This window comes from Mixophyes fleayi, chromosome 4 (genome assembly GCF_038048845.1).
Source record: "Mixophyes fleayi isolate aMixFle1 chromosome 4, aMixFle1.hap1, whole genome shotgun sequence".
Classification (NCBI taxonomy): Eukaryota; Metazoa; Chordata; class Amphibia; order Anura; family Limnodynastidae; genus Mixophyes; species Mixophyes fleayi.
Window position 1 is genome coordinate 11870584 of NC_134405.1, and position 144179 is coordinate 12014762.

The 144179-nt window shown below is 40.9% G+C and overlaps 2 protein-coding genes and 1 pseudogene across 2 annotated transcripts; 2 read left to right on the plus strand and 1 right to left on the minus strand.

The window, feature by feature from the left end:
- The first annotated feature begins 34995 nt into the window (after positions 1–34995).
- LOC142150402 (alpha-2,8-sialyltransferase 8E-like) lies at positions 34996–105593 on the plus strand. The gene is made up of 6 exons (XM_075205598.1): positions 34996–35107; positions 75264–75438; positions 89429–89570; positions 96402–96511; positions 99004–99090; positions 105134–105593. The coding sequence occupies exons 1-6, from the start codon at positions 34996–34998 to the stop codon at positions 105591–105593; spliced, it is 1086 nt and encodes a 361-aa protein (XP_075061699.1).
- Positions 44258–44357, plus strand: LOC142156236 (U6 spliceosomal RNA; annotated as a pseudogene).
- Positions 105594–125901: 20308 nt separating the features above from the next.
- On the minus strand, positions 125902–137008 carry LOC142150403 (alpha-2,8-sialyltransferase 8E-like). The gene is made up of 5 exons (XM_075205600.1): positions 136964–137008; positions 135677–135757; positions 129016–129128; positions 126553–126636; positions 125902–126361 (listed from the first exon to the last, which is right to left on the minus strand). Exons 1-5 carry the CDS (start codon positions 137006–137008, stop codon positions 125902–125904), a joined length of 783 nt encoding a protein of 260 aa, XP_075061701.1.
- Positions 137009–144179: the final 7171 nt, after the last annotated feature.

A 144179-nucleotide genomic window follows, 5' to 3' on the forward strand; every position in this document is an offset into this window, starting at 1 on the left:
GCCTTGAGGATTTGTGATAATTTCTCTTTAGAAGGCAGAGTTGTTTGCTGTTTTGTTGCTGACAGCATAACTCTCTTCAATTTTTTGGAGGGGGGGGGAGGAGGAGGAGGGATAAGATCCGTGGGTGAAGCTGAACCACTAGTCATGAACACGGGCCAGGGCCTAAGCCGTTCCTTGCCACTCCGTGTCGTAAATGGCATATTGGCAACTTTACGTTTCTCCTCAGATGATTTTAAGTTTCTCATTTTGCTACTTTTTCTTAACTTGGGCTTTTTGGATTTTACATGCCCGGTACTACGAGATTGGGCATCGGGCTTGGAAGACGACGTTGATGGCATTTCATCGTCTATGTCATGACTAGTGGCAGCAGCTTCAGCATTAGGAGGAAGTGGGTCTTGATCTTTCCCTACTTTATCCTCCAAATTTTTGGTCTCCATTATATGTAGCACAAGATACTGCAGAATGTGTGAACTTGGTAATATTGCAGTACCAATGGACTTATACTGCTGGATTGGTTTTGCAAATTTGGTTATAATTATATATTTTTTTTTTAATTTTTAATTTTTAATTTTTTTTTACTTTTTTTTTATTTTTTAAAAACTTGGGAATAATGGGGAAATAACTATGCCCTTAGAAGCACAGAGCACAGGACACAGCACCACTGGACTGAACAGAACACGGCACAGGACCCAGCAGCACTACGGAACTCAGCAGGACAGAGCACTGGACACAGCACCACTGGACTGATACTGCAGAATGTGTGAACTTTGTAATATTGCAGTACCAATGGACTTATACTGCTGGATTGGTTTTGCAAATTTGGTTATAATTATATATTTTTTTTTAAATTTTAAATTTTTTATTTTTTTTTACTTTTTTTTTATTTTTTAAAAACTTGGGAATAATGGGGAAATAACTATGCCCTTAGAAGCACAGAGCACAGGACACAGCACCACTGGACTGAACAGGACACGGCACAGGACCCAGCAGCACTACGGAACTCAGCAGGACAGAGCACAGGACACAGCACCACTGGACTGATACTGCAGAATGTGTGAACTTTGTAATATTGCAGTACCAATGGACTTATACTGCTGGATTGGTTTTGCAAATTTGGTTATAATTATATATTTTTTTTTAAATTTTAAATTTTTTATTTTTTTTAACTTTTTTTTTATTTTTTAAAAACTTGGGAATAATGGGGAAATAACTATGCCCTTAGAAGCACAGAGCACAGGACACAGCACCACTGGACTGAACAGGACACGGCACAGGACCCAGCAGCACTACGGAACTCAGCAGGACAGAGCACAGGACACAGCACCACTGGACTGATACTGCAGAATGTGTGAACTATGTAATATTGCAGTACCACTGGACTTTTACTGCTGAATGTGTGAACTTGGTAATATTGCAGTACCAATGGGCTTATACTGCAGGATTGGTTGTGCAAATTTTGTGGTAATTAAAAAAAATTAAATTAGTTTTTGGTATTTTTTTAAATAACTTTTTTTTATTTTTTTAAACACAGGGGAATATTGGGGAAATAACTATGCCCTTAGAAGCACAGAGCACAGGACACAGCACCACTGGACTGAACAGGACACAGCACAGGACCCAGCAGCACCACTGACCTCAGAAGGACAGAGCACAGCACACAGCACCACTGGACTGATGCTGCAGAACACAGCACAGCACAGAACTAAACAGCACAGCACAGAACTAAACAGCACAGCACGAGATCTACCAGGACAGAGGACCACCTAACACACCCTCCCTCTACCCTGATCAATGCCCGAGTGAAGATGGCGGCGACTAGCGGGGAATTTAAAGGATCCGAGTATCGCGAGATCCGACAACGGGATTATGAGTCAGAGCCTCAGTTTCAGATTTGAATTTGGCGCCAATACCCGGATCTGTCTCGGATCCGACTCGGATCGGCAACGTTCGGGGGGTCCCGGATTTCAGAAATCCGAGTGCGCTCATCTCTATCTGTAACAACTAATATTTTGGGGGAGAATTATAGCCAACTCTAGAGTACAGGTCAGACCTGCAATCCTACAACTAGGCAAGGTAAAGGTTAAAACTGTGGTGAGTATTAATGCGCAAAGTGTAGAAAGAAACTGAATTTTAAAAAAAGGTAATCTTTATTGATTTTGTTTGTTTGTTTTATTGTTTTATGTTGTCAAATGCTTGTTTTCCTAATCCCTGTCCGATGGTAAAGAATGGAAACGTTTGTTTTGTTTGCTGTTTTAAGATAACTATCTTGTTTTTCTTCTCACAGATAAAGGGGACACAAAAGGAGTATAGACTTAGTGATCAGAGGGGTGGGATAGAGAAATAGAAAAAAATCACTCTTGAAAGACAAATTAACAATAGACAATTGGAACACTCTTTTATTTTAGGCTGCAGTGACTCGTGATAATTTGTTTGGCTGAGAATCATTATCCAAAAATGAAGTATGTACACACTTTGCTCCAAAATATCGTTTTATGTATTTCAGAGAAAATATGAGTCACTAAGAGTAAATTTTTCATTTCTCTATAATAAGTTAGGAAAAGTCCGTTGAAAAGATATGTAGTTGATGTTATACCGAGTTCTTAATGAACAAATGACGGACGACACTGGATTGCACTGTTAAGAGCCCCTAGTCAAGTATGGAGAGGGGTCATAGTTAGCAAATAGCTAAGGGGAGCAGTGGAATGAATACAGCCATTTCCCCATAGAGTCAGAGTCCAATCCAGCTGTCATTTTGTTGTAAAAATCTCCCTTTCTACATGTATGTTTGTATTCAAATCTTTGTATTCCCATCATTCCTTGCTTTCTTATTTCTCATTCTTTACACAAACGCTAGTATCTCTCTCTCTCTCTCTCTCTCTCTCTCTCTCTCTGCTCTGCTCTGGTAGAGATAAAATCAGACACAGTCTCAACAATGGGGCTAAGACATATTTTTATTTTTTTACATAAGACAAATTCAGAGATACACACACTAGATTGACATGAGTTACAGAAACAGTCAGGGGTTTTGTTTTCATGTGTATAGAAACTGCTGATTTTTAAGCAGAAAGGTTCTGTTGTGGAAATACGATTCATGTTTTATAGATTGCGTATCTGGTTTTTTTGTTTTATGATTCGTGCCTCCTGAACAAAAATGTACCTTTATATGGAGGCACAACGGGTGGATAGGAGATTGCTGGAGGTTAGGCATACAGATATGCATCTCTGTATAGAACATTGGAGTAGGATTTTTACCACAAGATACGACATAATGTGAAACCCTAGAAAATGTAGAATTTTCATATTTTATATTTTTTTCACTGTTAGACAGGCATGTACTGGTTACTGTTATATTTGAAGAAAGTGTTATAGAAATAGACCCCTTTGCCTTTCCCACTTAGTCAAGTAGCTGAATGTGAGGTACTGAGAATGACATGTGCGTTGGCAGAGGGAAAATCGATTGATATACATTGGTCTTCAGCATTTTTCTAGTCTAGGGGGCGATGTTGAGGTGACTGAGAAATCGTTTTATAGCAATACCAGCACATGATTAGGACACTACATAGAGGACTTTATACAGTGACACAGTTACCAACTGAAGTAGCTGCTAGTAAAGTACACACTTACACACATGACTATACATGGCTGTCACACCAGGGCGAACATAGCTGTTAAATAGACAGCAGGGTTTTATGTGACAGCTAACAAATCTAGGTTTTGTTTTGTTTTTCGTTGTATTGTTTTAGTTTTAAAATGTGAACACACACACACACAAACATGCACACATACACATATTGGTTAATATATAAAGATTTGTGTCACCTGAGGGATAAACTGTCTGGAAGGTGAAGAGATGTGGTGAGGAGTCTGGTGGACTCTGGAGAGATGGACAAGGTAGACCAATAGAGCCATCCCATATCCCTCCTGCTGATGGGTTTTCCTCCAGGTAAAACAAATACACGTCATCCAATTACCACCATGCAAGATCCTCAAGTATACACTGGTGTACCAATGAAATATGTCTGGGTAGAGGTGTATTGAAATGTGTCTAATGTATTACTGTGTCATACTCAAAACTTTTGTTATTTAATGTGATAGTCCTAGAGTTATAATAGATGATAGGGGTATTCATGTTATTGATAATAGATGTATAATGTATGAGTAGTGGTAACAAATCACATACTTTCAATTAGCCATAAACCAGTGTGAACATAAAGTAGTGTTACTCGGTAGAACGAATTGAATAGAATAAGAGTTGGAACTTGATTGAAGTGACTGATAGCTTCGGCCACTAGTCCTTTCCCGCTACCAAAAGATCACTCCTGGGCAGACTCCTAACCTGTCAGTTTTTGAAATGTTCTTGACCCCTCGTGAGATGAGATTGTAACTGGGAGGCTAGGTTAGACCTTGAAAGAAGGTAAATAGTGAGACAGCAACCGAGAACGTCCAAAACACTGTTTCCTGAAAAGTCACACTAACTGTCAGGATGTTGGATCAGGAGAGTAAGTTGTGGAGCAGTAATTTCTTAGGCTCAGGTTATTTGACAGACAGGTACCAGGTGTAGGCTACCAGCATCACGGCTTCAAGGGTAGCAGAGACACACTGGTGCCCATTCCACCTACTGCAGAGGGGCCAACACTCAGAGAAGGGTCCAAGGGCACTCATGAGTCTGTTCTGGAAGGCCTCGAATGCAGTTAGTAGCACCTGAGCCAAAGGCTAAGACTGTTGTCCAGCATGAAGTTGTAGTTTTTCCTGTTTTGTGTTCTCTCATTTCATTATCTTCTCAGGACGGTCAATTCTTTTGATTATTAGCAGGTGACAGAGACTGGTTCAGGTAATGATAATGAGGTATTGGGGATGAAGGAGAAGTTAGTAGCATAATCGGTCCAGCCAATTACTCTATTCAATTCAGGGGTAAAGGAAAATTCGGAAACCTTGGAGCTTGGAGAAAGTGCGAGGGGCTATTGTCTGAGTAGCATTACGTCCGTAAGTACGGCGACCCCATGGTTAGAAAAGAGATACACCCAGCGATGCCAGTCCAGTAATATTCGGACTTGAGCAGGCATCCTTGAGAATGATTATCATTCTTGGGAGGGTAAGGTTTTAGACCAAACAAAGTGCTGGGCGTGCTCACATGTGCCTCAGTGATTCTATCAAGTAGGATTAGTTCTCTTTCCACTAAATATTCTTGAGGTACCCGAACTATAGGTGGGAGGTCACTAGGGGAAAGAGTAGGACACCTAGGTCCCTTAGTCTGAAGTCTCCCAATGCTTTGCAAACCGATCAATCTGAGTAGTGGGAGACTGGGAAGAACGAACAGACAAAAGCCCGCCCACAAGTGTTGACGAAAAGAACTGATGACATTATTAAGAGTGTGTATAATAACGCTAACTGAAGGAGATTGTATATGACATTATTGATAGACTTAGGATGATGCTATTGATGAACATGAAGTGTTTAAATGTATTCTGAGCTTAAAGACATGCATTGGACAGAAGAACTTGTTAAACTTGAAGAACTGTAGTAGAGTATTCTGTATAACTGATACATGTTCTGTTCTACTCTGTACCTTTCCAAATAATGTATTACGTGTTTTATCGCACCCTTGAAGGGCATACAAAAGATTATCTCCAAGCTCCAGAAATGTACGGTCTATAGTAAAAGAAGAAATCGTTTAGAGGATTAAGACTCTCTCTTATGATAACTTGTTTAAATCTACAAACAGCGTGGTCATACACCAAGGGGGATTTGTATTACATAACAATGAAACGTGGTACTGAGATCCTGCATATAACATCTTTAAGGTGATAGTGTCACTCACCGGACTGTGAGTGCTTCTTCCCGGACATTTAGGAACCGTGGCCGTCCTCCATCCTGAGGGACTGCGCATGCGCAGCCCTTTCTAAACCTTCAGTGTATGTTCCTTTAACTTAATTGGCAGATCAGGCAACCTCCCTATATTAAGCACCTGTGGTCAACACCACGTGGCCTGATCTTGGAGTCTCATTCCCCATGAGTCTCTGAAGGTGTTCCTGTGTTTCCTCGTTTATTCAGCCCAGCTGATTCCTGTGGTTTCCAAACCACTTCTACCTCTGTGGTTTCCAAACCACTTCTACTACTGTGGTTCCCATACCACTTCTACCATCTACTGTATCATCGTGACTGTGAGCTGATTCCTATCCGCTGCCTCCGTGCACTACAGTCTTCTAACCACTTCAACTCTACCATGTATCATTGGGACTGTTAGCTGATGCCTATCCGCTGCCTCCGTGCACTACAGTCTTTCATTCACATCCACTCACCTGTTCATGATTGTGACTGCCAGCTGATTCCTATCCGCTGCCTCCGTGCACTACAGGCTTCAACCTGCAACTCGTCTGTGTTTCATCATCGTGACTGTTTGGCTGATTCCTATCCGCTGCCTCCGTGCACTACAGTCTTCAACCTGCAACTCGTCTGTGTTTCATCATCGTGACTGCTAGCTGATTCCTATCCGCTGCCTCCGTGCACTACAGTCTTCAACCTGCAACCCGTCTGTGTTTCATCGTGACTGTTTAGCTGATTCCTATCCGCTGCCTCTGTGCGCTTCAGTCTTCAGTCCTTGTCAACTCTCCCGTGTTTCCTTGAGTCAGCTGCCACTATTGCTACCCGCTACTCTCCGTGATCAACTGTTCCAGTTCTACTCTGCTCCGGTGTCCCATCGTCACTGCACCTGCTGGTTGCTATTGGCTACCTCCGTGTTCCCGCAGAGACCCGCTGCTGTTACTTCTCAGCGCTGCTCATCCATCTACTGCTGATCCGCTCTCCACGCCTTCCTGTGTTCCCTGCTGGTCTACCTACCTGTGCGCTGCACCTGCTAGACCACCGCTTCACCCATCCAGGGACTTTGCATCCTGCCGGCCTCCTGCCGTTCAGGTATCTCTGCACTCCTGTCTGACTGCCTTCTCCTGAACCACGGTATGCATACTTCCCATTGACTGTGCTGTGTATTGCATACCTTGCTGGACTGTGTTGGTTCTCCTCTGGAGTGTACTATCCTCTGAGTCTATTGCCATCATTGACTGTGTTATCTCGTGCTGGATTACTTCAAGAGACTTTCTATATTGGCAGTGTTGTTCAGTCATTTATACATTTATATTGTGCATATTACTGTGGATCAAAGTCAAGGTGCCCGTGTATATATTGTGTTGCAGTCTCTCCCCGTGCACCTCCTCACATATATATTCAGTGGTACAACTTGCTAGTGGCAGACCACTGACCCCTGTTTACAGTTTCACCTGTTCCTGTATCCTCTCACATAGCAGTGGTACAACTTGCTAACGCAGACCACTGACTCCCCGGATACCTCCACTTGGATTCCATTCCTTCACTCAGACAGCGGTACAACTTGCTATCCGCAGACCGCTGACTCTCATCACCTCCTCGTTTCTGTTGGACATTCCTCCTCACTATAGCAGTGGTACAACTTGCTTCCGCAGACCACTGACTACCTTCACGTGTCCTTTGTCCATACAGTTCCTCGTGTATTACTACCTCCATATTGCCAGTACTGCTAGTCATAGACTTTCCTGAGCATCTCATCATCTGCTATTTCCTGTTCCGTGATCACCCTGCTACCAGAGTACCATATTACCACCTATACTGCTCTGGTAAGCCTATCACCTGGTGATCCCTGGGTAAAGACTCCTAGTGCCCGTGACAGTAAGATCAGGCCATGACAGACCCAGATACGGAACCTACCGCTAAAGAGATGCTGCAGCATCTGGTCAGCCGTGTGGAGCAACAGGATGCTCGCCAACAGCTGTTACTTCAATGTTACCAATCGTTAACCTCCCAAGGAACATCTGGACAGACTGTTACAGCTAATATTGAAGCTCCTGTGCTTTCCTCCGTTTCCCCAGTGCCATCCCAGGTGTCTACAGCTCCTACGCTTCACCTGCCTACTCCGTCAAAATATGACGGGGACCCCAAAACTTGTAGAGGTTTCCTTAACCAATGTTCAGTCTATTTTGAACTCCAACCTCAAAATTTTTCTACCCATCGTTCCAGAGTGGCCTATCTTATCTCATTGTTTTCTGGACAAGCCCTGGCTTGGGCCTCCCCTCTGTGGGAAAGAAACGATCCAATTCTACAAGATAGTGCCAAATTCATTTCCACGTTCCGAAGTGTGTTCGATGAACCAGGTCGTGTGACCTCCGCTGCTTCCAGCATTCTTCGTTTGCGACAAGGCTCCCATACAGTAGGACAGTATGTCATTCAATTTAGGATCTTAGCCTCTGAACTTCAGTGGAACACTGAAGCATTAGTTGCCGCCTTCTGGCAGGGGCTCTCCGATAAAATTAAAGATGCACTGACTACCCAAGAGCTTCCTTCGTCACTAGAAGATTTGATCTCTCTTTGCCATCGTGTAGATATGAGATTTCGTGAAAGAGAGTCTGAGAAAACAACGGCTGCCAAAGCACCTCTTCGTTCAAACCCTCAATTTCGTCCAGCTCCATCCTCTGTGATTCCCATGGAGATAGGACGTTCCAAATTATCTTCAGAGGAGAGGAAACGAAGAGTAAAGAATAGACTCTGTATCTATTGTGCTGATTCCACGCATATGCTCAGCTCTTGCCCTAAGAGATCGGGAAATGCCAGGCCCTAACTAGTTCTGGAGAGGTGAAGTTAGGGTCCCTGGAGTCCTCTCCATTGTCTATGAAATCTAAAGTCTGCGCTTTTGATGTTACGATCTCCTTTGCTACCAAATCCTTTGAGTCACAGGCATTGATTGATTCCGGAGCAGCAGGAAATTTCATTTCCAAATCACTAGTGAATCAATGGTCCCTACCAGTGATCACTTTAAAAACACCCATTACTGTGACGGCTATAGATGGATCACGTCTCATCAATGGTCTCATCACCCAGAGTACGTCTCCAGTAAACCTTCAGATTGGTGTACTACACCATGAAGAAATTTCGTTTTTAATTCTTCCAGTTACGACAAGTCCGATTGTCTTAGGCCTTCCATGGCTTCAGTGTCACTCTCCCCAGATTGACTGGCGCACCCCTCAAGTTACGTCTTGGGGGTCTGAATGTCACCATCGTTGTCTCTCTCAAGTTATTCCTCTTAAAGTACAGCAATCTTCCATCTCATCTTCCTCCCCGGGACTCCCTCCTCAGTATGCTTCATTTGCCGATGTGTTTGATAAAGCTCAGTCTGAACGTCTTCCTCCTCATCGTTCTTGGGATTGTCCGATCGACCTTCTACCTGGCAAGACTCCTCCCAGGGGTCGGGTCTATCCTCTCTCGTTACCTGAAACTCAAGCCACATCTGAGTACATACAGGAGAATCTCCAGCGTGGGTTCATTCGACCTTCCACCTCTCCCGCTGGAGCTGGGTTCTTCTTCGTCAAAAAGAAGGATGGATCATTACGCCCTTGTATAGATTTTCGTGGACTCAACGCCATTACCATCAAGAATCGGTATCCCATTCCGCTGATCACTGAGCTATTTGATCGCATCAAGGGAGCTCGGATATTTACTAAGTTGGATCTTCGTGGTGCCTACAATTTAATTAGAATCCGTTCCGGTGACGAATGGAAGACCGCGTTTAACACCAGAGATGGGCATTACGAATATTTAGTAATGCCCTTCGGGCTGTGTAATGCCCCCGCTGTTTTCCAGGGTTTCATCAATGAGATCTTTCGGGACTTATTATATGTATGTGTCGTTGTCTACCTGGACGACATATTGATCTTCTCACAGGACCTGCCTTCTCATCACCAACATGTGGCAGAGGTCCTCTCCAGACTACGGAAAAACTCGTTGTTCTGTAAATTGGAAAAATGTTCATTCGAGTTACCCCAGATTCCATTCTTGGGGTATATAGTTTCCGGAGTTGGCCTGAAGATGGATCCAGACAAAGTAAATGCTGTACTACATTGGCCTCAGCCAACTACTCTTCGTGCCATCCAGCGTTTTTTAGGTTTTGCCAATTACTATAGACGCTTCATTCAAGACTTTTCATCCATTGCATCTCCCATTGTGGCCCTAACTCGGAAAGGGGCTAATACTAAGCAATGGTCATCTGAGGCTCTCCAAGCCTTTCAAATCCTCAAAGAGTCCTTCTCGTCTGCTCCCATTCTGCGACAGCCTGATGTGACACTCCCCTTCTTCCTAGAAGTAGATGCCTCTAATGTGGGCTTAGGAGCTATTCTCTCCCAACGCTCGGAGCAACAAAAATTACATCCTTGTGCCTTCTACTCTCGGGGTCTTCTGCCCGCAGAGAAAAATTATACTATCGGGGACAAGGAGTTGCTGGCCATCAAAGCTGCATTAGAGGAATGGAGATACTTGTTGGAAGGAGCTCGCCATCCGGTGACGATCTTCACGGATCATAAGAACTTGTCATATTTGCAATCTGCTCAATGCTTGAACCCTCGTCAAGCAAGATGGTCTCTTTTCTTTTCCCGTTTTGAATTAATTATAACCTTCAAACCAGCCGCTAAGAACAAGAAAGCTGACGCTCTATCTCGAGCTTTTGTGACGTCCTCTGATGTAGAAGAGGTTCCCAACCATGCTATTCTAGACCCCAAATGTATTTCTCTGGCTGCTTCATCCACCAAAATGCTACCATTTGGGAAGACCCTTGTGCCTCCTACTCTGAGGAGGAAAATCCTTTCGTGGTTCCATGCCTCTCGTTTTTCTGGACACGCCGGTGAACACAAGACCTTTGAGATTCTCTCTCGTAGTTACTGGTGGCCTTCAATGAGGAGAGACGTCAAAGAGTTTATTGCTTCCTGTGATTTATGTTCTCAGTTTAAATCCTCCCGCAGAACTCCAGCAGGGTTGCTGCGACCACTACCCATTCCGTCCAAGCCTTGGACCCATATTAGTATGGATTTCGTTACTGATTTGCCACCAAGTAAGAATCACAATACTATTTGGGTAGTGGTAGACAGATTTTCGAAGATGGCCCATTTCGTCCCTCTGTCCGGTTTACCTTCCTCGTCTACTCTGGCTGAACATTTCATTAAAGAAATCTTCCGCATCCATGGATGTCCGTCTGAGATTGTGTCGGATAGAGGAGTACAATTCGTTTCCAGATTCTGGCGGGCCCTTTGTAAAACCTTGGGCATACGATTAGCACTCTCATCGTCTTACCATCCGCAATCTAACGGACAAACGGAACGAGTCAATCAAGATCTTGAGACTTTTATTAGGATGTTCTCTTCAGCCAACCAAGACAACTGGGTAGAATTGCTCCCTTGGGCTGAATTCGCCCATAACAACATGTACCATGAGTCATCATCCAAAACTCCATTCTTTGTGGTCTACGGTCACCATCCGTCTTTTCCGGAATTTCCTGCCCTCCCGCCCACCCAAGTTCCTGCTGTGGAGACTGCTTGTCAGACCTTCAAAAATATCTGGTCTCAGGTCAAAACCTGTTTAAAGAAGACATCTAACAAATATAAGTCTTTCGCAGATAAGAAGAGGCGGGCTATTCCACCACTAAAAATTGGAGATCGTGTCTGGTTATCTACCAAAAATATTCGTTTGAAGGTTCCATCTATGAAATTCGCCCCTCGTTTTATTGGTCCATATAGGATCATTCAAGTTATCAATCCAGTATGTGTTAAACTTCTTCTTCCTAAGAATCTTCGGATTTCCAATGCCTTCCATGTGTCCTTGCTCAAACCTCTCATCATCAACCGTTTCTCGACTCCTCCCTCAGCACCGCAGCCAGTTCAAGTTCATCAGGAGGAGGATTTCGAGATTACTGAGGTATTGGATGCAAAAATTTCGCGAGGAGTCCTCCGTTTCCTCGTTCATTGGAAGGGCTTTGGTCCTGAAGAGCGTTCATGGATCAAAGCTGAAGATCTTAATGCTCCTGCCCTTCTGAAGAAGTTTTATTCCAAAAATCCGGACAAGCCCGGTTCCAGGCGTTCTGTGCCCACCTTTAAAAGGGGGGGTACTGTCACTCACCGGACTGTGAGTGCTTCTTCCCGGACATTTAGGAACCGTGGCCGTCCTCCATCCTGAGGGACTGCGCATGCGCAGCCCTTTCTAAACCTTCAGTGTATGTTCCTTTAACTTAATTGGCAGATCAGGCAACCTCCCTATATTAAGCACCTGTGGTCAACACCACGTGGCCTGATCTTGGAGTCTCATTCCCCATGAGTCTCTGAAGGTGTTCCTGTGTTTCCTCGTTTATTCAGCCCAGCTGATTCCTGTGGTTTCCAAACCACTTCTACCTCTGTGGTTTCCAAACCACTTCTACTACTGTGGTTCCCATACCACTTCTACCATCTACTGTATCATCGTGACTGTGAGCTGATTCCTATCCGCTGCCTCCGTGCACTACAGTCTTCTAACCACTTCAACTCTACCATGTATCATTGGGACTGTTAGCTGATGCCTATCCGCTGCCTCCGTGCACTACAGTCTTTCATTCACATCCACTCACCTGTTCATGATTGTGACTGCCAGCTGATTCCTATCCGCTGCCTCCGTGCACTACAGGCTTCAACCTGCAACTCGTCTGTGTTTCATCATCGTGACTGTTTGGCTGATTCCTATCCGCTGCCTCCGTGCACTACAGTCTTCAACCTGCAACTCGTCTGTGTTTCATCATCGTGACTGCTAGCTGATTCCTATCCGCTGCCTCCGTGCACTACAGTCTTCAACCTGCAACCCGTCTGTGTTTCATCGTGACTGTTTAGCTGATTCCTATCCGCTGCCTCTGTGCGCTTCAGTCTTCAGTCCTTGTCAACTCTCCCGTGTTTCCTTGAGTCAGCTGCCACTATTGCTACCCGCTACTCTCCGTGATCAACTGTTCCAGTTCTACTCTGCTCCGGTGTCCCATCGTCACTGCACCTGCTGGTTGCTATTGGCTACCTCCGTGTTCCCGCAGAGACCCGCTGCTGTTACTTCTCAGCGCTGCTCATCCATCTACTGCTGATCCGCTCTCCACGCCTTCCTGTGTTCCCTGCTGGTCTACCTACCTGTGCGCTGCACCTGCTAGACCACCGCTTCACCCATCCAGGGACTTTGCATCCTGCCGGCCTCCTGCCGTTCAGGTATCTCTGCACTCCTGTCTGACTGCCTTCTCCTGAACCACGGTATGCATACTTCCCATTGACTGTGCTGTGTATTGCATACCTTGCTGGACTGTGTTGGTTCTCCTCTGGAGTGTACTATCCTCTGAGTCTATTGCCATCATTGACTGTGTTATCTCGTGCTGGATTACTTCAAGAGACTTTCTATATTGGCAGTGTTGTTCAGTCATTTATACATTTATATTGTGCATATTACTGTGGATCAAAGTCAAGGTGCCCGTGTATATATTGTGTTGCAGTCTCTCCCCGTGCACCTCCTCACATATATATTCAGTGGTACAACTTGCTAGTGGCAGACCACTGACCCCTGTTTACAGTTTCACCTGTTCCTGTATCCTCTCACATAGCAGTGGTACAACTTGCTAACGCAGACCACTGACTCCCCGGATACCTCCACTTGGATTCCATTCCTTCACTCAGACAGCGGTACAACTTGCTATCCGCAGACCGCTGACTCTCATCACCTCCTCGTTTCTGTTGGACATTCCTCCTCACTATAGCAGTGGTACAACTTGCTTCCGCAGACCACTGACTACCTTCACGTGTCCTTTGTCCATACAGTTCCTCGTGTATTACTACCTCCATATTGCCAGTACTGCTAGTCATAGACTTTCCTGAGCATCTCATCATCTGCTATTTCCTGTTCCGTGATCACCCTGCTACCAGAGTACCATATTACCACCTATACTGCTCTGGTAAGCCTATCACCTGGTGATCCCTGGGTAAAGACTCCTAGTGCCCGTGACAGATAGTTTATTATACTATCAAAGGGTGGATTGTTGAAGTCGTATAATTGGACGAACGAAAGTATATTGGTTTCATATTGTTTAGCCATGCGAATGCGATCCGTTCGCATGGTAAAATACGCATGCACACACTCGCATTACAACATTTAGTTATTTATACAATTCATATTCATATTGGTTCCGTTACACTGTAATTTATGAGCAGATAGCATTTGATTTATTATTAGTTTATATATACATATATATATATATATATATATATATATATAGACATTGATTATATGTACACTTCAGTGTTATTAAAGGTTTAGGTTATAGGAAAGGTGTCATGCCTGATATCATATTGAAGCCCTATTCATCAGTAGCTGTCCGATGCAGTCGGCGAAGTGATCGCACATTGCATACTTTAGTTATTGATATTAGGGAATAAACCTTTCGTATGATGCTGGCCATGAAAGGAGCAGACCCCCTGGAGAGACGACCCCCTCCTCTGGATTCCTTAGATTGAATCAGCCTATGAACTGTTTACCCTGAAGCCACCCTGTGTCTGGACCTATAGAAGCAAGCTACGTCATCTCTATTGTTCACAATGAAACACTGACTGTATATATATTCATAGCTGTGCATCCAGACCTCAGTCAACTCTGACACAGTATTCTAACAGATATACTGTCCACCGGGTCCCGTGGGTGCGCAGCGAGCGCATGCGATTGCATTGGTATGTATTTATCTTTTGGTATTGGCTGTACTATACTGTACTGTATCATAATATAATAATGTATTGAATTGTTAACTGTTTACATCTGCTAAAAATAAACCACCATGTGCTTTGGAAACACATACAATTGATTGGGCAATGCTTATTTGAAAACGATAAAATTACTTTAATACCATTTATTTATATAGCGCCACTAATTCTGCAGCGCTGTACAGAGAACTCACTCACTTCAGTCCCTGCCTCATTGGAGCTTACAGTCTAAATTCCCTAACACACACACAGACAGAGACAGACAGACAGACAGACTAGGGTCAATTTGTTAGCAGCCAATTAACCTACCAGTATGTTTTTGGAGTGTGGGAGGAAACCGGAGCACCTGGTGGAAACCCATGCAAGCACGGGGAGAACATACAATCTCCTCACAGATAAGGCCATGGTCGGGAATTGAACTCATGGCCCCAGTGCTGTGAGGCAGAAGTGCTAACCACTACACCACCGTGCTGCCTCAAATGAAAATAATCACTTCTGTCATTTATACTAATTCACTCCCTGATCCCTGACTTGTATATTCGTAGGATTTTAACTTCTTAAACTTTTGGATTCTACAGAAATTACTGAAGTGAAGTGAAACTGTCCTACTAGGCACATGTCCTCAGCAGTACAGGTGATATTACAGGTAGCATCTGATAAAACAGTTTGTATACAGTATGTCACATAAAGAGAAAGAGGAAACAAAAAGTGGTTGCTAATATATGGTGCACTGCACAATACCTGAGCTTTATAAAATAAACTGTTTTCACATACCATTGTTACTCTTCTTTAATAACAAAGGAAAGAAAACCATTATATCAGTTTTCTTTTTGTACACAGATTTTCTTGACAATTTTAATTTTTAATTTGTTTGTAAATATGTCGCCTTAAATAAGATTTTCTCTTTTTATTGTATTATAATAAAGATTGTGATTTTAAATAAGATATCTAGCATCCACGGTGTACACCGAATAAATGGGAAGAATCTACTCTCCCTTCATTTTCCAAGTCAGCAGAGAAGCATATGGTAAGTCACATTTCAGAACAAAAGAATAAAAAACAATGACAAATTTGGAACAGTTTAAAGTAAAAATTATTTCCGCTTTCTCCACTTCAAGTTTTGCAAAATAACTGAGTTTTTATTAATTTGTGGGAAAGCATAAATCAGTGTACTGAGCGCTTTAAGAGTAGCTATTTATTACTTCACTTTTCCCTAATGTGTCCTGTGTTTTAACCTCCCTCTCATATATCCTGTGTTATTAAACATTTCTCTAATGTCTCAGATGGTTTAACCTCCCTCTCATATATCCTGTGTTAATAAAGATTTCTCTAAAATCGCCTGTGTTGCTTACCCTTTCTCATCTCTCCTGTGTTTTTTTTAACTTTGCTTAATGTCTTCTTTGTTCCTACCTCTCTGTCACGCTTCGGTCCCGCATATGGGCACCTGTGTCGTTACCTTCCTCTCACAGATGACGATACCAGCATAAGCTGGCATCAGGCTCCCACCATATGCCATTCTGAAGTTAGATATGGGGCAGAGTCTGTCCTCCTTTGAGACCTCCTCTCTTCCCTCATTGACTATGGGACAATGGAGCACTATTTAAACCTCCTTTGTTCAACTGTCTGATGCCTGTTCTTCAAGTTCACTTCCTGCAGCTGTGGTGCTAGTTCCTGTCTTCCTTGTGGTTTTCAATTGGGCGTCTCAATCTGCTTTCAGTTCCGTGGCCATTATTGAACTGTTCCAAGTATCTCTATTACCATCTCTTGAGTTACTACATCGTGTCACCTTTGGTTCTCTGTCCGCTACCTCCCAGAGCTACTACTGTTCCTGTGACTCTTCAGCTGTTGCCCTGAGTTACCTCCGCTACATCAGCTTGCACTCATCTTCGTGGCCGGCATTAAACCACCACTGTTCCAGTGTCTCTACAACTTATCTTGTGACGCCAGTGTCCTAGCATCTCCTGGCTCCCCCACATCACTCTGCTGTCTACTCTCTCGCGGGACCGCGTCCTGCGGGATAAGTGTCGCTAAGACCGTACTCCCTTGCGGGGGTACCTGATAAAACCACCTACCTGTTAGACTCCACGCCCATGAGTGAGCCCTACTGTGTCCAGTAGAGTCTGGGGATCCATAGTGCAGCCGTAACAACCGTGACAACCGTGACACTCTCTCATGTATCATGTGTTACTTCACATATCCCATAATATGTCCTTTGTTCCTACCTGTTTCTCCTGTCTCCTGTGCTACTTCACATTCCCCTAATGTCCCCCATATTCTTACCTCTCTCTCATGTCTCCTGTGTTACTTCACATTCCCCTAATGTCCCCCATGTTCTTACCTCTCTCTTATGTCTCCTGTGTTACTTCACATTCCCCTAATGTCCCCCATGTTCTTACCTCTCTCTCATGTCTCCTGTGTTACTTCACATTCCCCTAATGTCCCCCATGTTCCTACCTCTCTCTCATGTCTCATGTGTTACTTCACATTCCCCTAATGTCTTCCATGTTCTTACCTCACTCTCATGTCTCATGTGTTACTTCACATTTCCCTAATGTCCCCCATGTTCTTACCTCTCTCCCATGTCTCTTGTGTTACTTTTCATTCCCCCCATATATCTCACATGTTCCCACCTCTCTCTCATGTCTCCTGTGTTACTTCACATTCCCCTAATGTCCCCCATGTTCCTACCTCTCTCTCATGTCTCCTGTGTTACTTCACATTCCCCTAATGTCCCCCATGTTCCTACCTCTCTCTCATGTCTCATGAGATACTTCACATTCCCCTAATGTCCCCCATGTTCCTACCTCTCTCTCATGTCTCTTGTGTTACTTTTCATTCCCCCCATATATCTCACATGTTCCCACCTCTCTCTAATGTCTCCTGTGTTACTTCACATTCCCCTAATGTCCCCCATGTTCTTACCTCTCTCTCATGTCTCCTGTGTTACTTCACATTCCCCTAATGTCCCCCATGTTCCTAACTCTCTAATGTGTCCTGTGTTACTTCACATTCCCCTAATGTCCTCCATGTTCTTACCTCGCTCTCATGCCCCCTGTGTTACTTCATATTTCTTTAATGTCTCTTGTCTCCCCTCCTCTCTCTCAGGTATCCTTTGTGCACTTACATTCTCTCTCATATCTCTTGTTTCCTTTTAACTTTCCTTTATGTCTCCCTTGTGTTTCTTCACCGCTCCCTAATTTAAGCACAATTAGCCTTAAGCCTTTCTTGTGCTATAGGGCTATTGCAACGATATGCCATCATGATGATAACTTTAAACAACACTAGCCACTTCTGATTGGCTGATTGCTAGTGTGGTGGCTATATTATACCAAGTTGCTGCATCCTACTCATAGACCTTAATGGGTCATTTCCTTTACGCTATTGCAGGAAAAAGATTCTCATTTGATTTTTAAACGGGAAAATAATAGTTGCTTGTATTTAATTTCATCTGTATGTGTGTCTTGTATTTGAGTTTGTATTTAATTATATTTTAAATTGGAAAATGTGTCTTTAGCATTTATTAATAACTGTCAATACACATCTCTGAAATGCTATGGCTGATATATGCCTTGAACTAATACGTTTTTCTAAGCTGAACACATCTTGAGATGGGTCTGACTTGAACATGTAAATACACTATTTTTAGGTGTGTCTTGCCCTATGTATGTGTGGAGCAGTATTGTCAATACATTTATATGAGCCTCTTTCACTTTGCAGTTAGAAAGTGAATAACACATCACATTCTTCTAGTTCATACAGCAATCTCATTTATAGACATCTTTACTTATCATCATAGAGATGGGACCCTTGACCAGCAGAGATCATGATAAAGCGAGATGTATCAACTCGCTCTCCAACAAGGAACTAGGAGTAGGCTTCCTAAGTAATTAGTAACTACTGACATAAAAGACTGGCAATCGCATGACAAGGATGGAGAAACACATCTAACAAAGAGATAAAATCATCTCTCTCGTTGTCGTCCTATACAAAGAAAGTCACTAATAAAGGTCCAAAGATAAGACATATGTATTACCTTCATTTATCCATTTACCCAGCAACTATTTATTGCTCATTTATTTTCAAGATACGAGGAATATGAGGAAGTCGGTAAATGATCTTATTCTCCGTACCAAGCACTTAATAAGGGAAAGTACAAAAATAAGCATTTCAATGGAATCCATGGGGGCAATTGAAGCTACTACAATAGGACTGCTCTACCCAGTGTAAAGCTGGGTACACACTACAGAAAATTTCTCCCAATCCAACATCTTTAACGACTTTGCTAACGCCAAAAAAAAGTCCCAATCAGCATGTCGATTCATGTGCACACACTATACACGTTTTGCAGAATTTACCATCAGATCAGTGCTCTTCATCTCTTATAACCAACAGCTGAAAAGAACATAAATCTGCACACTCCATAGAGATTTATGGACACTGCCGGCTGTGTGTGCAAACACACTGCAGAATTGGAACGACATAGTTCCATCGTTGAATAACATTTATAGTCCGGTTTAAAAATCAAATAAAAAGATACAATGTGCTTTGGAGTGATAATCGTTCATCGTTGCAGAGTACACACTAAGGCGAGATCGGGGCGGACGGACGTTTTTTGTTTGATTGGCCCGATAATCGGCTAAAAAAATTGTAGTGTGTACCCAACCTAAAGGTGAGGCTATATAACAACGTACAATGTTGGGAAACTCTACTCCATCTAATCTGAGCTCAACATGTAATGGTTTGTTACATCAAGAAGCTCCACTCCCAGATGAAGCGCATAATTACGTTCTGCACTGACTGTAAGGAAGTCACAAAATCAGGAGGGCCATTGGATAATCAAGTCACTTTGAAAGTGAAGTCATCATCATCATCATCATCATCAACATTTATTTATATAGTGCCAGCAAATTCCGTAGGGCTTCACAATTGGGAACAAACATTAATAAGTGTCACGGCTTAGGAATTTTGTGGATCCCCAACCTCTACTTTAGATGGATTAAGCAGAGGGTAGCGGAGACAGACCACACTGAGGTATAGTCCAGATAATGGATACACAGCAAATAAGGACAGACACGATGAAGTAACGTTGCAAATGTAGTATATTACTTTAGTAGTGCAACAGCAGTTGATAAGTTGGTACAATTCAGCTATGCTGAACACATGGCAGTTCATAAATAATAATATCACACAATAGTACTTCAGTTGGTAACCAGTAGCAACGGCATGAGGACAAGCAAATACAGTTCAAAAACGCTGAGATGGAATCCGAACTCATGAGCCTTAATATACAAACAGCAAATAGGAAGAATCACTGACACAGCTGAAGTCAATATGAGATGTATGTAGACTTGCTGATCCAGATAGAATGTGATTCAGTAGCGAATGGTTATAGGCAAATCATAGTTCATAACAGCGGAACAATAGATGTTATATGCAGTCCAGATATAACGGTAACACAGGAGCATGCAGCGGAAGGTTGCTTGGAAGTACAGCGTGACAATAATAATCAGATGATGAGTAATCGTGGAAATCGAAATAGCATTAAAAGTCTATCGGTTGATAACGATACAGCTGCAAAGCACAGAACTTAATTGACAGAGCTCACTCCAAACTCGGAGACACTTCTTATAAATAGTCCAGCAATAATAACAGCAGTAGTAGAAACGGCCGGCAGGTCTTAGAACCACAGATGACAAGAGTTTGATTGTAGTTCAAATAAGAAATGCAGATAGTTGATAAGGGAGTAGCTGAGCAATCAGTATGAGCACAGTTGTAACAGGCAGCTCACAGAATAGTTCAATGTGCTGATGAAAGTTCAAAGAATAGTTACAGCTTGTAGATAACCAACGAGATGAAATATCACGGAGCCAAATGGTGATCAGCGATGTCAGGCAATCACGGTAACCGGTACTCCAGGAAACACTCAGAGAATCAGGTATACAGCCAGAACCACGGCAAGGTGAGTAACATGAAGATCAGGCAATGAATCCCTGATCACAGGAGGTTGAAATAGTATGTGGCAACCAATTAGCTTCAGAGGGAGGTTCCAATTAAGGTGATGGAAAACAGCCATGCAAAGGTAGAGACTCTGAAGCAGGAGATAAGCACCAACAATGTTCCTTAAAGGGCAAGTCACACAACAATATCTAGTTATAGGAGCGGTGTGTGACAGTACCCCCCCTTTTAGAAGTGGCCACCGGACACTTAAAGATGACTTTTCGGGGAAATTTACTATGGAACTTGCGTAATAATGTGGGAGCATCAATCTCAGAAGCCTTAACCCAGGAACGCTCCTCCGGACCATAGCCCTTCCAGTCCACTAGATATTTAATCACTCCTCGGACCTTTTTTGAACCCAGGATTTGAGTGATTTCAAAGTCTTCTTGTTGAGAGACCTCTGGTACTGTTGAAGGAGATGTTATGGATGAAAAACGATTAATAACTAATGGTTTCAATAGTGAAACATGAAAGGAGTTTGAAATATGAAGTGCTGATGGCAGTTTCAACTTAAAAGACACTGGATTGATGACTTTCAAAATTTTGTATGGTCCAATAAATCGAGGAGCGAACTTCATAGAAGGAACTTTCAGACGAATGTTACGAGTGGATAACCAAACTTTGTCACCCACTTTGAGGGCAGGGACAGCTCTACGTCTCTTGTCAGCCGCTGATTTGTATCGAATCGAAGTCTTCCTGAGCTGAGATATCACTTGATTCCAAACAGTCGAAAAATTTTGAACAAGGTCTGTGGCTGCAGGAACATGGGTGGGAGGGAGGGCAGAAAATTTTGGCAACCCAGGATGTAGACCATATACAATGTGGAATGGAGAAGAGGAAGTAGATTTGTGAAATAGATTATTATGTGCAAACTCTGCCCATGGCAGAAGATCCGTCCAATTATCCTGAGAAGCAGAAGAAAACATGCGAATGAAAGTCTCTAGGTCTTGATTCACTCTCTCCGTTTGGCCATTCGACTGTGGGTGGTATCCAGATGAGAAATTAAGCTTGACTCCCAAAGCTTTACATAATGCACGCCAAAATTTAGAGGTAAATTGTACTCCTCTATCAGACACAATCTCTTGTGGACATCCATGCAAACGAAAAATTTCTCGAATAAAATGTTGTGCCAAAACTGAGGAGGAAGGCAATCCTTCTAATGGTATAAAATGAGCCATTTTCGAAAAACGGTCCACCCCTACCCACACCGTATTATAACCTCTACTGAGAGGAAGATCTGTTATAAAGTCCATACTGATGTGGGTCCATGGTCTAGAAGGTATGGGAAGAGGCAACAAGGGTCCCATAGGAGCCAAACGAGAGGATTTGTGTTGAGCACAACCATCACAGGAGGCCACAAAATCTTTAACATCAGTACGAATAGATGGCCACCAATATGAGCGAGATATTAGCTCATATGTCCTGCGAAATCCAGCATGACCAGAAATTTTAGAGGCATGATACCAGCGTAATAACTTCTTCCGGAGTGCTTTGGGAACAGAGGATTTACCAGGAGGAGGAGTCTCAGATACAGTTGAAGCCAACAAACACTTAGGATCCAAGATGAGACGATTCTCAAAGGACTCTACATCGGTTGAAGTGTCAAAAACCCGAGATAGGGCATCCGCTCTTTTATTCAAATGTCCAGGTTTGAAGGTGATATGAAGATTAAAACGAGAGAAAAAGAGGGACCATCGAGCCTGACGAGGGTTGAGACACTGTGCCGTTTGTAAGTATAAGAAATTTTTATGATCGGTGAAGATTGTTACTACGTGTTGTGCTCCTTTCAATAAATATCGCCACTCAGACAAAGCCAATTTCATTGCCAGTAATTCCTTATCTCCAATAGTGTAGTTTAGTTCAGCTGGCAAAAACTTCCGGCAATAAACGATTGACTTATAAACGTTGAGAGAGGACTGCTCCAACTCCAACTGCAGATGCGTCCACCTCTAAAAAGAAGGGCTGTAAAAGATTTGGCTGTTGAAGGATAGGTGCAGAAGAAAAGACTTTCTTGAGATAAGAAAAGGCCTCCAAAGCCTCTGCTGGCCATTTCTTAGGATTAGCTCCTTTCTTGGTAAGAGCTGTAATTGGAGCCATGATAGTGGAGTAATTCAAAATAAACTGTCTGTAGTAATTAGCAAATCCTACAAAGCGTTGAATGGCTTTCAGAGTCATTGGAAGTGGCCAATCCAGAATGGCTTGTACTTTTTCTGGGTCCATCTGTAGACCCGATCCAGAAACAATAAAACCCAGGAAAGGCATGGAAGTGGCTTCAAAGGAACATTTTTCCAATTTACAATAAAGATGGTTCTTGCGGAGTCTACTTAATACCTCAAATACGTGTCTTCTGTGAATCTCCAGATCTTTAGAAAAAATGAGAATATCATCTAGATATACAACAACATAAGAGTACAGAAGATCCCGAAATATTTCATTGATGAAACTTTGAAAAAAAGCTGGGGCATTACAAAGTCCAAATGGCATCACCAAATATTCAAAGTGTCCATCACGAGTATTGAAAGCGGTTTTCCACTCATCTCCAGGCCGAATACGGATTAAATTGTAGGCACCTCTCAAGTCCAGCTTGGTAAAGATGTTAGCACCTTTAATTCGGTCAAATAGTTCAGTAATTAGAGGAATGGGATACCGATTCTTTACAGTCATCAAATTAAGGCCACGATAGTCAATACAAGGGTGGAGAGAACCGTCCTTTTTCTTTACAAAAAAGAATCCAGCCCCAGCCGGGGAAACAGAAGGTCTAATTAATCCTCTTTGTAAATTTTCTTGTATATAAACGGACATGGCTTCAGTCTCAGGTTGAGAAAGTGGATACACCCGACCTCTAGGTGGAATTTTGTCAGGCAGTAACTCTATAGGACAATCCCACAAACGATGAGGCGGAAGAATCTCTGCACGAACTTCTTTGTCGAACACGTCAGCAAAAGATTGATACTGAGGAGGTAGTGTAGACATATCTGATGGTACATTCATCTTGGAAGAACAAAGAGGTCTTACTTTGTGTAGACATTCAGAATGACACTGTGGACCCCACGATAAGATTTCAGAGGTCTTCCAATCCAGTTGAGGAGAGTGGAATTGAAGCCATGGGAGGCCCAAGATAATTGGTGACGTAGTATATGGCATTATAAAAAAGGAAATACTTTCAAAATGTAGCGCTCCAATATTAAGACAAATTAACTTGGTACGAGCTTGAATCACACTTTTTGGAAGTCGAGAGCCATCAATAGCTGTGATGACAACAGGATTCTCTAGGGGAACAAATGGGATGGCCCATAAGGTAACTAAGTCTTGTGAAATTAAATTTCCAGCGGCCCCAGAATCAATTAAGGCTTGGGTACAATGTCTCTTAGAATCATACAGCACCAAAACTGGAATGGTACAAGCCATGGAAGAGGAGGTTTCCTCTAGCCCCAATCTGAGCTCCCCAGAACAGATCAGGGTCTGGCGTTTCCCGGCCTCTTACAACAGGTGTTCAAGAAATGGCCAAAATCGCCACAATAGATACACAACTTCTCACGCCGTCTACGATCACGTTCCTCCGGAGTCAACCGAGATCTCCCAACTTGCATAGGCTCATCAGCCATAGGTACTTGTGAAGGAGGATGTGACACAGATCCAAATGTTACACGACGTCCTACTCCCTTCTCCTCTGTTCTTTCTCTAAAACGTAAATCCACTTTGTTGCACAAGGAGATAATAGCATCTAAAGTAATAGGGAGTTCATGAGGTGCTAATGCATCTTTTATGCGATCTGATAGGTCCTGCCAGAAGGCAGCTACCAACGCCTCTTCATTCCAGGAGAGTTCAGATGATAATATACGAAAGTCAATTACATATTGAGCAACTGTGTGAGTTCCTTGACGAAGGCGAAGTATGGCCATTGAGGCCGAAGTAAGACGACCAGGTTCGTCAAATATCCTGCGAAACATCAAAAGAAAGGCTGCATAATCAGAAACAAGTGGGTCATTCTTTTCCCAGAGGGGAGATACCCAGGCTAGGGCTTGGCCAGTCAACAGGGAAACCACGTATGCCACTTTAGACCTATCAGTGGAAAAATTCTGTGATTGGAGTTCAAACTGAATCGAACACTGATTAAGAATGCCTCGACATATTTTGGGGTTCCCATCAAATTTGGCCGGAGCAGGTAGCCTGAGTGTAGAGGTAGACACAGCGGGGGCCTGGTGTCCCGAAACTGGATCCGGAATAACAGCTGATACTGCTGGTGGATTAATCTGCAACAAGTCCAGACGACTAGTCAGTGCCTGGAAACATTGTAATAAATGATGCTGTGTTTTATCCTGTTGTTCCATACTTCAAATCATATGCTGTAGCATATCCCTTGCGGAAGGCTCCACCGGGGGATCAGACATTTGGCCTGATCTTACTGTCACGGCTTAGGAGTTTTGTGGATCCCCAACCTCTACTTTAGATGGATTAAGCAGAGGGTAGCGGAGACAGACCACACTGGGGTATAGTCCAGATAATGGATACACAGCAAATAAGGACAGACACGATGAAGTAACGTTGCAAATGTAGTATATTACTTTAGTAGTGCAACAGCAGTTGATAAGTTGGTAGAATTCAGCTATGCTGAACACTTGGCAGTTCATAAATAATAATATCACACAATAGTACTTCAGTTGGTAACCAGTAGCAACGGCATGAGGACAAGCAAATACAGTTCAAAACGCTGAGATGGAATCCGAACTCATGAGCCTTAATATACAAACAGCAAATAGGAAGAATCACTGACACAGCTGAAAGTCAATATGAGATGTATGTAGACTTGCTGATCCAGATAGAATGTGATTCAGTAGCGAATGGTTATAGGCAAATCATAGTTCATAACAGCGGAACAATAGATGTTATATGCAGTCCAGATATAACGGTAACACAGGAGCATGCAGCGGAAGGTTGCTTGGAAGTACAGCGTGACAATAATAATCAGATGATGAGTAATCGTGGAAATCCAAATAGCATTAAAAGTTCATCGGTTGATAACGATACAGCTGCAAAGCACAGAACTTAATTGACAGAGCTCACTCCAAACTCGGAGACACTTCTTATAAATAGTCCAGCAATAATAACAGCAGTAGTAGAAACGGCCGGCTGGTCTTAGAACCACAGATGACAAGAGTTTGATTGTAGTTCAAATAAGAAATGCAGATAGTTGATAAGGGAGTAGCTGGGCAATCAGTATGAGCACAGTTGTAACAGGCAGCTCACAGAATAGTTCAATGTGCTGATGAAAGTTCAAAGAATAGTTACAGCTTGTAGATAACCAACGAGATGAAATATCACGGAGCCAAATGGTGATCAGCGATGTCAGGCAATCACGGAAACCGGTACTCCAGGGAACACTCAGAGAATCAGGTATACAGCCAGAACCACGGCAACGTGAGTAACATGAAGATCAGGCAATGAATCCCTGATCACAGGAGGTTGAAATAGTATGTGGCAACCAATTAGCTTTAGAGGGAGGTTACAATTAAGGTGATGGAAAACAGCCATGCAAAGGTAGAGACTCTGAAGCAGGAGATAAGCACCAACAATGTTCCTTAAAGGGCAAGTCACACAACAATATCTAGTTATAGGAGCGGTGTGTGACAATAAGACAATACTGGGTAATACATACAGACAGAGAGGTAAGAAAACCCTGCTCGAAAGCTTAAAATCTATAGGAATATGGGAGTTAGAAACACAAGGGCATGTGCTACATCATATTGCACAATGGACCAGCCAGACTGCAAAAGTACTGAGTGGGCTGTGTGTGTTGCAATGTTGGTCAGAAGGTTGTTGTCTTGCGTTAGCTGTGTAGAGGATGGCAATAGGGTAATCTAAGGAAATTAAGATGATGGTTGAGGAATCTCATAACCTTGTCTGAAGAGGTGGGTTTTCAGTGAATGCTTGAAGGTTTGAAGACTAGAGGAAAGTCTTACTGTGCGAGGGAGGGAATTCCACAAAGTAGGTGCAGCCCGAAAAAAATCCTGTAACCGAAAATGGGAGGATGTGATGAGAATGGAGGAGAGACGTAGATCTTGTGCAGAACGGAGGTGTCGAGTAGGGAGATATTTCGAGACAAGTGAGGAAATGTATGAAGTCTTTTTTTTCTACAAATATTGAGAGTGTTGTGGGATGTGTCAGCAACTGTTAGTGATGTTTTCAATCAATGAGAGTCAAAGAAAACTTACACATACTCATTTGCATCAACTCATGCACAATTAGCAATAAATCAGTTGTCAAAAATACATTACATTGATTTTTTGTTTCTGTTGATCAATAACTTCCAAATGGCAATGAGGCTAATTATGAAGAGAATTTCTTAGGTGTTGCAGCTCATCTGTAGAATAAACTGATGCACACCCACATTGCAAACATACACAGTCCATCTCTGTACATCCCATGTAAGAGAATATTTCCACAAATCATAGTCTATCACATTTGGCCTGCCTCCATCATTGTTATGTACTTGCCCTTAGATTTGCCCTCATTCAAGATGGCCATGATTGCCTCATGAAGTTTCCATCTTAGATCTCTGTTATGAACTTGCCCTTACAATAGCTCTTATGCAAGATGGCCGGGACTGTCTTATGAAGATTCCATCTTGGATCCCATTTCCTGTTTGGGCCTAGAAAAGGCACTTCCTGTTATGAACCTTTGCATGAGTATTGTACTTGTATCTGAACTAGATGCTTCCACAGAACCTTGTTTCTTTGTGATTTGGACTACAAGTACTTGCTACTTCCACCAGACCATTATCCTCTTGTGACTTTGGACTTTATTTGTTGGACACTGGAGATTTATTTATATACCAAAATAAATCCTGTTTATTTCAGAAATACCTTTGCTATTGGGTTCCGTTTGTGATACCAGAGGTGTGACAATCATCTAATTTAAATTTATAGTCCCCTTCCCCAACGGTTGTAGTCATTTAATCAGCACTGACAATGCCGACAAAGTTTTGAACGACTAAAAAATAATGATGGCAATCACAGCAACAATCTCAACCTTACCATATTATTATTATTATTATCCTTTATTTGTTTGGCGCCACAAGGGTTCCGCAGCGCCGTACACTGTACAAAACAGTAGACTATACAGGGTAAGACATTACTGAACAATAAACAATAAATAACAAACTTCAGAGGCTCCAGGCAGGCTAATGCAGTAAGGACGGAGCAGAAGAACAGGTATGGATACAGGAGGGAAGAGGGCCCTGCTCAAGTGAGCTTACATCCTAAGGGAGGGTGAACAAAACTCAGGCACAAAGGGAGTCAGTTGATGCATATGGGAGGGAGAAGGGACCGGGAGGAGAGAGGGGAATATGGGTTAGGTGGAAGGATGGTAGGCTTTAAGGAGGAGGTGAGTTTTAAGTGCTAGTTTGAAGGAGCTTAGATTGGGAGAGAGACGGATGGAGCGAGGCAGGTTGTTCCAGTGAAGGGGGGCTGCATGGGAGAAGTCCTGGATTCTGGAGTGGGAAGAGGTGACCAGGGTGGAGGAGAGGCGACGGTCATTGGCCGAGTGCAGGGAGCGGGCAGGAGTGTGAATGGAGAGGAGGTTAGAGATATAGGGGGGAGTGGACTGGGAAAGAGCCTTGAATGTGGTGGTCAGGAGTTTGAAAAGGATTCTGTAGGGGATGGGGAGCCAGTGAAGGGCAAGGCAGAGGGGGGATGCTGAGGAGGAGCGGCGAGAGAGGAAGATGAGTCTTGCATCCGCATTGAGAATAGAGCGGAGGGGGCAAGGTGGCAGAGGGGGAGGCCGGAGAGGAGGAGGTTGCAATAATCGAGGCGGGAGATAATGAGTGCATGGATGATGATTTTGGTGGCATCCTGAGAGAGGAAGGGCCGGATGCGGGCAACATTGCGAAGCTGGAAGCGACAGGCTTGGGCGAGGGATTGAATGTGGGGTGCAAAAGAGAGAGAGAGTCGAAGGTAACACCCAGGCAGCAAAGTTGGGTGACAGAAGTGATGGTGGTGCTGTTGACGGTGATAGAGAGGTCATGGTGGGAGGGGAGCCTGGGGGGAGGAAAGACAATGAGTTCAGTTTTAGAGATGTTAATTTTGAGAAAGCGGGAGGACATCCAGGAGGAGATGGCAGAGAGGCAGTCGGATACACGAGAGAGGAGGGTGGGGGAGAGATCGGGCGAGGAGGTGTAGATTTGGATGTCATCGGCATAAAGGTGATACTGAAGACCGAAGGAGGAGATGAGAGCACCAAGGGAGGAGGTATAGAGTGAAAAGAGTAGAGGGCCGAGAACAGAGCCCTGAGGGACTCCGACAGGAAGAGGGGAGGGGGTGGAGGAGGAGCCAGACGTGGATACAGGGAAGGAGCGGTTAGCAAGGTATGAGGTGAACCAGGCGAGGACAGACCCAGATAAGCCAAGAGAGAGGAGGGTTTGTAGCAGGAGGGGGTGGTCTATGGTGTCAAAGGCCGCAGAAAGGTCGAGGAGGATGAGTAGGGAGAAGTGACCCTTGGATTTGGCTAAAAATAGATCTGTGTAACTTTGGCCAGGGCAGTTTCGGTGGAGTGCAGGGGGCGGAAACCAGATTGGAGAGGGTCGAGGAGGGAATAGTCCGAGCGGTATCTGGTGAGGCGGCTGCAGACAATCCTCTCAAGTAGTTTAGAGGAAAAGGGGAGAAGTGAGATAGGGCGATAGTTAGCAGGAGAGGTGGGGTCAAGATTGGGTTTTTTGAGGATGGGAGAGATGAGAGCGTGTTTAAATGAGGAGGGGACTACGCCAGAGGAGAGTGATAGGTTGAAGAGGTGGGCTAGGTAAGAGCAGGCAGTGGGAGAGAGCGAGCGGAGGAGGCGAGAGGGGATAGGATCGAGAGGACAGGTAGAGGGTGGAGAGGATAGAATAAGTGAGCGAACTTCTTCACCTGAAGTGGGGCAGAAGGAGCACCAGAGTTGGTTGTTGGGGAAAGGTGAGGGGAAAAGGGAGGATGGAGGGGGATGGGAGGAGGAGATGTTCAGTCTGATGGCCTCGATTTTGGAAGAGAAAAATGTGGCGAAGTCAGAAGCTGAGAGGGTAGTCGGGATAGGAGGGGGGGGTGGAGATAGGAGGGAGTTGAAGGTGGCAAAGAGGCGACGGGGGTTGGAGGACTGAGAAGAGATGAGGGACTTAAAGAAGCAAGGGAGAGAGCAGAGCAGAATGAGGTGAGGATAAATTTAAAGTGAAGGAAGTCGGCCAGGGAGCGAGATTTCCTCCAGAGGCGTTCAGCAGTGCGAGAGCACTTCTGGAGGAAGCGGGTGAGTTTGGAGTGCCAGGGTTGGGGAATGAGGCGTCGCTGGCGGACAGAGGATGCAGAGGCGACAGCATCCAGGGCAGTAATGAGGGAGAGGACGCCTGGTCAGGGCAGGCCAGGGAGGGAAGAGGTGAAAGGAGAGTATCGAGAGAGGAGGAGAATAAGGCGGGGTCAATGGCATCAAGGTTGCGCCTAGTGAAGGTAGATTTTGGCGAGGTGGGAGCCTGGGAGGAGGACAGAGTAAAGGAGAGGAGATGGTGGTCGGAGTGTGGGAAGGGATAGTTGGAGAAGTCAGAAAGATCGCAGAGATGAGAGAAGATGAGGTCCAGGGAGTGACCAAGACAGTGAGTGGGGGAAGAAGTCCACTGAGTGAGGCCTAGAGAGGTGGAAAGGGAGAGAAGTTTGATGGTGGCGGGGTCAGAGCAGTTGTCAATGGGGATGTTAAAGTCACCAAGAATGATGGAGGGAAGGTCGGAGGAAAGGTGGTGAGGGAGCCAGGCAGCGAAGTTGTCAAGGAATCGGGAGGTGGGGCCAGGGGGACGGTAGATGACAGAGACGCGGAGGTGGATGGGGGAGAAGAGACGGATGGAGTGTACTTCAAATGAGGAGAAAGAGAGTGAAGATATAGTGGGAATGACCCGAAAGGTGCAGGTAGGGGATAGGAGGAGGCCCACTTCGCCTCCTGGACGTCCATCAGGTCTGGTGGAGTGGGTGAAGGAGAGACCCCCGTAGGAGAGAGCAGCAGGTGAAACGGTGTCAGAAGAGGAGAGCCAGGTTTCAGTGATGGCAAGGAGGTTAAGAGAGTTGGAGATGAAGAGGTCATGGATGGAGGGGAGTTTGTTTCGGATGGACCTGGCGTTCCAGAGGGCACATGAGAAGGGGAGGGAGGGAAGAGGGGAGATGTGGATAAGATTATCAGGGTTGATGGAGCGAGGGGGGGGTGAGAGATGGTACAATGAGAGGTGGGACCATGAAAGTGGCGAAGAGAGAGGATGGGTATAGGAGCTGAGCGGGGCGGCATGGTGGGAGACAGGGTGGCAGGGAGCAACACAGGGAAGCAGGGAGCAACACAGGAGAGAGGAGGGGACAGAGTGTGGGGAGAGAGGTGAGGTGCACTCAGAAGAGGAGGCTAATGTACAGGTACTATGAAGCGCAGTGGATGGGGAACAATGACAATAGAACAGTGGATGGGGAACAATAACAATAATAATAAATGACCGATTAAAGCAATAAGGTACAGCAATAGTGGGGAATGAGAAGGCAGAGCAAACGGATAATCAGAGCAAAACAGTCATGTGCAGCTGAAAAATAGTGCAATAACAGTCAGAGAAGCAGACAATCAGGAGAGCAGAATGATCACCAGTACATCCGGATCATGAGTGTCCACGGAAGCAGAATGTCCAGGATGGGTGCCCACGGGAGCAGGAGGACCGGGATGAGAGTCCACAGGAACAGGGGTCAGCGGTGGGTGGATCACAGTGGAGCACCAGGCAGGAGAAGATCCAGAGTAGGGAGGAGGTCCAAAGAGATCCACAGAGTCCAGAGCAGGCGGGAAAAGGTCCAAATCAGGAAGCGGCACGTGGAATTCCATCGGAGTCAGGCAGGGCTGCAGGAGCGAGAAACGGAGTCCGAACCAGGAGGCATCAGGCGACTGGAGGCTGGCTGAGGAGACCGGGCCAGGGAGGCATCAGGCGTCAGGAGGCTGGCTGAGGGGACCGGAGCAGGAGGCATCAGGAGACAGAGGCATGAGGTGATGGCGGCGTGGAGAGCCGAGGCAGTAGGTGGCAACAAGCAGGATACTGCGGGCAGCAGCGAGGCATAAGGAGCCCGGAAAAGCTGGAGGCGGCAGGACCCCGAGATCCGAGCGGAGACAGCAGGAGCAGGGAACAGCTGGATGGTAAGCCCAAGCAGCGGCCTGCAGTAGGAGGAAGTTGCGGCAGCCGGAGGTAGGAGGAAGTGGCGGTCAGAGACCAGGCGGCGGGACCCGGAAGCGGCGGTCACGTGGCGGCTGGACATGGGCTCAGGCAGGGCCAGGACTCTCCCTTCACAATAGTCTCGGCGGCCGGGAGCCAGGACCAGGTGAGAGACCACGAGGAGGACGCAGCCTCGGAGGGGTGTGCGGAGGTCAGAGGTGAGCAGCATGCTGGGGCATCTCCAGGTAAGAAAATTCGGGGCCCAAATGGCCGAACACACAGGACTCCAGCGGAGCGCTCAGCAGACACGTCTGCTCACCTCAGAAGCAGGAAGTACATATCACAGAGAGTCACTGTTCCTGGCACTTTTACAAATATTTAAAGTAAGAAATGACGTCACTTGTAATGTCCTTAGTGAAAACAGCGCTTTTAAAGCAGCAATGGCCGGACCCACCACCTCTATAATGTAATCCAGATGGCAGGTTTGGCCATTGCCGCTTTAAAAGCGCCTTTTTCACTAGGGACATTACAAGTGACGTCATTTCTTACTGTAGATATTTGTAAAGTCGTATTTTAGCTGAGGGGAGGAATGAATCTGCCATGCCCAATGTTTAAATATCATGACGTTTTAAAAGGAGTGGAGCGAGTTATGTTTTAATTAGAAATTAGCTACAGCTAAATATATAGACCAAAAGGTGCTTCTGTGGTATCAGTTAAAGGTATGGAACAGTGGCTTATATTATGTAAGGCTTGCAGTGAACTCATACATTATATAAGTATACTATTTTTAATGGTAGAGTAGCCAATAAGGGGTCAAGATGTCCTCCACTTTAATTTAAAAATAGTAAAAGCCTTCCTAAAACATAAGGTTTTTAGATTACCTATATAAAATAAATGGCTTAATCAACGAGCATCCCCAGCCTCACTTTGAGTAATGTAATCAATGTGGGACTGGCCCAACGTTGTACTGGGGAAATCTCCGGTGGTCCTCACTGCCTTTTGTTCATGTTCCCTTTCCCTAGGGTGCGAGGATATTATGGTGCAATTTGCCAAGGTATAGGATATGAAGGAACAGCCTGCGCTGCTTTGTAGTCTCTGCTGAGCTGCAATTGGCTGAGTGACATCACACATTCACTCAGCCGATCGAAGCATAGAAATGCCCCCTACCCACCCCAAGCCACAGAGAAAACTGGAGGCAGCACAGCAGGAATAGGTAAGTGTAATAGAGTTTGCTTATCATTGTTATTTTTTGTATATTTTCTGCAAAAAAGTTCTGCGCACGTGCAGGATTGAACTATACACCAAGAAACGCAGCCACATTCTCGTAATCTTAGTGCGTAAAAGACATTCAATACAGCCTACGATTTAAGGGAGTGACTGGGGTGTGGAAAGGGCAGATTCATGTAGGCAATGTATAGTCCTGTGCAGAAGCATCCAAGTCAGGTCTGAACTCACTATCAAGTGGTTTTCCAGGTGTAAAATCTGCACCCGCTCAATTGTGAACTTTGCTCCCTACACCTGCATACAGTCCTCTCATTCAACACCACTAAATTAAGACCCATGGAGGATGCTCATTATGCTGCCATTTCGTCTATATAGGATATACACATATATGGAGCCTAATTCAATTAAATAGGTATTTTTTTATTCCACCACTATATATGAATATGGATTGGGTTTTTTTATGCTTGGGTTAATCTTTTGTCATATGTTTATACTGTAGTAATATGCCACATGTGTCCATCCTTTCACGTTTCTCAATGTTATGTGCCTGTTTAATAGTTGGTCTCTTTTTATATATTTATTTATTTTTTTGTGTTTATTTTATTCCTCACATTTCCTCAAATTTTTGCAATGCATTGTATATTTTTATGTTGCTTTCCTTTTTTTGTTTTATTATTGTTTTTGTTTTAAGTATATTTGCAATCTTTATTGTCCAAACAGAACAAAAAGTTTACAATTAATTTATTTCCGGACCCCTTTATCCTCCTCTCTCACATATGACCTTTTTTTGAAATGGTCGAGGCCCCGGTGGCAGAACAGGACAACAGCCGTCAACCCCTCCAAAACCAGCAACTACTCCACCGTCACCAACCCAGGGAGCGTGTCTTCAGGCCACAATTCAGCCACTTTGAGATGTCTGATGCTGAGGTGATATATTGCTATTGGCTTCCACCTCATCATGGACAACCTGTGCATTGTACAAAGTGCCCAAAGCCAATGTGCAACATCCCGACAGCAATACCGCCATTGACCAAACTGTTGTATTGCATTTTTACATCACTGGCTCATTCCAGACGACAGTGGGGGACGTAGCAGGAATGTCCCAGAAGCTCTTCAGTCATGTGCTGGAGGCTGTTCTGTGGGCATTCTTCTCATGGCTCAAGCAATTCATCCATCTGCCACTTGATGAGGAGTCCTTTGTGTCCTTAAAGCGGCGGGTTGCACCCATAACCGACTTTCTGCACATCATAGGGGCAGCAGACAGAACACAGTTGAGACCTGGTAGCTGTGTGGCCAGGGGGTACACATGACTTATATGCCTTTTCGACAAACAGGGACATGGCAAAGATTGAAGTGGGAGTCAGACCATCTTGTGTTAATATGTACCCCGTGGCAATATATTGCATGTAACAATTCCAATTTTTGTCAGTTTTTTTTTTTTTTAGCATACTGGCAGATTCGTATGGAGCAGTCAAATATTTTAGTCCTTTATTTTTAAGTGTGATGTTTACCTAGATATACCACGTGACCAGCATCCCCCAAATATAGGTCTCAACATTTAAAAAGGACTTCCCCTCTTTGTTTTTTTAATTTGGTTCTCTTGGCTTCTCTGAATGAATTTCACCGTTATCTTGACATAGTAAATATTGCACCACTTGTAAAGCAACACGTCATGTTCGCAACTTTTTTTGGGCTAGTTGTTTATCATTAACATTTTGCCCTTTGTTTTTCTTGGCACCCTTTATAGGAGGCAACATGTACCCTTTCCGCACTTGGCTCCTCACTACTCCTTTGAACCCACACACGGAGCAGGAAGTCTTCTACAACTCGGTGCATACAGCCATTAGATAAGCTGTAGAGTGGGCATTTGGCCTTTTAAAGGTCAAACTCTACTGCCTGGAACGGTCTTGTGGTGCATTTATGTATGCACAAAGGATGGCATGTGTTATAATTGTTCTGTGTGTGGTGTTCCATAACATCACTATTAGTAGTGGGGTTCCTTGGATGGAAGAGGCCGAGGATGCTGGCCAGGAGGTGGAAGACATGAACCCAAGCCCTTCCGATTTGGGTGAATTGGCCAAATTTAAAGAATATGTCCTGGCTACCTACTTTGCCTGTAAGTAATTTCCTTTTGTCTTACATCTTACAAACACATCATGGCCACGTGCCATAATTTGGGTGATCAATGAAAATTATTTTGATTTCTGCAGCCTCTTCGCCCTTGGTGGCAACTTTTGGGGTGGTTTGAGATGCATCTGCCTTCTAATTTTCCCGTTATGTTGAGGGCAACAGTGGGGAAGAAGCAGAGGCCAGTGGACCAGCTGACAGTGGAGGTGCAGCAGAGTGGAGCTGCGGCAGACATACATTAAGTGTCAGAGGGGGAGAGATGGCAGGGGGGATAAGATAGCAGTAGGCGAAGGGGGGCTAGAGATGGCAGAGATGGCAGGGGAGCAGTGTTAGATTGGTTATAAGTGTTGAAATGAGTATACATGGCCTGATTTCCAAAAAAAAGGGGGTGTGTTAAATGTTGTTGGTGCTGAAATGTATTCCTGGAAAATCAATCAATTTGGACTGGAGAGGGGAGTGAGGCAGGATTGTAAACCTGATGAGGGTAAACAGGTTGCATTTGGGTAGGAACTTGTATCAGAGACTCTTGTGTGGTGACCTAGGGATGATGATAGTTTGGGATAATGGATAGATGGGAAATTGGTGCTAGTTGGTTGGACGTGACATATTGGGCAATAAGGTCAGTGAGATGGGTGAGGATAGTGTTTACTGTGGTCAGATGACTCTGTAAATTGTGCTCCATACGGGTGAGGATAGTGGGGTCAGATGACTCTGTAAATTGTGCTTCATATGGGTGAGGATAGTGTTTACTGTGGTCAGATGACTCTGTAAGTTGTGCTCCATATGGGTGAGGATAGTGTTTACTGTGGTCAGATGACTCTGTAAGTTGTGCTCCATATAGGTGAGGATAGTGTTTATTGTGGTCAGATGACTCTGTAAATTGTGCTCCATATGGGTGAGGATAGTGTTTACTGTGGTCAGATGACTCTGTAAGTTGTGCTCCATATGGGTGAGGATAGTGTTTACTGTGGTCAGATGACTCTGTAAATTGTGCTCCATACGGGTGAGGATAGTGTTTACTGTGGTCAGATGACTCTGTAAGTTGTGCTCCATACAGGTGAGGATAGTGTTTACTGTGGTCAGATGACTCTGTAAATTGTGCTCCATACAGGTGAGGATAGTGTTTACTGTGGTCAGATGACTCTGTAAGTTGTGCTCCATATGGGTGAGGATAGTGTTTACTGTGGTCAGATGACTCTGTAAGTTGTGCTCCATATGGGTGAGGATAGTGTTTACTGTGGTCAGATGACTCTGTAAATTGTGCTCCATATGGGTGAGCATAGTGTTTACTGTGGTCAGATGACTCTGTAAGTTGTGCTCCATACGGGTGAGGATAGTGTTTACTGTGGTCAGATGACTCTGTAAATTGTGCTCCATATGGGTGAGCATAGTGTTTACTGTGGTCAGATGACTCTGTAAGTTGTGCTCCATATGGGTGAGGATAGTGTTTATTGTGCTCAGATGACTCTGTAAATTGTGCTCCATATGGGTGAGGATAGTGTTTATTGTGCTCAGATGACTCTGTAAATTGTGCTCCATACGGGTGAGCATAGTGTTTACTGTGGTCAGATGACTCTGTAAGTTGTGCTCCATATGGGTGAGGATAGTGTTTACTGTGGTCAGATGACTCTGTAAATTGTGCTCCATATGGGTGAGCATAGTGTTTACTGTGGTCAGATGACTCTGTAAGTTGTGCTCCATACGGGTGAGGATAGTGTTTACTGTGGTCAGATGACTCTGTAAATTGTGCTCCATATGGGTGAGCATAGTGTTTACTGTGGTCAGATGACTCTGTAAGTTGTGCTCCATATGGGTGAGGATAGTGTTTATTGTGCTCAGATGACTCTGTAAATTGTGCTCCATACGGGTGAGCATAGTGTTTATTGTGGTCAGATGACTCTGTAAATTGTGCTCCATATAGGTGAGTGTAAGGCTTATTTCCTTGATATTGTTCTGAATTGTGGCTTGGATTCCATAAGATTTAGTTAGCATTTGCACAGTGAATCATGGCCACTGACTTCTGTTTCCTCTTCCATCTCCAGCTCTTTAACCTCTCGGACCTCCTCCACCAGTTCATCCTCTAAAGTAAGTAGTCACAAATAGAAAACTATCATCTTAAAATATGAACCACTGTGTGGTTAATAATTACTCAGATAATTGTGTGTGTGTGTCCACCAGCATGTATGTGATTTCGTTTTGGGGGGAGGGAGGCAAAAAAATGTTTGTTTACTCTGCTTTAAAAAAAAAAGCTGCTATATTTCAACAGATTTCATCCAATACAAGCAGTGTTAGCAATGTTCTCAGGGAATGAAGCCTGTAAATAACCAAATAATCCATATAAATGCTTTCAAACCACTTTTTAACTGTTTTATATTTGTGTAGTGCATTAATGACTAACTGCCATCCACATGGCATGTAATATAATAAAATGTAATACAATGTAGCCATTTGAACTCAAACAACCTTGAACATGTTCACTTTGCTGAACTCTAGCTCGTATTTTTTAGTCTATCTAAAGTTTGTAAATTTTGCGCTAATTTCCAAAGTTTGGAGCCATTCATCTAACCGGATACCTTGTCAGGACTTAGCGAGTGGGTTATTGAGGTTTATAAATCTCTTACATAAAGTTCATGGAGACTGTTGCTGTGTTATTTGGTACAGATAGAGACACACCTTATAGATTACTCTACAGTGTAATCATTTAACAGAACCCTGAACAAGGGGGATGAATGTCACAGATACATAGTGCATTGTGGATAGTGTATTAGTAAATAATGAGACAACGTTTGAAGCTTAGCCTTACTCTTCTCGCCGTATTAACATGCTATGGGTTCTACTACAGTCTACATAACCATGGACAGAAGCATCACAGGTAAATCAACAGTTATTTACTTAACTGAATACACTTTTTAAAGGGTATAAAAAAGATTAGAGAGAAGCAGAGTGAGTAAGTGGCAGGGAGTGATGGAGAGAGAGAGAATGATACTTAGGAAGGAAGATAGCGAAACAGAGAGAGTGTCAAAGTGAACGAGAGACAGAGACGGAGAAAGGTAGAGCTAATGGTACTTGAAAAAAAAGAGAGATTGAGAATGAAAGAGACAGAATGAATGAAAGAGAGAGAGAGAGAGAGAGTGAGTAAGAAAGGATAGAGGGAGGGGGGCAGGGAGAGAGGAGGAGATAGAGAGAGAGTGAAGAGAGAGAACGTTAAGATAAAGAAAGCGATAGAGAGACAAAGAAAGAGAGAAGGATAGAGTGACAAGGAGTGGCACAGGGAGGAAAAGGCATGGAAGGAGAGAAAGAGAAAAAAGAGAGAGTGAAAAAGTGTGTGAATGACAGAGAAGGATACGGAAAGAGACAGAGATACAAAGGCATAAAGTTAAATTGAGACACCGAGTAAAGAAATTAAGCAATGTTCATTATACACAAAACTTATCATATTAAAATACATAATTTTTACTTCATGTCAAAGGTCATGGAAAACACAAGCGATGCTGTCAGCGGCTGAATGTTTCGACCTGAGGTCTTTAATTTTAAATTCTACCATGAAAAAGTGAGTTAACCCTCTCATAACTCTTAATATCACTAGGGTGTGAAATTGTAAATTATTATAGAGATGTGATTTACAGTCCTCAACATCTTCATTATCAGTGTATACTCAGTATTATTATACAGTGTGATCATTATCAGCGTATTATTATAAATGTCAAAAACATGTTTCAATAAATATATCTGTTTTTTAGATTTAAATAGTCAGTTCGAGTTTACTAGATTGAGATTGACAAGTATTCAATTTAAGAATGTAACAAACTCGGGGGAATTCAATTCCCCGGAATTTGCGAAGCATTAAAACTATTACCATTATTACAGTAGTTTTAACCCGGCTTTTCAGTCGGCATTGAAACTACCGTAATAACGGTAATAAAGCACATTATTACTGTAATAACAGTAATAATGCCTTAATACGGTAATAATGTGCTTTATTACCGTTATTACAGTAGTTTCAACGCCGGCTTTTTGCTCGTAGCTCAGGGAGCTGCGAGCAGAAAGTCAGTATAGTTTTAACGCCGCGGAAATTTCGGGGGGAATTGAATTCCACCCATTGTCTTGTAGTTACTCTGGGCCTGATTCATTAAGGATCTTAAATGAAGAAGTATCTTATTTCAGTCTCCTGGACAAAACCATGTTACAATGCAAGGGGTGCAAACTAGATTTCTGTTTTGCACATAAGTTAAATACTGACTGTTTTTTCATGTAGAACAAAAATACTTGATAGCTTATTTGTACACTGAAATTTAAAGTTGTGCTACATGAAAAAACACTTAGTATTTACCTTATGTGCAAACAGAAATCTAGTTTGCACCCCTTGCATTGTAACATGGTTTTGTCCAGAAGACTGAAATAAGATACCTCTTCATTTAAGATCCTTAATGAATCAGGCCCTCTGTTTGAATAATATTACAACTACCCTCAAATTATATAATGAGAAGTCACAATCGGCACGAAGACATTAATCTTTTGCACACTTTTCTAGATAATCAGTTTCTCTAATTTAAGTTTAGATTAGAAGCTGTCTGACAAAGTGCTGCCTTGTTTTGTTATAATATCAATCACTCTCTCTTTTGTAGTTGCTTTGTGTAAGTTATTTAACTTCTTAACTTACAGACATTCAGTATTTATTGCCTGATATAAGGTTATCTCTCACGCGACCTCACAGTTTGTGTATGGAAAATAAAAAGCTATAATTCTAAGCTCTATACTTAAGATTGTATTATCTTTTACTACCTATTTATGATTTCACCTATATGACACTAAGCTATTATATTTCAATATACGAAAACAATCCGACTTTCTATTCTACAAGCATTAATTATTCACTGCCCGACATTAGAGCAGATCTTTTAAGTCACTTTATAGTGCGTGTGTTGTTATATATTATACAAAAAAATTAAAATATGATAAGCAGATGAGTCTTAAGTCTAAAGAAGATATTTGAGGGATCATTATATCTAATATATTACAGCTAAATATTTTTCTAACACTCTGAGTAACCATGGAGCAGTGATAGTTTCATTCATATTTATTATACGGCACTGATCTGAATTAAACCCTTACATTGGTATAAATATAACGATATCCATTATCAACTTCAGATCATATATATGTTCTTTATATCTAAATGTGAAACAAATTTTTTTTTGTTATTATTATTGTAGTACAGTGTTAGCCAGAAAAATCTATGTGATGTTAAATACTGTCGTGTCAAAAAAGACAAAATTATTATAGGAGTGATACCAATATTGGTTAACTAAAACAAATTATTATACTTGCTAACTTTCAGAGGCCCCTTCATCCGGCAGGTTTAAACTTGCCTGATGAAGGCAGAATGAATCTAAGAATTAAGTGGATCAGTGTGATTTAATAATAATTATTATAAGGGGTACTATAATTTTTTAATTATCATATTCAGTTCCTGGTGTTTATTTTAAACTGCTACATTTACACCTACATATGTTATTTCGTTGGCATCATGTTTTAAAAATTTTAATAAACAATGAAGAACTTATTTTAATTTATCCTGGATCATAGAAATCGTATACAATGTGTCAGTTATTTGAACAATGCTACTGCATGTGGTTCCCAGATAAGTGCACCACTGACATATACATTCTTTTCACTTTTTGTCTCTGAATATGTTAATTTATGTATTTTGGTACCACCTCCAGAAGATATTTGATGAATATTATATTCAACATATTATCTAATATATAAATGCTTAGTGGCGTCTGTGTGTGAAAAAAAAAAAACAAGTTGCAGCGCCACCTGCTGGGCAGAGTTATACACTGACCTACTAAATTCTTAGTGTGTGTGGGAAAAAAAATTCAAAAAGAGCTGAAATTTGGTAGGGCTCAAACTCATTTTCGTGAGGTAATTTTACCTCATGAACACACATGTGTAGAGGCATGCGTTAGTGTGTGTGTGTGTGTGTGTGTGTGTGTGTGTGTGTGTGTGTGTGTGGAAAAAACTATTTTCTCAGAAAGGGCTCATCCAATTGACCTAAAATTTGGTATACTGACATTATTTGACAAAAAAATTAGCATAGTCAAGTCAGTTAACTTCCATCATCCCCCCTTCCCCCGTGGGAGGGGTAGTAAAGGCTAAATTTACGAGTTGAGGGGTCAAACTCATTTTCGTGAGGTAATTTTACCTCATGAACACACATTGAAAAGGCCGCTTGCGACGGGAACTAACGCTCTTCCCCTGAGGAGGCCTGGGCTAGGTCCAAATGCATGACAAGAACCTTTTTAAGACCTTAAGTAGCTTGATTTGACTAGAATGCATGAGTATCATGCACGGGTTAACTTGTTTTGAATAAGGAGCATCTGGTTTAACCTTTATTTTTTCAATTTATTCATTTTGGTGCGACTGTTTCTCCTTTTTCTTAGTATCACATCTTAGTAGAAGAAGAAAAAGAAGTTTGCTCAAGATGGTTCAGAAATTTTAATTCACATTTTTCATTTATTCACATTATTTTTTTTTTTATTTCGCTGTTTTATTATATTGAATACATTTTAATAAATAATAAATAAAGGTTAATTTTTAAAAACAATAGATGCTTATCAGAAAATTAAAAACAAGGGAGAATCGCCTCGAACAAACTTCATTTTTCTCTTCTACTGTTACTGAATTGAGATTAGTGTTTGCACCCCATATCCAATAAATGATATAACATGGAATTAGGGAAGAATAACTCTCAACAATTGGTGCGACGGATAAACCATCTTATTAGAATCACATCTTAACCAAACCATAGCAATAGCAATGTGTCTTGTCACCCACCCTCCTCACCTCCTGCTCTTACCACAATAAACCCCTCACTCCCAAACTTTCAACCATCTTCCTCTTCAACTTGCTCCTTCTCCTGGTTGTTTGAGACATCTCTCGAAACACTAACCCACACCTTATTTCCACTCTCTGCTTCCGTCCACATCATTCCCAAACCTTGCCCTACCTTGCGTGTCTGAGAACATGCCAACCTTATCCACATACCCACACTTTCCTCTCTCCCCTTCTCCTGCCAGATCTGTCTGCAATAAACTGAGTTCCATCTTCAACCCCCTTAACCTCCTTGCCTTCTCTGAAACTTGTCTCTTCTCCTATGACTCTTCTCCTCCTGAGGCTCTCTCTAATGGTTGTCTCTCTTTTCCCACACCCCCAACCTTGAGTCCAACAAGGTGTTATGTAAGCATACTGCCCTCTCCCAGCTGCACTTCCGTATCGTTCCCCCTGAGACCTCTCTTTACTTCTTTTAGGTCCACTCCATTAATCTATTCTATCCAGCCCACCTTCATGTTACCATCATCTACTGTCCCACTAGTCCTGTCTCACAATTCCATGATAACTTTGCTTCTTGACTTCTCCCTTTCTTATTCTAGGATTTTCTCTTCATTATACTGGGTGATCTCAATATCATAGTGGATTCCTCTCCCACTCATTCCTTTGATCTAGTCTTCCACCACCTCTGTATCATCTCCAATTTTCCCAACTCACACATCTTGTTCTCCGTCCACACTCTCCTTTCCTTCAGCCTCTCCCCACCTCCTGTACTGATCCCATCACCTAAATCCACACTAGGTGCAATCCTGATGTCCTCAATTCTGACATCTTTTTTTTCCTCACTTGAACCACTCCTCTATCCTTAACTGCCATTGCTAAAGTCACAATCATCTCAGCCAAGTCTAGGGGTCAGTTCTACTTGCTCTTTCTTCTGGACCTCTCCTCCATTTTCAAGTCTGAGGAACATCATCATTTCCAACACACCCTACACTCCATAGCTATTCATGACCCTTCTCTACTGGTTGACTTCCTAGCTATCCAAAAGCTTCTCCTCTGTTTCCATCTCTGGATCCTCATCTCGTCATCTCCCACTACTAATTGGGGTCTCACAAGGCTCAATACTCAGCCAACCGCACTTCTCTCTGTATATCTCCTTTATTGGTGAACAAATCAATTATTGTAGTCTCTTTTTTACCACTTCAATGCTGATGACTGGCACCCATTCTATCTCTCCTCCCCTAACCTAACCTCTCCCCTTCCCTACTCTCTCATGTACCCAGCTGATCCTCTGCTGTCTGTTCATGAAAGTCCCAATGTTATCTAAAGCTAAACTTGTCTAAAGCAGAGCTCATCAACTGGACTCCCTATAGAGTGTAGATCATCTTTACCATCCCTAGCTGGTAAAGTGTACATAATTAGTAGAAATGTAATGCGTACAATTAGGATAATTTTCTAAGATTGTGTCTGGAGCAGTCTTATGTCCTAATACAATTATTTAGCCAGGCCTTGTTCAACATTCTATTGTGTAATCAGCACCTGGCCGTTGTTTATTTTACTATATCATTCTCAATGTCATACAGCATGTGTGACATGGGGAGGGATAGCAGTGGCAGTAATAAAAGGTCATTTTAGAAAATACACTAGATGATATTAGAAGATACACTAAGGTGAGCAAAGCCCATAATGTAAAAAGTGCAAGATGCAAATGTCCTTGAGTCGTCCCACCCTCCCTTATGTTGTATATTAAAAATGGCATGCATAGTTTAACAAACCAAGTATTTCAGCAATAGGGAATGTCAATTTTGTGCCTGAAGTGCTTATTTTGATTGTTGCTTGCTGAGTAGAAAAGTATTTTAACAATTTACTAATGGGCTTTTGGCTAACAGTGGCCATCTGAGAAGAATTATGCCCGCGCTCAGTTAATCCCATATTATATATGGTACCAGCTGCACTGCAATATAAATGCCCTATATGTATACAAAACAAAAAGACAGCTGTTATCAGTGCTTGTCCTTAACACTGCTTATTTGTATGTATCTAGAACAACGAAAACATGAGGTATTAGTTCATATTTTGCTCAAAACATTTAAACTTGTATCCCACTGTCAAGGGCACCACATTGTATGCAGGTCCTACACTGACCTATATGCTTCAAACACCATTGTATGCAAGTCCTACATTGACCTATATTCTTCAAACACCATACTTCAAACTTTCCTAGCTGCTTTTCAAGTTACAATTTAAAAAAGTTTAAGTAGCTTGTATAAAACCAAAAGGGTTCTCCAGTGTGCTGGAATATGGTAACATGTCTTTGGCAACACATATACTAAAATTGGATACAGAAATGATTAGCATGGCCCCTGTGCATGCATGATATGCAAATTCATGAAGCATTCTATATATTTTCACCCTCTTACCCTCCCTATTACCACCTTTTACACAGTTCACACAACAACCCTTTTACCAACATTGCTATGTGACTGGATAATATAGCCCACTAAGCACTTTTTATCTTTACAATCTGGCTAGACCAATATGCAATAAGAAACACTTAGCCTCATTCATCAAACTCCCATTGTCCTATAGATTGTAAGCTTGCGAGCAGGGCCCTCTTACCTCTCTGTCTGTACGTATTACCCAGTATTCCATAATTACTGTGTTTGCTCCCAATTGTAAAGCGCTATGGAATTTGCTGGTACTATATAAATAAATGTTGATGATGATAATGCCCCCCCTCTCCCTTTCTCATGGTTTGATGTGTAGGTCTTGATGGCTCTTTGCTGTTCCTCCAGTTGCTGAAGAATATAAAGTGTGGAATTCCTCCTAGTTATTAGCTAATGTTTCAGTTGGCGGCAAGACAGATCATTTTTTTGCTTTAACAAAAACAGGTATAGATCCTCTGAGTCTCCTCTTTCAAATAAGATGCCCCTTATTAGTTACTTTATAGTGATCACCAGGCAAGAATGCCCTACACTACAGAAAGCATTAAGAAGACCAGAGAGGGGGAGTTATAATGCCCAAATCTCCCCCATCTTGGTTTCAATAAATTAATTTGATGCGCTAATTTTCAAAAAAGGTATGCCTTTTTGGGCTAGCCATATTGTTCCTAGACATTTTATTAATTTCATTCAAACTGTGCAAAGTATCAAAAAATATGCATTATCATTTTCAAGTGCAAATTTTTTAAGAAAAGTTCCCAGATAGGCTCAGCGATTAATTTGACTAAGGGAAAGAGGAGAAAGAGAAGGAGAAGGAGGAGAAGAAGGAGAAGAAGGAGAAGGAGAAGAAGGAGAAGGAGAATGATGAGGAGAAGAAGGAGAAAGAGAAGGAGGAGAAAGAGAAGGAGAAGGAGGAGGAGGAGGAGGAGGAGGAGAAGGAGAAGGAGAAGCAGGAGGAGAAGGAGAAGGAAAAGGAGAAGAAGAAGAAGAAGAAGAAGAAGGAGAAGAAGGAGAAGAAGAAGAAGGAGAAGGAGGAGAAAGAGAAGGAGAAGGAGAAGGAGGAGAAGGAGGAAAAGGAGGAGAAGGAGAAGAAGGAGAAGGAGAAGGAGGAGAAGGAGGAAGAGATGAAGGAGAAGAAGGAGGAGGAGTAGAAGGAGAAGAAGGAGAAGAAGGAGGAGAAGGGGGAGAAGGAGGAGGAGGAGGAGATAGAGGAGGAGAATGAGTAGAAGAAGGAGAAGGAGGAGAAGCAGGAGGAGAAGCAGGAGGAGAAGGATCAGGAGATGAAGAAGGAGAAGAAGGAGAAGGAGAAGGAGTAGAAGAAGTAGAAGGAGGAGAAAGAGAAGGAGAAGGAGGAGAAGGAGAAGGAGGAGAAGGAGTAGAAGAAGGAGGAGAAGGAGGAGGAGAAGAAGAAGGAGAAGAAGGATAAGGATGAGGAGAAGAAGGAGAAAGAGGAGGAGAAGGAGGAGATGGAGAAGGAGGAGGAGAAGGAGAAGCCGGAGGAGAAGGAGAAGGAAAAGGAGAAGAAGGAGAAGGAGGAGAAAGAGAAGGAAAAGGAGGAGGAGGAGGAGAAAGAGGAGAAGGAGAAGGAGGAGAAGAAGGAGAGGGAGGAGAAGGAGAAGGAAAAGGAGAAGGAGAAGGAGGAGGAAAAGGAGGAGAAGGAGGAGAAGGAGGAGGAGGAGGAGAAGAAGAAGGAGAAGGAGGAGGAGAAGGAGAATGAGAATGAGAATGAGAATGAGAAGGAGAAGGAGAAGGAGAAGGAGAAGGAGAAGGAGAAGGAGAAGGAGAAGGAGAAGGAGAAGGAGGAGAAGGAGAAGGAGAATAAGGAGGAGAAGGAGAAGGAGAAAAAGGAGAAGAAGGAGAAGGAGAAGAAGGAGAAGAAGCAGAAGAAGGAGGAGGAGAAGAAGGAGAAGGAGAAGAAGAAGAAAAAGGAGATTGAGGAAGAGAAGGAGGAGAAGGAGAAGAAGGATAAGGAGAAGGAGATAGAGGAAAAGGAGAAGGAGGCGAAGGACAAGGAAAAGGAGAAGGAGGAGAAGGAGAAAAAATGGAAGTAGGAGAAGGAGGAGAAAAAGTTGAAGTTCAAGTGTTCAAGTTTAATTCTTGTCTGAGTTCAAGTTGCAATGTAGTGCAGAAGTAGGTTCGATGTTGACTAAGAGGGAGAGGAGCAAAGCTAAATGTTATGGTAGAGAATTTACTGACTTTGTGGTTGTACGCTGTGAGAAACTTAAGTGAGATTTATGAAAGAGAAGCAAATCAAAAGATCACCTTGTATAGTGAAGGTATTGATAAAAGATTAAAAAGTGAGAGATGGAATAGATGAAATCAACCACAAGCCACAGAGCAGGAGAAATAACTGAAACAGAGGAAAGGTCTGGGGGAGACGTGTGGGGGGAGACGTGTGGGGGCAGACATGTGTTTTCAACGCTAAGTGTATCTCTCAAAAAGTGTTTGAAAATACAGTTAAACAAGACAGTTGAATAAATATTGAACAACAATTGAAGATATTTAGAAATAATCTGCATCTACTGCAGCCTTACTTTCCTACTTCTCAGATTGCACAGGATATTGCAACTAGGTAATTCTTGTAATTCCCACAATTTTATTATTTTACTCATAAATCCCAATGTTTGCAAAAATATTTTTCTTATTCTCCTTTCATGGTGGCTAAGTGGTTAACACTTCTGCCTTACAGCACTGGGGTCATGAGTTCAATTCCCGACCATGGCCTTATCTGTGAGGAGTTTGTATGTTCTCCTTGTGTTTGCGTGGGTTTCCTCTGGGTGCTCCGGTTTCCTCCCACACTCCAAAAACATACTTGTAGGTTAATTGGCTGCTATTAAAACTGACCCTAGTCTCTCTTTCTCTATCTGTCTGTGGGTGTGTGTTAGGGAATTTAGACTGTAAGCTCCAATGGGGCAGAGACTGATGTGAATGAGTTCTCTGTACAGCGCTGCGGAATCAGTGGCGCTATATAAACAAATGGTGATGATGATGGCATTATCTTTAGAACTATATTCTCCTTCACCCTTTCTGTAACACACATCTCTGTCCATATTGCTCTTTCATTCTTCACTCACCTCTAGTTAACACTCATGAACTTTTTTCCTATTTAAATTAAATAGTTGTAAGAGCCTCATCCTGTTGCCAGAAACTAAAAGGACACACATCTTACAATCATCTTTCCTACCTTCCTTCCTCCCTGCTTCTGTTAGCTGGTGATATATCTCCTAATCCAGGTCCCCTCACATTTCTCCCACACATTTATCTGAATGCTATCGTAATCCAGCAAACCTCAAAGCATCACCTGTCTCCCCTCTCTTCCAAAGTCCTTTAAATGTGCCCTTTGGAATGCACGCTCTGTTTGTAATAAACTTAACTCCATACACGACCTCTTCCTCTCAAACAACCTCAACCTTCTGGCAATAATAGAAGCATGGCTCACGCAATCAGACACTGCCTCACCTGCAATAGAAAATTTTGAGAATAAAAGGGTGGCTATAGAAGGCACACCTATTGGATCTGTCAACTTACCCACCAGTTCAGACTCAGTCCCTAGTAGCGCTATAGGCTGTAATATGTGTTGTATATAACAATAAGCTGCAGTCACAAGGGTAGTGGATATACCTAAATAGACAAGACACAAGATATAAGGTAAGAAATGTGTCTGCGCTATAGAATAGAATACAAATAATTATAGAAAAGAAGTCACATTCTGTTGTATAAAACATACGCTAATATTTAATTATTCAAAAGGTTGCATAATAATATGAACCCTAGATGGATAAAGGGTTCATAATGTGAAAAACATAATAGAACAACATTCATAAATAAACTGATTTCGACAATATCAAATCAATAAATAATAATCTATATTTGAAAATTCAATGATGTGCAAAAATGCACAAGTCCCGATAGCATAGAGGAAAATGAGATGATGAAAAATGCAAAAAATTATAGTACTAATAAGTCAATGCTGTTGATGTCAACAAGTGAATGATTGATTATTATGCTGGCAAAAAGCCAGCTGCTCACAGTTGCTAGTGCAATATAAATAGTGACAATCCAGATTCAGATTAGACACTGCAGTGTATGATTGACGATGACATGACCAAATGAAAATATGAGCCAATAGAATAGATAAAATCCAGGTTTCTATCATTCAGCAACTTCTACCAATTATCTGGAGTGATAGAAATGTGGTGAGGTGGGAGACAGTGAAAACACTCTCGGGTAGTAGAAGTAGAAAAACAGCAGGAGCTGTAGCTGGCATCCAATTGTGAGGGATCCTTCTATCTAAATCGCTCAGAGGCGAATCCATCGTTGTGTAGATGATATAGGAGGCAACGAGTGAGCGTGCTCGGGCAGCAGTGTATAGAAGGCAGCATCAGCTGTAGCCAGCATCCGGCTGTGAGGGGTCCCTCTATCCAAAGGACCTGGGAGACAGATCAAACGGCAGCGTCCTATGAGGGAGTTATAATTACTGAGTCTTAGGCTGGCAAATATAGCACTGTAGGAAACTCCTGTGGGCGCTGTGAGTGAATTTCATGATGAAAATAGTAGAAGTGAAGCAAATCCTCTCTGCATATATGGGACAAGGTGTAGAGTATGATATGCATAAAATAGTTAGAAATCCAAAGCCTTGACGGGTTTCTGTGCTGTCCTCTTGTGTCGGGGATGGACCCCTGTCTCCTTCTCTGAGCCGTGTCCTGCTGCCTAGCAACGACACGTACTTCCGACCATGCTAGGCCCGCATGCGCAGTAGCTCGCGTCCCGTTGGTAGGCAACAGGACGCTTCTTTCACTGGCCAGTCGGTGGTCAGGATCATCTAACCACCGAGACATCACTCCTCCTATCAGGGCCCAAATTAGGGTATATAAGGCACCTCCCTCCTATGTCTGGTACCAAAGTATTGGTTTCACCAGCTCCAGCGTCCTGTATCCTGCTCCCTTACTCCTGTTGTTTGTACCTTGGTTCTTGACTTTTGGCTTTGTACCTGACTATTCTCTGCCTGGCGATTTGGCTCTGTCGTTACCTGGAATCTGACCTTTGGCTTGCTTCTGACCTTCCTTCTGAAACACCCTTGTGTACTCCACCATCGTTTGGCATTCGACCCGGGCCATACGACCATCCCTGTCTCTCCCGCTGCACTGATAACTAACTTGGAGAACCGCGACCTGCTCACCTCATGCAGCTAAGCCCGTACCTCCTTGCAGGGGTCCCTGGTCAATACCGGGGTTGCGTTAGACGCCGCGCCTCCCTGATTATTTGCTTCACTATCAGTCAGTGGTATCTTCTAATATCATTAACTTGACATGTTGGTTCCCCTTTCATTCACATCCCCAGACCTGGAGGCAGACAAGGAGGTGGGGTTGAACTACTTCTCTCCCCACCGTGCATATTCATAATTTTACCAAATGTCCCATCAATCACGTTCACATCTTTTGAAGTACATACTGTCTGGATTTTTAACCTATTCTCTATGCGTGTTGCTGTGATCTATCGCGCCCTTGGACCACACCAACAATTGCTTGAACATTTCTCTGCATGGCTCCCTCACTTCTTACTCTCTGACATCCCCACCATCATCATGGGTGATTTCAACATCTACTGCTAATCCATGTTCCAATGCTGCTTCAAAACTGCTCTCTAAAATCTAAACTTGACCTCTCCAAGTGGATTGAATCTACTACTCATCAGTATGGCCACTGTCTTCATCTTGTTTTCCCTAGACTATGCTCAGTTTCTGATTTCCTTAACACTCCGTTCCCCCTCTCAGATCATCACCTTATTAGCTGCTTGCTCAACCCCAATTCTTTACCCTCCCCACTGTCAAACTCTTCCAAGCCTTCTCGCACCCGTAGAAATAATAACTCTATTGATTTTCAATGGTTTTCCACCTCTCTACAACACCTGCTTTTCCCAATTTCTATATTCTCCTTCCCTGATAGGACATTTCCTCATTTTGACCAAACCCTAGAAACTGTCCTTGATCAAGTGACTACAGCGAATCTTCATACGCTGTGTAGACTTTGTTGTCAACCGTGGCACAAAAAATGAACATAAAATGTTCAAAAACTCTCTCGCAAAGCAGAATGTCATTGGCGTAAATCTTGTACCTCTAATGATTTCAGCACATATACTGCTCTCTACCACGCCTATCGAAATGCTCTGGACACTGCAAAACAAGCAAACTTCCAATCTCTCATCTATGCTCAGGCTTCTAACCCCAAACGTCTTTTTAACACATTTCAATCTCTTATAAACCCTCCCACCCCAAACCCTCCGGCTACCATCAGTGCCCAGGATTTTTCTTCCTATTTCAAGGACAAGATTGATAAGATCCGACTTCAATGGTATCATCTCCCTCGACAAGCAATCGGCTCAATTCCTTTGTAGCATCCTCTGACATCCTCTCTTCATTTGATCCCACAAATTATGAGGAAGTTTATACTCTACCTCCTGTCCCCTTGATCCTACTCCCTCACAAATTGGTAGGTCCCTGTGCTCATTCCACCTCTAATTAAAATCTGTAATCTCTCTTACTCTACGGGTATCTTTCCATCACTATTCAAGAACACAGTGATTACTGCTAAACAAAATTCTGGCGCAATCTCTCTCTCAAATTGCCCTTCGAGAGAATTGTCTTCTCTCGCCTCACACACTTTCTTACAGCAAACAACCTACTGGATTCTCTTTAGCCAGCCTTTCGCTCTCAACACTCCACAGAGACTGCACTGACCAAGTTTGTCAATTATTTGATCACAGCAAAATCTAAAGGCCATTACTCTTTTCTAATTCTCTTGGATCTAACTGCTGCATATAACACAGTTGACAGCTCTCTCCTGTTAAAGTAATTCTATTGTTTTCAAATAAGCATTGCCCAATCAATTGTATGTGTTTCCAAAGCACAAAGTAATTTTTTTAGCAGATGTAAATAGTCAACAATTCAATACATTATTATGTTATGATACAGTACAGTACAGCCAATACCAATAGATAAATACATACCGATGCTATCGCAAGCGCTCGCTGCGCAAACCACGGGACCCAGTGAACAGTATATCTGTTTAGAATACTGTGTCAGTTGACTGAGAGCCAGGGGGAGTGCAGCTATGATTATATACAGTACAGTGTTACATAGTGAACAATAGAGATGACGTAGATTGTTTCTATAGGTCCAGACGTTGGGTGGGTCCAGGGTAAACAGGTCATAGGCTGATTCAATCTAAGGAATCCAAAGGTGGGGGTCGTCTCTCCAGGGGGTCTGCTCCTTTCATAGCCAGCATCATACAAAGGTTTATTCCCTAATATCAATAACTAAAGTATGCAAAGTGCGATCTCTTCGCCGACTACACCGGACAGCTGCTGATGAATAGGGCTTCAATATGACACTAGGCATGATACCTTTCCTATAACCTGAACCTTGAATATCACTGAAGTGTACGTATAATCATTATATATATATATATATATATATATATATATATATATATATATTACTAATAAACCAAATATTATCTGCTCATAAATTACAGTGTAACGAAACCAATATGAATATGAATTATATAAATAACTAAATGTTGTAATGCGAGTGTGTGCGTGCGTATTTTACCGTGCGATCGCACCACGCCACGTGTTACGTGGCGTACGGATCGCAATCGCACGGCAAAACAATATTAAACCAATATACTTTCGTTCATCCAATTATACGACTTCGACACTCCTCATACAAACGCTACAATACCTAGGTCTTGAAGGCACTGTCCTATCCTGGTTCTCATGCTACCTATCTAATTGCTCTTTCAGAGTTAATTTTTCTGGAAAAACCTCCACTCCGCTTCCTTTATCAGATGGAGTACCACAAGGCCCAGTCGTAGGTCCCCTGCTATTCTCTATCTACACCACTTCTCTTGGAAAACTAATAAGCTCCTTTGGATTTCAGTATCATCTCTATGCGGATGATGCACAAATTTATTTATTCTCTCCCGATCTCTCACAATCTGTGAAATCTCACGTTACTGATTGTCTTTCTGCCATTTCATGTTTGATGTCTTCTCGCCAACTCAAACTCAATCTTTTAAAAACAGAATTAATAATATTCCCACCCAAAAACAAATCCTTTATGCCTGACGTTTCTATTTTTGTTGATAACATGACCATAAATCCTCCTCAGCAAGCTCGTTGCCTAGGTGTAATTCTTGACTCACAACTATCCTTTCCCCACATCGACTCAATCACTAAATCATGTTACATACATCTAAAAAACATTTCCAGAATATGCACATATCTCACACAAGACACGAAAAAACGTAAAATCATGCACTCATCATCTCCCGTATTGACTATTGAAATTCCCTCCTTACTGGTCTTCTCAAAATCAGACTCAAACCCCTACAATCTTTTTTGCATGCAGCGACTAGATTGATTTTTCCTACAAATTGTTCTTCCTCTGCTGAGCCATTCTGTCAGTATCTACATTGGTTGTCTGTTTTTCAACAAATCCAATATAAAATTATTTTACTAACATACAAAGCCATCAGCAAAATTGCACCATCATACATCTTTTCACTTTTCTCAAAATGTCTACCAACTCGACACCTCCATTTTGAACAAGATCTGCGTCTCTCTTCCACTCTCATTACTTCCTCCCATTCCCGGTTACAGGACTTTTTTCGAGCTGCACCCAGTTTGTGCAATTCCCTCCCTTGCACAGTAAGGGGTATATTTACTAAACTGCGGATTTGAAAAAGTGAAGATGTTGCCTATAGCAACCAATCAGATTCTAGCTGTCATTTTGTAGAATGTACCAAATAAATGATAACTAGAATCTGATTGGTTGCTATAGGCAACATCTCCACTTTTTCAAACCCGCAGTTTAGTAAATATGCCCCTAAGACTTTCCTCTAGTCTTCAAACCTTCAAGCGTTCTCTGAAAACCCACCTCTTCAGACAAGCTTATGATTTTCCTCAACCAGCATCTTAATCTCCCTAGGTTACCCTATTACCACCCTCTACACAGCTAGTATAAGATAACAACCCTCTGACCAACATTGCTGTGTGACTGATCACACAGCCCACTAAATACGTTTTACTTTTGCATTCTAGCTGAAAATATGCAATATGATGTAAACTTGCGAGCAGGGCCCTCTTACCCCTATATCTGTATTACCCAGTATCTTTTTATTACTGTTTGTTCCCAATCGTAATGCGCTACAGAATTTGCTGGCACTGTATAAATAAATGTTGATAATGCTGATGAAAGGTCCATTACACAGCTAATTCAATATCCTGAGTCCAGTGAACTTTGTACATCCCAATAAGCCTGAGAGAGGGTGGGATGTGAAGATGACTAACTATGCATATTGCCACATAAACAAATAAATAGCTATATATTAAAAGGTCACCTGATACCCATTATCTCTATATTGCCTTAAATTGGCTTTACAGCAATTATGGTTTTGTGATTTATGTAAAGATAAGAAATTGTATATATTGCAATGTGAATAAATGGTTATTTATTAACCATAGACAATGACCTTATACTCTATATATCTTTATATGCGTTCAATCAACTGTGTTTAAACACCACTCCACCCAAATCATCTATGTTGTTTTTTTCATCTTTATCACACCTTGTTTGCATATTCAAAACCATATAATATTGAGAGTGAAGAGCTACAGTCAGTGGTCAGCAATATACCATAGGAGTCATGGAAAGCACAGTACTATACCACGCAAAGGTGAGCAGGTGTTACATACACTGATAAGTCACAACACTAAAACCACCTGCCTAATATTGTGTAGTTTCCCCCTCGTGCAGCCAATACAACCCGTCAAAGCAAGGACTCCACAAGACCTCTGAATGTGTCCTGTGGTATTTGGCACAAAGACATTAGCATCAGATACTTTAAGTCCTGCAAGTTACCAGGTGGGGCCTCCATGGCTCGGACTTGTTTTTCTAGCACACACCACAGATGCTCAATCGGATTGAGATCTGGGAAATTTGGAGGCCAAGTCAACACCTTGAACTCATTGTCAAGTTCCTCCATCCATTCCTGGACAATTTTTGTAGTATGGCAAGGCGCATTATCTTGCTGAAAGAGGCCACTGCCATCAGGGAATACCATTGCCATGAAGGGATGGACTTGGTCTGAAGCAATGTTTAGGTAGGTGGTATGTGTTAAAGTAACATCCACATGAATGCCAGGATCCAAAGATTCCACGAGTGCATTGTCCAGAGAATCACACTGCCTCTGCCTAATTGACTTCTTCCCATAGTGCATACTGGTGCCATCTCTTATCCAGGTAAACAACGGTCCGCCGTCCAAATGATGTGAAAGAAAATGAGACCGGGCTACCTTCTTCCATTGCTTCAAGGTTCAGTTCTGGCACTCACTTGCTTATTGTAGGCGCTATTGGCAGTGACAGGTACTAACTGCATACCGGGAACACCCCACAAGACCTAAAGTTTTGGAGATGCTCTGGCTAGGTCGTCTAGCTATCACAATTTGGACAGTAACTCTGCTAGTTTCTCCCTAACTTTATCGTTGTGTGTTTCTAGATGTTGGCTTGTACCTCCTTAGAATGTACGTTTCACTTCCTGGGTGGCCTCAGTATTTGTGTGGTACATGGGGACAATTATTCTGACATGAAAGGAACCTGTAAAAAAACAGGTTCTGATGTGGAGGCACTTTAGATTTTCTTAAAACATTCAAAAATGTACATTCTTTGCAAAATATTATTAAAATATAGTTAAATTGAAGTGAAAATAAGAAGGCAGAGATAGCAACCTTAAGGGTTCTTAGTATTAGGAATCAGTGTGTGTTCTAATGGTAGCTATTTTGTTATTTTGTATATTATAATTACATAATTATACGCTTTTTCCTATCTCCTATCAGTACAATCCCTGTCTCTCAATGAGTGAGAATACAAGTCACATGTCATGCCTGACTGCAATTACATCTCTATGAATCATATATCCCACATGTGGATATTTTATTTTACACATATTTTTTAGTGGTTATTTATCTCCTATAAGGTTCAATTTTTTTTTAGTTAATGTGTGTTACGCTGTGAACATTAGCAAACTCCTCTACCGAAGAGAATACATTTATCATGTGGTTTATCCATACTTGCCAACTCTCCCGGAATGTCTGGGAGACTCCCGAAATTCGAAAAACCAAATTTTGGTTGGTCTCACGGACTCCCGGGAGAGCTGGCAAGTTTCCCGCATCCCGCTACTGTCTTCCCGAAACGACGCGATTTGCGGTGAATCGCGTAATTTTGGCCCCTCCCTGTGACAAAGCGGCATTTTCATCGTGGGGGGCGGGCCAAAATTGCGCCATTGGCCGCGCCCCGCCCCTCCCGCCCTCCAGTCACGCCCCTCTCTCGGAAAGAACTTTGCAAAAGTAGGTAAGTACGGGTGTATCACATTCAGCAGCATTGCATTGTCTGTAAGATGGAAACTCAGTTATTCATTGGACATTTCCCCCTATTTAAACTGTCCTGTGTGAATAAGTAAATTCCTGATAATATGCCACTATAATGTCCTTCACTTTCCTGTATTTACTTATCTCACAGTTTCCTATCTCTCCCATTTCAGTTGTATTAAATACGACTTAACCGGTTGGTATTGTATCATATATTTATGCCTTTTAACTGGGGTATTAATTCTGGGATAGCTGTGATGTTGCTAATAATTACCATGTGACTGAATAACATAGACTCAATTATAACTGATAGGAAATAGCACATTGCTACATTTATGAATCATATATGTCTTATATTGTCGTTTCTGTTTTACTGCCCACGGATTAAATTCAGATTAATTAGTGATTAACTCTCTATTATTAGATTCCATTAGAATAAAATTAAATCTAATAATTGAGAGCTGTTCACTGATTGATCTGAAATGAATCAGTGGGCAACAAAACAAAATATGGAATATATGATTCATAAATATAGCGATGCACTATTTCATATCCGATGTGTGGGAACTTATAATTAATACCCCAGTTAGAGCACATACACATAGGGTAATAGGACATTATACTGGTATATTATTAGCAATTTATCTGTTTACAGAGGAAAGTTTAAACAACTGGAACATCTCTAACTAATATCTAATGATTTACCACTCAAAGCTTAGCAGCATTTTGCGATCTATAGATAACTGTACATAACAGACTTTGCAATTCAGCGGAATCTGAACACACTTAAAGTTAACACTCGTAATCTACAGTAGAAGAAATATATAGTTTACCTGGCAAACCCCATGATAACATTTATGCTATATACCAGTGTTGGCTAACCTGTGACACTCCAGATGTTGTGAAACTACAAGTCCCAGCATACCCTTCCAGCAATAAGCTGCCACATATAGTCAAAGCATGCTGGAACTTGTACTTTCACAACACCTGGAGTGTCACAGGTTAGCCAAAACTGCTGTATAGAATGCTTGCAATATATATAGAGTGTAAATCAGGGCCATAACTAGAGCTGTGCTATAGGGGTGACCTCCTGGGGCACAGCGCTGAAGGGGGGCGCAGGCAGCATCAGACTGTCCCGCCGGGGTGTCGTGGTATTCCCCAGTGGGACCTGATGCTTGGTAGTTGGTGGGGCAGAGCAGTGAGCAGCTCTTTTTTTTTTTTTGTGCCGCAGGGAGAGGAAGGGGGTGGGCTAAGTCAATATGCAATATGTGGCACTTAACCCCATGTATCACTTTCCAATTTTCTTGTTGTTTGTAGGCTTCATCATCATCATCATCATTTATTTATATAGCGCCCCTAATTCCGCAGCGCTGTACAGAGAACTCACTCACATCAGTCCCTGCCCCATTGGGGCTTACAGTCTAAATTCCTTAACACACACACACACAGACCAGGGTCAATTTGCTAGCAGCCAATTAACCTACCAGTATGTTTTTGGAGTGTGGGAGGAAACCGGAGCACCCAGAGGAAACCCACGCAAACACAGGGAGAACATATAAACTCCTCACAGATAAGGCCGTGGTGTATGATGGCGTTATTGAAAGAATTGCTAATATTTATAATAAATCTCTGGGTACAGCATCTGCACTGAGATGGTATTCATGCAGATAGTAAAAATAACACTGTCCTTGGTAAGATCGGTGGTAATCGCTTCAATGATTATGATAACACCGACAAAGAGGACACCTACAATAAAAAAACAATGTAAGGAAAAAAACAACAGGTAGAATCACAGACTTAACTGAAAAACGACTCTGCAGATCCCCGATGCCAGCAGAAGGATGACGGCACCTCTTTTCGACTGTCCAGGTCTCCGGCAGCACTGTGTGACGTCAGTGCTCCCTTCATGCCTTTAAATTTAAAGTGGCAATGCAACGTCCCTGTGGGGACACTGTTTAAACAGTGTCCCTGCGGGGTCTTCACATTGCCGCTTTAATTTTGTTTTTTTCCTTACATTGTTTTTTTATTGTAGGTGTCCTCTGTGTCGGTGTGACCATCATTGGCGAGCTGTACCCCACTCGGTAGGATGACTCCTCGGCACCATCTTGTAATTTCCCATGGTTTTAACAATGACTACCTGTTTTACTTTTGTGAGACAATGATTATGTAGTAGGTAAAACACAGAGTGCATCTAACTGCCATCTGCATGCCCCTTATTACTAGCAAGGGGAATCATCTCCACTCTTACACCATATGGGGACATTACACTTGCTTGAAAATAGAATTAGAAATTTTAAAGAGTAAGAGGCCATTCCAGGCAATGTGACCTTTGACTTGGATATTTCCTGGTGTAGAAATGTTCCCAGAAATGTTCAAATGTTTTCTACCAAAAACAAATCGGTAATGAAACATTTCAGTCTGGCTTTTTTTTATTTTTTCTGTTCTAGACTTGACTGGATTTTTTGGGGAAGTCTTTTGATTAATGGACTTAAAAGGTGTCCTTGGAAAGAAAACCGGACAGAACACAACCTTTTACAGTGAGTATACATGTATTAATACACATTGTTTATTAATGGGGTCATTTATGAAGCGGAAAAAAAAAAATTATTGTACAAAATATGTTTTCTGGGGAGTGTATTACAAAAATACATAGTAAAAAAATCATTCTTATGCTTCTGAGAGCAAAAAGTGCAAATGTTGAGCTTTTTCAACAAATTTCTACACAATATACATTGTCTCCGGAGGAATATATCTAAGGAACGCTGTTTTTTTATTTTCCTATATTGGCAGTTGTTTATATGTTGGTAGGGAATTCCATAAGAAGCTAACTGCATAGGAGTCTTGTGGTTGGATGTGAGAGGTGTTTACCAAAGGTGAGGTGAGAGGAAGGTAGATCTAAGAGGGTATGAGGAAGAGATGATATATGAGATGTATGAAGGTGTGGTGTTGTTGAGGACTTTGTAGGTGAGCAGTTTGAATTGGATTCTGGAGGACATAAGGAACTAGTGTAGAGAATTGTGGAGCAATTTCATGAGAGTGTAAGAGCAGCAATTATAGGAGGATTATACCCCAGCTCATGGGGCTTCTAGGACAGGTATAAGGACATCAAAGGATGAATCCACAGGGAATAGAAAAGATGGATAGTCAGGAGACAGGCTGAGGTTGATGGACAGGCAGAAACAGTCAACACAGTAAATTAGAATAGGTTTCAATAGAACAAATATTGAAGCAAATGGCAAAATGTTTGTGGCCATTACCAAGAGAAGACTCATCAGACTAAAACTCCTCAAAGTAACCACTTTTTCATTAGCTATTCTGTGTTATACAATACAAAGTTGAAAGCATATATAATGCATTTATAAAGACTGACACTAATTACTATGTGAGGACCTCAGGGTTGGAACTGTAGTTCTCTAGGTACCTGGCTTCTAGGTTCACAGATCACACAGGTAAGGAAGCAAGAAAAAGATAATACGCTTTTTATTTAACAAAGTGTATACACAAAGTGAATGCAAAAGTGCTCCCCAAGGAGAACTATGTTCGCCCACCAAATATAACCAAGTGTCACTAAATTCACCAATGTCAGTAAAAACCCCAGCAAAGTCCCAAGCAGGTTACATCCGAGCTCAGAGTACTTATAGGCCTAAACTCCTGCCAACAAAGTCCACAGTTAACAATCCAAGGTGGAACAGGGGCTCTGATCTGATAGTTGGGTCTGTATGTCTTGCTTGTCCCTGCCATTCAGCCAACTTTCCACCAACTTGGTGGGACTCTGGGTATCAGTCTCCCTACCGATGTAGGCTCACCACTTCCCCAGAATCTGTGAGTGTCTCCCAATGGAGTGGTGATAAATCAGTTCAGCACCCAATTGGCTGTGCAAGATCTTGGTTTCAACAATCTTTTCTGGCCCTGCCAGAGTATGACTACTCAACATCAGTCCAAGTCCTATCTCTCCAAAATCCCCAATTAACAACAACATCTTTTCTCTGGCTTTCCCTTTCTTTCCTCCCCAAAATCCTCTGATCCTTGCCCCCTACCGGGACAATCTCCACCCTCAGACCATGATCCATTTTCATTGGTGGTGGATGGAATCTTGGAAGTTACAGAGGTGAAGGTAGAACATGGACTCAGCAGCAGCCCAGCTGCTGTTCCCCTGCCGTCATGTCTGGTTGGGAACGTACTGGGACAATGGTCAGTAAATAGTCAGATCCCACCTCCTGATCTTAGATAGAGTCCTCATCCTTCCATTCTTAACTCCTTCCACTGGTTCATGATGTCACAGGGTCCCCAGTTGTTCCATGCTTCCTGTGCCTCCCTGTCCCTCTTTGGTCATCTAAACAATAGTGGATTCGGCCACCGAGTGGCATTAAATTACTGTGTGGGTCGCTATCGTCTAATTGACCCACTGACTGAAAGACCAGTCTGGCCCGATATTCCCACTGTGGTGTCCAGTCCCTTCACACTCTTCTAAATATATATATTTTTTTCTTTTCCCTCTGGAGTGTTTATTTTAAATAAGAGAATATAAGTTAAGTTTTACCATTTTTGTGAAAACCATATACAGAGTCTGTAATAATATATATCACTCTCTACAAAGGTGACTTACAGAATGTTCTGGTAGAGGATTTATAAACTATTTACAGAAACAACAAATGGACAGAGTGATTACGAGTCCTCAACATATGTAGAGATATAAATCTACTAGGTGGGAGCTGGACAACAAGGAACAGCTAAAATAGCTTCCCATTGATCAAATTTATTTATATTTTATATATTTATTAACCATACAATGAAAAGCATAAAGAGATAGTCACAATGGAGTGAATACAGAAATCACACAGAACAGAGCCTTAAGCACTATCTGCTCCCCATAATATCAAAAGAGTATCTCAGTCAATCTATTCCTCAGTCTCATATTCTTTTTTTAAAAAAAACATTTAGTTAGATACAGCTGCTATAGGGGCCACAGCTTATGGGGGCCTGCCTGCCCTGTCAAAGCCCCATGAGTATGTGTACTTTTTTAAGCCTTGGGGAGATACATGGTGGTCCTTATAAAATGTTAATATGGGGCCCACAAATGTCCAGACACACCCATGTATGTAGGTATGTATGTATAGTAGCAAACGGAGGTATTTAGCTGGCAACCTGCCGAGAAAGGATGTAAGTAGAGTAACACATTTGTGCATCAGTGCACCTAATTTAAAGATAAACAGGAGGAGGACATATGTGTGACAAAAAAGTATAGCTTTTGATTAAACTTGCATGCTTTGGAAGTGTCTTTTCATATGAAGCAAGCTAACAGGGTAAGCCTGCAGTAACAGCAATCAAACAGAAGCAGGTGGTGAGAACCCCTTTTTAAAGGGAAGGTGGGATTTTCACCTGCCCGTTAAGCTAGGGCAGTGGGAGGAGTGTCAGGTATAAAAACCTGTTTGTTGCACTGTTCAGGATGACCAATGCTAGAAAAGCTGGCCGGTGGCTAGTGTGCTGGTCTCTGTTTATTTAGTGTTTAGGGTCACAAGAAACTGTGTGTAATATTTATATTGTGTTTTTTCCATCCTGACATTAAAGCAAAGTAAAAAGTCAAGAAGTTGTTTGCGTGTGTTTCACCAGAAGTTTGCTCTTGCCACAGTATGTATATATGTATGTATGTATGTATGTATGTATGTATGTATGTATGTATGTGTGTAGGTTCTTATATTCACTTCTGTGTTCTTACTCTGTATATATTGACAAAGGGACAATGCCTCTTCTCCTATACCATTTCCTGGATGTGTACTTAGTATTTTGCTGTGTACAGTTGTATCATATTATTTCTATATGTAGTCTGCGACTGAACTTGCAGATGTTTGCACCAGAGCAGGGTGCTGAATTAGCTCTGGTATAGCTAGAGGCACCTGGAAAAAATAATGAATTTTGGCTAGAGACTAAAATAGATGTGTTTAATATCGCCACCACTGAAGATAACTGGAGAAAATACTGTGTTGGGGGCTTTTTACATACAGAATAAGGGAAAGGTAAATGAATGCATAGAGATAAACAAATCCTGAACCCACAGCTCTCCACGCAGAAAGCTTATCAGTATAGATAAGGTAGATAAGCAAAATGTACATCAGAGACTGTAGCTGCAGACTCATCAAACTGTGATCTTCACTCACCTTTATCACTTTATCTCCTCCCTACAATCCCCGCATCACCACCTGCAGCAAAAGGAATTTATCTAATTCAACAACATCTAGAGAAGCAAAGTCTGCCTATATCTGCTGCAGGGTTATAGTAGATTGTAAATTATTCATGAAAAGTCACCTTCTAAATGAAATTATAACTGAGAGAAGTTCATTTGATTGCGCCCTGCAGTTCCACAACAAAATCACAGGTGTCTGTTATCTCTGCTATAGGAATGTGCCACATGTACTGTGACACGGGCACACTTCTGATGATTCACACACAAACAAGTTCTTGCCATTTTACTTAGCTTTATAGTCAGGATGGCAAAGAAATTGACAATAAAAAGTTTTACACACTTTCTTGTGACGCTAATGTTAAATTAACAGACACCAGGGGGTAAATGTATCAAAGTCCAGTTTTTTCATCTCGCAGGAGATCGGCGACTTTGCAGCTAAAATTTAAATCGGCGATGGCTTGTAAAGGCAAACTTGCCTTTACAAGCCATCGCCGCTTTAAATTTTAGCTGATCTCCCGCGAGATGAAAAAAACAGACTTTGATACATTTACCCCCAGCTCTCTAAACACAAGCCGACTTATTCACCATCGATCACACTGAACAATGAAAACAGACATGTTTAAATACTTTACTCTCACCTTGCCTTTAAAAAGAAGTTCTCTGCAGGTGTTCTGTTTGATTGCTCTCAGACACACCCTGTCAACTTGCTGCTAGCTGTGGAAGAGATTCTTCTAAGCCACTACAAAATATGTAAGTTAAATTACACTCTATACTATTATTTTGTCACACATATGCCCTACACCAGTTTATCTTTGAACTAGGTGCACTGTTGTATCTACTGCCTCTCTTAGAGGCCTGTGGAAAACCACACCCTTTCTCACATATCCCTCCCCCTAGTGTTAGCACGTAGGCTGGCAAGGACTTCACAAGGGCCGCTAATTTTTATCACAATGCATCTGCATTTTTGCATAAAATCCTCGTCTATGTTTTACTCTACACCTGAAAGGTTGCAATGCTAAGAACCAGCATGTTACTTTTGCAATTATCTCCCGGTTGTTCTGCACCCATTGCAATGGTGCATGATCTGTTATTGGGTTGGGTACGCTTTACCAGTATTCCGACATGGAGAAGCCCTACAAAGAAAATCCGAAATTATGAAAAACGGATTGGAAAATAAGCAGACTTACCTTCAACCCGACGCTGGACATCTCCACTGAAAGCACCATGCTGACAGCAAGTGATTCCAATTGAACAAGTGTTCGGCACTGCAGGCTGACGTCATCGCGACGTCTGTCGATAGACATTTAAAGCGGCAATGTGGAGGCCCCTAAGGTTAAGTGTTTAAACACTTAACCCGACATTGTCGCTTTAAATTTCTATTGACAGAAGTCGCAATGACTTCAGCCTGCAGCTGTTCCTTTCCAGTAGAACTGGAAAGGAATAGAGGGTTAAACGAAGATCTGAACTGTCAGGATCTGCCTTCAAGCCCTCTGCATTGCATGTTTCTTTTCCTGGCAGCTCCTGCCTTTTGGACTTTATTTTTGTGATATATATATATATATATATATATATATATACACAAGTTAACCCGTGCATGATACTCATGCATTCTAGTCAAATCAAGCTACTTAAGGTCTTAAAAAGTTATTGTCATGCATTTGGGCCTAGCCCAGGCCTCCTCAGGGGAAGAGCGTTACTTCCCGACGCAAGCGCCCTTTTTAATGTGTGTTCATGAGGTAAAATTACCTCACGAAAATGAGTTTGACCCCTCAACTCGTAAATTTAGCCTTTATTACCCCTCCCACGGGGATAAGGGGGGTTGATGGAAGTTAACTGACTTCACTATTCTAATTTTTTTGTCAAATAATGTCAGTATACCAAATTTCAGGTCAATTGGATGAGTCCTTTCTGAGAAAATAGTTTTTTCCACACACACACACACTAACACACGCCGCTACACATGTGTGTTCATGAGGTAAAATTACCTCACGAAAATGAGTTTGAGCCCTCAACTCGTAAATTTAGCCTTCACTACCCCTCCCACGGGGAGAAGGGGGGATGATGGAAGTTAACTGACTTTATTATTCTAATTTTTTTGTCAAATAATGTCAGTATACCAAATTTCAGGTCAATTGGATGAGCCCTTTCTGAGAAAATAGTTTTTTACACACACACACACACTAACACACACCGCTAGGCTTTTACTTTTATATATTAGATAATGCTAAGAATTTAGTAGGTCAGTGTATAACTCCACCCAGCAGGTGGCGCTGCAGCTTGTTTGTTTTTTTCCACACACAGACTAACACACGCCGCTAGGCTTATATATATTATATATATATATATATATATATATATATATATAAATATATATATTGGAGCAGTACCTTGATTCAACAGAGGTGCTGCTATTGTGCTTTCCCTGTTGTACTAGGGGTTAACCTCCCCATTAATTATCTGCAACACCTGGGTGTTCCTTCTTATACCTGTCACTCCCAGCATACATTGCTGGGTATTGTTGTTTCTGCTGTTGTTGATGCCCATGCTGCTATGCTGAGCTGTTCTCTGTTGTTCTCTGCTGTGCTCCTGCTTCATCCGTTCCCTGGGATTTCTTCATATCACCTGTTTACCTGTATCAGCCGTGTTCCTGGTTATTGCTTTCCGCATCTCTCTGCAATCCTCATTCCTACACCATTAGGTTGTACCTTCCTGCAATAAACATATTGTGTTTCACCATATTCCTGGCTCCTTAGCTTGATTTCTGAAATTGAAGTGTGACATGAACAATCAGCCTTTACAGAGTCAGACCAGGCTAATCGATTTGGACAACCTTTCTTTAGCATATTCATAAGTGAAGCAGGTCTAGTGGCAAAATGGCTGATTAATCGCCTGTAATAACCTACACTCATCATCATCATCAACTATTTATATAGCGCCAGCAAATTCCGTAGCGCTTTACAATTGAAAACAAGCATTAATAAAACAATAATGGGTAATACATACAGACAGAGAGGTAAGGAGGCCCTGCTTGCAAGCTTACAATCTATGCGACAATGGGAGTTTGAAATACAAGGGCACATTGCACAATGGACCAGCTAGAATGCAAAAGTAAAAGTATTGAGTGGGCTGTGTGATCAGTCACACAGTAATGTTGGTCAGAGGGTTGTTGTCTTGTGTCGGCTGTGCAGAGGGTATTAATAGGGTAACCTAGGGAGATTAAAATGGTGGTTGATGATTATTATAAACTTGTCTGAAGAGGTGGGTATTCAGAAAACACTTGAAGGTTTGAAGACAAGAGAAAAGTCTTACTGTGCGAGGGAGGGAATTCCACTAAGTGGATGCAGCCCAAAAAAGTCCTGTAACCGGGAATGGTAAGATGTGATGAGAGTGGAAGAGAGACGCAGATCTTGTGCAGGTGTTGGGTTGGGAGATATTTTGAGACAAGTGAGGAGATGTATGTCGGTTGATGTCCTTGTATGTTAGTAGAAGAATTTTATATTGGATTCATTGAAGAACAGGTGACCAATGTAGAGACTGACAGAGCGGCTCAGCAGAGGAAGAATGGTTTGCAAGGAAAATCAATCTAGCCGCTGAATGCAAAATAGATTGTAAGGGTTCGACTCTGATTTTAGGAAGACCAGTAAGGAGGGAATTGCAATAGATGATGAGTACATGAAAAAAGGTTTAAGAAGTGTCTTGTGTGGAATATGTGTGTATTCTGGAAATGGTTTTTTTGATGTATGTAACATAATTTAGATAAAGAGTCGATGTGGGGAACAAACTATAATTGTCAGTCAAAGATTACACCTAGGCAGCAAGCTTGTGGGGTGGAATTTATTGTCATGTTATCAATAGAGATGTTCACTGATTTCCCATATTTTGTTTTGGTTTTAGTTTTAGATCTGTATTTTTTTTGAAAAATTACTAAAATATGCTAAAATCACATAATTTTGCTCTCTTTTGTTCCTAAATTATTATTAACCTCAATAACATGAATTTCAAGTCATTTGCAGTCAATTTTGACCACCTCAAAGCCCACAATATTATTTTTATACACTTTCAAACAAAGACTGGAGATGTAGAAGACCAAGGGTGAAAGACCTATTATTTGTATTTCAGCAATGACAATTAGCAATGTAGCAATGGAGCTCCCCTCTTTGTGTGTAACCTATATAACACCATACAATTTGACTGCAAATTCAGAAGACCAAGCTTGCCAGCCCTAGTGATTGTATTTCAGCAATGACAATTAACAATGGAGCAATTGAGCTCTCCTCTTTATGTGTAACCTATATAACACCGTACAATTTGACTGCAAAATCAGAAGACCAAGCCTGCCAGCCCTAGCATTTGTATTTCAGCAATGACAATTATCAATGGAGCAATGGAGCTCTCCTCTTTATGTGTAACCTATATAACACCATACAATTTGACTGCAAAATCAGAAGACCAAGCCTGCCAGCCCAAGTATTTTCATTTCAGCAATGACAATTAGCAATGGAGCAATGGAGCGCTCCTCTTTGTGTGTAACCTTTATAACACTGTACAATGTGACTGCAGATTTACACCATGCCTGCCAGCCCTAGTATTTGTATTTCAGCAATGACAATTAGCAATGGAGCAATGGAACTCTCCTCTTTGTGTGTTACCTATTTAACACTGTACATTATGGGACTGCAGATTTAGAAGACCAAGCGAGCCAGGAGAATTAGAAGAGAGCAATTGCCTTTAGTTTTTGCTGTGATCAAATCATTGACAACCTTGGTCAGTACAATCTCTGTGGAGTGTTGAGAGCGAAAGCCTGACTAAAGAGAACCCAGTAGGTTGTTTGCAGTAAAAAAGTGTGTGAGGCGAGTGTAGGCAATTCTCTCAAGAAGTTTGGAGGGGATAGGAGTTGAGAGGTGGGGCAGTAATTTAAGAGAGTGTTTGGATTAGAATTTTGTTTTTTCATAACAGGAGTGATCACTGATCACTGCTTGCTTGAATAGTGATGGAAATATATCAGTAGAAAGAGAGAGAGATTACACATTTTAGTTAGAGGTGGAATTAGCATAGGGACCTACCAATTGTGAGGGTATGCGATCAAGAGGACAGGAGGTAGAGTGAGAAGAGTTGTGGGCTCAAATGAAAAGACAATGTCCGAGGGTGCTACAAATTAATTGAGCTGATTGCTTGTCGAAGGAGATGATACCATTTCAAGTCTGATCTTATCAATTTTGTCCTTGAAGCTGTAGATAGCAGTATATTTTATGAAATCATTAGAGGTACAAGATTTACGCCAGTGACGTTCTGCTTTGCTAGAAAGTTTTTGTAGATTTCGTGTTACTTGAGTATCCCACGGTTGACAATGAAGTCTACGGGGAGTATTAAGAATCACTGTAGCCACTTGATCAAGGGCATTTGCTAGGGTTTGGTGAAAATGAGGTACTGCCCTAACAGGGGAGGAGAATGTAGAAATTGGGAACAGAAGGTGTTGAATGGAGTTGGAAACTGTTGAAAATCAGTCGAGTTAATATTCAAACATCAAATATGGAATAAGAGTGTCCCAATCTTTTTTCTCTAGCACCACGACTTTCCCCAGCATGTTCCTTATTGTGCGGTTAAAGTGCTCCATCAAGTCGACCGTTTGTGGATGATACACATACAGTAGGTGTGAAGAGCCATCACCCCTAATAGCTGACAAATATCCTTCATCAACTTGGACATAAGCAGGGTGACCTGTTCAGTGAGAATTTCCTTTGGAATTCCAAAACTTGTAAAGATCAATACAAGCCCTTTAGCTATAGTGCAGGACTTTATGTTCTGCAAGGAAACTGCCTCTGGATATCGGGTCGCATAGTCAAGCACCACTAGTATACATTGGTGCCCACTAGAGGATTTCTCCAGTGGCCCTAGCCACAAGTCCATAGCTATAGTTCAAAGGGGACTTGTGCTTTTGCTATTTTTATTAGAGGCACCCTGTACATGGGTTTGGGACAGGTTCTCTGAAAAATGAGACATGACCGGCAATATCTTTTCACTGACATATTTACAACGGGCCAGTGAAACCGGAGCAGAACTGGTTCCCTTGTTTTATCTTCCCCCAGGTGTCCCCTATTTTTCTGCTTTTAACACTAGAGGTACATGAACCTGAGGAACCATTAACTGTTCTACCTTTCCCCTTGTACAATACAAATTCTATGCAGATAATTTTTTAATAACAAATTTGGTATATCTTCTGCAAGCTGGGTGGATTTTTTTACACCATTCACCTTAGTCACACTTTTAAATGCATGTTCTAAAGTTGCATCGATAAGCTGGTAACGATCAAAGGAAATTAAGTTTGCGTGACGGATCAGTCCATATCCTCACCGACAGTCACTAGCCATCGCTGCTTTTGACTATCCATGCTTCCTCGAACGGTGACACTTTTGTGGAAGTCTTTCCGTGACCCCCAGGATAGCATTCCGGGTTGGCAGTTCCCAGAGATCGAGGCCCAAACATTGTGGTTTCTTAGGCAGATCCTTTAAGACCAGGTTTCTGACCATTGTTGCTGACATGTTCAGCCAGATTTGCTTAAAGAGGAGTCTCGTCCGAGAATAAGCGTAAACGGCAGCTTAGGCTCTATGGCAGCCACTATCATAACTGTTGGTTTCTATGTGTGACTGGCAGAAATTTCCTCTCATATTCCTTTGTTGTCCCATGTATTCAAAGAACCTTCACCTTGGGCAACCGAGTAGTTTTTGTTTCGGGCAGGGTAGAGTTGGAAACCAATGTAAGCTCACTCCCAGAGTCTGATAAAGCTAGGAAAAGATTTAGGTTGATAAGCACAGTCACTCAGAACAAACAAGAATTTCTTTATGTGAGACTCATAGTACAACCGCTTGGATAAGCAGGCCCAAAATATGCAACAGAACAGTCCATGGGTTCCGGTAGTTTAGGACACTCGGCCTGAAAGTGGCCCTGCTTACCACATTCTAAGCACTTCGGAATAGACACCTTTGTCAATAGAAGCTCAACCATTGGGCCCTGTAGCAAGGATTGTCAAACCTGACTTTTGACATGGCATCGGTTTTGGCACGAACGCAGTTGCTTTGTTCATCTGCTGTAATACAAAAAACCTCTCTACCACTGTGGCAAGCTCTTCATAAGTCCGTGGGTCTGACTGAAGCACCTATCTTTGCAGACCATGGTCCAGTCCCCGGACGCAGTGATCTATCGCCAAAACTTCAATAATTCAAGTAGGTGATATTTAAAAAAAATTGGAAAACTCATATAATTGTGCTTGGACCGGTTTTCCTTGGTCATAGTGCCACTCATGTTAACGCTGGACTCCGCCTGGCCCCGAAATCCCGATGCAATCCAATATGCCAGATTTAAGCACGGATATTCAGAGGCCAGGTCCTCATCCAGATCCATATAAGTTGACTGAGCTTCACCAGTTAGATATGGTGCCAATCTCTCAGCCAAATTTCAGGAGGCTATTTTGTCCTGTTTGCAAATCTCTCAAAGATACCAGATTTGGTTCTATGTCATAAGCTGGTGACATTTTCTGCAGAGCCGGATCAGGTAATACGTTTCTGTCACGCCTCACCTGGATTAATGCTTCCCATAAGAGCCTGGTATTTTCCTCATGTGCTTCTGCAACTAATAGCACCTTAGCTTGCTGCTCTGGCTGTGCAACGGCCACATTCACGAGGGCTCTCAAAGTTTTCTCGTTAATGTCTATGCAGGTTTTGTAGGGGAAACTCGCTTCCCTAAGTGTCCCACTTCCAGGGCCATCTTAACAACATTATGGGCCCCCGGGCAAAGCAGTGCATCGGGGCCCCTAGATATAGATATAGATATATAGATGTATACAGATACAGATACAGATATAGATATAGATATATAGAGATAGAGATAGATAGATGTACTTGCTCAGTGACCCTTGTAGGTTTTTTTTGCAGGTTTTTTCTTTTGCAGGATTATTTATTCTCATTAAGAGGAGTGCCTATGGGGCCCCCTTGCCCGTGGGGCCCCGGGGCAGCTGCCCATCGTGCCCAATGAAAAAGATGGCCCTGCCCACTTCTAATACAATTGCCATTTTTAATCATATTGAAAAATATATTTTTTCCCATTCCCATTAATTTTCATTCTATGGCAGAGACATGAAGTCACTCAAACCCTTTTGGGAACAGCCACAAGGAGTCACCAAAGTAAAACACTTGTGGATGTCTAGTATTCATTTTATGAATCCAGTAAATCCTAACTCCTAATCCCTACTCTCCATGATCCAGTGAGTTTATCTCGATTTAGCACTCACCTGAGCTTGCGTGACATGTCTGTGACAAAGGGTTAATTAAAGACAACCACCTGAGTTTTAAATGATTAAAACTCTCCCTGTTTGTCCCACACACTAACTTTGCCTTACAAATTATGCCACCACCAATTTTTTTCTGTGAATAGCTGACACTTTTACTCAAGAAACCTTCGGTTCTGCCTTTAAACTAATCTATGACAATTTACTTTCATCAGAGTTGTTATGAGCCAAATAATCTCCTATGTTTTAACTATATAGCATTCTAATACCAAGCAAGAAATGATGTTTGAATTCTTAAGAACACAGAGGGCTATATTACCTAAACGGCGGCTTTGAAAAAGTGGAGATGTTGCCTATAGCAACCAATCAGATTCTAGCTGTCATTTATTTAGTATATTCTACAAAATGATAGCTAGAATCCGATTGGTTGCTATAGGCAACATCTCCCCTTTTTCAAACCCGCCGTTTAGTAAATCTAGCCCAGAGACCTTAACTTGTTAAGTGTAAATTAATATGAAAAATAAATCCACAATTCTTAAAATGAAAAACAATTAAAAAAAAAATTGAATAGTTTCTTGTAAAATTGAAAAGTATAAACAACAGAAAATGGTAAACATACGAATGATCAGTTTTCTGTCTTCTGGAAGGGCATGAATACTGGAAGACGTCTCAATAAGAAATTGACTCCCAAGAGTGAACTCTTGTCCTCTTCTAATCTGATCCTCATCTCAGTAATTTGAACTTCTTATCTGAGCAACTGTGCATTTCTGAAAGTATGTAACATGAATTTGTTATCTATTGCTATAACCTGTGTTGCTGATCAGTGAAGCATTTTTTATGACCCTGGCTGGGTATTCATCTCTCCTGAATATGGGCAATAATTTTTCTCTTCCCCTTCTCTGATCAGCTGACCAATTAGCACAGATGTAATTTTTTTCTGAAATCAGCCTCCATATATCTTAGCATTCAGTCTAGGGGGACAGATGCATGGCGAACAGACATGTATTATCTTCACAAAGAGCCTGAGTCTTTACGGCACACATACTTGGTGCAACGTGCATCTGCATACAACCACACGTAAATGTCTGCTGCGTACTCCCAAAGTCAACACGGCACGGATCGTGGCACACACTGCTTAATGACTTAGGTAGTAACAGCATTAATGTTACCTGTGCACTGGCGTACCGTGCAAATCTGCCTGTATTAGTGCATTATGCATCCGCTAGGTACTTCCTGATCTACGTGCGCCAGCAAATGCTATGCATTTGAATGGGCTTAGGATTATTGGCAAGGAGCTCTCAGGCGTTCGTGTATTACTGACTACCCTTGTTTGTTATTTACTATACAATACAGGGATGTCGGATGAAATATTCTACAGTGAGGGTTATGTAGTGGTGGTTTAAATTTAAAATAAAATATGTTTGTTTTATGCTAATTTGTTCACCTATAGTGGTCTTTGTGTATCAGAGCATGCTGACACTTGTGAGTCCCAAAGTCTCAGCATGCCCATTGCCCTAGCAGCCATGAATAGGTGCTTGTGGTTGCTACAATTGCCACCACACTAGGCCTGGCATTAATAGTAGGTTCGCAACTATGATAGAGAGACTGTGCCCGGTCTGTTCTCCGTTCATTCTTTAACCCACTGCTGAACATAATTAAATCACAGTTACCCCACACCCACCACCCAGGGAGTTTGGGAAGAGTCCTAGGGCTAGATTTACTAAGCTGCGGGTTTGAAAAAGTGGGGATGTTGCCTATAGCAACCAATCAGATTCTAGCTATCATTTTGTAGAAGGTACTAAATAAATGAAAGCTAGAATCTGATTGGTTGCTATAGGCAACATCCCCACTTTTTCAAACCCGCAGCTTAGTAAATCTAGCCCCTAGTGTTATCAGCATGGAGTTGGGTACAGCTTGCAGGGTGTTGGGGGGTTGAGGTGCAGCATTGTTAACTTCAAAAACTTTAATACCCATTATTAAAATATAAATGAAACACACACACAAGTTTTTCAAACAAAATAACCAATTTTATTTTAAAAATAGCTTTATAAAACATGTTAAGCAATTTCTTTAAATAAATTATTTTTAGGGGCTATTTTGATTATTTTTATATTTTTTATATTTGTTTCTTGCTTTTTTAATTGTCCGTAAAAGCTCTTAGGACGGGCGGCGTCTTGGAGGCAACATCAACGCCTCTTCAGCTGCAAAAAAATAACTAAAAACATGTAGATAATGCACTCCTAATACATTGATTGGGTGAAATGCTAGGTCTATGGGTGTACTGTAATACATTTTGCAAGCTCGGTAGAGTGCACAAATGGTATGTTAAGTGAAAAACAGGGCAAAGGTTTTTGATATGCTGAACACAGTAGGATTCAGAAGTATATAGTGTAATAGTGTGTATTTTGGTAGTTTGGCTGCATTTTTTTTTTATTTGAAATTTTCCCAATAGGCTGGTAAGCAGAGTCTAAACCCCCAGGCTACAATTTTCAAGCCAGCCACTTTCACATTAGGGGTACTTAGGATGCCCTCTGGTACTGTAAACTGTGACCATTAGAAGGGAAAACTATTTCACAAGTCCACGTCTTTCTGCTGCAAACAAAAATTGGCAAAAGTCCACTACATTAAGATAACCCAGTACTTATTTTCTTCAACCAGCACTAACAAAAGATGCTCAGTCTGTTCAGGTTCAGGAGAATCTCTGGTTCTCTCCCAGGGCCGTCGCTGCCTCTTCTCCATGGCTGCTGTTTCCTCCTACTAGGCTGCCGCCTCCTTCTCCTCCGGGTAAGCCACCTCATCCTCCTACCAGACCAACTGGTTATGTGGCCCTTCCTCATGACGGTGGGCATGGCGCAGGATGCGTTGGCGTCCTGTTGGATAAATATGACCTGTTACTGTTGTTTGTTTTTGTCTCAAATATACGTAGATACAAGAAGATAATGTTAGATTGCAGTGTGAAGTATCCAAAACCACACATGATCCATCATTGGCCCAAAAAACACACCACTACACCAGTTTCATGTGGGCTTGACCTGAAAGGTTACATAGTTAATCACAAAGGTGGTTTTTGGAGCAATGATGTTTATTATAAGCCATCTTGTTTTTGATTGGAAAATACATTTTTTTATGATATTATATTATAATATATATTATAATAATGGAGTACTTGCATAAGACAGTGGAATTAATAATAAACTTACGCCTGGCTATCTCTGCCCTTAATTCAGCAAAGAGGGCGGGTTGTCTCCTCCACGAATCGCTCCATCGCCGCTGGAGCTGCACGATTGAGCGTCTTCTCCCCAACTGCAACTGTAGCCACCTGCGGACAGCCCTGTATTCATTAACTTTCTGTTCTTTGTTAGCATACCGAGCTGCGGGTTAAAATCTACGGTCAAGTGTTGCTGTCAGGACATGCAGCTCAGCACGCATGAACGTTGCTGCTTGCATGTTTACAAGTCAATGATAATTTTCAACATTATGCACAGCTATCGCCTCGTACTGCACATAGGTGCATCTGCACGTCACTTGCGGAACCGTTTAGTGTCATTACTCGGATGGCTGACTAGCCTGTCAATTAAATGAAGTACTCTGCCGTGTCCAAGCAATCAGGCAGTGGCGCACGCAGGGGGGGTTTCTGAGTCTCTAGAAACCCCCCCTGCGCTAACTAAGTGGCCACTGTCCTATACAGCAGCCGCGGCGCTGTCAAAGAAGCGTCCGCGACGGTGCTGTATTGTATACAGCACCGTTGCAGACGCTTCTTAGACAGCGCCGCGGCTGCTGTATAGGAGATCGTGGCGAAACTGAGCTGCTGGGTTTTTTTTGGGGTCGACGGGGGGAAACCCCCCCCCCCGGCAATCCTCCGTGCGCCGCTGACAGGGGTGAGACTTGGGCCTGGCTTCCTGGGGCTTATGCTGGAGAATGCACCTATACCCGTTATAAAACTGCTGCTGAATCAATCATTCAGTCCCAAATGTTTGTGCTGCTGGGGAGATGTTTCTTAAAAGAAAGAGCTTTTATCCATGTGATTTTGTGGTAAGTAACATGGCCCTATGTGTAACACTTTCCATAGCATTTAAGGAGAATGACTAATTGAGTTTTCCTATATATTTTTCTGTAGATTTCTATTTATCTAGTACATGTCCAGCTGCCCTTTCTGTAGAAGGATTAAAATCCATTTTGTGGTAAGTAAAATGGCCCTATGTGTAACACTTTCCATAGCATTTAAGGTGAATAACTAATACTTTATGGTTTATATTTCTAGGTATGTCTGAACAAGAGCATAGTCAGGCCTTGGGGACATCCACCTCCGCAGGAAGCAAGTAGAGACAGCCCAATTTTTCCAGCCAAGGAATACATATATTCCTTGGCTGAAAAATCATCAAAATCTAGAATTTGGAATGAAATAAAGACTCAGGTCAATTCCGTAGCTCCTATAAAATGCACAGTGGCTGAGGTCAAAAAACCGTAACTATGCTTAAGAGATTTCTTTTTTTTCTTTTTTTTTTTCATTGTTTTAAATGTGGAAAGGTCTTTTTGAATAATGTTAACATTTTTGATTGTGAACTTTTCTCTCAGGTGGTTAGACTTTAAGCGTAGAATTAAGGACAAGTTGATTGTCCACCGCAGACATGCTCACAGGACAGGCATTGGACCCCTGCCGAACTAGACCTTAGTCCCCTTGTGACCATGGCATTGGTCTGTATCGATGATGAGATGGTTGCAAGGGGTGGACTGCATTGGTACTGGATAAAGCCCATTCCTCACAGAACCTCTAATACTACCAGGTACATTTGAATGGATTACAGGTTTACGTTAATTAGTTTTTGTTTTCCTTAACTAATAAAAGCAAACATTCATACATTTATGCTGATGGATACAGTTATATGTAATGAAGCTACATTTTTAGTAGCTTCACACACACACACACAAATACACACACACACTTTTTTTATGACTCATTTTTGCTTTTTTTCCGTTCATTCAAGGTGCTAATGCATATGCAGACACTTGCCTGGATAAGCTGGTGGAGAAGAAGATGCATGAAGTGGAAGAGTATCATATGGCAGAGGGAGCCCAAGTCAGTGGCCGGGATTCACTGTGCAGCTGCTACCAGAATCTCATGGAAACCAATGCTACAAATCAAATGAACACCATTGAAATGTACACAACCCTCACCTGCATGGAGCAAAATTTACACACTACACTCACCTGTATGGAGCAAAATTTACATACTACACTCACCCTTATGGAGAAAAATTTAGACCACAACCTCACCTCAATTAACAATACCCTCACACGTCTCACTGACAAAATGGATAAATGGTATGGAGTCATTAAGTTATGAGGAAAGGTTAGCCAGTTTAGTCATGTTTACTTTAGAAAAGAGGCGTCTAAGGGGAGATATGATTACTATTTACAAATACATTAAGGGTCAATACAGAGAACTTTCATGGGAACTTTTTACCCCAAGGACTATACACAGGACAGGTGGTCACCCCCTAAGGTTAGAGGAGAGGAAATTTCACATCCAGCAAAGGAAGGGGTTCTTTACAGTAAGGGCAGTCAAGATATGGAATTCATTGCCAGGGAAGGTTGTGATGGCAGATTCAATAGATATGTTTAAGAAAGGGTTAGACAAATTTTTAGCGGAAAAGTCCAGGGATACGACCATTAATTAAAATGAAGGATAGAAGTGGATATAGGGTAAAAATAGGACTGCAATATTGGGTCTCGGGGGATTTTCACAATTGAAACAGATTGGCAGTTGCTTACTCTGGATCAATTTCAAATATAAGTGCAGGATCGCAGGAGATCCAAAATAGGTTGAACTTGATCGACTGGTGTCTTTTTCAACCTCATCAAATATGTTGCTATTACCTTATTTCCCAATACATCACTACCAACCCCCAGCATCAATTTCCCAGGTATCCTCTCCTTCCTCTTTATTCCCAAAATGTCAGTCCAATCCATCAACCCTACTTCACCACACCAGATTATTGGTCTGATTGCCTCTGTTGCAATCTTTGCTACATCCCTGATTGCCGAAAGGCAAAGGAGTCATGCTTACTCCCTGGACACAGACCTACCAGGTCACAAATCTGCAGAGCCTGGACATTTATAGAGTTACGATTCAAATAAATCGAAGCATTCCCACCCGATGGAACCAGGGCTACAGGTGTCCCACCTACTACGCCTATGATGTGCAGAAAAATGGCTATGGTCACAAACTGCCACTTTATGGGCACAAAGGACTTCTCATCGAGTGGCAGATGGATAAATTGCCTGAGCCGCTACAGGAACGCCCGCAGAACAAAATTCAGCACACGACTGAAGGACTTTTGGGATATCCCTGCCTCGACTCACATAGTGGTCTCAAATGGCCTGTGGTGCAAAAGTGCAATACCACAAACAGTTTGGTCAATGGCGGCACAATGTACAGGATGTACAGGATGACATGAAGTGGGTGCAGATAGCAAAAGACCACCTCAGCATCACAGGCTAGGGCAGCACAGTGGCTTAGTGGTGAGCATTTCTGCCTCTCAGCACTGGGGTCATGAGTTCAATTCCCAGCCATGGCCTTATCTGTTAGGAGCTTGTATGTTCTCCCCATGTTTGCATGGGCCGAGTATGATGGAATAGTTGTTGGTTTTGGAGGGGTTGACAGCTGTTGCCCTCCTGCTGCCAACTCTGCCTTGGCCAGTTCAAAGAAAGCTATATTTGAGATAGAAGAATGAAAGGGTTCAAAAAATACATTACTTCATGGCTTTCAAACTTTCGAGCATGTTTGGACATTAAAGATTTCTACTACACTTACACGTGCAAGTGGGTTTACCAAGACTCGGAAAAAAAAATTGGACTGTAAAAGATAACAATAATATTTTTTTTCAAACAAAACAAAAAAAAATATGCATTGAGCTTACTTTGAAAAACTTATACAAGTTAAATCAGGAAAATTTTAAAAAATAAATAAAAATAAAGTAGTATTAAACAGGCACATCCGTGGGCCATAACATGAAACAAACAAAAGCAAAAACATGTGAAGAAAATCAATACCTTGTTAATAGAATGTAGCTCTCCGAGAAGTGTACACAGCAGAATGCAAGTAATAGTAGATGCATACCAAATGGTAGCATATAGAGCATGCTCCAATCGGTCTTCTATAGTGGTGTTTAATGAGCAGACTTCATAGGGCCCTAGGCAAGAGACTGCTTTGGGCCCCCCTCCCTGAAACAATCCATAGCACTATATTTTTTTAGCATAGCATATACTCCTATAGTTAAGTAGAAGGGTAAGCTATGTGCCGCCGCACATCATACTGTGGTCCTGGCTGTTAAAGAATATTGGCCATGGACCCCGTGGGGATGGTAATTGCTGGTGTTATGACAAGGTCAAAATATATTTTTTCTTTGGCTGCCCCCCCACCCCCCATCTGCTGCGGGGCCCCCTAAGGAGCACTGGGCCCTCAACAGGTTCCTAGTTTGCCTTGCGGTAAATCCGGCCCTGGGCAGGTGAGAAAGAGAAAGTTTTAACCTAAACTCTCCCTCATATTACTGTCCGATCTCTCAGCTCCCATATCCATACAAGTTTGTCAAGAGAATTGCCTACATTCACATCACACACTTTCTTTCGTCACATAGTTGATTGGATCCTCTATATTCTGGCTTTCATTCCCAACACCCTACAGGGACTCCACTGGCAAAGGTTGTCAATGATTTGATCAGTGTCAAATCTAAAAGCCTTTCCGAGATTCTAATTCTCCTGGATCTCTCTGATGTATTTGAGATTAGTGACCACTCTCTTCTCATAAAAATGCTACAATCCCTAGGTCTTAAGGACACTGTGCTATCCTGGTTCTCATCCTACCTATCTAATCACTCTTTCAGTGTTAGCTTCTCTGGATACACATTTTCTCTGTTTCCCTTATCAGATGAGTACCACAAGACTCAGTCCTAGGTCCTCTGCTCTTCTCTATATACACCGCTGCTCTTGGAAATCTAATAAGCTCCTTTGAATTTCAGAATCATCTCTATGTGAACGATACTCAAATGTATCTATCCTCTCTGGATCTCTCACCATGTTATCCAGTGTTACTGACTGACTTTCTGCCATGTCTTATTGGATGTCCTCTCGCCAACTCAAACTTAATCGTGCAAAAATAAAGCTAATAATATTCCCACTTGTCAACAGAAGTTACTTACCTGACATTTTGATTTCTGTTGACAACATGACAATAAATTTGACATCACAAGCTCACTGCCTAGGTGTGATTCTTGAATACAAACTAGATTTTTCTCTAGTTTTTATACTTTCAACTACCCTCATAACCTCCTTAGGGAGGTAACCTAGTTTCACCCTTTACACAGTTCACACAAGATAACAACTTTCTGATCCCCTAAACAACATTGCTGTGTCACTGGATCACATAGCCCACTAGGCAATTTTTACTTTTGCAATCTGGCTGGACCAATATGCAATATGTTGCACTTATCCTATTCTTTCAAAGTCTCATTCTCCAATAGGGGCCCACTTACCTCTCTGTCTGTCTGTATTACCCAGTATTGTTTTATTACTGTGTTTGTTCCAAATTGTAAAGTGCTACGGAATATGCTGGCGATCTATAAATAAATGTCGATGATGATTAAGCTTACTTACTTTTCCAGTCCCCTCTCTCCAAGTTCTTGCTCTCCTAATCCCCATTCTCTTTCTCTCAGTTCCTACTCTGCCACATTCTACTCTCCTAGTTCTCACTCTCCCAATTCATATTATCCCAATCCACACTCTCTTTCTCTCCTTGTTCTGGCTATTTTCATAGTCTCCAATTCCGCTCTTCTTTTCTCATTTCCCAGTCCTCTCTTCCCATCACATTGGTATTACAGTGGGAATAACATAATATCACTGACAATAGGGACATTAGTTATTACAGATGTAGCACGACCAGGAGAAGGAGACAAAGTGATGGTTTGAATATGATTACCAGTTTCCCTGTCTTTGCTCCTCTGTTGGTGATCTCCACTGCCTTAGTGGTGACAGCAGCTACCACCACTACTTGTGCGATCATGGAGAACAAAAACAAACTATACACTAGCGTAAGCGAAACCCAAACTGAGACTTCACCGGTGGTAGTCAGCATATCGATGCTGACTACTCTGACAAGTACATTGTCCATGCCCGCATACTTACATTACCCCATTAACAGCACCGATAGCAGCGTCGTGGTTGGCTGTGATGTCATCAGGTCGCGCCGGCTTCTTCATTCATCACAATTACTTCCAGTCACTTGGCACATCAGTGGTTCTGGAGCCTCGTCGGGAAGAAGCCCTTCGGTGTGAAGACGTCGGGGTAAGTCTTGTCGGAATAATCAGCATCATTATTCCGTACCCCACCCCGGGCGCTAAAGGTATAAATTAACAAAGGCATTGTGGAACACCTAAATTGGAAACATAAAAAATGAGAGAGTATTGCACTACTAATTTATTTAAATATAAATAATATAAAACATTTAAGCTAATGAGTTTTGCAGAACCTTAGATTAAAAAAAAAATGGCTATTTATTGCACAATAAAAGCAATGTACACTTTTGTAAAGGAACAATAACAAAATCCACATTCATTTGAATCCAAATAGAAATAGAAAGTATATGCACACAATAGTAAGGACAAGCATGTTTGTATAAAGGATCAAAATCACTTTGTCAGAAAACCGAACCGGGTTTCAAATTGCTCATAGAGAGCAATTTTCCGAGCACAGGAGCGCCCATGCAGCACAAGACCGAAAGTCTTTTCCAGAACCATAACAGGAAGGAGGTTTAGTTGATAAAAATAGTTAAGGGCAGTCATGTGTGAAAGCAGATGACTGTTTTGACATTTCTGCAGTGACTTATGTATCTTTCATGCCTCCACTTTTTAATGCCTTATGGCAGCCTCACAAACTTTCCCCACCACTAGTTATTGTTATTCCATTACCATATTTATCAATTGTTCCCCCACGCCTCTTAGATTGTAAGGTCATTATCTCTATCTTCTGATTCAAGTTACTATAAATTATTTGTTTGCATCATGATTCCCTCTTTGTACTGTGCTACATAATATGTTGGCACTTTATAAATAAATAGTAGCAATACTCGTAATAATATGAGTTAAGATGAACCTGGAGCTGGGTGTATGTATTGCCAAAGCCATAAAGCCCACAGTTCTTCTATGTGCAGTGTAGACCATGGAGCAGAAGACTGTGTGGAGGTCTGTGGACAGAGGACTGTTTTTCGAAATTGAGGTCAATGGTTACTGGCTACAGGCTCAGAGACTGGGATTAGATAATGGGGTTAGATTGAGGCAGCCAGTGGACACTAACCCTAATCCAATAAATCACATCATACTGTCACCACTTCATCACTAGCATTAGACAACTAGCATTGTGCTATCTCACTACGCCTTTCATCTGCCCATTCACGAAATAGGCTGCTGTGTTTTACTTCTCCATCCAGATAAATGTTTCATTCTGAAGCTCTGACAGTGAGAGATAAGTCAGGGGGCTTCATCTATGAAGACTGAATGTCGTATTTTCCCAGCTCATCTACTTCTCCTGTGAGTGGGAAACCACATTTCCCATTCTCTGCTGCGTGTCACTGTTGAGCAATCCACGGTTTTAGATTATTGAGTATAGATTAATGCAAAGGAACTACAACGTAGGAAAAACATTTTATCATACAGGTGAAGCTACCACACTTTATTATATTAGGATTATTTCATGTCAGAAAAATTGATTTCCTGTTAGCCCAGTTGTCCCAAACCAGTTGGCCTTGTTATATGGAATCATGCAACATGGCAGCAAATTTCTTCAAGCCATAGCATAATCTATTTACATAACATTATGAGGGGCAAATTGAAATTGCCCCAGTGTTCTGCCATGACGGTATATAGTACAGTCACATGTCCGCCCAAAACTGCCTAGTACCAAAATATCTTGCCCGTTGCTCACTTTACACAAACTTATACCAGCATAATCGTCCTTTGACCACTGCATATAGTCCTGGGACCACCATCAAAGCCATCACAAGTACTCCAAGCAAACTACATACAGTAGCAGATGACAAAACTTGCCCCATAAACGTAACTCTTATCTCTTAACAGATTTAGATTTATTAAGGGAAAATTTAACAAGATCTTTAGCAAAAGGAATTTGTCACAATTTTCTGTTACTATATAACTCACCTATATATTTTAGATCAAAATGCGACCATGGCAGATCATTGCCACCACACATGGACCATTGATCTTTATCAATCAAATGCCCAAACATAATTATATTGGGTAGATTTGGTTCTAGATACACCTACCAAGCAGATGTCAAGCATCAGCTTCATAGTACTATTATAGAGGTGTTTTTTTTATTAACATGCCGTTAAAGATTTATGTGTACTGTCATCATAAACATTTATTAGTTTTATACCCACTGAAAGTAGTCATAAAATATCATAATGTTCTTTGCTGCGTCAACGCCCACATGTGTAGATAACTGATCCACGGAAACATCCAAGTTATTAAAATGTACATTTACTATGATAATGTTATGAGCCGCGACGGTACTCACAGCCGTCGCGGCTCGCTCTTGGTGCCTGTAGGCTAATTAGGTTTAATTATTAATCAAGCGGGGCTGTAGATGATTTCAGAGCGAGGCTCTGATTGGCTGTTAATTGTATTTAAGGCAGTGAGGTCTGAAGCCTCACTGCCGGTGATAGCTTTGCTGTCCCAGTGTTGCTGACCTGCTCCTGTTCCCTTGTACCTGTCCTGTAGATACTCTGTTGCATTTCTCGTGTATGACCCCTTGCTTGGATTTTGACTCTGCCTGTTTTCTTGTGACCCTGACCCTTCTATCCTATACCCCGGACTCTGCAACCTTGCCTGTGACCCCGACCTTGGACGTGTTATCTGACTACCCTGCTTGCTTGTGACCCTTGACCTTGGCTATTGTTTTTGACTGCCCGCTGCTTTCTACCAGTCTCCTGGTCCGCCGCTGTGGTCCTGCATTACAGTTCTTTATTTGTCTGAGAGGCATGTTGGTGTCAGTAGCTGAGGGGGAGTACTGACATTGGATTGCTATTTGGAGGTTTCTGGTGTACCTCTTTGGTAAGTTAGCTCTCAATTTAAAAACACATATGTATGGCCCAAATATATGGGACTCTCATTGTTTAGAGTAGGACCACCCTATTAGCAAAAGCACCGTGGAGTGGTGGGTGGCTTCAACATACATTTGCAAATGTGTGCAACTGAGACTTTTGCTTTTTTATCTACAGTAGAAATAGCAGATCTGTTGCTGGCTATAGCAGTGTGCTGGGGGAATTTGTCTATATCACTGTATCAACCAGAAAAAATGATGTGTGTTGGATAGACTGTTAACATCATTTTGAAATCTCAAAGTGATTTGGCAGAAAATGATCGGTAATCTTGAGCACCATGGTCTGACTTAACACTAGGATGACTATATTGCAAGTTAAGTGCCAATGATTTCACGTTTTTATTTGAATTTTAATTGTCAATTGATAATTAAAACTAGATTTCATTGATCAAAAAAGACAGCTATTGATGTCTGGATTTTTTTGAGTTAGGATAAGCCAAAAAATATAATTTTAAAGATGTATTGTTCTTTACAATATATCTGGGGCATTGAGAAGTTCTGTTAGGGGTGGATTTGCTTTAATGTCAAACCCCTTGAACCAACTTTCATCAATACAGGCCAATGCTGTGGTCTCCAGGACATTGAGGTCTGTGTGATCGGTCAGGTGGACCACCACCTTTCACCTGAGCATGCCCGCAGTGGTCTCTTAATGTCTTGGTCCTAGAGGGGAAAGACTATCCATTGCTAATGCCTAATTTCAATACTTTATCCCAAGGTGGTTAATTTGTAATGATAATGCCCAAGCTTCAAAGGTTAAGAAAGGCTTTGCTCATTTACACGTTGGACAATGATTTTAAGTCACTTGACAATTATCAATACCTTTAGTAGGGATGCAGAGCACAATATGCATGAATTTAGTGATCCACACTGAAATGAATTACTGTTTCTCGACCTCAGTCACCGTTCAATGAATTGGAGCCACAACATTCACCTGAATTGTGATATCCTCCCATATCTGAGCTGTACTTGTTTTCATGTTTTTCCTTTGTCAAATGTTTCTATCCAATTCTTATATTCCTGTGCATTACTCATTATGTTCCTCTTCACTCTATTTCCTACTTCTCTCTTCTCTGCCACCACCAAACTCCTCCTGTCTTACGAAGACACTCTACCCAGATCCCCCTCTAAGCAATGAGGCCAGTTAATAATGTTTCAGAAAACCATTTTGCATCAGGGCACCCCCTCAAAATATACTCCATTAATGCCAAATGCTTATATATTCCTAAAAAACGGTCACAGGCAATACATTCATTCTATTCAGATCGGGCTGATGTGGTATTCATCGAAGAAACTGACTTCAAATTAGATTCAGCACCCCTTTTGCGGAATAAACATTACCCTCATGCTTTTTATAATAATAATCCTGCAGGGAAAACAAAGGGTGTCGCACTTTTGCTATCTAAGTCTCTACAAGTCTCGGATTTATCACACCACTCCTTTGACGAGGGCAGAGGTTTACTTGTGAAATGTAAGATCTTTCAACAACAATATTTATCAATGTCTATGTATAAACATTAACCAGGCATCCTTTCTAGCAGCAGCCCTGAACCATCTCGAACCACGATTGGAAGGTGTGGTGGTGTTTGGAGGTGATCTGAGCTGGACCCTGGATCCGACTTTGGATACTACGGCGGGAGCGCTGAGACATTCGGGTAGATTATATATCGCAAGGTAAGGCGTACTTTCCATGACTTCCAGCTGGTAGACTCCTGGCGTCTTAAACACCCCCTAGACCAAGACTACACCTTTTATTCACACCCCCACACAACATACTCCAGCCTAGACTATCTTCTATTTAGTCAAAGACACCTTCACTTGATTCGACAGACAGACATCGGCCAAATAATCTGGTCAGACCACGCCCCAGTGTCCCTTATTATGCATATTCCTTTTAATACCACCAAACAATGAACATGGAGACTTAACAAATCCCTTTTGTATGACACCTACTGCAGAGACCAAATAGATGCCGCTATAGAAGATTATATTACTCATAATGATTCCACTGAAATGTGTAAAGTTACCATCTGGGAGTCTCATGAATGTGTATTACGAGGAAAGGTCATCCAAATAGGATCGAAGGTCAAAAAATAAAAAAATGTTCTAAAAGTTAAACTTCTAATTAAAATTAGAGATTTGGAAATTACCCATAAATCCTCTCTGGCAGGGGGAACGTTACGAGAATTGACGGATGCTAGGACTGCTCTTAATAAATTACTAGATGACAGAACGAAATTGGCACATGACAGATGCAGATATAAATACTTTAAATAGGGCAACAAACCTGGCAAAATGTTAGCTCAGGCATTAAGATCCCAACGTGCGCCCTCTTTTATCCAGTCAATAAAAGATACAAAAGGAAGGGAGAACCACTTGACTAGGGACATAGCAACAGTGTTCCATGCCTACTACTCTGGGCTATATAATAAAGTGAGTTCTCCTCTGTTAGATTCAGTTATAAAATGGGAACATCCGTCATATGCGGACATTCCCCTCTCCCCTCCCCCGCCCCTAGCTGTGCTTTGAGCTCACGGAGTTACTGTGCTTATTGTTTACTGTACTGTGCTGTATCTTCTCGTATTGTAATTTTGTTTGTCCCTGTACGGCGCTACGGACACCTAGTGGCGCCCTATAAATAAAAATTAATAATAATAAAATAATAATAGAGCTTATCTCAAGAGATGCAATTTCCCTACACTTTCAGAACTGGATAGGGAGATGCTAGACCGACCGTTCACTCTACAGGAACTAAAAGAAGATTTCTGATAAGTCAGGCTTCTCCTGACAGTTCCTCGCATCACACATTACAATTATCCCTAAAGATGGAAAAGACCCCTCCCTGTGCTCCAGTTATTGTCCGATATTCCTATTAAACGTAGATCTAAAAATTTTTGCTAAAATGATGGCAAACCACCTGAAAACCCTCCTACCAGACCTAATACATAGTGACCAAGTAGGTTTTGTCCCGGGCCGTGAGGCACAAGACAACACTACCAAGATTATTGACTTGATGCACCACATAAAAGCACATGTGACTGGGTCCGATTTGTCTTCATAGAATTCTTTCCCTCTATAAGAATGTGCGCATATTAAAATTAATGCATCTCTTTCTGATCCATTTTCCATTTACAATGACACACGTCATGGATGCCCATTGTCCCCGTTGATTTTTGTCTACTTGGCGGGTCGATTAGAAAAAATACTGATATTTCTGGGATGAGGGTGGGGACAACAGAGCACAAATTGGCTCTCTTCACAGATGACGATAACCAATACCTTAATCTCACTACCCAATTTAAGTTTTGGGACACTGTCCAATTTTAAAATCAACTATACAAAATATATGGCTCTGAATCTTTCCATCCCACTGCTCGTTGTGGAAGGTCTTAAAAGCTCATTCCCCTTTACGTGGTATCCCTCTCAAATTAAATACCTGGGGGTGCTGCTATCGGAAACCTCTCCATCTTATTCAAAATTAATTTTGTCCCATTGATCCCCAAATTCCGAGCAGACTTTGGCTGCTGGTGTTCTCGGGGCTTCTCATGACTAAGGAGGATAAATATTATTAAAATAAATATTCTTCCAAAAATCTTATACCTTTTCCAAACCTTCCCAATACATATTCCTCCCAGATTATTCTTAGATCTACAAAGATTGGTATGCAAATTTGTTTGGGCTGGAAAGTCACCTAGGTTTTGCCATGACATTTTATATAGGCGGAAGACTCAGGGGGGATTTCAACTCCTTCACTTTGCTAAATATTATCAGGTGGTACTTCTAAACAGGGTGATGGAGTGGACTAAAATGACACCCTTTAAGCAGTGGATTCATATTGAAGAATGTGCAATGGGGGTCTCCACAATTATATTTCCCTGGTTTCCCAAACTCGCACTTCACATCTCACAATTGGGCCCTCTCTTCAATGCTGGGCCAGACTCCGAACTCTAAAATTTATATCATCCCCACTATCACCTCTTGCTCCCCTGACTGCCAATCCTGACTTTACACCCGAACTCACACCGGGAGCTTTTGGAACTTGGTACACAGACAAGACGCTTCGGAGTGACCAGCTGGTGGTTAATGGACGAGTACATGCCTTCTCTCTCTTACAGGGCAGACTAGGCCTATCTGCTTCAGAGTTTTGGTCATACCTGCAAATTAGACACTATTTACAATCAAGAGATGTTATGGAGGGCGCGAGTAGGGGTCTGACCAGCTTTGAGGAGTTGTGTTGCATCTCCACCGAACTCAAACATACCAACTCCAAGATATACCAAATACTCATTGTTAACTTATACTCCAAATTACCTGTTTATGCCAGTACTAGGGATAGAGAAGTGAGGAGAGAAACCTCTGAACAATTTTGGGCAAAAGCTTTTCAATACACGATGGCGAGCTCTTCTAGCCTCTCTGTGGGGGAGACGCGATACAAAATCCTCTCAAATTGGTACATATGCCCTTCTCGACTTAGCAAAATGTGTTGGAGATGTGGTTCTGGACCAGGAACCACGTTCCAAATATGGTGGTCCTGCCCTGTGAAAGCGACATTTTGGAGTAAGGTGAAAACTGTTACAGAGAAGATTTTAGGCATCTCGGCCCAAATAGACCAGACTTCTGGTTATTTAGTATCTCAAATATACCAATTTCTCAATACAAAAAATCCTTACTTCGGCATCTATGTAATGTTGCCTTACCATTTGTTCCAGTCCACTGGTGGTCTCCTGTACCCCCTGACATATGGGAGTGGTTCAGACGGATTGACCTTTATCGGCTAATGGAAGACATATACTTCTCCAGCCAAAAGAAGGTCACTCAATACGCGGCAATATGGCTACGATAGCTTGAATTTAATCATATCGACTCGGGTTAACTATTCTCAGTTGAGATCTGAATGTTGATAGATGCTTATGCGAGAGGTCACGTTACATGTACACCCTGTGGACACTATCTCTTTTATCTGGGCTTTATACACCTAGAGGAGTTACCACCCTCCCCTATCCACTCTTACCTCCCTTCTCTTTAACTTTTCTTCATCTTCTTTTATGTCTATGTCATTACATCTTTATATAATTGTTCTGTATTGTATATTCGTAAAAAAATATTTTACTGTGGCTTAGATGATGAATCTTATCTGTGACTGTAAGTTTGAAACATGCCTTACCTGTTACATGAATTTCATGTTTGTACTAATTTTGAAGATTTATTAAAAGCAAATTACACAAAAAAAAGGAAAGTAAAACAAACAAAATAAGTAAATTTGCTCCTAGACAAATGCAAGGGGTGCAAATTAGTTTATTATTTTGTACAAAAGTAAATTACTGGTTGTTTTTTTCATGTAGTACCCAAATACTTGATTGAATTATTTTTACACTGAAATTTAAAGTTGATCTAGGACATGCCCTACCCCAACTATAAATCTGTCCCCACATTTTAAATGTACCTACCCTCCAATGCAACATGGTCTTGCCCAAGTGCAAAGTTACTCCTTTTTTTGCTTTACTTTCCTTAGCAAATCATGCCCTTTATTTAGAATGAAATGTAAAATTTTGACTTTTGTATAAATGAACAATAAACTTACATCTCTACGGCTGTATTTTGAGTTCCACATGTCATACAATACATACAAATTTAAATCTAGCGTACACATATGTTTACTACAATCTTTACTATCTTATATGTCTAAGGCATAAATGGATAGATGTCTAAGATGCTTTGATGACTTGCTCCTCCGTGCTCCCACTTTACTGAACTTACATTTTATATGGAAAATGCACCTAAGGGCACATGAAGATTAAGTCATAATCTCCACCCTTTGTGAGACCCCTTTTCACTTTAAACTCCACAAGCGGAGAGTTGGAAACATTTCCAGATTCACTGTGTAAAATAGAACTATCACATTGACCGTCTACCATATTAGAACCACCTATTTTGTTAACAAAAAGTTTTTCTGATAAACATACTGTTCAATTTAGCTACATATGTGGCCAATTATTAATGAGTGGACATCAGGGGGTATATTTACTAAACTTTGAAAAAGTGGAGATGTTGCCTATAGCAACCAATCAGATTCTATCTTTCATTTTATAGAATGTACTAAATTAATAAACTAGAATCTGATTGATGTGTGAAGCTTTTTGTTCCATTGATCAGTGTGTACCTAGAAATACATTTCTCCAGTATAATAATGCTATCATAATATGGGGCTGCAGCATTGGACCCCATGAAAAGAGAACACCTGGAGACCACCAGTTCTGAACTTCTACAAAGTTCATGTCTTTAAGTGGAATGAAAATAGCGATGTGACTCACCGCAACAGCAATTAGCAACTAGAAATATGAGCCCTTTATTCTCATTTCAATAATCAAGCACCATAAAATTAAGTCTTGCTTTTCTGCTGCTCTGTAAAACTAACCTCGCACCTTGGTCTTTATAACCTGGTGCACCTCTATCATCATCATCATCAACATCATCATTTATTTATATAGCGCCAGCAAATTCTGTAGCGCTTTTTACAATTGGGAACAAACATTAATAAAACAATACTGGGTAAGACATACAGACAGAGAGGTAAGAGAACCCTGCTCGCAAGCTTACAATCTATCAATGCTATCTCCCTCTACAATGCCATGTTCTTTAAAGGAAATCTTAGAGCATTTGCAGAAATTGAGATACATGACATAACGTTTTACATTTCCCAAATGACCTCCATTAGGATAAGTTGGCACTGCCGGTGAAAATTAGTTTTATGTTCAGTAACTACCTTCATGTGTGGATTTGATACACCAGGTGCTGACGAAGACAGGGAGCCGGAAGTACTAATAGAAGAAGCACCATCAGTGTTTGAGAAATGCATAGTCATGACCTGACTATTATACTATAGCCTTGATCACCTACCTCCTCCATTGATTATAACCCTGTAATGGAGTATTTTACATGCTGCATGTACCAGCTGTTAACTTATGTCTATTTTAATCTCCAGGTCAAAGCTAAAAAAGTGTTGCAATGCATCCTATGCAATGATTGTGACTCAGGAGAATAGCCCAGTTGGGCACGTCTTTCGCTATGACGGGCAAAGAAGAAAACAAATTGTCACAGAGAGTCTTTATAAACTGTTCCCAATGGTAAGTTTCTGTGGAAAACCTGCATCTATTGCTTCGCTCTGTATTTCAAGGTGTGTTTGATTAGGATCAAAGTACCCTTTTGTTATCAATATGCATGCCCTGCTTCTCTGTTATCAAGATTCATGCCCTGCTTGTCTGTTTGAAGTGGGTAACAATCCAAAGAACGTTCAGTATTTCAGAGATGTGAGTTAAATAGTGGAAGGAGCACAAGGTTATATAAGGATCCAATCAAACTAATGAGGGAAGACTGTGGGGTCAAACACTCTTCTGTATAAAACAAAGTCCATTTAGCCAACTTATTATTTAATATAATGTAGAGTTTTATATTATAGTAATGTATTGGAACTAGAGAAACCCAGCGGTAACTGCCTTAAATTAAACTGAAATGTAATGATTAATTACTTTATTAGCAGAATTCAATCACTTTTTTATACACTACATTACATGTAGAAAATTTAACCTTAGAGTATTATGAATAAATAACTATATTGTCAATCACTATATTAAAGGAACTAAAGAATTTCTTTATACATACAATATATGTGGAAGATTTTCCATCGAAGTTGCATTGTTGCACATGGTCCCCGCAAGACGCACTGATATATATGTGCCTGCAAATAACCGTCACAGTTTCCAGAACACCCAACAGGACACATATTCCAGGTCACCCAGCAGGGCTGTAAATAACTGTTACAGTTTCCAGACCACACAGCAGGTCACATGTTCCAGGTCACCCAGCAGGTGCACAGGGAGAGTTCACTAACTGTCACAGTTTCCAGAGCAACCAGCTGGTGCACAGGTGTATTGCCAACTGTCACATATTCCAAAGGTCAATAGTAATGCATAGTTGTAAAAGGCAACCAATTACAACGCCAATATTTTTCTGTATATCTACTGACCATTTGGTATATGATGTGCCCTGCTCAGACAAAAGCATCATAGAATCAAAACACTCATAAAAGTCATACTTATGATATTAATATATAGATCTTTTGTGTATATTGTACATTACAAATCACTACAGAAGTAAGACAATTAGGGAAGCAGTGATGCCTGAAAGGTGATATCCAATTAAGGAAAAAGTACTGGTAAGTATCAGCTCAGCTAAAGGATTCTAGGTTGGATGAGTGAGATATGACAATGCACAGTGGAGATAGTATGTGATACCTGTGTATATAATGAATACGAGAATAATTATTACAGAGACAGGTACTTTCCGAAAGTGCAAACTATGAATCTGCAGCACAAATGATGTTTTGGGGCATCAGGCGCTCATGTTTGTGTGATTACACCTGATTTTACATGACCCATAAAGAGTTTGCACATAAAAATGTCAATGTCTGCGGGTGGCATCATTTTGCATGTACTGAAGGTAGAGCTGGGTGGCTCAGGTGCGTTACCAGCTAGGTGCACTCATTTGTTGAATTTCATGCTCACGAGCAAAGACAAGATTTTGTTTTGATGCATGGGATAATTAGGTGAGCTTGAACAGGTGGAGAAGAATCATTTATAGGGGCGCTCCCTGGTTTCCAGGTGTCCACAGAAAAATTATCTATTATACATCCTCAGGGGTGGTGGAAACCAGATGTCTGCCTTATTTTCTATAGGACACCTTTTGAAACTTCCAAGTACATGTTACACAGGAAAGACCATTACTCTAAATGTAATAAAAACTTTCAAATCCATGTTAGAAACTAACGTATCAACTACAGTTCTGAAGTCCCATTTGTCTCATGAATCATTTAAGATATAAGTTTGACTTAATCGAGCAGTAATTTGTGAGAAACATAGAGGAGTTGAAATTAATGAAAGAATTGGTCCTTAAATGGTAGAAGGATGGACTTTGTAGTGATGTTTTTACTAATTTCACCATATACATATCTACCTGAATATCTAAAGTTGAAAAAGTAGAGTAGACCAGTCCAAAAGACTGGAATGTGGGTGTGCTCATTGTTATACGAAAAACGGACAATTAGGCTAATTTGTGCAGAATTAAATGTTCCATGTTCCTGCATATTTTGCATTTCAAAAGGAACCTTGAAAGAGAACTAAAGAACAGAGAGTAAATTATTATTATTGTTTATTTATATAGCTCCAATCATAATATGTTGCACTGTACAGAGAATATGTAGTCATCTCACTGGAGCTTATAATCTATATTCTCTACTACAAACACACACAAACACACACACACACACACACACACACACACACACAAGGATCCATTTTGTCAGAATCCAATTAACCAATCAGTATTATTTTGGCGTGTGAGAGAACACCAAAGCACCCAGAAGAAACCCACACAAACATGGGGAGAACATACAAATTTCACACAGATAGGGCCCTGGTAGCAATTGAACTTACGACTCCATGTGATTCAGCAATGCTAACCACCGTACCACCCGGTGGTAATATTAAAAACGATTACCACAACCCCGACAACGATGATACCTACAAAGAAACATTGATTAGCCAAAAAAACCACATCAATATACACAGACATACCTACAAAGTGACGCTGCAGATTTCCCAGGGGTGGAAGATGCTGACAGCCACTAATTCCGACCAGAGACCTCTCTGGCACTTGAGTTCCGTGTCACTGAACAGTGCAACCTAGGTAACTGTTCATTTAAAGCGCCAATGTCGGGACCTCGCAGGTTAACTGTTTCAAAAAACACTTGTCCGATGTGGTTCCAAAGCACAAAGAGATTTAATAGCAGAAGATAGCAGGATAACAGCAAGCCATGATGATGCATAAAAGGTATGACAATATACAGGAAAATATATCTGAATACATTATGCCAGCCTTCCCTGGGCCCAGGTCCATATTCAGTCTTGCAGCCTGCAGTCAGGAAAAGATTGATTTAATACTGGCCCAGGGCTTTCTTATATACTGTTTGAGTTAACATAAAGAGTGATGATGTCACAAATAACAGAGCTCTTCATTTGTCCATGGTTAAAGGTGTTCCAGTAAATTGCTGGTCATAGGTCAGTTCAATTGTTTCTTCTCCCAACGGGGGGGGGGGGGGGGGAAGCTCACTCCAACCATTGTGTATGTGTCTTCCTGCCGAATAACCAGTTTAAACTGACCCTTAAACAAATTGTCTTTTTGAGTATTAATGTCATACCATTCATAACTTGCAATGGCAATATGCAATCACTTTCCTATTGACTCCAGATTTCAGCTGGTAAAATATAGATTAATATGAGAACAAACTCCACACATTTATGTAGACCTGAACCATAGTTACCTTTACTGTAGTATTATCTATGTACAAATAATCTCAAATACATTAACTAATATATGAATGTGGATTGGAACTTTAATAAATGTGTACTATTTACAAAATGTAAGTATGAATGTAAGTGTGTGTTGTTCAGCCGTGTGATTGCATTAAAACAATATTAATCAAATTAACCTACTTCAGCCAATTATTTGACTTCCACATTTCTTTCTTTCTTTCTTTCTTTCTTTCTTTCTTTCTTTCTTTCTTTCTTATTTAAAAGTCAAAAAAGAATATTATTTCCTTCCTTTGTCCATATAAATATGTCAATTAAGTAATAGATGGCCATGGTTTGATATAACATAGCCGCGATACTAAGACAAAATCAGCCAATCAGATGAGTCGAGATAGTGCTGCTGATAAACATGATCATCATTGTATATCATCGTACCAGCGCACAGTGTCCATAAAAGTTACACTTCCTAAAAGGAGTAAGTCACAATTACGTGACCACACTCTTACTGTATTCCATCAATGCTTTCCCAAAACACCCTGCCCGCCTCCAGATATACAGCTGCATACTATCTGTGGGGCTTCAAAATTTTATCTATTGCACGCTGAAAGGTTGCTGAGGGCTCCATGTAATGCAAAGGGCAACACCCTATACAGATAGAGCCCTTCTGGAACAGAGAAGACTGTTTTTTCTTTTGCACTGTCAGTCAATCGTACCTGCCAATAACCTTTACTCAGATCCAGAGTGGTGAGGTATCTGTTTGTTCCTATCCTTTCTATCTACTTATCCACATCGAGCATGGGGTATGCATCAAACTTGGAAACTGTGTTCAGTTTACAAAAGTCGTTACAGAACCACTCACTGTTGAACTCTTCTGTAACACTGAGCTCTAACAAATTTTCAACATCCTTGGAAATAGCCTCTCTCTGTACTTCAGGTATTCTATATAGTTTTAGGTAGACCTTGACCCCTGGTTTTATGACAATATCATGCTTTATTATGATCGTTCGGCCAGGAAGTTCTGAAAAAATATTCCTATCTCTTTTGAGGAACTCTATAGTCTTGCTCTTTTGAGCAGCTGACATTGTCTCTCACACTTTTACATCTGGAACCAAATGGAGTTGGGTTATTGGTGGACCAGGTTCAGCTAACATGGTGAACCTATCTTTCCATTTTTTTTATTAAGTTAACATGGTAAATTTTTTCGGGCTTCCTTTTCCCCGGCTGGTACACTTTATAGTTAACCTCATTCAATTTCTCCCTGATCTCAAACGGACCCTGCCACTTAGCCAAATACTTGCTTTCTATCGTGGGTACCAAAATATAAACTCTGTCCCCATGGGCAAATGTATGTACACAGGTGTTCCACTTAGTTGGGCTTGTTGGGCCTGTTCCATGTGCTCCTTGACAATTGGTGCCATGGCAGCAATCCTATCCTGCATCTGAGATACATGCTCAATAACACTTTTATAAGGATCGGGTTGTTCCTCCCATGTCTCTTTGGCCACATCCAGCAGCACTCTGCGGTGTCTCCCATAAATCAAATCAAATGGAGAAAACCCTGTAGAGGACTGAGGAACTTCTCTAATGGCCAGTAATAAATATGGCAATAAAAGTATCTCAAATTATTTCTATCTTTATCTACAACCGTTTTTTAGCATGCTTTTTAAGGTTTTGTTTAACCTTTCTGCTAACCCATCAGTCTGGGGATGGATAAACTGATGCCCTGAGGTGAGCGACCTTAAAAAAATGTGCACGTTTCCGTCATGATTTTAGACATAAAGTGATTCTAGGTCAGTCAGGATTTCTTTAGGTTTTACCTCTCTGCTAAAAATATGCACTAGCTCTTTAGCTATCGTTTTGTCTGAGATATTGCACAGATGGATTGCCTTGGCACACCGGGTATCATAATCCATTATCACTAGGATAAACTTATGCCCCCGAGCAGACTTTAACAAGGGCCGAGCAAAATCCATGGTTATCCTGTCAAACAGAACCTCTATAATAGTCATGGGCACTAATGGGCTTCTGAAATTGGGTCCGGCAGCATGATACTGGCACTCGGGACAGGAGGAACAATATTCCGACACTTCTTTATGCACCCCTGGCCCAAGTCCTCATTTTGACCCTTATCATTCGCTATTGACCTAGTAAACAGAATTGACTGGAAATTCACAAGACACCCTGCTGCCAGCGGACCACCATTGCAGTTAAATGGCTCTACACCATTCACAACTGAGACCACACGGAATTCCCGTAGTTTCTAAAAATTGGCAAAATATCTCCCTATTATAGCATCATGCACCAATAAAGGGACCAATCCGACCTTAACAGTAGATGAACCACAAGAGGTCTAAATATTCCCCTCAGCAGTGATATAATGCTGGGTGTCACCATGTACACAAGTTACACCAACAGTTGTTTCCTGGAATTTTGAGGAGTTTACTAACCCCTGCTTTCACAAGGGTAATTACTGTAAACTTCAGCGCTGAGAAAAAAATTATGGATCTAAGATGCAAAAACATGATTCGTGAGATGATTTATCCTAATAAATCTATCATGCATACGGGTTATTATTTTCATGTATATTAGAAAGTGTTTATATGAATGTCTATTCTGAATACTGTCAGTGTACTAAGGATAATTTTATTTTTTACAATATTTCCCTCTGCTAAATGTTTTTCTAAGTTTTGTAATTACTGTAAAGTGACCATAAAAGTTCAAAGACTTTAGCTATCTCTTCACCATTGTCTCTCTCTATTCATCTTACACATCTCTCTCCAACTCTTTCTCTCCATATTTCTCCCTATCTCTATCTTTCTCTCCCTCATTCCATCCCTCTGTCTCTCTCACTTCCATGCTCAATATCTATCTATCCCCTCTCTCTCGCTCTCTCTCTCTCTCTCTGTCTGTGTTCCTCTTCATATTTCTCCATATCCCTATCTTTCTCTCCCTCAATGTATTCCTCTTTCTCTCTCTCTGTTCCATCCTCTACATGTCTATCTAACCTCTCTAATTTCCCTCTCTCTTACCTCTCTCCTTCTTTCTCTCTCTTTATTTCTTTCTCTCCTTTTCTTCCTCTCTCCCTGGTTCTTTCTCTCCTCTATTCTCTACCTCTCTCCCTTTTTTATTTATCCCTTCTCCATTTACTCTATCTATTTCTAACCCTCCCTTCCTCACATCATCCCTTTCTGTCTGTCCTATATATATATATATATATATATATATATATATATATATATATATATAAAAAAAAAAACCTCTGTCCCCTCTCATTCTCTTTTTCTCTTTTCTCTATTTCTCCCTTTCTCTCCCTTTCTCCTGCTCTATCTCTTATCTTCTATCTGCCTTCCTCTTTCTCATCAATCCCTCTGTGTCTATCTCCTTCTCTCTTTATCCCTACATCATTCTCACTCTATTCCTCTTAATTTTGCCCTATCCCTACCTGTCTCCATCTCTCTCTCTCTCTCTCTCTCCTTACTCTCTCTATCCCTTCCAACCTCCGACCTTCTACCTCCCTCACCCCCTTCTCTCTCTCACTATTTATATCTCTCTCTCTATAACTTCTCTCTTTATCAATTTCTATGATTACAGAGTTCCCCCTTCCAGAAGCCCATCAGAAGCTGTGCAGTGGTCGGTAATGCAGGTATTTTAAAAAACAGTTTCTGTGGCGCTGAAATTGACCAGGCAGATTTCGTGTTTAGGTAAGAATGGAAAGTTCCATAGTAAAATATTTTGTCAGTAGCCCTGACGTCATAGAAGATATACTTTCAGGTGTTATACATATATTGGGTATATTTTACACTGCCATGATTATTATTGTGTCTAGAGTTAAGAAAGTCTACGTGTCTTGATGAGTAGTGAGGTCCTGCAGGTGCTGGAGTACATATCTGTGGCTATAAGATCCATACAGTGCAAAGTTGCCTTACCAGATTATTACCAGATTAATGAGTCTAACAGATCTGTGTATTTTACATACATGTGACTGCTTCTCTGGGCACCTGACCCAGCTTTCCCCACTGTGAGATCCCTGCCTGCATGCTGACCTAGCTATCCGTAACCATCGCTTGCTCACTAATGAACATTGCTCTGGTTTTTCCCATTTGACAACATTGCACTGGAATTCTATGAATTCCATGAATTACTTAACTGACTCCTGATCTTGCTTTTGCTGAAAATGTTTCCTGTCTGCCTCTCTTCTGAAGTTCAACTTTGGCATTGTTTTGTTCCCGGTGCTGTGCTCTGGCAGAGGATTAGCTTCAAATTTAGGGCTCTCAATATCATTGCTGCTCCAAGGTTCTGGGACTCTGAAGACACACATGTTACTTTCAGACTGTATGCATATTGCAGTAAGTTTCCAGTGGCAATCTGCTGGCTGTTATCCATGTATATTGCAACTGCTTCTGTGCTGCGGCTGGAGGCTCTATGCCTCATTTAAGTCTGTATGCAAGTTGGCTGTAATTTACATGTTTAAAGAAAGAATGCAATTTGTGCCCATATTCAAATAAAAACATATGTTAAGATATGTTGCGATTTGAATATGGGTGGAAATACGGTCTATATAAACAGTACTTTCCATACGTCGGCACACATTACAGACTGGAGTATACGCACGTGACAGTAGGAGGCACTCTGGTTGTTTATTTACAGACACTAGGAAGATCTCTGCATTAAGGTGATCCGAAAATGTACCCCCATATATATATTTTTTTTAATCTGATGTAGGATGATTAGGAGAATCTTCTGTTTTGAAGTGTTTTTGTTGTCTATTCTTATATTTTTATAAGCCAGGGATGACCTAGTATTAATGGTACAGACGGGCAATTGATGAGGTAGAAGGACAAAGTTTCTGAGTGAAGGGTGCCCACTGTCAACTATAGTGGGGGGGTTTTCACACAAGACCTTGCAACCTGGGAGTGGCCCTTCCTGGATTATACTCGGATAGTATGGAGAATGGTCTTTCACTTGGATACATCTAACATAGTCTCTGATAAGTTGTATATTAACACTGAGCTGAAAGCACAGGCCTCTGGCCTGTAATCCTGTACAATTCCTAGGCAGGTGACTCCAAAGAGACTCCTGATGTTGATCATGCTCACAGAGTTTAGGCAGCCGTGGGTGGACTTGTGCTGTCCCTTATGGAGCACATGCTCAGAGTCCAGTCCAGTGTTGGCCCAGGCTGAAGAGAGCAATATGGCTGATCCGTATATCTCTTTCATCAATCATATTGGACCCCAGTGACCCTAGACTAAGCAGAAACAAAACAAAACAAAATAACCACTACTACAAATGACCAAATCCAAATGATTAAAGGGACTTCTTATTCACCACAGCCATACACAAGTGGCCAACATGAGAATTTAGCAGTTGTGGTTTAGATTAGTGTACAGGAGGGTCGGGTCATTCTTTGAGGATTATTTTTTTTCCATTTGGGCTATGATATTTTAAGAAAGAAGCAAACATATTTTCTAACTTAATAAAATGGTTAACAATGGTTTTTGGGTAGTTATTTATTCATTTAACGTTTCTTTGAAAATTGTACATGAGTCTTTATAGATAAATTATAGTTCAAAGTATACACCAAGATCCTAGTGTAGAATTCAAGACATTTAATGGAGCAGGAATGGCCGGTCATGAAATGGAATTTCACGGAAAGTGTGCACTCTTCAGCCCTTTATCTCATGACACTAATGTATGTTACTGCACTGCTCCACATAATAAGATGTAACAGTGCATTTACCCCATACTTCACTATGATTCCGTTCACTTCTCCAATTCCTCCCATTTGTCTAGACAAATGTCTACTTCTCCACAAATACAGTCATTTTGCCCCACAAACCTATCTGTTTAGACAGGGAAATCATGGCACACAGTGGGTCTAAACCTTTACTCTCACTCTGGAGTGACATTTCATTCTTTGTAAACGAACTCCTCTGACTGCAGACCCATTCTGTGATCTCACCTGGAGTATAGAACTAAGAGGGTTCTGTCATTGGTGAGTCTCCTGTGAATGACATTGTTTGACAAATGTTTAAATTATAATAAATAATTTGGGTCCACAGATGGAAATCATGAGTTTAATCTGCTGTTCTCTACTGTGCACAATACATCTCCTATTCTTTCACGCCTTTCAATTCCACAGGTCAGACGATCACATAATACCTACCTCATAGGATCTACCCATTTTTTTTTCCAGGATGAATCTACCTCCAGTGAATGTGACTGATGATATAGGGTCAAAGACAGATCTTGTCTCTGTCAACCCAAGTATTCTAACTGACAAGTAAGTGTGCTACGTTTATTCTTAGAAATATAAAGCATGAACTTGTATTTAATGATCATTTAACATAGAATAGTAGTAGTCTTTTAATGTTATGTTATATCCATTGAAGTATGCATGAGGAACATCTACTGGTAGGCATCTAGTATCACTTCAGTAAGTCTCATCGGGCACCGCCAGCCTGTCTGGTAAAACTTTCTGGGACTTATTTCCTGAAGTAGTCCTAAGGTCCAAGTGAGGAAAAAATAAATAAAACAAACTATTATAAGATGAAAACTGCTCCTTACGTCAAGTCTCATCATCAGCTATTTATATTGCGCCACAATTCCGTAGCGCTGTAAAGAGAACTCAATCCCATCATTCCCTGTCTCATTGGAGCTTAGTCTAAATTCCCCAACATACAGAGAGAGAGAGAGAGAGAGTAGTGGCAATTTGATAGCAGACAATTAACCTACTAATATGTTTTTGGGATGTGGGAGGAAAACCGGAGCACACCCATGGGGAGAACATACAAACTCCACTCAGATAAGGCCATGATCAGGAATAGAACTCATGTACCCAGCACTGTGCGGCAGAAGTGCTAACCACTAAGCCAACATGCTGCCTTCAAGACTGACACAAACATGTTTTTATGTTTGCTTTTAATTGAACGGGAGGGTTAACATCTACACAGCCAATCACAGCCCTATATATTTATCATGCCTGTCATGAACATGCTGTACTAACACCCTTGAACCTATCCCTAAACCCACACTTCCCTTTTTTATGCTGTACCCTCTATGATTAGAAGAACTAACAATAATGCAAAGAATATAGGTAAGAGACATTATTATTGGTTAGAGAAAAACAACATTTTTAAACTGTTCTGGTATATGTATGTATATATATATATATATATATATATATATATATATATATATATAAAACAAAAACAGACATACGTCCTCTGCACTCACCTTGTACAGACTGGGGTGCAAGAGGGGGTTGCCCACATTGTATAGACAAGAAAACAGGGATACTCTGCACTCTCCAAACACATAATTAATGCTATATCAAGTACTGTTCTATATTAAAAACAGGGAATGTTAGTTCCACATATTGCAATATATGTTTAAGCTGACCAACTCACGCCAAAGTCTTCCCATTCTGGTCAGTCCTAACATTATCAAATGCTGGGAATGGGAAGACTTTGGCGTGAGTTGGTCAGCTTAAACATATATTGCAATATGTGGAACTAACATTCCCTGTTTTTAATATAGAACAGTACTTGATATAGCATTAATTATGTGATTGGAGAGTGCAGAGTATCCCTGTTTTCTTGTCTATACAATGTGGGCAACCCCCTCTTGCACCCCAGTCTGTACATGGTGAGTGCAGAGGACCTATGTCTGTTTTTGTTTATATAATGTAAGTTCCATGACTCTTGCACCCCATTCTTTACATTAATTAATTCCAACTTGTGTCAGGTGAGTCCCAGGTCTCCTATGGCTGCTAGTGCTAGGGAAAGACTTGCCTTTAAAAGCTGTGTGCAGGTAAGCCTTAAGCCCAGATAAAATAGCATAGCATTTGATCATGTTAGGACTGACCAGAATGGGAAGACTTTGGCGTGAGTTGGTCAGCTTAAACATATATTGCAATATGTGGAACTAACATTCCCTGTTTTTAATATCGAACAGTACTTGATATAGCATTAATTATGTTCAGAGATGAATAGCTTTTTTGGTGTGGGGGCCCAAACAAACCAATCATTTCAGGCACAGTTTGGTAGGCCCTGTTGCTGAAATGATTGGTTTGTTAAAGTGTGCATGTCCTATTTCAACAACATAAGGGTGGGTGGGAGAGCCCAAGGACAATTCCATCTTGCAACTCTTTTATTGCCATTATGTGACCATTCAACAGTCATTTGTTATGAGCACGAAGTAAAACAAAATTAAAACAAATTCAAAAAATTAAACCAAAAGTAAAATGCCCTGTCATAATCAAAAACAAGAGGTATTGACGTGCTTGAACTACTGTAGTGTTTATAAGTTAGAAACACTACACTTGAAAGCTTGAGTCTTTAATAGAAAAAGTCACTCTTCATTGCACGAATATTTGCAACAGCGACAATTTTTTGGTTAACAAAGTCAACAAATAACACTTCGACCCTGTCTGTCTTTCACATACTTGATGGGATCTCAATGATGAATGCTCTGTACCATAGTCGTCTAAAACAAGAGTTATTGACGTGCTATAACTACTGTAGTTTTTATAAATTATAAACACTACACTTGAAAGTCGGAGGAGGTATTGTGGCCCCGGTACCAAATTGGGTACCGGGGCCACTCCACTATGCAGTCCAGATAGAGGTGTATCAGATATTAAACAACGTTGACTGTTGCTGCAAAATTTTTAAATAATATTGTGGGGAACACTACACTATGCAGTCCATAAACTTTTTTGGTAGAATTCAGACCCGTGGAGGGTTTTTTAATTATATTGTGGCCCCGGTAAAAAATTGTGTACCGGGGCCACCCCACTACGCAGTCAAGAAACTTTTTTTTGGGAATTCAGACCCGTGGAGGGTTTTTTAATTATATTGTAGGGACCACTCCTCTACGCAGTCCAGGTAAAATTTTTGGTGGGATTCAGACCATTTGAGGGTTTTTAAATTATATTGTGGTGACCACTCCTCTACGCAGTCCAGGTACAATTTTTGGTGTAATTAAGACCAGTTGATGGTTTTCTTATTATATTGTAGGGACCACTCCTCTACGCAGTCCAGGTACAATTTTTGGTGGGATTCAGACCATTTGAGGGTTTTTAAATTATATTGTGGTGACCACTCCTCTGCGCAGTCCAGGTACAATTTTTGGTGTAATTAAGACCAGTTGATGGTTTTCTTATTATATTGTAGGGACCACTCCTCTACGCAGTCCAGGTACAATTTTTGTTGGGATTCAGACCAGTTGATGGTTTTCTTATTATATTGTGGGGACCACTCCTCTACGCAGTCCAGGTACAATTTTTGGTGGGATTCAGACCATTTGAGGGTTTTTAAATTATATTGTGGTGACCACTCCTCTACGCAGTCCAGGTACAATTTTTGGTGTAATTAAGACCAGTTGATGGTTTTCTTATTATATTGTAGGGACCACTCCTCTACGCAGTCCAGGTACAATTTTTGGTGGGATTCAGACCATTTGAGGGTTTTTAAATTATATTGTGGGGACCACTCCTCTACGCAGTCCAGGTACAATTTTTGGTGGGATTCAGACCATTTGAGGGTTTTTAAATTATATTGTGGGGACCACTCCTCTACGCAGTCCAGGTACAATTTTTGGTGGGATTCAGACCATTTGAGGGTTTTTAAATTATATTGTGGTGACCACTCCTCTACGCAGTCCAGGTACAATTTTTGGTGGGATTCAGACCAGTTGATGGTTTTCTTATTATATTATGGGGACCACTCCTCTACGCAGTGCAGGTACAATTTTTGGTGGGATTCAGACCATTTGAGGGTTTTTTAATTATATTGTGGCCCCGGTAAAAAATTTTGTACCGGGGCCACCCCACTACGCAGTCAAGAAACATTTTTTTTGGAATTCAGACCCGTGGAGGGTTTTTTAATTATATTGTAGGGACTACTCCTCTACGCAGTCCAGGTACAATTTTTGGTGGGATTCAGACCATTTGAGGGTTTTTAAAATTATATTGTGGGGACCACTCCTCTACGCAGTCCAGGTACAATTTTTGGTGGGATTCAGACCATTTGAGGGTTTTTAAATTATATTGTGGTGACCACTCCTCTACGCAGTCCAGGTACAATTTTTGGTGTAATTAAGACCAGTTGATGGTTTTCTTATTATATTGTGGGGACCACTCCACTACGCAGTCCAGAAAGATACTTTGTTGCAACATTTTGGACTAATAACAATATTGTTAGGTGTTCAGAATACACTGTAAATTAGTGGAAATGATTGTTATTGAATGTTATTGAGGTTAATAATAGCGTAGGAGTGAAAATAAGCCCAAAAACTTGATTTTTGAACTTTTTATGCTTTTTTCAAATAAAATCCGAATCCAAAACCTTAAATCCGAACCAAAACCTTTCAGCAGGTGTTTTGCGAGACAAATCCGAACCCAAAACCTCAAGCAAATCCGAATCCAAAACACAAAACATGAGACACCAAAAGTCGCCGGTGCACATCCCTACTTGATATAGCATTAATTATGTGTTTGGAGAGTGCAGAGTATCCCTGTTTTCTTGTCTATACAATGTGGGCAACCCCCTCTTGCGCCCCAGTCTGTACATGGTGAGTGCCGAGGACCTATGTCTGTTTTTGTTTATACAATGTAAGTCCCATGACTCTTGCACCCCATTCTTTACATTAATTAATTCCAACTTGTGTCAGGTGAGTCCCAGGTCTCCCATGGCTGCTAGTGCTAGGGAAAGACTTGCCTTTAAAAGCTGTGTGCAGGTAAGCCTTAAGCCCAGATAAAATAGCATAGCATTTGATCATGTTAGGACTGACCAGAATGGGAAGACTTTGGCGTGAGTTGGTCAGCTTAACATATATTGCAATATGTGGAACTAACATTCCCTGTTTTTAATATAGAACAGTACTTGATATAGCATTAATTATGTGTTTGGAGAGTGCAGAGTATCCCTGTTTTCATTTATATATATATATATATATATATATATATATATATATATATATATATATATATATATATATATATTTGCTTTATTCCACATCTGGAAGTAAAACTTCAGGGGCCTGATTCATTAAGGATCTTAAATTAAGAAGTTTCTTATTTAAGTCTCCTGGACAAAACCATGTTACAATGCAAGGGGTGCAAATTAGTTTTCTATTTTGCACATAAGTTAAATACTGACCTTTTTTTTTCATGTAAAGAATCAGGCCCCAGATGTTTCTCCTCAAGAATTTGGACTTCGGAATAAATCAACCACCTTAGTCTCTTCAGTAATATCCATAGACTATTAGTTAGGCAAAAATTAGGCAACTTCATTATTGGATGGAATGTCGGGGAATAGCACAGCAAAAGGAGAACTTAAAGACTGTATCTTCAGGAACTTTGCACCACTGCAAAATTTGATTCATGCAAATGTTTGCCACAGTTTAGATAATCTTTAATACATATAAATAGCAATCCTTAGTGGTCTTGGGGCATCACTTAAAGTTAAACTCTGCTGGCCGAACAAAGATACATCTTGATATGTATCTAAAACACATGCAGAGCATAAAGCTGTGGTTTGAGCAAATGTTTACACTGTTAAAAAATAAAAAACTACAAAATTATTTCCTCATGTCACCCCTCACTCCAATAAATAACTAGCACCAACATAACATCCTGGAGCTAGTCACCACCAAAGCAGTGTGACCAAAAGCACAGTTTCACCTTGTTAAAATGGTTACTAGCACCAGGATAAGGTTACCTTGTCATACAGTGGGAACCAGCACCCAGTCTGTTCAAATTGGGCAACAAATCCATAACCCCCCTCCCAGAACTGAACAAAATTGTGCTGAAAAGCACTGGATCTCTTCCTGTAACCCATGGGGCTATGGGTGCAATGGTAATATTGGTGTATTTTGTTAAATATAAAAAGGAACAACTTCTAGAGGAAGGAATATGCAAGATGGCCAGTTACCAAAAGAAAATTCACCTTGGTTCCTGTTTTTTCTTTGAGACTATAAATAGGCGAATCCTGAGTACTTTGTTTGCACCTCTTGGATTTCCTGCTACTGTGCATGATCCACCTTACGTCTAGCTAAGCTTTTTGTGTACCAATGTGGAGTTAAGTTTGACCCATAAAGCTCTTACATAATGAACAACCTTTGCTGTTTTGGTTTCCAAGAAACAAAAAGAACAATTCAAAATAGTCTTTTGTAGACTATTGCTGTACAGTGAGATCTTGGGATCATGCATGTTTTGAACCTTGCATCTAATAGTTATCGTTTGATGACTGAACAACATGTTGTAACTCTAATGGATTGTATTACATTATATATAGTAACACATAGTGCATTGTCTACTTTAGGTTTGGCCATCTGCGAGAGAAGAGGAAGCCATTTATCAACATGATGCGGGCTTACGGCTCTGCACTTGTTCTCTTGCCGGCTTTTTCATTGTTGATGAGCACTGATGTCTCCTTAAGGGCAATCTACACTATAAAAGACTTTGATGTGAGCAGCAGAGTGGTATTCATCAATCCACAATATATGGGCAGCTTGACTCTTTACTGGAAAAACATGAAGCTCAAGTTCAATCGTATATCTTCTGGGCTTTTGATGGTGAGCGCCGCCCTTGAGATTTGCGAGAAAGTGACACTCTATGATTTCTGGCCATTTTCTCAAGGTCTGAATGGATATCTGATTCCTCGCCAGTACTATAAAAAGGTGCCACCTAAAGGCGGCTTCAACCCTATGGCTGATGAATTCTACCGCTACGTACAAATGCACAGTCAAGGAGCTCTACAGCTGAACCTGGGAGCATGTTAATGCATGTTGTAAGAATGGGTCATCACTTGAGGCAGTTCATTGCACATACGCACACATAAAAGAGCATGGTGTATGATAGAAGGTAACATTCTCAAACATATTGCAAAAAATATACATTTAAAGACTCTTTGGAGATATTTTAATTTAAAGGACCGCTATACTCCAAAATTGTACATTAATTGACAGCATGGTATTTGTGGAACATCATCATTTTCTGGTCTGGACAGTAAAGGAATTCATTTTTGGAATCAGCAACACCATGGGCACAGCTAAGCGCTGTTTTATTTTACCTTTTGTAAGGGTTTTTAACTACTGTTTTCAAAATAAAATTTGGCTGTTTTACACATGGGCGGTTGTTTTTTCGGTTTGTGTTTTATCTGAAAGTACATGATAATGCCCCAAGCGATTGGCGAGGATCATGCAGGAATAGCGATCAAGTTTTAATGGCTTAAAAACACTACACCCTTTTTTTCTATCTTTCTTGTTTACAAAATTGTAACGTTCAGATATGGGGCATGAAGGTAAATTCCATAGTTCATTGTTCACCTGATCTTTCAGTGTCAGCTCTGCTAAAAAGTAAAGTATTACCCCATCCCCACTCCATTTCAGACAGCTGATAACCGCCCCCTCTCTCCTCTTTAGCCCCGTGTCTTTATCGGATATCATAGAAATCGGAAGGCTAAGTCTGGATGCATTTGAGTTACAGTGAGAAAAATAAGTTTACACCTGCGCCATATACAGTATACCCAAAATTGTATCATTAATACTATTTATGAACAATAAATTATGAAAAATTCAATAGCGATTTCAGAGCTGGATTAATGAATGTAAGAAGGCACATAGTACTCTCTGTGAGAGACAGATGCACTGGTAAAGTGCACTATCAACACACGTCTCTTCACCTAGAAAATATAGAAGTAATTATACTAAGCTGTTCAACACCATGGAATCCTGTGTGTGGTGCCTCAATGTCCTGTTGGTAGAGAGCTATATTGGTGTCACACAGGAGGCAATTGGGCCCCATTTTGGTTGTTGTTGAGGAGGAAAAGATAAGTTAGAGGTAGCACAAGAAGGCATGTATGAGGGCTATGGAAAAAACATAAAATTAGTCAAGGCAGTAAGACAATGTTCTAAAGATACAGAGTAAATAGTATATAGAGGTAAAGTGATGAGTGTGCCGTGAAGAGGATGAAAATAGTGGTATAGAGGAAATAAGTAATTCTGGGGAAAACAGGGGGAAATAAACTTACATAGAAAATGGGTGTAACATAAGTATAAAATGGAGAAATAAAAAATGAATTATGAAAATAGGTGAGTTGAAGTGGTGTTTGTAGTGATAGGAAAGGAAAAAGTATTAGAGATGCCTTCTACATCAGAAAATAAAGTCAGGTTGTTGTATCTTACGTGTAAGATACAACAACCTGACTTTACTTTCCAAGTTACATTATCTCCTTGGCAGCCCCAGCACTGAATCTCTGTTTACCAATAGAGACAGCGCATGCGTGGACCATGTGGCAGGAAGTTCGAGCCGGCCAGCCGTCACTTTTGTTTGTACCTATCTGGATACATCTAACATCAGAAGCCGGAGTCTCCCTGTGCTTCGTAGAAGGCATCGGGAGCCGTGCGAAGAGGCATTGGAGGCAATGAACCCTGATGTCTCAAAGAGGAATTATCCAGAGGCAGCTGTGTAGGATCCACATCAAGTGAGTGACTGCTTATTTTAATATCGTTGTTTGACTTTTTAACACTTGCACCATATTGGTGTGTGGTCCCTCTGTTTACCTAAACCATCCTTATTCAACCAGCTAGGTTCTTTCAGAGAGAATATTTAGTTTGGACATGTTCTAATGGACAGGTGGTCTTCTGGACTTTTTGGATCCACCATCCCTCATATTTAGATTATACAAGGGTATTCATTCCTGATCATTTTTGGTCCGGACCAATTATGGTGTATTAACTTTCCAATTATTATTTGTTTTAATTGTTTACATTCACTTTTTATACTTTTTGCACTAGGCAATACTGCTTTTTGTTTTGTATTATATTTGGCTGTTTAGGGGAAGGGACCCCCCCTTGTTACAAGGTATTCCTGTGAAGGCAGCATTCTTGTATATTTACATAGGAAGTGCTGTGTATCCCCAGTTTATTTTGTTTGATGTAACTTGGGGCAAACCTGGTGCCCATCGCCGTTGCCATAATTTGTAAAAAATATTTGCTACTGTGGAAAAAATTATTGTTATCAAGAATGAATTGGATTCCCTCAATTATGAAATCATTGAATCTGGAAGAATGATCTGTGGTTTATAAACAATATTTAACTGCCTTTATTCATTCCTGATGTTAAATATTTGTATATAAAGCAGTGACGTCTGCTGTAATTAGGATATAACTCTCATGCCATTTAATTTGAGACAATTTGTATATAATGTCACTGGTAACTTTCAAAAAAGCAGAAGTAATTTAAACACGAGGTTGTAAATGGAATTCTATAAAAGAGGATAATTTGGTTGTAACCCCCTCGATACCGGAGATAAGGGGTCTCCCTGGGGGATGGGTAATACTTTTATACTTTGCTGATAATATATAGATGTGTGGAGTGACACATTTCTCCACTTGCAGAAAGGAAATTTCCTCCTGTGAGATAATATTTTCCTTTCCATATTTTTGTATAAAATTTAGAATTTTTATTTTTAAACTAGGATCCTGTTTCAAACAACGGTAAGTATCTTTATCCTGTAGTTGTCTATCTATTTCTCCCAAATACATTGTTTGATCTAGAATGACAACACCACCCCCTATATCAGCAGGTCTAATTATTATGGTGTCATCTTTTTGTACATTTTCTCTCTTTTCTTGTAAGATTAAATTTGGGTTTCTTAATACTTTTCAACATATTTGTGATCTCATCTACAATAAGTTTATTGAAGCTTTCTAAAAAAAAGGTCCTTTTACATGTATTGGATAAAAAGTAGATCTTTTTTTAAATATACCTTTCTCATAAATTCCCTCTTTTTGTGCATCTACTGTTTCCTTCATTCCATATTCTTTCTGATGAAAGAATGTTTTTATCGTAAGTAAACTTAACATCGCAGTAGATCTCAACAGGTGTCGAGATGATTAGATACTTAGGGGGTAATATGATGTATTATTTCATACATGATATGATCATTTGGTGTCATGTTTAATATTTGTATAGAGTTGTTAGTATTCTTTTAACTAGGTATTAGAGATTGGTTCTTTTTCTTTATTTGTAGTGACTTTAGTTTTTTATTGTATTTAATGAAATAATAATTCATGTTTATTTTATTTTTTGTTTTAGAAGAGGTTTCACATTCCAAAGTATATCAGAATATGGCACAAATATAGTTGTGTGGTTTAAAGATTAAAATACAAGGGTTAATTGATTTTTGGTAATACCCTCCTCTTCAAATTCCTCTATATAATGAACCTATGGGAGATCTATGTGGCAGCTTCGAAAAAGTTCTGTTGCTACAGGATGAAATGCATCATCTTCTTGTGATTTTAAGTAAAGGTAAATCATTTAAACACTCCTCTAATAGAGCCTACGTATCTGAGCTAAATCTACCATGAGGCCTCATTGTAGAAGCGTTAGTGAAACGTATGTCAGATTTTAACAAATGGATGTTAAATGATTTAGCTCAGATACATAGGCTCTATTAGATGAGTGATTAAATGATTTACCGTTAGTTAAAATCACAAGATTTATACTCAGCTCACCATAACAGATCTTTGTCATCTCTTGAGTGTATACAATTCATCCAGCTCTTAATTCTGTAGCAGGATTAACACTGCAGATCTCTGCTATTTAGAGGCACCAGCGAACATTTGTTTGGTGCAAATAACCTGATTCAGATAATTAGCTAAAGCCGTACTAGGCATCACAATCAATTGTCCGTGCAGATTCTTTTAACAAATTATGTGCTCGGCACTCGAAAAGCTGGATTGCTATTATTAGAATAAGATAAATGGTACAAAAGATTTTAGCCAAATCAATTACTTTTATCTTAGCTTACACAAGGATGGGAGTAATCGATTCTATGATTATTTATTAGAATTCTGAAACTCAGCCTCAGAATCGTTACCATGTAGGCTTCTACACCATACCATATATGATTTAGAAAGTTTTCTACTACTACTATTGGACATAACGACAAATAATTATTCTTCAACATACTTCAATGGAGCCTATATTAGTCTCATATACTGTAATACAATATTTGCATCAGTTACCATCTGTTATTATCAATATTTATGAGAGCAGTATCAGCTTATAACATCATAGTTGTGAAATTCAGCTTCCTAAATGATCTTATAGATCAATCTGAAATATAGTGTATACTTTGTATGACAATATTATTATTTTTTTTATATGAAAAGTGGCTATACGTATTTTGCATTTCACCATTTATATGAATTTGCTCCTAATAAGAGCCTTATAAATAGGATTACCTATATATATATATATATATATATATATATATATATATATATATATCTGTAGCTTCTCATTCACGCCACCAAGTTTTAATATTTCGTTTGTTAATACAAACAATTTTAACCTATACAGATAAAATTAAATTTTGTTTTTATGTGTGTTTCGTTCATTCATCTCATGTCCATGAGCAATATAAGCTATTAGAAAATAATTTTGGAATATACTAATCCACATTAAAATTACTATCTGACTACACATATGAGGTGTGCCTTCCCTAGTTAGTATCTCTTTCTCTCCTCTTTTTTGTCAGCAAACTACTAATTCATACTACAGAAAGCTGCACCCCAACTAGTTTTTATAGCAGATTTTTGTAAGAATATTAATTTACTATAAGTTAGACACCACTATCTTGTTTGGGTCATTCTGTGTCAATTATTCATTACATAAAATGGATTAAAGGACTCTAGTGCGGAAGATAATCCACTTTGCATTATCAACTAGGAGATGAGTTAAAGTGGATGCTACAAATCAAGAGATGTACATAGATTAAAAGTTACGAGATGTATCACAGAAAAGATTTGTCAGGAGAGCTGGGAATGGGGACGCGCTTTGCCCCGAGCTATGCTAATTTATATATGGGTGACTTTGAAGAGGCTCACATGTGTGGTGGCGATTTTGGGGTGGATCTTGTCCTCTATGGCCGTTATATAGATGATTTGCTTATTATTTTGGAGGGGTGGAGAAGCACGAGACCTAGAGTTTGCTAATAATTTGAATAGTAATGATTACAATCTTAAGTTTATGCACAAATATCATGCCACACACATGGAGTTCCTGGATACCTCCCTGTCGACCACAGGTACAACCATCTCCACTGACCTTTTTTAAAAAGGTAGATTACAATAAGTTTCACAATTTTTCTCTTGCTCACTACTCTAAGTGGAAAAAGGACATTCCTAAGGGGCAATTTATGCACCTTAATTGTTTTTGCTCTAGTGGGGAAGTTTTTCTGAAGCAGGCTCAGACTATGACAAAGAACTTTTTAGATAGAGGATACCCCCGAAATTAGTTTACCAAGCACTCAGAGAGGTTAATAAGATGGATAGAGGGACTTTGTTGGTGCCCACGAAAAAGAGATACGATTCCATCGCATATAATAATAATACTACTGAAGAAAACCACATGAGGGTCACCAGAAGGAGTAGAGGGGATATTGCGACCAACTCAGAATAGCATTTATTTCAAGGTACAATAAAATATCCTCTAGTGATAAAATATTATTTCTGTCAATTATCCAATTTTAAAACAAGACCCATCATTAAAATACTTACTACCGAAAGAACCGGTAGTTGTATTTAAAAAGACTAATAATTTTAAAAATATACTGGTCCCTAGTTCTTTGAAACCTAAACCAGGTCATTCAAGAAATAAGGTTTTAAGTGAAAGTTCTAGAGAGGACGATACTAGTGATATTAAAAATAATATCTGAGTGGCTTCCTTCAATCCCTAGTGTTTGTTTTAGATGCATTGGGCAGCGCTGCATCATGTGTAAACATATTACTAATAAAGTATATTCTGCTTGGTCTGCATCTGGAGATAAGGAATGTACCATTAAAGGATTTATCAACTGTAACTCTTCATTTGTGATCTATTTATTAAAGTGTAGTTATAATTTTCTTTATATTGGAAGAACCAGTAGAACATTGAAAATAAGATTTAATGAGCATAGACCATTGTGCAGCATGGTGACTTAGTGCTTAGCACTTCTGCCTTACAGCACTGGGGTCATGAGTTCAATTCCTGACCATGGCCTTGGTGAGGAGTTTGCATGTTCTTCCCATGTTTGCGTGGGTTTCCTTCCATTCTCCAGAAAAACATACTAGTAGGTTAATTGGCTGCTAACACATTAATCCTAGTCTGTGAGTCTGTCTGTGTGTGTTAGGGAAGTTAGATTGTAAACTCCAAATGGGGCAAGGACTGATGTGAGTGAGTTCTCTGTACAGCGCTGCGGAATTAATGGCGCTTTATTATAAATAAATGGTAATGATGATGATGATAGGCCTAACATATTAAATGGACTTAGAACACACAGTGTCTCTCGACAATATGCCCTGAAACATAACTCTAATCCAGACTGCCTTACCATTACTGGGGTGGAGCTGGTGAAGGCCACCCCAAGAGCCGGAGATAGGTATTAGAGACTATGCAAAAAAGAGTTATTTTGGATTTTCCAGCTCAATACACTTTCGACTACAGGTTTAAACAAATCTCTTGAACTTAAGGAAATTATTTAGATGGTATTAGGTTATAAATATATATTAAAACAATTTAATTTTTTAAAAAAGTGTGCTGGGATTATAATTGTCCATCTTTTTAGGCCTTGTTTTATTAATGGTTGGTATTAAATTTGTCTATTTGTGCATTAATTATAAATGCACCCTAATTGAATATAGAAATGTACCTTTTGTATTGTCTGAATTGGCTTGAACAACATAAACCCCATATAGCTATCATATTATAAACATTATAATCAAAAATATATAAAATATGAAACATCGAAAAATAGTTGTTATGTTCTTTTTAAAAAAATTATCTCTTGAACTTTTGGAGATATAAGGATTGTCTATTACCCTATTATATGAATATTAAGATCCGATGAACTACATTAATGAGTTTGAGTTGCTTTAGGTTAAACTAAATTTTAATTGAGTTAAATTTAAAATCACTTATTTTCTGTAGAGGATACTCTATTGGAGATCTATGGATGTAAGTATAGGATAATATCCCTTATTATGATGTTCCAGATTTGATGTAAATCTATGTAATATTTTGTAGATGACTATAGTAATTGTTTTGTTTGGACTTATTTTTTATGCATTTTATACTTATACATCTTTTCTTCTTTTGTTTAATTATTTTTTTCTAATTTCTTTCATTTCATTTATGTATCTATTCTGTTTTAATTTGGAATTTTTTTTTCATACGAAATAGAATGTGATTCATAAGATGGACGAGTCTCATCTACAATGTCCTTGTTGGAAATCTCTGGCTCTCTTGTTGTGTTTGTACTTTCATTTTTCTTAAAGAAACCTTTTGACTGTTGTTTTCTGATTTAATTTCTTACTCATTATGGGTAACAGATGGCTGAACACATATATCATTTTTAACAGCAACCAGATGCTGCACAATTACTGTTTCAACTGTGCCTAGATACTGGACAAATGCTATTTAAACACCAATAAATTTTTTGAAGTGCTCAGATAATGCACGAATACTGGCCATACACAGAAGACTCCCCAAGTAAGAAGCATTGTCTTTAAGGTTTACCAGCAAATGAAACTGCTGGCAAATGTGCACTTTCTTTTATACAGGTGCCCTCCCCCTATCCCCTCTCATTTATGGTTGCTATTGTTATTATAATTACCATTTATTTATATAGCGCCACTAATTCCGCAGCGCTGTACAGAGAACTCACTCACATCAGTCCCTGCCCCATTGGAGCTTACAGTCTAAATTCCCTAACACATACAGACAGACAGAGACGGACAGACAAGCTAGGGTCAATTTTGTTAGCAGCCAATTAACCTACCAGTATGTTTTTGGAGTGTGGGAGGAAACCGAAGCACCCGGAGGAAACCCACGCAAACACAGGGAGAACATACAAACTCCTCACAGATAAGGCCATGGGTGGGAATTGAACTCATGACCCCAGTGCTGTAAGACAGAAGTGCTAACCACTTAGCCACCGTGCTGCGCCATTCCTTTTTTATTTCCAAAGAGACTATAAAAACAAACGTATCTCCCTATAAAGTGAAGCATATTACAAAATGATAGTGTTATGTTTTGTTTTTTTCACATGAGAAATCAGGATAAGAGAAGATTAAAGATCACACAATTTCCAAAAGGAGAATATGCTAAACATCTCCTTGATGCATAGGTGGGGTGAACGTGCAGTGTATAAATGTGGTGTATCAGCAAAGGGTAGTGTGTTCCAGGTGCCGGTACATCACAATAATATATTTATTAAATACACTGATTTATACAGTAAAAGCAAATCAATATCATTTCTGGTAAGAAACATTTTTACATAATAGACATGCAAAAAATTAAACAATCAACAAAATAAGCACTTAAACATCAATATGTTCAGGACAGGTAGGGAGTCCAGAATGATAGGCGCACGGGTTTCAGTCGATGCAATTGTTTGTATGATGAAAAGACCAATTCCTATGTAGGTGTGATCCACATAAAAGTGATAAAGATGAAATAATACTAAAGATTGGTATCAGGGTCACAGAGGATAATCCAGTGTCCATATTAATATCCATGTAACCAGTTTTAAATAATAAGTATCAAGTGTCTTATATATATATATAGATGATGATGATGATGATAAAGCAGTGCCTGTGCTGCTGGATCTCGGGGGAGATAACTTGTAGAGGAGATTTTATTACCTTTCAGATTGAGAGGCTGAGCTGCAGTGGTCTCCAGATTATTCCCTCAGTCCTCAGTCGGCAGACATTGAAGTGATCACAATAGTTGCTTCAAGGAACCTTGTATAGTTATTTCATCGGCCATGGTCTGTTGACATGAAAAGGAGCTGTCAACAATAGCAGGGCAAGGCTGCAGGAGCTCTTGCTGGTAGGAAAGCTCCGATCCTGGGTTTGAGTACACAGTGTCCATGCACTTCCAGGGGGGAGGTGTCAGTATTAAAAGTGACACTTCTCTCTCTCTCTCTCTCTCTCTCTCTCGCAGAGAGATCTTGCGGTAGTAGACTCTGTATGCCGTCTGTGTACTGAAACGTAGGATGGGAGATTTCGTTCCAGCAAGAACTCATGCAGTCGTGCGCTGCTACAGAGAAAATCTTGTCCGCAAGGAGATACATGTGAGAAAATCTGGTGTGCAGGGGGTGACGTGTGAGAAGAGCGGGTCTGCAGGAAATGACGTGTGACAAAATCTGGTGCACAAGGTGTGACGTGATAAAAAGTTGGTGCACATACGAAAAAGCTGGCGTTCAGGGGTGATGTGTGAGAAAAACTGGTGTGCAGAGGGTGAAGTGAGAGAAAATCTAGTACACAGGGGCTTAGGGGATGACATGTGAGAAAAATGCTGATGCTTAGGGGTGATGTGAGACAAAAGCTGGTGCGCAGGTGGTGGCATATGAGAAACACTGGTGCATAGGGGCTGACGTGTGAGAAAAGATGTTGTGCAAGTATAAGAGCTGCGGCCGTTAGGTCCCACCCCTGATGACGCTAGTGGTCACGTCATTGGTGGAGGCGTGGACAATGGCTGCATGGGGTGTGGCTAATGGCGCATACTCACCGGCTGCTTCAAGTGATAAAGTTAGGTGGGAGCCAGAGTCTATAAAGGCTCTGGCTTGGCGGCGTGGCTAGCAAACCAACATGGCCGACATGTCTAAGAAAGGCTCCGTTCGGTGACAAAAAGACCCAATTCGAGAGGTCTGAGAAGGGACTGGGGTACTCCAACAACCGATAGCGAGTCTGCAACAACTAAGGATCTAGAACCTGAAAACTCAGACTCCTCGTTGTCGGCGGTCAGCTCTTCCCCTGGAGCACGCTAGGGTGCCATTGAGGGGCCTGCACGAATTCAAGACTGCCAGGTGTGTAATCATATTAGCGCTGCCAGGGCTGCCTACCCTCAGCGCTGCCGCGACTGTGTAATATAGCCTGGATTAGGGCTAGTATAACCTTTAGCGGAACCCTGCAGCCTCAAGGCTAAAAATAATAACTAGATAACTAGAGAGCTTTTGGCGTGAACGGCGCCTGTGGGGAAACAGCACACCATAGAAAAAAAAGAAGAAAAAAAAAAGGAAAGAAGAGCAAAAACAAAGTGCAAGGTGCACATAAGCAAAAAATAACAAAATAAGAAAGGAAGCAAAGGGGACATACCTAGAATTTGGTGCTCGTTGGTTGTTGTCCATTCATTGAACATTCTCTACTGTACAGCCCATATTCTATTCAACAGCAGATAGATCTGCAGGGGCCGAGCTCCATTTAGTGGCAGCAGAGATCATTGCAGAACATTCTTTGCCTGTGTTCAGTGGACAGAAAATTTCTAATAGTTAACAACACTGATGAATAACTGTTCCCTTAACCTTTCTACAAAATATATAGGCATTACATAGCAATTCCCCGGTTGTTACGAAACTAATCCCTGGGATCACTGTTCCCTGTAAGCTAAGCCATTTGGAAATGATACGAGTTAAACATGTATCTTACTAGGAAACATCCTGCAGATTGTGAATGCAAACCTTCCAGCTGGAGCCCTCATTAGAGGGACCTTTTAACTCTTTCCTTTCCAGAACGCTCAGTTTAGCGGGAACACTGCCTGGGATGTAAAGTTAAAATGTAACTTGGAAGGACTAATACCCACTCTGTCTGATATTGATTGGGGTCACACCAAAATCATCAGCTTAAAGCATTGGTTTCCGGCCTTCATCGTTAGCAATGGATAGATACGTTAACTCATCCACAAGTGGTAAACCACAACGCACTGAATCTGAACGCAAAAGAGGAGGAGCGAGGAATACTGGTCAGGGCAGCAAGGCGAATTATAAAGATGCCAACGACAATTCATCTACTATAGCTGCCAGCCCTCCATCTCCACCACAATCTAGCCAATAGGCGGCAGATGCATCAACTCTCTCTTATGAATCTGTTGTACGAGTCATCAGAGAGACTATGGAACCATTTATGCAACAACAGATGAGTACCCTCACAGCGGCTATACAGGAGCTTAAAGACCAGGTATCACAAACCGCAAAGCAGGTCCAAATGAATGAGTTGTGAATTGGAGAAAATATACACGAAATTAAAGACCAGAAGACTCTTACGGCTTCCCTATATAAAACACAAAAGCAAATGCTAAACAAGCTAGATAACCTGGAGAATAGATCTAGGAGAAAAAATGTATGCCTTGTGAGCCTGCCTGAAGCAGTTAAAGGCCCAGGTCTACTGTCATTCGTTTCCAAAGAACTACCCCGGATTCTGGGGATAAATGAGGAATTTATCAATATAGAAATTGAACGTGCGCATGGATTGGGACTGCCCAACGACCCCGCACAGTCATCTTTAAGTGCCTCAACTACACACATAAAAATGCTCTTTGGTCAGCCTCAAAGTCAGTAAGAAGGATGAGCTGGGAAGGTACTCGCCTACTACTCTTTCAAGATTAGTCGGCAGAAGTCACTAGAGCACGGAAGGAATTCTCCACAGTATGCTCTACACTAGTAAAGCAGGGGAAAATATTTGCTGTTCTATACCCGGCACACCTGAGGATCTTCGATGGTCAAGAATATGAAGACTTTACAACTGCAGAAGATGCACAAGCTTTTCTGAGAGAATTGGATGCGGAAGTTGAATCACCAGGTCAATGAGTTTGATTAGGCTCTAGAACCATCGCTGTTATTTACCAGCCGGACACTATTACAGAGACAATTTGTTTGTTGGCCTTCAGAACGCGTAAATATGCCTTTCTGACCTCTTTTCTGCTATATCGTATGGATGTTCTGTCGTTTTGTTTGTTTTTTTTTCTTTGGTTCCCTGATAACTATACTCTGCAGATTGGGAAGTATGGTGGGCATATCCTAATGTATTTATACAGAGTTCACCCTAGAGATGTTCATGGCCAATAAGACACTGACCGTTGTAACCCGCCGGAGAATGTCTTAATTAATAATGCTGGGCTATGGGTAATGATATCGCTGTGCTATTGACGTACTATTGCTCATTGAATCTAGATTTTGCACAGGTTCTGTGGTTATCCTCCTACACGCCTTTTATATTATCTTTAAGTACAAGTTGCTTGGATATCATAACATAAGTTTGATCCCATTACAATATACTATTATAGTTGTGTTAGTACTTCTCCCCATAGACAGACTGGACCCCCTCCCTCCTTCACAAAGTTCACTTTCTAGTTTTTAATGTTGATTGCTGTTTTTTTTGTTACTTCTTTTTATTTATTTTCCTCCCCCTGCTGGTAAAGCACCAACCCGACATATCAACTCTCCTCACCCGAGTGAGTTTGGGGGTTACAAGGGTTATTGTGAATCACATCCTGTCTATGTATTATCATGGTCATTTTGCCTGTCCTCATCCTTCCTCAAAGATAGTTGTTTTTCCCTATAATGTAAAAAAATGTCAGATCAAAATCCGAGTTTGGGAGGAGAAGAAGTATGCCTATGGACTATTGGGTAACATGCATTATATCATCATCATCATCATCATCATTATTATCATTTATTTATATAGTGCCAACATATTCCGTAGCGCTTTACAATTGGGGACAAACATAATAAACTAATAAACAAACGGAGACAAAATATCATTAGGAGAGTCTTTTACATAGAAATTGTAATACAAAAACATGAGATTTAAATGGCAACGTTAAATTTTTGTTCATGGAACGTGGGAGGTATTAACTCGCCTATTAAACGAAAAAAACTACTGACTTATCCAAATAAGTCTAAAGCAGATATAGCTGTACTTCAAGAGACGCATATGAATGCTGCAGAGCATGATAACCTGACAATGTTAGGATATAAGATCTTGGTATATGCCTCATACAATAGAAAATTAAGAGTGGTAGCAATTTAGATTAAGAAAAATCTCAAGGTAGATATTCATCATAAAATAGTTGACAAAGATGGGAGATATGTTGTATTGAATGCCACTATTGAAGGTACTAAATATGTAATAACGTTTATGCCCCAAATACACAAACACAAATTATGCTTTCTACAACTGATTAACAAGCTTTATTTGTACTCAGATTCACTCCTCATTGTCACACTTCTGGTATTACAAACGGATCCCAATAGCCAGGTAGTACTGTAGTAAACAGGAATTATTTTGATACAGAAATAAATCTTAAATGTCCAGCAAGCAAGTCCAAAGTATCAACAGGATAAATATCCTGTAGATGTAACAAGTAATTGTATTCCAAATCACAAGGGAGCAAGGTTCTGTGGAAGCATCTGGTTCAGACACAAACACAATACTCGAGCAAAGGCTGCATAACAGGAAGTGCCTTTTCTAGGCCCAAACAGGAAATGAGATCCAAGATGGAATCTTCCTGAGACAGTTCTGGCCATCTTGGATAAGGGCTATTGTAAGGGCAAGTTCATATCAGAGACCCAAGATGGAAACTTCATGAGGCAATCACGGCCATCTTGAATGAGGGCAAATCTAAGGGCAAGAACATAACACTCATAGTCGTTGGAGATTTCAATATGGTGGACTCCAGACACCTGGATAGGTCAGCTCCATCAAGACAAAAGAGGTTTGATAGCCAAGTTGGCATAAAATATATCTCAGATCAATTGGGTTTGGTAGATATTTGGAGAGATAGACACCCAACTGATTTAGAATTTACATGTTTATCGGCAGCTCATAATATACTTTCCCGCATAGATTATTTTCTCACACATGTTAGCTAATAAAACATTAGCAACTGGTATTGAACCAGTAGTCCTCTGTGACCATGCCATGATCTGGATACAAATAGACAGACAGATCTCATTAGGAAAGCACAAGCAGCGGAGACTTCCAGCTAAACTTCCAGCTAAACTTTCTAACTCCAAAAAAAAATTCAGGATATGGTAAAACTAGCATGGGATGAATATATACATAACAATCAACAACATACTAATGTTCCCATGCTATTCTGGCAGACTGCAAAGGTAGTCCTGAGGGGGGAGATAATCTCGTATGTAGCAAAATATAATAAATACCAGCAAAAGACATATTATGAGGCTCAACGTGACCTGACAGAGGCCTTTGAACTATATAAAGGAAAGCCTACACCAGAAAATAAAAATAAATATAAACAAAAACAAATACACTTTGATCAAGTAATACAGCAGCAATGCACTCGCCAAGAAATGGCTAGTAAATTCAACTTTTATAAATTTGGCAATAAATCTAGTAAAATTCTTTCGAGCTTACTAAACAGGACTAGACTTTACAGTAATATCTCATAATTACAGTCACAGGATGGAACCATCAAATATCAAGGGGGAGAAATTATACAGATCTTGAGCTCCTTTTGTTTTAAACTTTATTCTCAAAACCATATTGATACTAAGGCGCAAGACACGTTTTGGGAAAAAATATATTTACCTCAAATGACTGAGGGACAATCAGAGACCCTAGTTCAGCCTATCTCTTCTGAAGAGGTTTTAAAGGCAATTAAACAACTGAAGTCTTTTAAATCTCCAGGCCCAGACGGGTTCAGTAGGGAATTCTATAAAATTCTACAAGACAGAATTGTGATTCTATTGACAGACAGCTTCAATTTAATACTCTCAGAGCATAAAATTCCAATGTACTTTAATAGCACCATTGCTAAAGTACTCCCCAAACCGGGACGAGACTTAAAGTTACCAGGATCATATAGACCCATTTCACTACTAGACGTAGATTACAAAATATTCACGAAGATAATGGCAGAGCGGCTAAAAATCCTGCTGCCAAGTTTAATCCACAATGACCAAACAGGTTTTACATGGGGCAGCACTCAGTAACCAATGTCAGAAAGATCCTGATGAGTCTTCATGCTTTGGAGGGGTCGGAAAGAGAGGACCCAGCCTTATTGCTCTCTTTAGATGCTGAAAAGGCATTTGATCTTGTAACATGGGATCATCTGTTTAAAACTCTCCACAAATTTGGATTTCCTGTTCAATACATCAACACTTTATATCATGCCCCTAACACATAAGTGTTAGCTAATGGCTTTCTCTCAGCCTCAGGGAAGCAGACAGGGATGTCCATTATCCCCATTACTATTTGCATTGGCACTGGAACCCCTTGGAGTGGCTCTAAGGGAAAATAATGAATACACGGGTATAAAAGTGGGCAATCAGGAAGCTAAGCTAGCTCTTTTTGCAGATGATATGCTGTTAATGGTATCCAATCCAGAAAAGTCCATCCCTGCTATTTTGACGGTAATCCAGGAGAGGAACTAGTGCAAAGGAGAGCATGAGAGGGTGCAGCCCTACATGAGAGACCCCTGGATGACCGTGGCAAGAGGGGGAGAGTCCCCTACTACAAAGGCCAGCAGAAAGGTAGAGCCTTTTGGAGGAGAAGCTGCTGGAAAAGTGTGTCTGAGAGAGAAAGGCATGGATGGATGTCAGCCATAAACCCTGGATAGGGGTGATTGTTTGAAAGCTGCAACAGGAAAACCTTTGTGTGATAACAGGGAGTGAATGGAACCCCTGGATATAGTCCTGAGAAGTGTCACCACCCAGGGAGAGAGTTCATGGTCAGATGCACGCTGAGAGTTTAGTGTCCCTAAGCAGGAGGGAGAGTTCCATGTGTAGTAGTACGGTTGGACCCTGAAGTCAGAGGAGTACTGTGAATCATTGTGTGACTACAAGCATGTGGAGCAGAAATTCCTGACGATCGAGATGTGTAGCATCTGTAAAATAATCTTGAAGTGTTCCCCCAAATAGATAAACACAGCTTCAGCAAAGGGATGAAGGGAGATCCCCTGATAGTGGGGAATTATTCCATAATCAGTAGGAGACCCCTTGGAAAGTACCCCTATACCTTAAGAGGAGGTCGCGGTGCGGCAGTAACGTGGCTAAAAGTTGCAAAAGAGGGTCCTTGATAGAGGGGATGGTGTGCACGAGGGTAGTACAAGAACTTCTAGACCATGCCTACTGTCTGACAGTGAAAATGATTTGCTCTACTGATGCTGTGCAGTGACTGTCCCTACAACATTGGGTGCGTGAACTTTCAGAAATATTTTATTGCTGCAAAGTGTGGGCTGGAGGAGTTGAAGTGGTCATATAACCTTTACCTGCAACCGTTATGCTCTTTTGTGCTGGAGGAGAAGAGGAGATAAATATAATTTTTTTATGTTTGGAACTGAGATGGTGTCACAGAGTGTTGCGGACGGAAGTTCACCCACCGGTATTAGCACAGTTACACAGGGAGATGCGGTATCTAACGGGGATGGCGCCTGACAGATGGCCTGGCGCCCAATATTTCATTGCACTGCACCACACAACTGCACTAGAGTCTGCCCACATGTGACTGTGTTAAACATCCATGTATTCGGGGGTGTCCTCTAGTATTGGTTGCCCGTACCCTCCAGCTGCCTGGGGCAGAAAGTACTGACTGTTCTTGTAATATGGCTTCCACAGCGACCCTTCACACAAGTCTTGGCATGTGATAAAAAAAAAACCTGTGCACAGGGGTGATGACATGTGAGAACAGCTGGTGTGCAAGGGCTGTCATGTGAGAGAAAAACTGGTGCATGGGAGGGTGACATGTGTTAGAAAATCTGGTGTGCAGGGGTGAAATGTGAGAGAAAAGTTGTGAAGTGGTTTATCAAAGCTGGTGTGCAGGGTTTGTCATAGAAGAAAAGCTGGTGCAAATGTGATGTCATATGAGAGAAAAGCTGGTGTGCAAGAGGTGACATGGAGAAAAGTTGGTGTGCAGGGCATGACATAGGAGAGCAAAGCTGGTGCACAGGGTGTAATGTGTGATAGAAAAGCAGGTGCGCAGATCTTAGCATGTTTGAGACAAGCTGGTGCACAGGTGGTGACATGAAATAAAATCTGGTGCATTTGGTGGTGGAATGTGTGCATGCGATCGAAAAGTTGGAAAGTTTCACAACCAATCAGATTCTAGTTAGCATTTATTTAGTACATTCTACAAACTGACAACTAGAATCTGATCGGTTGCTATAGGCAACATCTCAACTTTTTCAAACCTGCAGTTTAGTAAATATACCCATAAAGCTCTATATTAATGCAGTCTGCTTTAACACATGTTGAAAAAGGGAAACTTTACTATAATAAATCGTGTAATTAGATGTTGATGCAAATAAAATAAAAACATGTACTTCCTGCATGACTGCTGATCATTGTAAACTGCTAAAAGCTGTCTTCTACCGCCATCTACTGGTCGATATTGAGTTTGCTGTTTCTGGCTGCTTCAATGAAAGAAGATAAGTAACCTGGATTGTCTATGCAGTGTTAATGTTAATACTAAGCATATCCTGTATTCATCGTATCCTGATACAAGCCCACTTATATTCATGAGATTTTTGTGTATTTAAATTTAGGTTTTTATCTTATCTCATTAAGACTTTCATTTTTGATGGTTTTTACTGGATTCAGTATACTGTACGACATAGTCCTTATCTGATTTTTTGGCATATGAAATGCTGTTTATTAATACATATTAATTAAGAATCCAGGAGATAAGATCACACTGTGAGAACTGCATTTTGAATGCGCAATAAGAGAATTTTGCAGTCGTTCAATTTAAAACAAAATTTGGACATTCCTAGGGAAAAAACATTGCAACTGTGGACCATGGAAATCTGAGACACTTGGCAGCTATGGTGCTCATTAGACCCGCCTCTGCCAGCTCCGTGATCTAATAACTTTTCAAATAATAAAACAGAAAAAATATATCACCTCTATTTGGTAAGGAAATTGCTCATGATTATCTTTACCTGTCACACCAGCACTCGTGACTTGGACGTTTATTGTAAAGGGTCACACAGGATTCTAGCAATTTATTCGTGCACTCACCTATCCCTAAGGTTGCAGATCTAACTTTTCCCTTCCCTAACACTGGCACCCACTTCCACACCTCTCCTCTGCCACCATCTACGTATAAGGCCTGTACCAAACCTATGACGTAATTTCTCAAATGGGCACACACTGTGCTCTGATAGCTAACATAGTTAACACTTCCCAAACTGGTAGTTAAAGGGTTAACACAGCCAAGAAATCAACCTCTTCTAAACAGGCAGTGAATTCATTTAGACAATGAACATTTTAAGCACTTATTAAATTTTATGTTTAATATACGAAAAAATGCACAATTCTTACAGATTATAACAATAAATATAGTTAATAAAAGATGACTTAAAATTCAATAACAGAACTAAAAATAAAAAGGAGAAATTTTCAGAGTATAAACTTACATACGAGTTGTATAATCTGTGCCAAGGGAAATTGGCTTGGAAGATGCTTATTAATGTTGATTGATATCCCAAATTAAGTTAAACTGAATAACATCTGTTCTTTTGCCTTAACTTGCAAGCATTCTCCTCTTTTAAAGACACTTTTTCTACCTTTCTCCTTCTAATGGGAAGTGGTCGACAGGGGAGGCCTGTGACACAGTTTTCCATCACAATTTACATCTTCCCTGTTGATTGCTACAATGTACCATTTCTTTTTGGGGGAGTGTCACACAGACCCAATTTTATCATTCCTAAATCCAATACAAATTTACAAATCTACAGATACCAAACAGGCATAGGTCAAATGTATTAGTTGAGTTGATATTCATTTCCTCTCATGTCCTGCGTGACGGACAGCTTTATTCGATGTATGAGCAGTCCTTCATCATACTTTTTATGAGTACGTGGCGATAATTAATTATATTGATTGTAAGTGATATTTTGGAAATAGAATTATTTTTGCATATATAAAACATAGCAAGCATTCATGTGGTCACGGAGCCCATGTCTCTTGGTGTAAGACCTCTGCTAGGTCGGTTCCATAAAGTCTCTGCAGGTGCCAAAAAAACACTCCAGTACCATAACATAGCTCACTCCTTTGAAGACGTTCCATTCCTCCTAAAGGTGAGAATGTTATTTTGCAGTTCTTGGGTCTACAGGGCCACATTGCGTTAGGTCATTACCATTTAAGAGCAGCTTCGCTTTGAAGTCATTTTCATTACGTCCTAGCTTACTAAATGGATTAATTTGATATATAGTGTTTACAATGTAGTCCCTTGATTATGCTTTATTCACCACAGTCATGTTCCTACCTTTTCACTACAAAGAGTTAAACATATTTGCACCGGAAAGTTCATAGGAAAAAAATTGGCCAAGAAAAAGCGCACTTACATGAATATGCAAAGTTGTGTCCAGCTGTATAACAATAGTATCTGTGCCAAGTGTGTATACTTACCCTCCACAATAGCAGATAAATGTGGTCTGGCAGTGTTAATAAGAAATGGAGAAGACACATTATCCTGTTGTACACATTATAACAGTGCAATGAAGTGTCATATACACAAAGAGAGAATAGTGTATGGTCAGTGTTATTAATAAACTCTATAACGTCCGTTGTTTTGCCTTTTAAGTACTTTTTTTCCTGCAGAGTAGTCCACACAAAAATGCCAAATAAAGCAAATAGAAGCAACATCATTCCATGAGTTGCTAAGCTAATGATTTTCCACACATTATATGACAATGCTTCAATTCACTTTATTTAATTGACATTTGCTTTTGGACTACTCTGCAGTACCCGAGGGGTCAAGATGCAATCAGCAAATCAGAAGCCGCTCTATAGTTCTGATGGCCATTAACACAAATTCATCATCCCTCCAGTATGCACAACAGATATGTCTTCAGACAGCACTTCCATTCACGTCTACTTAAATCACAATTGCTTGAACATGCCCTTACTGTACTTGGCCTACGCTTCCTGTACCTTTTCTGCCCCTTTCTGCTTCTTCAGGAGTTATGAATAAAAAGTGTAAAGATGTGTAAATGGTACGTCCAACTCTACATATGACCATATCTGTATCTGATTTCTATAGTGGGGCGGGACATTTCTATAGTATGATTTTACCAGTATTTATGTACAGTTTGAAAAATCCACACAACATCCATTGTTATTCTGTAGAATGTCAACCTAGAGCAGATGGACCAGATAGTGATGGCGCTCCACTACCACCATTCCTGTTGCGGACATTTCACATGTTTCAGAATCTTCACTGACAACTTTCTCTGTCTATAGAACATGCAATGGAGGGCAATTTGCAACAATAACTGAAATGGAACCACAATCTTGAGCTAACACTTCCCAACTTTCATGTAGAGTGCCCCTTTCAAATGCATCTTTGTATAAAAATAAAATTCATCAGGCATGGAGTGGAAGCCAGGTTTGGGTTTGATGTTATCATAGTAATGGTGTGGGACTCTGTTTCCATCTGGATCGTGGGGAAATGGCCAGAATCCATAAAGTGTCACCTTCTTGCAGAGCTCAATAGCTGCACTGACCAGCATGAGCCCAGAAGACATACGCTTGACCGACAGTCCCAGCTTTTTCCAGTGAGCAGAAAGGTTTATGAGATATTCTGGGTGGAAGAATACCACTCTATTTTGCAAATCATAGTCTTCTATAGAACGCAGTACCCGGAAACAGATATCTGTGTTTTGAGCATAGGAAAAAGCTGGTAAGAGGATCATTGCTGAGCCATACCCTTTCACTAGGTCTATGAAGGGTTTCCGCCTTTCGTAAAGCCTTTGAAACCTATATGTGAAAAAAAGAAATAGTGAATCCAACCCTTTGAGCATCTCTTACTACTTATAAATGGATTAAGCAAATTGTCTCACTTTATGTATGAAATGCTAGACAGCAGTTATGGAACCAACAAAATGTTTTGCCTTTTTTTATTGATATTTGAATACAAAAACAGACATATGCAAAAGTTTGGATCTTACTTTTTCACCAGGATACTCGGGTTTGCACTGACAAGATCTGACTTTGCACCAGTGTCCTTAATCTTTAGAGGAGGTAAATTAAATCTGCAACAAATTAGAAGTCAAAGAATTGAACATTTCTACAGAGGGTCCAATGATTTTTAGAGATGAACAAAAATGCAGTGAAATTTTGTTTGGCAATGGAAGAAAAAATGGATTTCCAGATTGTGACTGAATCACTTATAAGTAGCTTATGGTATAAATTTATTTAAAGGAAATAGCTCAGGGCGCTTATTTATAGAATTGCAAATGCCCTTATTTTCGATATTGTGTATATTTTGGGAAAGGAAATCTTTATTTCTGTGACCAGGGAAGAAACTTGTTTGTTTTAACCTTGCTAGATGAAATGCACGATTTCTGAGGTATATATTTGATACAATAAGCCTGTGTGGAGGAAGTCCTTTGCGTTACATGATGTGACAAAATGACTTGCTTGGGTTTTGTATCTTTCTTTGGGAATGTGTATTCTGTGACTGTCTGAAGAAAGGCCCCATGTTAATCCCATGTTAATTGGACCTTTTGATGTGTGAGGGTCCAGCACAAGAAGGTTTAATTAGATGTGCTACTAGATTTCTGGAATCTAAAAACAAGATGCAGGAAATCAAAGCAAGTTTTAGAATTTCACAGATAAGTGTAAATATTGTTAGGTTTGCATTGCATGTAAATCCATGTTTGGGTAAACAAATTCCATCCTGATTCTAAAAATAGCTCAGACCTCAAGGGGGCTGGCTTACCTGTGAGGCTGTGTTCAAATCTGAATAAATAGCACTGTCTTGTATTGAAAATTGTTCTTCTTGCTTCATCTGACCTGGTACCTTTAACCATTGTGAGCAAATAAACATCACTGCTTCAAGACCCTGCTTGCCAACTTCTTCAATATTGCTGTATTCCAGTGACCTACAGATTAGACCCTAAATCTAATTTGTTCCCGGCTGTCTGAAGTTTGGAACCAGCTCCTAGTACCACCGCTCTGCCCGCTACCCAGCAGCTCTGGCCAGTGTGATACGCCAGGGGGGATCCATCCACAGCAACCCTGATCCATAGAAAGCAGTCAGGGGTACCAGCCCAGGTACACCAGCAAGGGGGTACATTAGCAGCATCAGTTATATAGAAGAAACCCAGTTCTGGATGCCAGTAAAGGAGTCCAGTGGTGATAGCATTTGTAAGTCCCTCCTACTATGGTCTGAGGGCGCATTTGGGATAACAAAAGGGAACGGTGGCAAAGTAAGCCCAGCTGGTTCCCAGCATCAACAGACAGGGTGGCACAGGCGGACCATCCTGTCACACAGAGATACAATTTACAATTTTCTGTCTTTGCTTCACTATTCCATAAAATTCCATTCTGCATTGAAATTCTAGATTCACACTTTGTAGATCTCATATGTTTTCCCTAATTTTGGAAATGCCTTTGCGAACAGCTGTGGGCAACTATTTGCAGGATTGCAGGCCCAGATGTAAGTGCAGCTGGTGGTAAAAGTAAAAATGTAAGTTCCTGTCCACCCGACTTTTGGACTCCTCAAAATTACACATTTTAAATTTTCCATCTGAAATATTGCTTCTTCCATATGTAAATTGGGTGTGGGAAGGGGACATGCTGAATCTTTGAGTGTCTTTATTTTATGTGTCATATTAGTGTGTTTTAATGATTTTTTTAACATTCTTATTTCTGTGCTTAAGCATGTACTTTCCCAAAGAAAACAAATCAACTTGATGCAAACGGAGTCCCATCAAAATATAGGTCTACACCTGATCTCCACCACCACAAGTCCCTTTGCACAGGTAAGAAGCCGTATAGCCACCCATTATCCATTATATGCTAAAAGCTGATCTATCTTGTACTGTTATATAAATTTTTGCTTCAACAGATAGAAGCAACATGAGGCCCATGACTGCGCCTAGTCCACATTTAGCATGAAGCTGTCTTCCCCTATCAGAAGGAAAAAACATTTGCACTCCCCTACGTTGACAAGACTATGATGAGTCCATTCTTGTAAAAACGAGACAGAACCTGATGATGTCACAATTAAACATCTTTTGCCTTTTAGCAACTTCATAAATGAGCTTTAATTGTATTAATACAGCAACAATGACATTGTGTTTAATATAGAGGACAGCAGTGTCATCTACAACACCTTCCGCAGAACATAGATATGTCACTAACCCCATTAACAGGAGCAATGATTTCAACCCCGCTACTATTCATGAAGAGTGAAAACAATGTTAATGAACACAGGTCTGGGTGACATGAACTCACATTATGTCACAATCTGGCAGGTCACATTACATTTTAATAGATAAATGTGAAGATAAATCTAAGTATAAACAAACAGAGCTCCCGGAAAACATTTCCCTTGTTTAACTAAATGTTCACCTGTTATGATTTTATTACGGGTGCTATAAAGTCATAGCCGATCGATTCCTCACCTGAACACAAAATCCATCTTGTCAATTTCCTCCCCACAAGAACTATTTACCAAAATGCCCCCATTACCGACCACAGCGCAGGTCTGAAACGGTTTCCCGATGAAGGGTGAAATCTGCAGAGGAAAAGGAACAGAATTACTGAAGGAAGAGATGGCTGAAATTATCATCACCACGGACCAAGGTGCTTTTTTCCTTTGTACTTCCCCCTCTCCCCCCATAGCACTGTGAATAATGGCAGACTTATATTTCTGGGCTAAAGACAGAGAAATTGGGAAATGCCACAATAGCCTAGATCTCCTGGAAATGCCATCAGGAAAATACCACAATATACCAGATCTCCTGCTAATGTCAGCAGGGAGATACCACAATATATCAGATCTCCTGGTAATGTCAGCAGGGAGATACCACAATATACCAGATCTCCTGTTAATGTCAGCAGGGAGATACCACAATATACCAGATCTCCTGGTAATGTCAGCAGGGAGATACCACAATATACCAGATCTCCTGGTAATGTCAGCAGGGAGATACCACAATATACCAGATCTCCTGGTTATGTCAGCACGGAGATACCACAATATACCAGATCTCCTGGTAATGTCAGCAGGGAGATACCACAATATACCAGATCTCCTGGTAATGTCAGCAGGGAGATACCACAATATACCAGATCTCCTGTTAATGTCAGCACGGAGATACCACAATATACCAGATCTCCTGGTAATGTCAGCAGGGAGATACCACAATATACCAGATCTCCTGGTAATGTCAGCAGGGAGATACCACAATATATCAGATCTCCTGGTAATGTCAGCAGGGAGATACCACAATATACCAGATCTCCTGGTAATGTCAGCACGGAGATACCACAATATACCAGATCTCCTGGTAATGTCAGCAGGGAGATACCACAATATACCAGATCTCCTGGTAATGTCTGCACGGAGATACCACAATATAAAAGATCTCCTGGTGCGGCCAACACGGACATACCACAATATACCAGATCTCCTGTTGCGGCTAACAGGGAAATACCACAATATACCAGATCTCCTGGTGCGGCCAACAGGGAAATGCCACAATATACCAGATCTCCTGGTGCGGCCAACAGGGAAATACCACAATATACCAGATCTCCTGGTGCGGCCAACAGGGAAATACCACAATATACCAGATCTCCTGGTGCGGCCAACAGGGAAATACCACAATATACCAAATTTCCTGGTTATGCCAACAGGGAAATACAAATTAAGTTCAATGTGCTTCTGTTCACATTGTTGATTTAAGGGGTTTGTTCTAAGTATTTTATTCATCTACTCCAAAGGTCTTAAAGGCCTTTCTTTACTAGGAAAGGGTTTAAGACCTTTCATTTATGAGGGGAGACACTTTTTTGGTGTATAAAAGCCAGAGGTAATATTTGCATGCCGCAGCCTATTTCCAATATGATGAGCACCAAATTGGGAGATACCCTTATTAACCAATGGACCTTTTTACATATTGGGGTCTAAAGCACTTGCCTCGCTTCCATTTCCATAGAGATTGCACATTTGAAGCCCAAATAAATCCAAGCCAGTGTAAATGATCTCAGCTTGGAGCCTCAGCAGTGCATGTTCTTGTGCTGGCATGTGTGACATTTTATAAAGAACTAGGACTTTTGGTTGAGTGTTGATAAGGGCTGTATAGGGAGTGTACATTATCTATGTGAACCTACCTTTGGGAGCATTGCGTAGATTTCTTCATTGACGACAATACTTCTATTTGGGCTTGTCTCATATGTCAGATTATGTCCTAGTGGAGCATTGTCTTGGGTGACGAGCAATGTGTGGGTTGCGTTACAACATGTTGCGAATTCTGATCTGTCATTAAATCACAATGAAAGTAACTTCATAGGAAAAAAATAAAATGTCAAAATCCAGAGAATTTAAAACAAGTGTAAAGAGCCTTAAAGTAATAATACAACCTAAAATATTGTCAGTGATTTTATTGATATTTTTATTTATTTTGTATTTTTTAAGCTTATCAACTTCAACATTTTTTACACTGTGTTGATCCAGAGTAAGCCCGTCAAAGTCAGTGAGACAGCTGCCAAGTGAAACTCACAGGGGAAATAAAGATCATCTGATTGATTTTCAAGATCAATTAACTGAACTGTGTACATTACAGTTTCCTGACATGACCCCCCTTAATAAGATAGGAGATTGTCTGATATAACTGGGAATGGAATACAACAGAGTTTTCCTTCAGTGGTAAAATGAAGCTAATTTTTATAATGTCTAATAATAATAATAAAAACAATACTAATAATAATAATTGTAACACTCCCTAGTGGTGTTTTAGTAAACCATGTACCCCAGTGACGACAGGAGGGGTCACCAGTAGAGCAAGTTAGGTGTTTATGGTTGCTATGGTGACAACCCAGCCCAGTCTGCTACTGACTGAGAAGAAAGAGGGGCAAAAGAGATACAGAGGAGACAGTGAGAGATCACAGGTGATATGATATAGATGGGGACCTGGTGAGGATGCTCCCAGACTCCCCCAGCACTGCCTAAGACTGTGAGCGTGATGACTGTGCAAGGGCGAGTAATGTGTGCCTGAATAGGGATAGAGTCCCCAGAGCAGAGACTCCTGGAGAGAAGGGGGAATTTGCTGCAAGTGGCAGCATGCGTACACTATGGAATGTAAGAGCTGCATATGTGTTGGTGATACGCTACACTGTGATTCCAGATGACCTGTGTGTAGCTGTGGAACTACTGGGACCAGGAGAACCTGGTATGTACTGTGTTAAAACCAGCAGTGTGGCTGCATATGCAGAAGGGATGAGTCCCCAATCCCAGAGAGGGGGAGAACTTCATATCACTAAAGGGAACCCCAAGAGAGAGAGGTGGACATTTTGTTATAAAGAAACCCCAGAGAGAGGGTTGCTGCAAGAGGCAGTGTAGCTGAAGTGTCAGAGTCAGAGCTGAGAGTACACAGAGTAAAGTGACAGAGCTAGGGCTGAGAGTACACAGAGTAAAGTGTCAGAGCGCAAGGGAGAAATCATCCCCGCCGAGGAGGAGTGTGCTACAGTTGAGAGTTACACAGCATGTGTCAGAACTGCAATGAGCAGAAGCTGCTTGCTTGTTAGCATCCATGTGAATGTCCCTGTAGAGAAGGGATAGACTGCAGTAGAGTATGGAGTACTGGAGTTTATGAGACAGGTGAACTGTCTTAGATAACATTAAGACCTGTGCTTGAGAGAGTAAGGAGCTGTATATATTTCTGCATTGCTGCAAGCATTGTGGCTATCGTGCTGGAGGAAGAGGAGTGTAAATAAAGAGTTCAGTTTGTGATAGAGATGGTCTGGCACCCAAATAATTCTGACTTTTATTGCACTGCACCACAAAGTGGCATCACCTGTGTCCCACTACTTGCAAAGAGACTTTGTAGTAAAATACCTACATGTGCAGAGACCCGCTGGTCATTTACACCAATTCCCATCAGCTAGGCAGGGCTAGAGAAGGAGGTGCACTGTGTAACCTTTGCATCTCACACTACACACAGGGACAGGAGGTTACATAATAGCAATAATAATAATAATAATAATAATAATAATAATAACAAGTATGGAATTGTGTGTTTAGGTGAATTCCATAGAATGGAGCTGGAGGCTGTATGTTGGAGATCTTGAGAAAAAGTACCATGTAATAGCATACTAGGAATTATATATTCAATGGCAAAATGGAGGACAATTCAAATAGTTATAATGCTAAAAATACTAATTGTTTAGTAAGTGTTTAGGATATTTTAATAAGAACAGAAGCTGCTGGGAAGAATACTCACTTTAGATGAATATGTTCCCACTCGTTGAATTCCCAAGGACATCTCTGGAGGTCATTCACATATTCCATGAAGTCATATTCTGTAATTCTGCAGTAAGATGTTTAAAGAAATTCAATTATTATTATTAGATAATCACAATAATAAATGCATAGATTGTGAGGGTAAATATTTAGATTATTATTTTAAATTTAGGAGCAATGCAAAAAAGGGTAAAGGGTACACAATTGTTGCGATGCATGGGATGAAATGGCCATTAGTGTTTTGTGTAGATACTCAGGCGCGTTTTTTTTAAAATCTGAGCTCCCCTGAACTTAGGCAATCCAAGTACAGAGATGAGCCGGAATGGAAATCGAGGCAAAACCTCAGCAGCGGGGTCATTGGATCTCACGAATTTTGGATTCCATAAGTACCACCCTTCACGGAGATCCGGCGCCACTTCACAGACAGACACAGAAGGGATAGCAGCGTTCTTGACAGTCTCCAGTGCCGTTGCTCTGTGCCATTGGTCATACAGAAACAGGAGGGGTGGCAGTGTTCTTCTTATCAGTCTCCAGTGACATAACTGTGTCCCATTGCTCATACAGAAACAGGAGGGGTGGCAGTGTCCTTGTCACTCTCCAGTCACATTGCTGAGAGCTCTAACTCACACAGATAACAGGAGGGGTGGCAATGTTCTTATCAGTCTCCAGTAACATTGCTCAGTGCCATTATTCACACAGAAACAGAATGGGTAGCAGTGTTCTTGTCACTCTCCAGTCACATTGCTCACACAGAAACAGAAGGGGTAGCAGTGTTCTTGTCAGTCTCCAGTGTCATAGCTCAGTGCCATCAATACGGCAACCATCTGCTGGCACCAGTTATAATGATACTAGTCGTTCTACGTCATCTACTAAAGTGTATGCTCAAGGGCATAGTGGGTTTAAGTCAGGGAAACTAAAATCTGAAAAACAAGCTTTTACATTGGTAAAGAAAAAAACACCTCTCTAATAAAGGGAAAGTTTACTGTAGAAAAACATAAAATTGGTAACATGCCATTCTACCAAAAATATTAACAAGTATACCAGCATCAGCTAGCTCCCTTTTCACAGCTAGGTACCAGCACCTGCAATCTACACGGCCAACACCTTCATCATCGGGTCTGCGGGATCTAGCTGAGAGAAGGGAGGTAGCTGATGCTGGACTGCTTGCTATTTTTTATTCTAATTTTCCAGAGAGCTTGCCATGAACTCATATCAAAAGGCATAACATGGATGAGGTTTCTAAATGGTTAAGGTCCCTTCCTCAACTGACTGTGGCTTTACAAATGCTACAAATGGCTAGAAATCAGTTGTCAGGATTTGGGTAAAAATAATTGCACACATAAGAGGCGGATTTTTTGATCTTATGCCCAGGCATGACAATGACCTTCTTCGTATCACATGCAAGAACTGCTTCCACTGGTGCATGACTTGCCACTTTAGAGTTCATTACCAGCACTGTTAGCTTAGCTGCCTTAAGCCCATTGGTAGCTTGCTTTTTGGGGGCCCAAACAAACCGACCACTTCAGCAATAAAACTGGCACTCCTTGTCGCTGGAGTGCTTGGTTTATTAAACTGTGCACGTCCTTTTTAATATCTAACATAAGGATGGGTAAGAGGACCCATGAACAATTCCATCTTACACCACTTTTATTTTCTGCCACTGCTGTGTGGCAATGTTTCCTATATGTGCTGTGAAATGCCGTGTGTTTGTGCCATTGCTCTGACGCTTAATATCCAGCCAATTCGCTGCAGTCTTTGGCTGAAAGTGGATGAAAATAATATTGTGACCTGTGAGGTGTTCAAAATTGACTGGAAATGACTGGAAATTAGTGCTATTGAGGTAAATAATAGTGTAGGATCAAAAAAAGAACTAAATTATGTGATTTTAGCATATCTTAGCAATTGTTTAAAAAATACAGATCCTAAACCAAAACTAAAATACACAAGGGCGGTTTTCCCAAAACCAAAACACGGGGTAAGAGAACATCTCTAGTTTTGTGTGCTGGGAAACTACTGGCTGATTTTTCTTGTAGCACACAAATACAAGGCCGAAGGATTCTTCACTGCAATTTAGGGTTGAGGTAGGTCATGCTCCCTGCAAACACTAATTCTGTGTACAGGCTTTAAATTTGCCACTTTAGACTTTCCTGACTCTGCTTACCTGGTCTTATTCAGGATACACTATTTTCTTACCCAAGTGACTATCAAGAATCTTATCAACTCTCTAATTATCTCCCATCTTGACTACTGCAACCTCCTCCTACATTCCCCCCACCCATATATTCCTACTTCAATCCATCTTAACTGCTCCAGCTAAACTGGTCTCTCGCTGTGACACTTCTGCAACACCACTTTGCCAATCTCTACATTGGCTTTCCGTGTCCTCCAGAATCCAATTCTAATTATTCACTCTACATACAAATCAATCCACAACACCACTCCTTCATATATATCTAATCTAATATCAACAGATCTACCTCTGACCTGCATCTCACCTCATCTCTGGTCACCACCTCTAACTTCTACCCACAAGAGTTCACCCATGCTTCTACCCACTGGAATTATCTACCATACCCCATCAGTCACTCCCACAGTCCTCAAATCGCTAAAAGCTCTCTGAAAAGCTCACCTCTCTATCAGCCCTCACCCTACTACCACCACCTCTATTACCCACAAAAAAGCACCCTCACAACTCTCCTAATCTTCACTCTTAGCTACACTCACTTATAATAATAATAATAATAATAATAATACAATATTTAAAAGAAACTATATTATTTAGTACAAGCTAACGTTATACGTGTTTATGTTTGTATACTCACTTTCTCAGTGATTTCTGTAATATAATGTCTCTCACTTTCGCACATTTGGTTGCAGACAGTTTCACAGGGCTGATTTGACTCCTACAAGAACCAGGGAAAAAATATGTGAGTTAGATTAACTAAATAATAATGCCCATTGTTTTCATTATTTGTTCACCCATCCAACCTGCTGTATTCCCGTTTAGCCCTTCATTTTATAGTAAGCTAATTTGAACAACAGGGAGAGTAGCAGATAAGTATAACAGGACCTATTGGTGCTATATTGGGGGCTTGATGTTACCCTCTAGGTGGCTTTTCTCCCAAAGTAATATTTGCTTCCTAGCTGCATAGTCTTAGTGATATACTTACTAAACTGCACGTTGAAAAAGTGGAGATGTTGCCTATAGCAACCAATCAGATTCTAGTTATCATTTATTTAGTACATTCTACAAAATGACAGCTAGAATCTGATTGGTTGCTATAGGCAACATCTCCACTTTTTCAAACCCGCAGTTTAGTAAATATACCCTTTAATCTCCACCATGTCTCAGACATGTTTATATAAAATATAGTACATGTATTCTATATGTCTTTGATGTTATATAAATATGGGTATTCTGTACACTTACATACATATAGATGACACATCATAGTCGGGTGACCAATAAAGGACGATGGGTGCACCAGATCATACGGCGATAACCCTCCATTCCATTGTATTTCAATGGCTCGTTGGGTGACAATCGCTAGATGACTATGCTCAGTGCACAATCTGATTAGTTGTATTTGTACGAATTTAGCTATATAGAAAGAATGATTTGTGTGATCTACATATAAAATTGAAGCCTGTAAACACACACAATAATAGTGGATTTATCAATAATACAGAATAAATATGATATAATTAAGTATGAATTTGCATGGAGTGAGCATTCATAGAAATACTGAATAGTTACGAATATAAAGAGGTTAGGAATACTGTTAACTGAAAAAATCCCTGTTCCCTAAAGATGGGAAAAGATTGTAACCTACATTATAAAGACAATAGACGGAATAATGAAACATAGCTTTGGTATCAATAAAAATAAGTGGAATCACAGATGAAATGCTATAATGTTAACATTACAATCACACTAGGAAAGTATCTGAATAGATGAACAGAATCCTTCTTGAGGGTCCGTATGGTTGTGAGATCAACCTTTTAATCATACATTTCTTACTTTGGATTTATCACTTTTTATAGTTATAACCTAACATTTTGACGGTATTAGTCAACATATCGATGCTGACTACACCGACAACACTTACCCCGACATCTTCAGTACGGACGGCTGCTTCCCGACGAGGATCCATGATGGCTATTCTGTGAACTGACTTCAACCAATCCCGAAGAAGGAAGACGTCGGCGCGACTTGACGTCAGTGACATAGGCAACGCTGTTAACGCTGCATTAAACATAGCCGCATACTACATTACCCCCTTAAAAGCAGCGTTAACAGCGTCACCTATGTCACTGACATCATCAAGTCGCGCCGGAGTCTTCCTTCATCAGGATTGGTTGGACTCGGTTCACCTATGTCACTGACGTCATCAAGTCGCGCTGGCGTCTTCCTTCATCAGGATTGGTTGAAGTCGGTTCACAAAGCAGTCGTCATGAATTCTCGATGGGAAGAAGACGTCTGGACTGAAGATGTTGGGGTAAGTGTTGTCGGTGTAGTCAGCACCGTTCTGCCGTACCCCACCCACATTTTGCAGAGATATGTCATGACATTAGTGTGGACCAATGAGTGCCCCCATATCAGAACCTTTTTTTTATTTTAAATTAAATATGTAATTTGCTCTGGAAAAGCATCCCTTTAAATTAATGTGGATGGTGACAGATATGTAATGGAAGAAGCCCACGTATTTTCCTGTAAGGATGTTAAATAAACTACGTTGTGATATACAGAAACTTTAATGTCTAAAATGTGTAGCTTTATTGGGGAAATATTATCTACATTACTTTGCGAAAGAAACATGATTAGTAAAATGTTACATGCAATGTGAAAATGAGATTAATATACCTGGAGAAGTGTGGTGACCATAGTGCTCCAAGTTCATTAATACTTACAGTACCAAAGTAAGTTTCACTAAATAACGAAACAATCTTAATAGTGAGGCATGTTCACCTTGCCTCTCTGATAATTGAAGCCATATTGCTGATTGCGCAACGATGGGTACTCCCAGGAAATTTGGTAGCAATGCTACAGAGCTGCATCATATATAGCCTGGATATTGATTTATAGAAAATGTTTCATGTTCCAAAATATTGATTATTTTTTTCCCAGCGGTGTCAGGGCTACATGAGTAGCATCCGCTGCTCCTATGACATTCATAAATTAAACAATTGAATAAAATTGCTTCTTTAACAGCAAAAGGGATCCCTCATCCAATGGCAAATGAATGAATTGCCTGAGGCATGATAATGATGCAAGAAGTACCCATTTTAGTTAGGGGTGTGCACCGGCCACTTTTAGGGTTTTGGGTTTTGGGTTCTGATTAGCTGAGGTTTTGGGTTCTAATTTGTTTTGCCAAAACACCTGACGAAAGGTTTTGGTTCTGATTTAGGGTTTTGGGTTCTGATTTATTTTTAAAATAGCATAAAAAGTGCTAAAATCATTTTTTTTTTTGTTTTTTTTCACTCCTACGCTATTATTAACCTCAATAACATTCAATAACAATCATTTCCACTAATTTATAGTTTATTCTGAACACCTCACACCTCACAATATTGTTTTTAGGCCAAAAGGTTGCACCGAGGTAGCTGGATGTCTAAGCTAAGCGACACAAGTGGGCGGCACAAACACGTGGCCCATCGTAGGTGGCTGTGTAGGTTTGAATAGCCTTTTGCTGCTCCTCCATCCTCTGCAGCATATAGAGGGTGTAGTTCAAGCGCGTCACTACCTCTTGTTTTTGTTGATGGCAGGGCCTGTTCATGCTTTTTTGAAGTAGCAGGAACAGTGAACGTAATTTAATATCTGATACTAATATTTCTGCACTGCAGGAACAGTGAACGGTACACAATTTGGTACCGGGGCCACAATACCTCCTTCAACTTGTCTAAATTCCACTGCACAGGTGGCTGCTCCTCCATCCTCTGCAGCATATAGAGGGTGGAGTTCAAGCGCATCACTACCTCTTGTTTTTGTTGATGGCAGGGCCTGTTCATGCTTTTTTGATGTAGCACGAAAAGTGAACGTAGTTTAATATCTGATACTAAGTATTATGGACTGCGTAGTGGAGTGGCCCCGGTACCCAATTTGGTACCGGGGCCACAATATATCCTTCAACTTGTCTAAATTCCACTGCACAGATGGCGGACACGGGATGCTTGTCTAACACCAACATAGCTGTTACAGCCGCAGTTATCCGCTTTGCAATAGGGTGACTACTGTCGTACTTTGTGCTCATGGCAAACGACTGTTGGACGGTCAACTGTTTGGTGAAAGAGGTAGCGTTCTTACGACTTCCCCTCTGGGAAGATGACCGACTACCAGCAGCAACAGCAGCAGCGGCAGTAGTAGGCGTACCGCTGCAGGATTCCTCTGATGAATCCCGGATTGAAGAGGACTCAGTCTGGCTGGTGACATGGCCTGCAGGACTAAATCTGATGGAGATCGTGGAGGAAGTTGACGAGGAGTGTGTTGGTGGTGTGTATCCAACAGGACCAAGGGATTTAGGTGTCCCTGGACTGCTGACGGTCCTAGCCACAGTTCCTGAACTAAACACAGAATTATGAAGGTTCTTCAGGTGACGTATAAGGGAGAATGTCCCTAGGTGGCCAAAATCCTTACCCCTGCTTATTTGAGCTTTACATAAGCTACATATGGCCATACATTTGTTGTCCGGATTGGGATAAAAATAACTCCAGACCAAAGAGTTGGACTTCTGACCAGGCATGATGATGGGCTTTTTCATCCAATGGACAACAACTGTTTCCCCCCCTGGTGCCTCATTTAAGATAACCACATCAGCATCCTCCTCGTCAAGTTCCTCCTCAGCGCCAGCTACATCAATATCCTCCTCCCGGTGTACAACATTCACACCTTCATTAGCCAAATCTGTAACTGGACTGTGGGTGATCCTTCCAGCATATGCAGAGGGCGTGCTGCAAATGGTGGAGGAAGCCACCTCTTCCCGTACAGTGATGGGAAGGTCAGGCTTTGCAACCACCAACACCCTTGGACTCGCCTTGGGGATTTGTGATGCCATCTGTTTAGAAGGCAGAGTTGTTTGCTGTGTTGTTGATGACAGCTTAAGTCTCTTAAATTTTTTAGATGGGTGGGGAGGAGGAGGGCTTAGATCCTTGGGTGAAGCTGAACCACTAGTCATGAACACGGGCCAGGGCCTAAGCCGTTCCTTGCCACTCCGTGTCGTAAATGGCATATTGGCAAGTTTACATTTCTCCTCAGATGTTTTCAATTTTCTTTTTTTTGCTGATTTTAGTGAACTTTGGCTTTTTGGATTTTACATGCCCTCTACTAGGAGATTGGGCATTGCCCTTGGCAGATGACGTTGATGGCATTTCATCGTCTATGTTATGACTAGTGGAAGCAGCTTCAGCATTAGGAGGAAGTGGGTCCTGATCTTTCCCTACTTTATCCTCCAAATTTTTGGACTCCATTATATGCAGCACGAGAGAGCGTACCCCTAAACCACACACACTTTGGGACTGCAGAAACAGTGAACGTAGTAATATAGATTGCAGTTCGTATTTTTTGAACTGCAGAAACAGTGAACGTAGTAATATAGATTGCAGTTCCTATTTTTTGGGACTGCAGAAACAGTGAACGTAGTAATATTGATTGCAGTTCCTATTTTTTTGGACTGCAGAAACAGTGAACGTAGTAATATAGATTGCAGTTCCTATTTTTTGGACTGCAGAAACAGTGAACGTAGTAATATAGATTGCAGTTCTTATGTTTTTGGAAATGCAGAAACAGTGAACGTAGTAATATAGATTGCAGTTCCTATTTTTTGGGACTGCAGGAATATATTGCTCTAGAATATATTTTATATTTTTTAATTATTTTTTTATATTTTTTTTAAATTATTTTTTTATTATTTTTTATTTTATTTTTTTAAATTTTTAGAAGATTTTATTATAATTATAAATTTACTATGGACTTAGCACAAAAAAATTCAGGAGAAAAGCACCACTGGACTCAGCAGGACAGAGCACTGGACAAAGGACCACTTGACTATAGAGCACAGGATATCAACCTCCCTCGACAGTGATCGCAGGGAGAATGAAGATGGCGGCCGCGAGTGGGGCATTTATGACATCCGAGTCTCGCGAGATCCGACGCGAGACTTGGATGTCATAGCCTCGTTTTGGATTCGTTTGGCGGCCGGAAGTAGCCGAACAGTGCTCGGATCCTGTCGGATCCGCACTGTTCGGGTGGGCTCGGATTTCGCTAATCCGAGCCCGCTCATCCTTAATTTTAGTACCCAAATAAGTATAGTCTATGAGTTTCCTGTAGCTGCACCTGTTGTGGTTGAAATGAGCCTGAAGCAAGAAATGTAAAGTAGGCAACAGTTTCGGCTAGGTACACAGTGGAGAATTTCCGATATTTTATCTAAAATGATTGTACCTGTGGCTGAAAGTCCGATCGGTCGAGCGATTCATGCGTACACATTAGACACGTTTTAAATGATTGTGGAAGACCAACCGTCCGGGTAGCGAATTTTAAAAGCCATATAGTCATCTTAAAAGATTGTGATTTCGTACACACTGAAATGACATATTGCTTGCAGCAATATGCCGAAGAAATTTAAATACAGGGCAGAACTTCTCCGGCCAAAACCTCCCAAAAACTTTTAAAAGGAAATGGAAACACGACATCGCCATTCATTCTAAAACACATTTTTGTGTACAGTGTACGTTCATTTGCAACTGCGCAACAACAATTTATATTATTATTATGTAAAGGTAAAGACATCAGAAATTTACATATACGCACCCTGGAAGGAATCTCAGTTTGATAAACTATCGGCAGTTGTTCGTGGAAGCGGTCACTATTTTATACACACTACATGATTGGAAGGTGATTGGAGCGAGATTATCAAACAGTAAGACCAACCAAATGAAACGCAATTCGGCACTTTGGAACGTCTGTCGCTCATCGTGCAAGTATACACACTAGCACGATATCTGACCGAACAGTTGTATACCGGCTAATTGGCCCAATGATTGGCTAAAAAACTCCAGTGTGTACCTAGCCTAAGTTAACGGTGATATTGCTGTGCGGATGCCTGCCATAGACTTAAGTACACTCTGCACAATTCTCAGAGTTTCTAGAATTACATGAGGTGTAAGCCTGAACTGGCGTATCCCCTCTGTGTCAGGTATCCCACAGCTCCCTGTGCCTTTGTTGTTATTGCCGATCCTGGCCATGGATTTGAAAACATCAAAGTGAAATGGTTAATGTGTAATGCCGTTGGGCCAAGAATACTCTATAACTCAAAAAAATACATTGTAGTTTAAAATACTTCAAATAAATAAGACTTGATTAATTAAACATTTTTTTAATGTTAGCTTAAAAGTATAAAAACCTTTACATATGTATGTCATCCTAAAAAATGGCAATTGAAGTATTAAATAAGGTGTGCACTGACATCTGGAGGTGTAAAATAACACAAATTGAATAGTATAGATACAATTTTAGACATGGGCGTAAATGTATTAAGCTCTGGGTTCTTCAACACCCGCAAGTTCGGTGTCTTCAGCGCTTAAATTTAAAGCGGCGCTGCCTGTAAAGGTTACAAGGTTCTGTCGAGGTGTATAAATACTGTATGTGCATGGCACACCATTTAAAATTACTAATCCACTGCAATTGATTCAGTAAGTCATCCAAAGTCTGTGCCATATGAGTGAAGTCTCAAATATGCCAATTCAAATCTATCACACGGTGGCTAAGTGGTTAGCACTTCTGTCTTACAGCACTGGAGTCACGAGTTCAATTCCCGGCCATGGCCTTATCTGTGTGGAGTTTGTATATTCTCCCTGTGTTTGCGTGGGTTTCCTCCGGGTGCTCCGGTTTCCTCCCATACTCCAAAAACATACTGGTAGGTTAGTTGGCTGCTAACAAAACTGACACTAGTCTGTGTGTTAGGGAATTTAGACTGTAAGCCCCATTGGGGCAGGGACTGATGTGAGTTCTCTGCACAGCGCTGTGGAATTAGTGGCGCTATATAAATAAATGGTGATGATGATGATGTATCAACATATTCAGAAATTCTGGGAGTTGAAAAACCCAACCCAAAATTAATGAGACATCCTGGAGGGATCTACATGTCGCTGTGGATCTTTAGGAAGTGGTCATTTGCAACCCTTGACAAGGTGTTATATAAATATTTATATTCATCTAAAATCAGCACATTTCACCCCCCCCTTTCATTTAAGAAACTTTGGGTAGGATCAGTTTCTAGTTTCACATAGGAATCCTCATCGCTCAGTAGTCTTAATGTTTCTTCTACATACTTCTCCCTATTGATTATTATTGATTCATTCCCTTATCTGACGGTTTTAAAACTATATTTTGGGTGGATTTTGAAAAAAATTAAGAGCTTAGGGCCTGATTCATTAAGGATTTTAACTTAAGAAATGTCTCATTTAAGTCTCCTGGACAAAACCATGTTACAACACAAGGGGTGCAAATTAGTTTTCTGTTTTGCACATAAGTTAAATAATGACTGTTTTTTCATGTAGCACATAAATATTATCTTTAAATTTCAGTGTACAAATAAGCTATAAGCTATATGTGTGTTACATGAAAAAACAGTCAGTCTTTAACTTATGTGCAAAACAGAATACTAATTTGCACCCCTTGCATTGTAACATGGTTTTGTCCAGGAGACTTAAAAAGAAGTTTCTTAAGTTAAAATCCTTAATGAATCAGGCCCTTAGATTTCATTATATGTGAGATTTGTTTCTTTCACCATCCTCAGCAAGATTTTCACAACGTTTTCCTAGATCAGAAAATGGGTCAGCAAACCTCCCTTTCGACTAAAAGGTAAAGGTAGATTTAGAATTTAACATTCAAAAAACAGTTTGAATATCTCAGGCGCACACTGTATACATATATGGTAAGATGTATAATCTTCTATATATTACATACTGAGGTATAAACTCCAACATGTATGCCATATAAAGATTAGTGTCTTTTTTGCCCTAATCAAGTCCCATAGAGTTCATATGTAATTTTGAAGAGATTCGGGGGTAGTCCTTATGAAATATCTCCCAATGATAATAGGCAACAAAACGAAGAAAGAAAAAATATATTATATGTCAGATGGACAATAGGAATGTGGATGTAAAACAGACTTAGAATCTGCAGTAGAATACTTAAGGTATCAACAACAAACTCTAAAGAAGTCCCAGGGTATCTCCACGTGACAGCACTTCATACGAATGTGTATGGAAACAATATCGGGACACTTGTCCCTTCTCATGCACTTAATCTGTGCATATAGACATTTGTGT

Coding starts and splice junctions, on each gene's coding strand:
- LOC142150402 (XM_075205598.1), top strand. CDS start 34,996: ATGGAAGAGGCCGAGGATGCTGGCCAGGAGGTGGAAGACATGAACCCA. Junction 75,439..89,428: donor CAAATGAACACCATTGAAAT/GTACACAACCCT, acceptor TTTAATCTCCAG/GTCAAAGCTAAAAAAGTGTT. Junction 99,091..105,133: donor CCAAGTATTCTAACTGACAA/GTAAGTGTGCTA, acceptor TGTCTACTTTAG/GTTTGGCCATCTGCGAGAGA.
- LOC142150403 (XM_075205600.1), bottom strand. CDS start 137,008: ATGGATCCTCGTCGGGAAGCAGCCGTCCGTACTGAAGATGTCGGG. Junction 126,637..129,015: donor AAGATGGATTTTGTGTTCAG/GTGAGGAATCGA, acceptor AATTTGTTGCAG/ATTTAATTTACCTCCTCTAA. Junction 126,362..126,552: donor CCGAGTATCCTGGTGAAAAA/GTAAGATCCAAA, acceptor TTTCACATATAG/GTTTCAAAGGCTTTACGAAA.